Source organism: Rana temporaria, chromosome 1 (genome assembly GCF_905171775.1).
Source record: "Rana temporaria chromosome 1, aRanTem1.1, whole genome shotgun sequence".
Taxonomy (NCBI): Eukaryota; Metazoa; Chordata; class Amphibia; order Anura; family Ranidae; genus Rana; species Rana temporaria.
In genome coordinates, this window is record NC_053489.1 from 293,400,240 (window position 1) to 293,512,894 (window position 112,655).

At 43.3% G+C, this 112,655-nt stretch overlaps 2 protein-coding genes across 3 annotated transcripts; one reads left to right on the top strand and one right to left on the bottom strand.

The window, feature by feature from the left end:
- Window positions 1-270: 270 nt before the first annotated feature.
- Window positions 271-81,940, bottom strand: SPATA6L (spermatogenesis associated 6 like). Its single transcript, XM_040326058.1, has 11 exons — window positions 81,862-81,940; window positions 66,740-66,883; window positions 66,509-66,646; window positions 58,379-58,427; window positions 53,585-53,626; window positions 20,676-20,800; window positions 13,729-13,806; window positions 13,386-13,646; window positions 2,545-2,641; window positions 1,767-1,810; window positions 271-435 (listed from the first exon to the last, which is right to left on the bottom strand). Exons 2-11 carry the CDS (start codon window positions 66,776-66,778, stop codon window positions 271-273), a joined length of 1,038 nt encoding a protein of 345 aa, XP_040181992.1. The 5' UTR covers window positions 66,779-66,883; window positions 81,862-81,940.
- Window positions 81,941-81,947: 7 nt separating this feature from the next.
- Window positions 81,948-98,624, top strand: CDC37L1 (cell division cycle 37 like 1). 2 transcript variants are annotated; one of them, XM_040357393.1, is made up of 7 exons: window positions 81,948-82,153; window positions 85,803-86,083; window positions 87,279-87,363; window positions 88,952-89,067; window positions 90,197-90,319; window positions 95,646-95,798; window positions 98,116-98,624. In XM_040357393.1, exons 2-7 carry the CDS (start codon window positions 85,820-85,822, stop codon window positions 98,209-98,211), a joined length of 837 nt encoding a protein of 278 aa, XP_040213327.1. In that variant the 5' UTR covers window positions 81,948-82,153; window positions 85,803-85,819; the 3' UTR covers window positions 98,212-98,624. The 2 variants fall into 2 exon arrangements, with proteins under 2 accessions (XP_040213327.1, XP_040213337.1); XM_040357403.1 differs by lacking the exon at window positions 81,948-82,153 and having other exon boundaries at window positions 85,859-86,030.
- The last annotated feature ends 14,031 nt before the right edge of the window (window positions 98,625-112,655 follow it).

Consider the following 112,655-nt stretch of genomic DNA (forward strand, 5'->3'; position numbering starts at 1 on the left):
TTTGACAGGTGAAAATGCACAGGACAGTGTTATACGTGAATGACAGCTTCAACTTCATAATAGAGATGAATGGATTTGCTGTCAAGCTGGTGCCAGAAAACAAAAATGTGCTGCTTCTGCCAGGGTGAAATTAAACTTTCCTAAAATAAATAAATAGTGAATGGAAGACGAAACATACCACAAGAAACAGATTAGGTTATTAAAAATGGAGAGAGGAAATCTGTTGATGAAGTGAATCCACAGAAAAATACAAACAAGTCAACAATATAATCATGCAGTTACAGACCTTTCCCTAAGGCTTCCCTTGAGGACTGGACTTGTCCCCAAATCCTGCAATGAATATGTGCTGGAACTGAGAGAAGAACCCAGAGTGCCGTTATCTACAGATGAGTTCGCTTTTCTTGGGATGTGCAGGTCGTCTAAATCCAGATTGTCCTGTGCAACATAATGAGTGGCTTAAATACAGTAACACAAAGCACTGCGTCAAATATTTTGTTTCATTGTAGCATTTCACACATTATTAACGTCAACTCTATTCTTATTAACTTGACTCTACTATAATAAAGCTACATTATTTTCCTAGTCTCTCTTACACATTTTATTTTTTATGAATACATTTAGATTTAGCAAGGGTTGCTTCATCTTGCCTCTAAACATACAATGGGCAAAATAATTATTCGATCCCCTACAGATTTTGCAAGTTTGCCCACTTACAAAGAAATTAAGGGTCTATAATTTTTATCATAGGTGTATTTTAAATGATAGGGACAGAATATCAACCAAAAATCCAGAAAAAAAAACACATAAAACAAATTATAAATTGTGTTGAAGTTCAGTGAGTAAAATATATATTTGATCCTCAAGTAAAACATGACTTAGTACTTGGAGAAACCCTTGTTGGCAAGCACAGAGGTAATACGTTTCTAGTTGGTGACCAGGTTTGCACACATCTCTGGAGGGATTTTGGTCCATTCTTCTTTACAGATCTTCTCTAAATCCTTAAGGTTTCTTGCTGTTGCTTGGCAAATCGAAATCTCAGCTCCCTCCATACATTTTCTGTAGGATTAAGGTATGGAGACTGGCTAGGCTACTCAATGACCTGTGCCTTTTCTTGAGCCACTCATTTGTTGCCTTGGCAGTATGTTTTGGGTCATTGTCATGCTGAAAGACCCATCCATGACCCACCTTCAGTGTTCTCATCCAAGATTTTACAATACATGGCCACATCCATTGGCCCTTCAATGAGGCAATATCAGTGTGTACCTTTAGCAGAGAAACAGCCCCAAAGCATAATGTTTCCACTTCTTCTTCCTCCAAACACAGTGCATTTTACTCACTTGAACTTTACCCTAATTGATAGCATTTGTTTTATGTGTTTTTTCTGGATTGTTGATATTCTGTTGCTATCATTTAAAATAGACCTACAGTGCCTTGAAAAAGAATTCATACCCCTTGAAATTTTCCACCTTTTGTCATGTTACGACCAAAAACATTTATTTATTTTATTGGAATTTTATGTGATAGACCAATTGAAAGTGGCACATAATTGTGAAATGGAAGGAAAAGGATAAATGATTCTTAAAATGTTTAACAAATAAATATATGAAAAATGTGGTGTGCATTTGTATTCAGCCCCCGAGTCAATACTTTGAAGAACCACCTTTCGCTGCAATTACAGCTGAAAGTCTTTTTGGGTATGTCTCTACCACCTTGTCACATTTTAGACAGCTTGTAGTTACATTAAATACAATGCTGCAGAAAGATACCTTTTCTTCAGATGTTGTGCACTGCAGGTCATCAAAAGTCAATGCTAGGAAAAATAAAAACAATACAATTACATTATTGCATTTTGTCCTGGGGCAGCAGAAAAACAAAAAAAAATGAAAATGTTCCCCTTCTGTGAGAAGATCCATAAAATATGCATGCATCTCAGAACAAAAAATTGTAATTTAGTTACAGAAATAACAAATAAACAACAACAACAAAAAAATGCAGTCCAAACAAAAAGAAAAACAATGTCATCAAAAGGAAATTTTAAGATTGGTTAGCACATGTTGCTAATAAAATATGAGACTTTTTAGCGATAACATCCCTTCTCCAGGCAGTATATGAACTCTCCCTCCAAGGCCTCGTACACACGACTGAGTTTCTCGGCAAAAACCAGCAAGAAACTTGCTGGGAGATATTTTTTTGCAGAGGAAACCAGTCGTGTGTACATTTTCGTCAAGGAAACTGTCGAGAAACTCGACGAGCCAAAAAGAGAGCATGTTCTCTATTTCCTCGACGGGAATGGAGAAACTTGCCTTGTCGAGTTCCTCGACAGCCTGACAAGGAACTCGACGAGGAAAACGATGTGTTTCGCCCGTCGAGTTCCTTGGTCGTGTGTACGAGGCTTCAGGCTGTTATTCATGTTACTCCAGAAACAGACTAACTTTTACACTGCTTGGTGTGGCCACATACTATTTTATTGTGTGGCACATGAAAAAGGACAGCAACTACAAAAATCATCATATTATCACAAAAACTGCAAACTCAATCAATCACCTCTCCTTAAACGATTTTCACTACTTGAACGACGCTTGGACTTCGGAGATTGCAGCTGAGATGAAGCTTTCTCACCCACTGGCTTGGATGGGTCAACCTGAACAGAAAGATCACTAAAGAATTAATATGAAAATATATAAAAATTTCAAAAGTAAGTATTAATCATTAATATTTAATGACAAGAAGAGCAAAAATTAAAGTGGGTGGTAAAAAAAAATGGCAGACTTGTTGTGTACAAAGGGGCAGTCTCAGTGGGAATTAAAAAATGAAAAATTTATGATTCTCTCTAGGTAGGAAGATATTGTATAAACTCCACATATGCTTCAGAATGTGTTGTTTTTTTAGAGAGAAGTAATGTCATAATAACGTCTTATTAACCTCCAATAGCAGATTTCATTTGTGTAGTCATATCCTTTAAAGAAACCAGTACTGCTGAGGTACCAAGGCTACTACTACAGACCCATTCTTTTGAAAATACTAGTTCCATAGCTGTAATGCTGATCCTATGGCTTTAGTGCTTTTTAACTCACATGATTGGAAAAAGTTTACAGATTAGAGGTCCAGACTTTATTTAGATTTTCCTGATCTTCGTGCTTGTTCTAGGTCAATGTTTCAAGGAATGTAAGCATCACAGCTTGGAAACTAGCATTGTCAGAAGTGGGTCAACAATGATATCATACATATTTGATTATTTGCATTCTGCAAAGTGAGCTTCAATACAGTGCCTTAAAAAAGTATTCATACCCCTTGACCTTTTTTTTACATTTTGTCATTTTACAACCAAAAACGTAAATGTATTCCATTGGGATTTCATGTGATAGACCAACACAAAGTGGCACATAATTGTGAAGTGGAAGGAAAATGATAAAGGAAAATTTATTATCATACTTACCGTAATTTTCCTTTCCTGATGGACTCCATGGCAGCCTACGTGTGGGTTAATCCCGCCTCCTCTCCAATGTGATAGGACCCCATACCCATAAAAGTTAACTCACCAATAGACTCAGTGTTCCGTAACTATCCCGACTCCATAATTTCAGGGTGGGAACTCCGTCTGCCATGGAGTCCATCAGGAAAGGAAAATTACGGTAAGTATGATAATAAATTTTCCTTTTTCCTGACTGACTCCATGGCAGCCTACGTGTGGGAAATAACTAGCCAAACACACGGGTGGGTATGCTGAACAGAAATATATTTAATTTGTCCCGTCAGCCGACAAGACTGATAAACCAAAATTTACAGAAGACAGTGCTGCAGGTTCAACACAGTAATGGGACATAAAGGTGTTTATAGAAGACCAAGAGGCCGCTCTACAAATAACGTCTGGCGCCACATGACGGGCTGCTGCCCAGGAAGCTGCCATCCCTCTCGTGGAGTGAGCTGTTACCGCCTGCGGAGGAGCCAAGCCCTTTGCACAATAAGCCTGTTGTATCGTCTGGACGATCCAGGATGCGATTGTTCTTGAAGATGCCTTTTTCCCTTTGTTCTTGCCTGAATGCAGGATGAACAGGTGATCAGAACGTCTGAATGTAGATGTAACTGGAAGATATTCAGTGAGTATCTTGCCCATATCCAGAGGGTGAGTCTCATCAGAATCTGGGTTTTTAAAGGTAGGGAGAACTACTTCCTGATTCTCATGGAAAACCGACGAGACCTTCGGTTTGGAGCCCAGCATAGGTATCAGAACCACTCTGTCTGGAAAAAAGGTGAGAAATGGCTCCTTGTGACCCAGAAAACCGATCTCGGACACTCTCTTGGCCGAGGTGATGGCTACCAAAAAGGCTACTTTGGCTGAAAAGTTCTTCAACGAGGACGGGGAGGGCCCCGACATACTAAGTCCATTCAAAAAGTCAAGTACTAACGGGAGATCCCATTTGGGGAATCTTGGCTTCCTCAGAGGTCTCAATCTTGAGGCTCCACGAAAAAACTGTTTGATTAGTGGATGGGTTGCCCAAGGAATTCCAGAAAAGGCTGAAAGTGCTGAGATTTGAACTCTTAGTGAGCTTACAGACAGGGGTAGGTCTAGCCCTGATTGAAGAAAGCTTAGGATGTTTTGGATTTCTGGGTTCTTGAAGGAACTGCCCGCGGTTAAAGAAAATTCCACAAACTTAGACCATATTCTACCGTACACTTTATTTGTGCTTCCTTTCCTTGAGCTCATAAGGGTAGAGATCACCCGAGAGGCGCAGCCAAGGGATTCTAGCCTTTCCCTTTCAAGAACCAGACCGCTAGTTTCATTTGAGCTGGACAGGGATGGAGGAGCGTCCCCTGGGAGAGAAGGTCTGGTCTGCATGGTATTAGAATTGGGTCCTGAAGACTCAGATGGACTAGAAGAGGGAACCATGGCCTGTTCGGCCAGTATGGAGCCACCATTGTAATTTCTACTTCTTCCGCAAGAAGTCTCTTCAGGAATTTCAGAATTATTGGGATCGGGGGAAAGGCGTACGCCCTCTGAAACCACCACCGATCCGTTAGGGCATCCGTCCCGATTGCCTGGCTGTAATAACCCCTTGTGTAGAATTTTTTCAATTTGGCATTGTTCGGAGAAGCAAAGAGATCCACTTGGGGATTGACTCCCAGGGACAAGATCCAACGGAAGGACTGATCGTGGAGAGACCATTCGTTGACGTCCACCTGAGTTCGTGACAGGAAATCCGCCTGGGAGTTCTGAATGCCTGGAATGAAAACAGCCGTCAGGTTGACCAGGTTCACTTGGGCCCATTTCATAATGGGCTCTACTTCCTGGAGAAGGGATGAGCTCCGAGTCCCGCCTTGTCTCTTGACATATGATACTGCTGTGGTGTTGTCCATCCTTAGTATTACTGACTTTCCCTTCAGCAGTTGTGAAAAGGACTGTAGGGCACACCAGGCCGCTCGAAGCTCCAGGGTGTTCGAGCCTGGATTGTGGAGGCGAGCGTCCCACCTGCCTTGGCCATGCTTGTGCCGCATAAGGCCCCCCAACCGGAGCCACTGGCATCTGTCGTCACTGTGACCCACGAAACTGGAGCGATGGAGTGACAATTCAGCAGATTCTTCGGTTGAAGCCACCAGAAGAGGCTGCCCCTCATTGACGTTGAAATGTGGATCCGCTGACTCATGCTCCCTGATTTCCACTGCCTGAGAAAGCCAGATTGGAAGGGACGTAGCCTCCAAAGCGCCCATTTCACCATTGGTGTTGTGGATACCATTGTCCCAATGATCTTCAAGCATTGATGAGCTCTTAGGTGGCGAGTACTCAAGGCCCGGGAAATCCTCCCCTGAATTACCGGAATCTTCTCTACTGGTAGGGAGATGGTCTTCCTTACCGTGTCGAATTGAGCTCCCAGATAGGTTAGACACTGAGTTGGCTCTAGGTGGCTTTTTGCCAGGTTCAGGAGCCACCCGAATTCGGACAAGGTCGAGATGACCTGATCTCTCTGTGCCAGGAGAAGGGTTTTGTCTTGGGACAAGACCAGGAGATCGTCCAGATAATGGTACAAACGAATCTTCTTCAGCCTGATGAGGGCTACCAGTGCCAAAAGAACTTTGGTGAAGACCCGTGGGGATGTTGTTAGGCCAAAGGGTAGACATACGAACTGAAGATGTTCCTGGTTGACATAGAACCTGAGGAACTTGTGCAGCTCTGCTGCTACTGGGACGTGGAAATAGGCATCCTTTAGGTCCACAGAAATCATCCAGTCGCCCGGTTGTATTGCTTGTTGGATGGTTGATAAAGTTTCCATCTTGAACTTTTTGTGTGTTATAAATTTGTTCAGGTACGTTAAGTCTATGACTGGACGCCAGGTACCGTTCTTCTTCTGTACTAAGAAGAGAGGGGAGTACACCCCAAGAAACTGTTCGTCTTTTGGGACGTGTACCACTGCCCCTTGAATTTTCAGGAGGTGAATGTAATCTAGAAGAACCTGTCTCTGTTCCAGTGACCCTGGAAGAAGGGTGGAGATGAACTTTGGAGTGGGAGGACTGGAAAAGGACCATGATGACCCAAAAGTCCTTGATTGAGGCCGCCCAAACGTGCCGATAAAGGAGTAGACGAGCTCCAACACGATCCGCTTGGGCGGGCGTTGTCTCAAAAAGATTTCCCTTTGTCGCGTCCAGTTGACGCTTGAGTAGTTGGAGTAGGTTTGCGGTAGGAGCCTCTACCTCTGCTCCAATTCCTTCTGTAGTTTCCGCCAGGTCTGTAAGCGCGAGCTTCCCTAGCGCGATCCGGGCTGTATCGCCGAAATTGGGGTGTTTTTCTTCCTGTCTGGCGCTTGTCCTGAGGAAGGAAACCCGACTTGCCCCCCGTGGCTTTGGAGATGGCATCATCCAGCTTGTTACCAAACAGGGTTGACCCTTCGAAGGGAATCTTGCACCAGTTCTGCTTCGATGATGGGTCAGCAACCCAGGGGCGTAGCCAGAGGGCCCGTTTCGCGGTCACAGAAGAAAGCATAATCCTAGCTAACAGGCGGATTAAGTCAACGGAGGCTTCACCCAGGAATGCGACCGCCAGTTTTAGCTCTGCCGTGGCTGAGTTCTTAGCTAGTTCTTCAGAGACGCCTTTGAGGAAAGAATCAACGTTTTCCGTCCAGGCTTCCATGGCCTTTGATAATGCCGCTAAAGCTAGAGCCGGTTTGCACGCTGTGCCCGCTAGGCCATAAATTCTTCTGAGGTCCTGGTCCATTCTTCTGTCCAGGCCATCTTTGAAAGAGACGGAGTCAGCAATAGGTAAAGTGACGTGTTTAGCAAGTCTCGTTACTGCCGCATCTACTAGAGGAACATTCTCCAAATGTTTGACCTCCTCCTGTTTGAAGGGATAGAGCCTTGATGCTTTGTTAGCCATGGAAGATTTCTTGTCCACCTTGCTCCATTCCTCTTCAAAGATACCCTTCAGTTCAGACAGAAACGGGAACGTAGGGCGTTCTTTTCCCAAGCGCTTAAAATATTTTTTCTGCTTGGCTGGAGAAGCGGGTTGTTCCTCCCATAAGAGAGCCTCCTTAATCGCTTTGACGAGTGGCGTCACCTGCGCGAAGTCAAATTCTAAGCCTTCTTCATCACTCTCTAGGTCACCCTCAGGAAAAGCCGGAGTGGAGGCTTGAGGCCGGGAAGGACCGGGATCCTCTAGGATCTCCAAGTTTGGGGAAACAGACCCGTCAGTGTTGGTCTGAATCTGCGTGTGGGGCATGTTCTCTCTTAGAGTTCGTTGAACCACACGTTCCACCAGAGACTCGATACAATGACCTTCAGTCTCTTTTTCCCTGACCGCATGGGCGTAGCATCGGTCGCATAATGACTTGCCCTCCGGGACACGAGTGTCACATCCCCAGCAGGCTCTGCGATCAGAGCGACTATCATGGCGGTGGGAGCGGTGTCTTGAGGAGGAATGTGAGCTTCTCCTCCGGTGGGAAGAAGTAGAAGGAGATCTATGTTTGGATCTCGACTTGGAAGAAGAGTGTTGCGGTCTGGCAAGGTCTGCGACATTTGGCTCTGGATTAGAAGGGCTAGAAAAACATTTAGGGAAAAATGAGTCAACACCCATGGATTGTGACTAGCAACCCCTAGCCCTGATCCCTTTCCAGCACATACCTTGTGCGTGAGGGCTGGCCGCCTGTAGACGGTGACTGGTCCATATTTTTCTGGACCTGCGTACAGTGGATGACCATTCGGAACCAACAAGGAACCTATGGTGCCGAATAAAAAAGTATAAGAAATAAAAGTATGCTGTCCCTTTAAGAAGAAATTCTCTGCTAATTACTGCTTTCTCTTTTTTTTTTTTTTAAAACACAAATAAATAAATAAATAAATGTAACTAATTAAAAGATAGTTCATTTAGACAAAACAATTGAATATAATTAAATAAATGCAGATAGACATAAGTTAAATAGCAGAGCATGGTAAAATCAATGTTAGCCAGAAGTAAAGAACCATTCACTGACCTGGCAACCAGAGGGGAGACACCCAGACACTCAGCTGCTCGCCTGAAGGGAAACCCAATGAACACAGGCGAGCAGCTGATTTTAAATCACCCGCCGGTGACGTCACGCGTCCTCCACGAACGCGCCTGCGCAGTGGATCGCGATCCCACGGCGCCTGCGCGGCCGCCGCGGGAACCAACGGACTGCACATGCGCGACCAAGCCTCGCTCTGAGGGTGGATACGGCGCATGCGCGGGGCACTAGCGATGGGAATCAGGAAGTCAGAGGCGTGCTGGAACGCAGAAGCGCTCCAGCCGCCATACACACATAGACAGACAACACAGAGGCAAATATAAACCGCTGCCATGGAGGAATATAGAGAAAAGGGACCTTGCCAGCCGATCCTAGATGTCTTCAGCACACGCCACAGCCACAACCAAATGTGCTGGGAAGCTCTCCACCCGCCCATGGCTGGGATCCGAGCTGCACCGCTTAAAGTGTGCCCTTTTCCATTCCTTGAAGAAACGATTTAGATCCATGGAGGAGGAAAAAAAAGGAACACTGAGTCTATTGGTGAGTTAACTTTTATGGGTATGGGGTCCTATCACATTGGAGAGGAGGCGGGATTAACCCACACGTAGGCTGCCATGGAGTCAGTCAGGAAAAATGGTTTTCAACATTATTTACTAATTAGGTGACTTCTGAAAGCAATTGGTTATACTAGATTTCACTTATGGGTATCAGTGTAAAGGGGACTGAATACAAATGCACATCACACTTCCCAGATATTTATTTGTAAAAAAAAAAAAAAAAACATTTATCATTTTCCTTTTACTTCACAATTATGTGCCACTTTGTGTTGGTTTATCACATAAAATTCCAATAAAATACATTTATTTTTACATAGCAGTGTGGTTGTTGATGGCATACTTAACCACTTCATGAAAAATCACGTACCTGTATGTAATTTTGTTTAAGTGGTTGTACTGGTACAGTTTTTTAGAGCTGGCAGTCGGCTTTCAAGTAATAACAACCGATGCGGCTAATGAGTCGCTCGTCCATTATCACAAGCAACAGGAGGTGACGTCTCCCCTCCCACCATCTTCTGCCATTTCGCCCAGGCCTCCCATGCCAATGGGAGACCTGAGTGACCAGCCAACACATCCGCTGGCTGGCTGGAGTCGTGAACAAAGCTGGAATCAGCTTCTATTAGGTCTCCCATGTAGTAACCCAGAAGCGGCATCACAACGTCACTTCTGGTTTACTTGGCAGACAGTGAAGCAGATTTTTAAAAATGTAGGGTATTCAAAAATGCAGGTTTTTGGCATTTTGAATATTTTGAAGTGCAGAGGAGGGTTTTGAGGTCTATTAGACCCCAGATCCCTGTATAAAGAGTACCTGTCACTGCCTAAAAGTAATCAGATTTTTTTTTAAAGGAACAGTGTAAAAATAATAATATAAAAAATAATAAAAATAAATTTTAAAGCGCCACCGCCCCCATCTTTTACAATATGCCAAAAAATTGGGCTAACTTTACAGTTTTCTTATTTTTTTCATTAAAATAAAGTGTATTTGTTCCACAACAATTGCGTTTGAAAGACCGTTTCACAAATAGCATCTGATAAAAAAATTTGCAACAACCGCCATGTTATTCTCTAGGATCTTTACCAAAAAAATATTATTTTTATTAAAGTAATTTTCTATCAAAAACTGGTTTTAACTTGTAGACTACAAGTGTCAAAAATAGGCTTGGTCTTGAAGTGGTTAAAGACCTGGAGCACTCCAGGGTAGACAAAGTATATATATATATATATATATATATATATATATATATATATATATATATATATATATAGAGAGAGAATAAAGTATACTGGGTAAAATTGTGAAAGTAACCAGAATGCTAGTGTGTTTTTAAGAGGGATGTTTAACCACTTCCCTACCGCAGTACGTCATATGATGTCCTTGACTTTCGGGGGGATATTTGAATGATGTCTGCAGCTACAGGCATCATTCAGATATGAGTATAATGGAGGAACTAATGCGCAAACCACACTATATAGAGAATAGTCTAATAGACTAAATAGAATAAAAATAATACTAAGCAGCAGCCACAACTAAATTAGTATTGAAAAAAACAAGGGGGTGTAATGGCGCTCGCTAATTGATAATAATTAGTGCAAATATATTAATAAGGATCTAATATCCTAATAACGTGCATTAACTACTTGCCGACCAGCCGCCGCAGTTATATGGCGGCAGGTCGGCATTGGCTGGGCGAGATCATGTAGCTATACGTCATCTCGCCTTTCAGCCAATAGGGGCACGCACGCCCCCCGCTCGTCCCTGATCCCGGCGCGCGTGCCTGGCAGGCGCGATCGTCGCCGGGCACCCACGATCGCTCGTTATAGAGCGAGAACCGGGAGGGGGGAAATGACCCCTATCGCCTGTTCATAGAATGTATGAACAGCGATTTGTTATTTCCCCAAGTCAGTCCCACCCCCCCTTCAGTTAGAACATACCCAGGGAACATACTTAACCCCTTCCTCACCCCTAGTGTTAACCCCTTCCCTGCCAGTGGCATTTTTATAGTAATCAATGCATTTTTATAGCACTGATCGCTATAAAAATGCCAATGGTCCCAAAGATGTGTCCGAAAGTGTCCGCCATAATGTCGCAGTACCGATAAAAATCGCTGATCACTGAGTAAAAAAAAAATATTAATAAAAATGCCATAAAACTATCCCCTATTTAGTAAACGCTATAACTTTTGCGCAAACCAATCAATAAACGTTTATTGCGATTTTTACGAAAAATATGTAGAAGAATACGTATGGGCCTAAACTGAGGAAAAACATTTTTTTTATATATTTTTGGGGGATATTTAGTATAGCAAAAAGTAAAAAATATTAATTTTTTTCAAAATTGTCGCTCTATTTTTGTTTATAGCGCAAAAACTAAAAAAACACAGAGGTGATCAAATACCACCAAAAGAAAGCTCTATTTGTGGGAAAAAAAGGATGCCAATTTTGTTTGGGAGCCACGTCGCACGACCGTGCAATTGTCAGTTAAAGCGACGCAGTGCCGAATCGCAAAAAGTGGCCCTGTCATTGAGCAGCAATATGGTCTGGGGCTGAAGTGGTTAATAATGCAAGAAAAAAGTAAATTACGTGAAATATATGCAATATTAAATAGGATGCATACCAAATAATTCATGCAATAATGAGCACCAATAAAGTGCTCCTCCACAACAATGAATACAAAAAAAATAAAAAATAGGTTCAATCACATTCACAAATGAAAAAAATGTCCACAGCAATTCCAGAAATTAATATTGTATTAAAAAAGATGCATAGTAAAAAATTCATGCAATTGATGTGCAACAGGTGAATCAATAATGAGTGCTCCTCCACAAAAAATAAATATGTCCAATCACATGCACATATATAAGGAAATGTCCGCAGCAATTCCTGAAGTGTAAAGTGATGATGAATCCACTGCAAACTGGTAGGTGCTCCACTCCAAGTGACCCCGTTTCCCCAGCCTCTCACCTCCTTGTCTTTTTATCCATTGCTAGGGGCCCTTATCCTTGCTGAGAGCAAATTAGTAATCGCCAGCCTGGGGAGTACTAAGTGATCGATCCGTGGTTGCTGCTGCCTGGATACTATTGGGAGGCTTTTTACCTAAGCCAGTTGAGGTGAGAGGCTGGGGAAACGGGGTCACTTGGAGTGGAGCACCTACCAGTTTGCAGTGGATTCATCATCACTTTACACTTCAGGAATTGCTGCGGACATTTCCTTATATATGTGCATGTGATTGGACATATTTATTTTTTGTGGAGGAGCACTCATCATTGATTCACCTGTTGCATATTAATTGCATGAATTTTTTACTATGCATCTTTTTTAATACAATATTAATTTCTGGAATTTTTTTTATTCATTTTTGCGGAGGAGCACTTGTCATATATTCACTTGGTGAACATTATTGCATGAATTATTTGATATGCGTCCTATTTAATATTGCATATATTTCACGTAATTTACTTCTTTTTTGCATTATTAATGCACGTTATTAGGATATTAGATCCTTTTTAATATATTTGCACTAATTATTATCAATTAGCAAACACCATTACACCCCCTTGTTTTTTTCATCATTCAGATATCATCCCCCCCACCCCTCCCGCCACCATCCGGTGCTTCTCCCGGCTCTCCCGTGCCATCGGGGGACCCAGAGAAAGAATCGACTGGCGCCGAATGACGATCATAGAGATTTCCGGTGACCAGATGTTCATCTCTATGATGGTCGGAGGCCCGGGCACGACGTTATGATGTCACGCCCGTGCCCCGGATGTAAAAAAAGTCGCAATTGCAGCTAGTAAGCATGAGATCGGTGAATTATATTTCTCGATCTCATGCTTTACAGCCTGGAGGAGAGATGTGGGGTCTTATTGCTCTGCATCTCTCCTAAAGCGAACCTGTCACGAACCATCCCTATTACAAGGAATAGAAGTGATAAAAAAAAAAAAAAACATTTTTAAAGTGTAAAAAAAAAAAAATAACTTGCTCATCCATGTCTTCGTGGACCTTGCTTTGTGCACTGGTCTAAATCATTTGGTGGAGGGAAGATTATGGTGTGGGGTTGTTTCTCAGTGGTTGGGCTTGGTCCCATAGTTGCAGTGAGGGGAACTCTCAAGCGTCAGCATACCAAGACATTTTGGAAAATGTCATGCTCCCAACTTTGTGGGAACAGTTTGGGGATGGTCCCTTCCTATTCCAACATGACTGTGTACCAGTGCACAAAGCAAGTCCATAAATACATGGATGAGTGAGTTTGGGTGGAGGAACTTGACAAGGTAAATTAATTCTTGGATTGCTTAAACAACCTGAAAAACTGCATACCAAACAATTTTCATCAAGTAGGTGCACATATTTTTTAAATACTTACACGCCGTACAATAAATGGGGGTTTTGTATCTGTGTCTGACTTAAACTCATAACCGTCCAGTTTCAATTGAGCAAGGCGTTGTTGATTGTCCTTATTAAGCTCACACATTCGCCTTTGTGCATAAGGTGAAGGAGATCGAGACTTTGATGATCTAGTAGGACTTCGGTAACTTTGTTCTGGGCTGGAGAAACTTTTTGTTGGCATTCTTGATTTTCTTCTAGGAGAATTTGGCAAAGACCTCTGACACTGTATTTTGCTGGACTGGAACAACAAATAGTCATATACAAATGTAACAGAACCTGCTTCAGTAACTGAGTAAGAGATGATTGAATGTCTAACTTACTGAGCTTTTTTTCTTGAATTCTTTTGGCTTTTCTTTTATTGTTGTTCTTGTAGAAAACTCGATTTTGGGTGCAATTCCCTTAAAAGAGAGATTCAGAAAATGACTGTCAAAATAAGTTTTTAGATAATATAAGTGGGCATTACACAACTTTTACAATACCTTTTAGCTTGATTTTCACAATACTAACTTTGTGTTATTTTGTTTATTATTTTTATCATCGTGATTTATTAACTGTATAGAGTGTTAACATATTACACAGACAATAAGGTTGATTTATTAAAACTGTAGAGTGCAAAATCTCGTGCACCTCTGCATAGAAACCAATCAGCTTCAGGGTTTTTGTCAAAGCTTAATTGAACAAGCTGAAGTTTCGAAGCTGATTAGCTATCATACACTCTCCATTTTTAGTTAAAGGGGTTGTAAAGGTTTGTTTTTTATTTTCTAAATAGGTTCCTTTAAGCTAGTGCATTGTTGATTCACTTACCTGTTCCTTCAATTTACCTTCTAAATGTTTTTTTTCTTTGTTTGAATTTCTCACTTCCTGTTCCTCTTCAGTAAGCTTGCCCCCATCATCCGAGCTATTCTGGCTGGGGGTTAGTCAGCGTGCTCGCCCCCTCCCTTGGGACTAGATCCCTGCGGGGAGACGTTGTGAACACACCGCTGGGATGTAGTCCCAAGGGAGGGGGCGAGCACGCTGACTAACCCCCAGCCAGAATAGCTCAGATGATGGGGGCAAGCTTACTGAGGAGGAACAGGAAGTGAGAAATTCAGACAAAGAAAAAAACATTTAGAAGGGAAATCAAAGAAAAGGTAAGTAAACCAACAATGCACTAGCTTAAAGGAACCTATTTAGAAAATAAAAACGAACCTTTACAACCCCTTTAATAAATCCCATTGCATTAAAAAATAAAAAGATGGTCATTATAAAGTTCCAAAAGCTTTACTAAAGCTTTAGGCCACATGCACACTTGACGTTCTGCAGCATGTTATCCTATGTATCCATGCACACATTGGCTGATATCAGCAGTTTTTGGTAGGTGCGTTTTCTAGCTGGGAAAAAAAAACAGAACTAGAGGGTTTTAAGAGGAGCCTTTTAGCTGGAAAAACATTCAAACACTGAAAAGAGCTAAAAAAAAAAGCTTAAAAACGCCATAAGCTTTTATAGGAGTATAGCTTTGCTAAAGAACGCTACAGCTGAAAAAAAAACACTAAAAAAAAACACTGAAAAACTCACTCTACGGCTACAGCTTTCTATAGCTAACTTATTTACTTTTTTTATAACGTCCTGTGTGCTTAAGGTCTTAAAAGTCACATGTTTTTGCAACATCGTCATAGGCTGTGTTTAGTGAATGGCAAAGCATAAAGAGGGAGCAGTGGCACAACATCAGAACTGTTGTCTATCATAGACTCTTCAATGTGGTGGGGGGGCCAGAAAAACTCCTACCCATTACATCAAACACATCATCTATAGGAGTGAAAGGTAATGTAAATTCAGCCAGGGGCAGCAAAATGCATTCAAATGCAGAGGTGTGCATGTAGCTTAACAGCAGCACTACAAAATATAATTTTTATTAACCATAAGACCTACGGCTACCTGGAATTTTAAAAAACAGCTTAATATAGCATATAATGGATTATGAAATAAAATAGCACAGCACACAAAAATGCTGTACTGTATACAAAAAGGGAAGCATGGATGTTTAAACAGGTCAATGTCATACAAAGGACCAACAGGTCCCAGTCTTATCTGGCATACAGTGATTTAATATCCCATTTTATAATCCACCAAACCATAATACTCTGCTGTGGCATGACTGAGGCTGAGCAAGCTGGCTGTAAATTAAACAGGTTGGAAGCACTGCTCGAAACAGAAAAATTACAGCAGTAAATAATATGACATATCTGTCCAGCCAAGGGCAGAAGATCTTCTAAGGAGAAGATCTTAGTTAGAAACATAGAAAAGGAAATAAGAAGCCAAGGTAAATGTACAATGTGTTCAGGGATACGGAAAAAAGTGCTTTGTGACTGATGTAAACAAATATTTCTAGAGATGCAAACCATTTGTTTACATTAACATAACATATCCAAATGAAAAGACTGAGAGAAGACTGAGTACTGAGAAATGGATCATTTTCTTTTAGCTTATAAAAGGCAATCCAAACTTTTTTCTATTCTTGTTCGAAAATTGGAGAACTGCTTTAAATCAGTTGCAATGACCAATACAGCCACCATATTTATTCAAGCTTCTATAAATTTGCCACAATATGTTTATGCACGTTACGTACCTAGGTGTGAGCCTGATGCGTGGAGGGAGACCTCCCGTACAACCCTGGCTTGGAGACCACTGGAATGGAGACAGTGGTGGTAAGAGCATGGTGAGGTAAAGGTGCCTGTTCTGGTCCTTGCTGCTGGTGTAGAGGAGCCAAGAGGAAACTGGAACCGCTGGGCAGAAAGCAGGGGATGCAGGTCAGCAGACTAGCGGATGCAGGTCAGCAGAGCTGTGGATGCAGGTCAGCAGAGCAGCGGCTGCAGATCAGCAGGACAACGGGTGCAGGTCAGCAGAATAGCAGATGCAGGTCAGCAGAGCCATGGATGCAGGACAACGGAGTCAGACAAGCCGGGTCATACACATCAGGGTAACAGCATAAACGACAGGCAGGAGAATAGTCAAAACCAGGCTGGGTCTTGGCAACAGGTAATCAGGCAGAGAACTGAGCATGGTCAAACAAGCCGAAGTCAGGACTGGAGATAGAAGCAAGGTCGGAAAGCTGGGTCATACACAAGAACAGAATGCTTCCCGGATGGACACACCCTTCTCTCTTCTTTCTTCTCCTGTTTTTTCTTTCTTCTATTTCTAGTGCCTCGCCCTCGTGGATTCTCTGAATTTCCCTCCCCCGCCCCCCCTTTTATTTATTTTTTTTGGTTAACCTGGACCTCTTCTGTGGTGTTGGGGACTAAGGGTTCCCCTATCGGGGACATGTAGGTTTAATAAATGCTGAAAGTATCTTACTTATTATGATTCCAAGCTGCCCAGATCCTCTCGTTGTGAGATTGCTCGAACCGGTACCTTACGAAATGTCCTAGCTATCTTAACGATCTGTAAAATGTGTTGCCTGCTGGAGAGTTTTTGGTTTCGAACATTGCTAGGCTCCGAGGAACTTTAATATCTCAATATCGGTCACGGTCTTCAGCATTAGATATGTTCTATAGATGGGCCACAATTCAGGATCCATCCCACGAGTTGGGTTCATTTTGGTTTTATATTTAGTATAGCAATCATTTGTTGCATTGTTGTATTGCTTCTATGCTTGGATGCCTGCTCCTATGTTAACCAGTATCATTTCACTTTTTATTTTTGTTTTGTTATGTTTAAATATTTTAATAATTTATGTTCCCCCCCCCCTTTTTTTTCTTCTGCTTGTTTTCCCGTTTAATTTTTTTATTTTAATTTTTTAATTTGTTTCCCTTTTTATTACGACTTAATATGTGCAGAGCATGCGAGGATTGTTCGCTGCTCTCTTTGTTGACGTATATATTCTTTACTGGAAAAATGAATAAAAAACATTGAAACAGAACAGAATGCTTCACACAGGAACAAGAACACAAGGAACAGACGCAGATCAAGCCGCAAGAACAGATGCAGCATTCCTAGAGCGTCCTTTATAGGCCGTTGGGCGCCAAAGGTGCGTCGAATGGGCGCGCATACGCACAGGTCCATGCAAGGTCCGTGGTTCGCACATGCGCATAGGCGCGCGCCAACGGGGGCGGGCCGTATGTCCCTGACAGTGCCCCCCCCCCTTAAGGGCAACATCTGGGTGCCCAAGAGAGCTCTTTTCTGGGGATGACTGCGAAAAAAGGCCTCAATTAATTCTTGGGCGTGAATGTTCTGTTGGGGTTCCCAAGAGTTCTCCTCCAGACCGTACCCCTTCCACTTGATCAGGAATTGAAGCTAGTTCCTCCTTTTTCTGCAATCCAATATGGCCTCCACCTCGAACTCCTCATCACAGTCAATGATTACAGGTTCAGGTGGTCCTGACCCCCTGTTTGGGAAAGGATCAGGTACCGCAGGTTTCAGTACCGACACATGGAATACAGGATGCATTTTCATTGACTCTGGTAAGGCAAGTTCATAGGAGACTTCATTTAGCTTCCGTTTTACTGGGAAAGGATCGATGAATTTGGGTGCCAGTTTCCTTGCGAGGCAAGCCATCTTAAGGTTGGTGGTGGATAACCATACTTGATTGTCTTATTGTAGGCATAATTCCCCTCTCCTTTTCCTGTCGAACATCCTTTTACTGGCTGCTTGTGCTTTGGTCAGAGCTTCCTGAAGAATCCTGCTGTTACGGGTAAGAAAATCAATGGTATCTTGGACTGCCGGGATTGTTGTATCAGGGACAAGATCAGGTAGGAAGGTCGGGTGGAACCCGTAGTTGGCAAAAAACTGAGACTGACCTGTACCCGAATGCGCATAGGTCCGTGCAAGGTCCGTGGTTCGCGCATGCGCATGTGCGCACACCTACGGGAGCGGGCAGTACGTCCCTGACAATGCAGTTATTGTACCTTTTTATCTATATTTCACATTGCATTATATACTTGCAACTAATGGTTTATATAGTTACTACTTTTTTAACCAAATGCTTATCAAACCATAGGTTCCGTAACCTCTAGTAGTAGTTAGTCACATTCAAATGAAGACATTTCATAGTTTATCCAAGCCACTTCTTCAGTTCTAATGAGATTCAGGAAAATACCCCAGCATTGAAATCCACACAGGTAGTACAGATGGGCCCGGATTCACAAAGCACTTGCGCCGACGTAAGTACAAATGTGCGCCGTCGTATCTATGCGCCGACCCACATACTAAGATACGCCTAAAAATAGGCTTCCTACGACTGACGTAATTGCATACGCCGTCGTATCGTGGGCGCATATTTATGCTGGGCGCATTGATTTTCTATGCACATATGCAAATGAGGAAGATACGCTGATTCACGAACGTACTTGCGTCCGGCGCATAATATACGTGGTTTGCGTAAGTCGTACGTCCGGCGTAAAGTTATTTCCCATATATGAGGCGCAACCCATGCAAAGGTATGGACCAGGGAACACAAGCCGTCGTATTCTACGCCGTTTACGTTGTATGTGAATATGACTAGGCGTAGATTATGTTCACATCGTAGGCAGTGATCCGTCGTATCTTAGGGAGTAGTTCCGACGTGATTCTGAGCATGCGCACTGGATGCGTCCACGGGACGGCGCATGCGCCGTTCGTTATTCGTATCTTTATGGCGCTCGGCCCATCATTTGCATAGGGGGACGCTCATTTGCATGGCTCATGCCCACTTACACTTACGACGACTTACGCCTAAGAAACCCAGCGCAGATTTGGTGGCAAGTGCTTTGTGAATTCGGTGCTTGCCTCTCTGCGCTGCGTCGGCGTAGCGTAAAGAAGATACGCTACGGCGGCATAAATGTATGTGAATCCGGGCCATAGTATTTAACCAATCACCAAGGAAAAGGTCATGTTATTGTGCAAGAACATGATGGGAAGTGTGAAATTTGTCCTAGATACATCTTTGGTGTCCAGAAGGCTTCATATGTCCTAATACTTCAATTTACATAGCCAAAGGTGTGAATTAGTGTCAAAACATTGGGGTAGAGATGGCATTATATGTAAAGGAGACAGGGTGTTGAAGGGATGGTTGTTCCAGCTTAACCTAACATGGCCTCTTTCATGCCTCCTGCAACCTTTCATGCCTCCTGAAACCAGTTGTCCTATCTGTCCAAAATGTATACCTCACTCTCCTCAAAAGAACGTCCCTTTGGCAGGAAAAGTCTGTTGAGTCTTGACCCGTATAATGCCATTTTAACATCTCTAACCTAGGGTTTTGACCACCATTTACAACTTTAGCCAAGGATTTCGGACTGGGTATTGTTAGCCAGAGGTGGGGAAATTATTATACTACTGTCTAAGACTGCATTGCATATGTAACAACCCCCCCCCCCCCCCAAAAAAAAAACAGCAGTGGCATAGTGACCTATGCTCATTGGTTTTATCTGAATGATGAGAGGGGAACTATATCTGGTCAACTTGCAGCTACATGGTCAAGTTAAAAACTTCCCAAACCAAAACAGAGTTATTAGAGTTTGGAGGACACACATGTAATGAAACTTATTGCTGAATCTCACATAATTAACAGCTTATTCATTCAGGAAAGAAAATCTGTCTCACATGTTTTTTCAAATAGTTCAGCATCCAGATGATCCTATTTTCTCAATACTTTAACTTTTCAGTGAAGAGGTATCCTGATCATACACCTTCACAAAGTGTCTAGCAATGTTTGTGGGGGTTTATATCTACTCATAAATTTAGAAATGGTCCCCAAACTTGTCTTTCTTAAACAATATTTTTCTTGTATTTTCTTTATGGTATGAAGAGCAGTACATTGAAGTACTGTAGTTTGCTTTAAAATAACTTGGGGATAAGAATTGGGGATAAGAATTTTTACTAAAGCTCCTTCTGCAACTAACTTCACTTTTTTATACTCTTGAATATACAATGTTATTGTACAGTACTGACAAATATCTCAATACAATGTTTGCGTTTAATAAATTCCAGATTGTCTTCAGCAAAGAACATCACATTAATAACCATTTCATTTCTCTTGTTGACTTTTACCAAAAATCAATTCTATTTTTATTCACTGCAATAGTGTATGCTCTATTCAAAAGTCATCTAGATCTAGAATATCCCCATTCTAGAAATCTACTGTAAAAAATTGTTGGTTACTATCGCAAAGCTTCTCATTTGTTTTTCAAAAAGAGAGGCCACAGTAAGTGGTGGCTTACCACTACTCTTGTCACAGACAGATTTTATATTATACATTTACTGAAGGGCAGTTTTGGAAGTAATTGCTTATGCACTTAAAGGACAAAAAGGTACTTACTTTAAAGCCACAGAGAGTTTTCATCAGGACCTCCCTATCCACTCCTGGGTATGGAGGAGTCAGTTTTGGCTCAGGGAATAGAAAGTCTCGATGGTTCTGCTCATATGTGGCTAAAATCTCTTCTCCTGTAGCAAAATATAGAACACATTATGCACAAGTAAAGTGAAGGAAATATCATAATATATAAAAGTAATAAAGAAATAATACTTGTATACATGTTGTGCTGCGCTTTTTGATGGATTGCTACTGTTAGGTGTGGGAAAAACATTTCAGTGTAAGCAACAACACTTTGAGATATAGATATAATGGCATCCCAGTCTTAGTCCGTAGGGTTCAATATTGAGTTGGCCCACCCTTTGCAGCTATAACAGCTTCAACTCTTCTGGGAAAGCTGTCCACAAGGTTTAGGAGTGTATCTATGGGAACGTTTGACCATTCTTCCAGAAGCGCATTTGTGAGGTCAGGCATGAGATGGCCTTGCTCTCAGTCTCTGCTCTATTTCATCCCATAGGTGTTCTATCGGGTTGAGGTCGGGACTCTGTGTAGGCCGGTCAAGTTCCTCCACCCCAAACTCGCTCATATATGTCTTTATGGACCTTGCTATATATATATATATATATATATATATATATATATATATATATCAGGAATTGTACTTCATATGTGATTTATTAGGAGGTATCACAATCATTTACACTGATTACAGGTTGCATAGAGAATTATCCATAATATAATAAAGTAATAATATGTGTCCTTAAACAGAAAAAATACCAATGTTGATATAGTGGCCAAACATTTAGGCACTTGGTAACATGATCCCTGCTAAAAGGGCGAGGGGTTCACCCAAAAATAAACTCTTTTACATTAGCTACATCCCTCCAGAATACTGCTAACATCTGCAGTATGCTGTTTTTTTTTTGTTTGTTTTTTTGTACTTACCGTTATACGAGCCCTTGTTATCCGGCTCCGAAGGGGGGATTACTTCCGGGTATAGGCGTTCCTAAGCTGAGAGGAGTTGATTGACGGCTGCTAAAGCGCGTCACGCCTTCCGAAAATACCCAAAGTTACACTCGGGTGTTTACGGCGCCTGCGCAGTCCGCTCTACACGGCAGGCGCCGTAAACGCCCGAGTGTGACTTCGGTTTTTTTCGGAAAGCGTGACGCGCCTTAGCAGCCGTCAATCAACTCCTCTTCGCTTAGAAACGCCCATTCCCCGCAGGATTCCCCGCTCGGAGCCGGATAACAAGGGCTCATATAACGATAAGTACAAAAAAAAAAAAAAGCATACTGCAGATGTTAGCAGTATGCTACAGCTAATGTCAAAAAGTGGATTTTTGGGTGAACCTCCGCTTTAAGCTGAAATCACATGATCAAATGTCTAGGCTCTTGGTTAGGTGTCGAAGTAGAGGCAGCATGGAGCAATGGAAAGGTAATTATTTCTGCTCATCTATTCATTTTTATTCATCCCACCAAGACTGTCTGCACTGATTTATGTTATAATGCGTGCATTGGTCTAAACCACAAACACAAAAAGCTTAGCTGAGTGTATTCTTTCACATGGTCCAATAAAGTAGGGCTTTACCCCATTGATTAGGGGAAAGTTAAACTGAGCTTGAAAGTCTGTTAGATAGAATATAATCATGGGTATCTGCAGAGCATTTTTGACAGAAAAAATGCACATAAGCTGAACTTAAAACTAAACTTCAGGCAGATAAAAAGAAATACACATTTATGCAGCTCTGTAATCTTTGATAAATCATTAAATATATATTTTTTAATTCACTTAGTCTACGCTGGTACCTGTATTTGACTCTGTATTAGCCTCTTGCAATCCCGAATACGGCAGCACTCATACGGGGGGGGGGGGGATAGGACTGGGAGCCAATCAGGTGCATTTCATGCAAATGTACTGCAAAGAATATGCTAATACGAGGAAAGCTGCAAAGAGTATGCTGATACAAGGAAAGAACAGAGTGAGCAGAGACATGACCTCATTATTCTGCTGCTGCTCCTTTACAGTCTAATCAGCAGGCTAGAGGTGGAGAAAGGTCAGCACTGTATTCCTCTTACAGTGTATCTATGGGCCAGATCCACGTAGCGCATCGTAATTTTAGTCCGGCGTAGCGTATCATAGTAACGCCACGCCGCCGCAACTTTGAGAGGCAAGTGCTGTAGTCACAAAGCACTTGCCTCTAAAGTTACGCGGCGTAGCATAAATCTGCCGGCGAAAGGCTGCGGAATTCAAATGATAAAGATGTGGGCGTGTTTTATGTTAATTTTACTTGACCCAACGTAAATTACGTTTTTTCTGAACGGCGCATGCGCCATCCGTGGGGGTATCCCAGTGCGCATGCTCCAAATTAACCCGCAACAAGCCAATGCTTTCGACGTGAACGTCATTCTACGCAAAGCCCTATTCGCGAACGTTTTACGTAAACGGCGTACACAACGGAAAATTCGACGCTGGCCCGACGTCCATACTTAACATTGGCTGCGCCTCATTGGGCAGGGGTAACTTTACGCCGGAAAAAGCCTTACGGAAACTACGTAAAAAAATGCGCCGGCCGTTTGTGGATTCGCGTATCTAGCTAATTTGCATACTCAACATGGAAATCGACGGAAGCGCCACCTAGCGGCCAGCATAAATATGCACCTTAGATCCGACGGCGTACTAAGACGTACGCCAGTCGGATCTAGCCCAGCTTCAGGCGTATCTTGTTTTGTGGATACAAAACAAAGATACGCCGGAGCAACCTAGCAGCTATGCGGCATATCAATAGATACGCCAGCGTAACTGCTTCGTGGATCTGGCCCTATAACTGTAATGCTGGGTACACACGTGAAGTATTTTTTTCGTTCAACTCAGAGGGCTGAATGGAAAAAACATTACAGATCGCTGTACTAACACATCCAACATTAGTGCAGCAATCTCCCCACTGAGCTATAGTGTTCTCACAGGGGCACTGAGGACATCTAGTTGTGAAAAAGAAGTACTGCGGGAGACAGCTCTGGACTGAAGGTAAATATTGGCAAAAACGGCTTTGTTATTCTTTCTTTTAACAGGCTATTGATTGTTTTTATCTTATTTTTTGTCTACAGTTCTGAAACTATAGGGCTGTAGGATAGCAATAGAAAAGTCAGCGCATATATTAGAACGATTGTATCTACTGTATCGAGAAAATTGTAGGTTACTTTTTTATTCTCTGAATGAAAGTGCTCATTGAGTCAAGGTAGCAAAGAACAGAACAAGCTTACACATTGTCATTTCTACAGAATAAAACTTTCTCTTGAGGACAGAACCACTTAGCATAATTTATTTCCCACAACCTTTTATGTTTCTGCCGAGAAAAGTGAGCTGTTATTTAAACCACTGTGCTCTTAGCAACAGTTAACAGTACTTGTAGTAGATATGTGTAATTTGGAAGCTGATTTGAATACTTTTACTATTTACATTTTTGACTGATAAAAAATGATGATGAAGCTTTGAAATGTATACAGACACCCAAGCTGTCTGCTCAGGATTTCTCCTGCAGGAATTTCTGTATTTTATCAGTCCAATACACTCCCTTTTGCTGGTATTCTCATAAACTTTTAAACCTTTTTTTACTAACCTGTGCCTTCCATCATTGGGATGCTCAATTCAAATCCTGGGCAGGACACTACTTGCATGGAGTTTGCATGTTCTCCCTGAGCTTGTGATATGCTGGTAGGTTAATTGGCTTCTGTTTAAACTGGATCTAGTATGTGTATGTAGGCATGTGAGGAGGACCTTTTACTGTAAGCTCCTTAACCACTTTAATACAGGGCACTTATACCCCTTCCTTCCAAGGCCAATTTTCAGCTTTAAGCGCTGACGCATTTTAGATGACAATTGCGCAGTCATGCAACGCTGTACCCAAACAAACATTTTTTTCCCACAGATAGAGCTTTCTTTTGGTGGTATTTGATCAGGTTTTTTTATTTTTTGCTAAACAAATTAAAAAAGACCGACATTTAAAAAAAATAAAAGTTTTCCTGCGTTTCTGTTATAACATTTTGGAAGTAAGTACGTTTTCTCCTTCACCGACGGACACTGATGAGGTTGCACTGATGGGAACTGATAAGGCAGCACTGATGAGGCGGCACTGATGAGGTGGCACTGATGAGGTGGCACTAATATGCAGCACTGATGAGGAGGCACTGACAGGCTTTACTGATGGGTACTGATTGGCATCCTAGATGGCTACTGATTTGGATCACGGGTGGGCATCCCTGGTGGGTCTGCACTGATAATCAATGCACTGATTATCAGCGCAGACTCCCCTGTCAGGAGAGCCGCTGATCGACTCTCCTCTACCCGCGCCTTGTCAACGCGAATAGAAGAAAAGCCGATAAATGGCAATTCCTGGTTACGATGTGATGAGCTGTGATTGGGCACAGCTAATCACATGATAAAGAGCTTAAGTCATAGGCTATTTACCAAGATCGGAGATGCAGTGTGTCAGCGCGACACACCTCACCACACTGTGCGCCCTCGCGGGAACACACCTCACCACACTGAGCGCCTTATCCCTGCTGGACGTCATATGATGCCCAGTCAGGTTAACTTAACCACTTTCCGGCCGTCATTCTGCTATATGGCGGGTGGGAAGTAATTAAGGGCAGGGACTAATATGAATGCATAGTATGTAAATTGTTGTGTAAACTGTTGGCACTACATACAATTCTGTAGTAAGGCCCCATTCACACCTGTGTGACTTGAAATGCAACTTTGGACCCCAAAGTCGCATGACAAGCCGCACCCCATGTTTCACTATAATAAACCGTTCATATATGTTTGACTTCAAAGTAGTTTCTGCATTACTTTGGTCTGACTTACAGATCACTATACTAACACATCCAACATTAGTGCAGACCTCAATGTAAACCCTTAACAGTCATGTGAAAGTCGCACCTGCATGATATAGATGCGTTTGAGTGCGACTTTTTAAAAGAATGCCGTCAATAAAAATATGTATATATTTTAAAAACGGCGTGGGGTCCCCCCCAGAATCCATACCAGACCCTTATCTGAACATGCAGCCCGGCAGGTCAGGTTGGGGGGGGGAGCGAGCGAGCGCACCATACAAGGCCACATGCCCTCAATTTGGGGTGTATTTTGGGGAAGGGGGGGCTTATTCACCCAAAAAAAGTGTAGTGAAAAAAATTACAGTTCCTTTATTAAAAAATAATTAAAATGAATAATAATAATTAATAATAAAAATGTCCCCAAGTTGTAGATCCATCGTCAATCACTGATGGAGGGCTTTGCTGGCAGACAGCAGTATCCTTCGTTGGGACCAGAGTTTTTTTTTTTTTTCGGGTCGGTGGTGGGTGTCGTGATTGATGTTGTATGCACACCCGAGGAGATTTTTTTTTGTCAGATTCCAAAAAGCCCCCTGCCCGCAGACCCCCACAACTACTGGCCAGGGTTGTGGGGCAGAGTCCCCTCTTTCCTAAAGCACCCCCCAATGTTGAGGGCATGTGGCCTGGTATGGTTCAGGAGGGGGGGCTTACTTAATGGAAGTCGCAATGGAAATATGTACTACTTGTTAAAAACAAGCAATATATAAATAGTCCATGACAGCGAACTGTGATGTGAGCCTGACTCGGGAGCATATCTCAAGGGATGTTGGAGATACATTCTTTGATACAGCTTCTGTATGCAGAGAACCCTGGGTTAGCAGATAACTATCAGGAAATAAAGAAATTTCACCGACAGAAACATGTTGCTTTTTCAGCAAGCTGTGAGGTTAGCTGGCCCTAAAAATAAGTAGCATATTAACATAGGATATCTAATCAACCATCAACAATTACACCCATGGTAAAGACCATTTCCATTTCACATGCACATCCCACTGGATGTTGGGTGATCTCTCTATTACTGCTATCAGATAAAGGGTTATCTAATGAGAAATTACAAGTCACCTGATGTCACTGTACTGATAAGGAAAATCACAGCTTGCAAAAACACAGCTCATAAAATCAGCTTATCGTGAGAAAAAAGACAATATTAGTTCTTACAGTATCACTATGAAACAGAATATTCTATGCTTTGTTTTTTTTTTATATTTCTGCTTGGTCATGATCAGATTGTAGGCTTTTGGTGTAGAGAACCCATGATCTTGCTCTAGTGCTGTAACATACATAAGCTGCCTGGTGATCATTATCCTCAGTTTCACCTTACAGTTCAGATTTTTCTTTTACCAAAAGATTTTTTATCAAAAACAGAGATGCTGTACGAGCCAGATGAAACATATTACATTAGATCAGGATGAATGTAGACATCAAAAGATTAACGACCATAAACAGAAATATACAACGGATGATCACTATGCGCAAAGTTTAAATAATGACACTTATTAAAAAAAAATCATTAAGTGTAAGGAACATTCACAAAAGGTTTGCCTCTGAGTAGTTAAAAAGTAATAAAAATTGGGGGGGGGCGTGGCTACCGGGCTTCTGCATGGACGTCTAGGCAGAGAGCTCCGTGCCAATCGTAGGGAAATCAACGCACCGAGGCACCGACATCGACCCTAACCCACCAGGAAAGCTACACCGGATCGCCCAGTCTCCCGGGATGGCCCGCAAACGAAAAACCTCGCCGCAGGTACAGAAACTTTCCCATTTCTTTCCTCCGACCCCACGCGGCCCAGTCCAAGATGGCGCCGACGGCGCCTCGCCGTCCTCCTCCTCCAGCGGCTCCAGCTCTGCCCCGACAAGCCCTAACCTACAGCCGGGAGAGGCGCACAGGTCCCCGGAGGCTTCCACACCGCTGGTGCGCAGCCCAGCCAAGTCTAAGCCGCGGCTTTCCCCTGAGTGCTCCGGCGGGAAGCTAGTAATTACACAGGACTCCCTGAACGACACCAGGGAGCTTGCGGAGGCCATTAACTCTTTCCCCACCACTGATAAGCCTCTATCAGACACCCTGCTGAAAGACATGTTGGTGTCCCTCCGCAGCTCCCTCCACACCGACATGATGGAGTGTATGAGAGGCTTCAAAGCTGATGTTCAGGAGCTGGGGGGCAGGGTGGATCATGTGGAAAATAAGATGGGGGAGTTTGCCTCCTCTTACAACTCCCTGGTGGATGCCCACAATGACCAAGCTGATGAACTGACATGGCTCAAGGCAAAGGTCTCTGACCTGGAGGACAGATCCAGGAGGAATAACGTCAAGATCCGTGGTGTCCCTGAATCTGTCCTCCCCCAACAATTGCAGCAATATGCCCAGGACCTCATGAGGTCGCTTGTCCCTGAAATGTCGGACGCAGATCTAGCAATTGACAGAATACACCGCCTGCCCAAGCCATCACATCTCCCTGATACCATCCCCAGGGATGTTCTGATTCGGGTTCATTTTTTTCAAATAAAGGAACGCTTTATGATGTCTTTCAGGAAAAACTAAAATCCGCCCGCTCAGTATGCTTCTATCCAATTATTTGCTGACCTCTCCCAATTTACAATGCAGAGACGCAGGTCCCTTCTGCCAGTTACTAAGGCCCTGCGCAACCACGACATCGTGTACAGATGGGGCTACCCTGCCAAACTTACTGTCACAAGAGAGAACCACTCCTCCGTGATCAACAACCTCTCAGAGGGCCTTGCCCTCCTTCGTTCCTGGAACATTGTCCCGGGGCAGGTGGAGGGTGATCCGCCCTCGACCTTCAAAGTCACCACGCACGATTCATGGCACCTGGTGTCCCATAAGAAAAAGGGCAAAAAAAGGTCCCCCTAAGTGCCTCGGTTACGATTTCAACAATGTGCTACCAAGTACCTACTGACTTTGATGTTTCCCCCTCTGTGTTAAATGAGCAGCACTCCTGCTCTCGGATTCAACGTTGAATCTCCCTTTTTACTACTTATGACTGTTTCAATCGAACTGTTTTGTTGCTTGAACGCCACAGGTTCTAGTGGCTATGTTTATTTTCACTTTTTATTTATCATTTTGTTTTTCTCCACCCCTTACCGAGAGATGGACTTCACCCCACTGTCCGGGATGTGGCGAGACCTCTGCCCCCAGAAACGACACCTTGGATTTCATCTATCCTACGCCAGCCTCTCCACCCTGAGGTACTGTTTCTTCACTACCCCCCCCCCTACCATGGTGCTTAACGTAATTTCCTTTAATGTCCACGGGTTGAATCACCCTGCTAAGAGATCGACATTGTGGAAGGAGGCCCAGAAGCTTCAGACGGACATCTTGTGTGTACAAGAATCCCATTTTCTCGCATCCAAACCCCCTTGCTTCAAACATAGGAACTTCCCCCATATGTTTTTCGCTTCTGCCCCAAATAGAAAGCATAGGGGGGTCATCACGATCATCAGAGAATCAGTGACTTTCAAGCTTGGAGAAGTGGTATCTGACCCAGCTGGTAGATATGTGATCCTTGTGGGGGAATTTAATAACCGCACTTACACAATCGTAAATCTCTATGCCCCAAATGTCAACCAGGTCAGGTTTGTTAACAAGGTCTTTAAAAAGCTGATGACTGTTAAAAAGGGTAATGTCATTATATGTGGTGATTATAATATGACGGTTGATTATAATGTTGACACTACTTCTAAGTCCAAACGCCCTCTCCCCTCACTGCATCCTGCCCTCATAAGGGAGGACTATTATGATGTTTGGAGGTGTCAGCACTCTAGTGAACGAGATTATTCCTTCCACTCTACCAGGCACAACTCTTACTCCCGCATTGACATGATACTGGTTGACAGGGCACTGCTCCGGGCGGTCACCTCCTCCACTATTCACGACATCTCGTGGTCAGACCATGCACCTGTCTCTATCTCGATGGTGGAGGAGTTGACCCCCAGTCCTGCTTACATATGGAGGGCCAATGCTGGAGTATTTCAGACGCAGGCCCAGGTGAATAACATCACAAAGCATCTGAAAGAATTCTTTGAGTTGAACACTGGATCGGTATCCGATCCGTCGGTCCTGTGGTGTGCCCACAAGGCCTTTATCAGGGGCATTCTACTACAAATTAGCTCAAATTTAAAACGCCAGAGAACCTTAAAGATTGACCTTCTCCTGAAAGAGATTAGATCTCTGGAAGTGCAGAACAAGGCCTCACCTGCTCTGGATCTGTCCAACAAATTGGTTAGTCTCAGATGTGAACTAAGGCGCCTACTCTTAGAATCCCATAGTAAATTTGTCAATATGCCCTGAAGCTGACGTACTACTCCTCTGGAAATAAGGCGGGCACATTTCTGGCACGTCGACTAAAGGACCAGAGGACACGTACAAAAATACCCTTTATCCGTAGCCCAACTAATAATTGTCATGAATATGCATCAAGCCTGTCTGCCTACCTGATCTCCATGTGTTCATTAGAGGCAGATCCTGCTCTGGTTCCCCTTTTTATCACTTCCTCTTCCTGTATGGCTCCACCCTAGTCCATCCCAGGAAGCCTATATTAACCTTTGCTCTACAGGTCTGCAGTGCTGTTCAACAGTGTTCCAATGCTCAGTTCCTGTCTGCCGTGTATTGCTAGTTCCTGGTTGCAGAGTGCTACGATCATCTTCCGTGTACCGTTTTGGCTTGTCCCCGACTTCCCTGTCTGCCTGTGCCCCTGACTATTTGCATGTTCCACGGTTGTCCTTGTCTGCCTGTTGCCCTGACCTCGGCCTGTCCATCACCACTGTTTGTTCTGCTGGCTGCTTCCCCCTTCTCCCTGCGGAGTGTGACTTGAGGAATCTCGGGGATGCGACCTGGACCCAGTAGCGGCCAAGACCATCCTTACCATCAAAGGCTCTGGTGAATACAATACTGGGTCTTAGACTCCGCGCCCTGGGTGATCTTAGGTTCACGCTTCGTCTCTGCTAGCAGTAGTCGGCCATAGGATTCACCACCCTGTGGTGCACCCCTGACCCCTACGGGGTGCACTTGTCATCTGGCTACGGGTGACCTGACAATAATAATAAGATGTACGACCCGAGAGACATTGCCAATTCCTTCGCTGACTACTACTCGGCCCTATACAACATAAAAGATGATAGCAACACCCCGCAGCCCTCAGATCATGACATTCAGAAATTTCTGGCGGATCTAAACCTCCCTACCCTGTCACCTACTCAACTACAAGCCTTAAACGCCCCCATTACAGATGCAGAAATTCAGAAAATGATCTCCAAGATGCCCTTGGGGAAGTCGCCCGGTCCCGATGGCCTACCAAATGACTATTATAGAACGTTTAGTGGGATCCTTGCCCCTACATTGAACTCAGTGTTCTCGCAGGCCATGTCCTCTGCAAACTTCCCACCTGAGATGTTAACCGCCTATATTGTAACTATCCCCAAACCTGGCAAACCTCCTGATGTGCCCTCCAACTTCCGCCCTATATCCCTTTTAAACACTGACGTTAAACTATATGCCAAACTCTTAGCCCATAGACTCCTAACTGTCATACCATCATTAATCAATCCGGACCAATCCGGCTTCACTGCGGGTAGGCAGGCGTCAGACGCCACTCGCAGGATTATTGGGGTGGTGCAGCATGCTTGGGCCTCTCGGACGCCTTCTCTGCTCCTCTCTTTGGACGCGGAGAAGGCGTTCGACAGGGTCCACTGGACCTATATGTCCCACACTCTAACTAAATTTGGGTTCCAGGGTCCTATTATGTCAGCCATTCTGGCCCTCTACTCCAACCCCTTGGCCCAGGTCTTTACTTCTAACTGCCTCTCCCGACCTTTTAGTATCTCCAATGGGACACGCCAGGGGTGCCCCCTCTCCCCCTCCATCTTCAATCTTCTGATCGAACCACTGGCCGAAAAGATTAGAGCCCATCCCCTTATCACAGGTTTCTCTATCCACGATGCACATCACAAGATTAATTTGTTTGCTGATGACATCATTCTATCCATTACATCCCCGTCTAACTCGCTCCCCCACGTCCAGGAAGTTCTACAGTCTTTTAGTAATATCTCCTACTATAAAGTCAACTCCTCCAAGTCAACCATTCTGCCTATGCACCTCCCAACCTCCGCCCAGGTCTATCTGGAAGGCGCATTCCCCTATGCATGGACTAAGAAAAGCATTTCTTACCTAGGTCTCCAGATCACAGCAGACCCCTATGGATTAGCGGACGCCAATTACTCAATACTTATAGAGAAACTTACTAAGGAGGCATCTCGCCTGTCCAAAGCAGAACTCTCCTGGTCTGGCCGTCTTGCTGCCTTTAAGATGTTGTTGCTGCCTCAGATTCTATATGTTTTCCGCACACTCCCTATCCCTATAAAACCTCCCCATCTTAGATCTTTAAATTCTATACTCAGGACCTATGTGTGGAACTCCCGTAAACCCAGGTGTTCCAAGACATTGCTAACCAGACACAGATCGGTGGGTGGGATGGGTCTCACGGACATACGTGACTACTACCGAGCATCCCTCTTAAACCAAATTAGGTCATGGTTTACAGACCCTCCAGTGGTCCCCTGGTGCAGTATTGAAAAGTCACTGAGCCCCACTAGGGACCTGGTCTCCCTGCTGTACTTGGACAGGATGAGACTCCTTCCTTTGCACCAGCTTCCTTTATCCATTCGGGCCTCCTTGGAGGTCTGGAGGGATCTTGGCAGCATTTCCGACCCCCGGGATGTGATGGTGGAGGTGCCAGTCCCCATTGAAACCCTAGCGAGTGCGATTCCCAATATTAGTCTTAGAGACTGGAGGAACAAGGGTATTACTCATGTATCTCACCTATTTGGTGAGGGCCGGCTGTCTTCTTTCCAGTCCCTCCAATCTACATATAACCTCTCCTCGGCAGATGTGTACAAATTCCGCCAAGTATCACATTTCCTAAAATCTATCAATAATCACAAGATTTATCTCCCAGACCCTGTTTGGAGGTTTTTCACCTCCTCTAGACCCCCCACCAAAGGGATTCCCCTTTTCTACAACTTACTCCAGCACAGACGCACCTTTGTCAAGTCCCCCCCGTTCCTAAAATGGGAAGAGGACCTGGGCAGTACCTTTACGGATTCGCAGTGGCAAGTCGCTCTTAATTCTGTCTATAGAGCCTCCAAATGCACCAACCACTGGGAACTTGCCCAGAAGATTTCCTTACGGTGGTACCTTACGCCATACAGGATGTCCAAATTCTCACAAGATAATTCTCCTCTTTGCTGGAGGGGTTGTGGAGAAGTAGGTAACATCATGCACGTGTTTTGGAGGTGTAAACACTTAACAAGCTTCTGGAACAGTGTATTCAGGTGTATCTCCTCAATTACAGGCTTCCTAACTCGGCCGGGGCCTGCATTGGCCCTTCTGGGTTTGAATATTGATTCTTTTCCTCCACAGTTCCGTACTGTAGTGACACATTTGTTGCTAGCAGCGAGATCACTCATCACCCGGAACTGGAGGTCCAATGCAGTCCCTAACCTGTCGGACGTAATCATTTTTACCCGCAATAATTATGTCTACGAATCTCTAATAGCTTCCAGAACGGGCCAAAGGAGAAGTTTTGATAAAAAATGGCAGATTTGGAGTGAGTGGAACAAAGAGTGAGCTTATATTTTTGATTGACTAATGTATTAATGATAACTTTGTGCTAGCAGAGGTCCCCGCCACGCCCTGACTCTGTTAATATTTCATATCTTGCTCAGAACTAGAGGTCCATCTCGTCCCTGCTCTTATCCCCATTGCCCTTTTACTTTAGCCCCCCCTACTTACTTACTTACTACTTATTATTTGATACCTAATTTTTCTCTGTTGCAAGTCGTCATCTGTTTATTTTATCCCTCTCCACGAATATATGTGAGGAAAATGGCAGAGTCAGTTGCTAGAAATGATCGCGATACGCCAGACAGTTCTTTATGTCTTACTATGCAACTTAAATTTTTCTACGCTGTGGTGTAAATGTAGTCTTATGCCTGTATTATCATACATTCATGCAATGTCCCTATTTTCTCTGTTGATGAACGACTCTTTTTTTTATGTATATGTTTATGAAAAACTTTTCAATAAAAACTTAATTGGAAAAAAAAAAAGTAATAAAAATTTAAAAAACATAATTTTTTGAATTTTTTTTATTTACCCACAAAACTATGAAATGGGAGAAAGAAAAGGTGTAAAAGGTTAGGAAGGGGGGAGTGATGCCCGTGGGTGAGGGGAAGAAAGTAAAGGTTGCCATGGTTGGCTAGTGGAGGCCTATTAATATGGTAATAGAAAAGAGAATAGGATTTAAAGCGGGAGTTCACCCGAAAAAAAAAAATTTAACATTAGATTGATGCTCATTTTGTCAAGGGGAGTCGGGTAGTTTTTTTAAAATCGAAGCAGTACTTACCGTTTTAGAGAGCGATCTTCTCCGCCGCTTCCGGGTACGGTCTTCGGGACCGGGCGTTCCTATTTGATTGACTTCCGACGGTCGCATACATCGCGTCACGAGTAGCCGAAAGAAGCCGAACGTCGGTGCGGCTCTATACGACGCCTGCGCACCGACGTTCGGCTACTTTCGGAAAATCGTGACGCGATGTATGCGACCGTCGGAAGCCTGTCGGAAGCCTGTCAATCAAGTAGGAACGCCCAGTCCCGCAGCCCATACCCGGAAGCAGCGGAGAAGATGCATCTCAAAAACAGTAAGTACTGCTTCGATTGTAAAAAAAACACCCGATTCCCCTTGACAAAACGAGCATCAATCTAATGTTAAAAAAAAAAATTCGGGTGAACCTCCACTTTAACTAAGGCAGCTCATACACATCTTGGCTGGTTCAGCAGGAACTGGCTGAGATTTGAAATGTGTATGGGCAGGCTGAATGTACCAAGTTGATCAAGTTGATCAACATGCTGGATTTTACCTGAGATTATTGGGGCAAGAAATCCCTCCAAGATTATAAGCTCCAACAAGCAGGTCCCTCTAATTCCTCCTGTATTGAATTGTATTTTAACTGTACTCTCTGCCCTCATGTTGCTGCACAAACTGTTGGCGCTATATAAATCCTGTATAATAATAATAATCACTGTCTTCTCCTGGAGGGGAAGGCTTTCCCCACCCTCCACCGCGCCCCACCAGGAGAAGACAATGGCCTGGCAGGAGGGATTCCCGCATCAACACTGTCTGTGTTGATGGTGGAATCAAGCAAATTTCTTTCCAGCAACCCTTGGTACACATTTAAGCAGGGTACACACTTCAGTTTTTTTTCGTGCTGTCTGCTCCAGCCGGACCTGCTGCACTAACAATGAGAAGTTAGGCCAGTGATCTCCCCGCTGAGCTGTTGTGTTCTGACAGGGGGATCCCCTGCCAGAACACTCTGCCATTGGCTCAGAGTGCTGATCGGGAGTCGGTCGGCTGCTGGTTTTCCAGCATGCACATCCGACAGAAGCTGGCCGAACTGACTGCTGGGAAGGAGCATAATTAAGCCATTGTTGCCAAATCAAGAGAAATCTGACATGAGTATAATTTGATAGTTATTTCTTGACTGAACATGCCTTGTATGTGACTTTTGAATTCTGGGAAATTAAGGGGTGGGGATTTTCACGCCTGGGCAACAGTTTGCTCGGTGGCTATATGTGTTATAAGTGTACAACTGTGACAAGAATGTTATCAGTAGGTTTATGAAGGAGAGCCTCTCAAGGATCCTCATAAAAGATGATTAGTGGAAGTGAGTTGATCATGGTATAGACCTTGGGCTAGATTCACATAGATTAGCGGATCTTTAGATCCGCGTAATCTATGTGATTTACGATCCACCGGTACACTTTTGCGAGGCTAGTGCATTATTCACAAAGCACTTACCTCGAAACTTGCACCGGCGGATCGTAACTCCCCTGGCGGAATGCAAATTCCGCGGCTAGGGGGAGTGTACAATTTAAATCGCATGCTCCAAATGACGTCGCTAGGACGTCATTGTTTTTGGCGGCTACGTAAATTCCGGCCATCCGTATTCCCGATCGACTTACGCAAATGACGTAAAAATGTGAATCTCGGCGCGGGAACGACGGCCATACTTAACTTTAGCTACCCCTCATATAGCAGGGGTAACTATCCGCCGGAAAAAGCCGAACACAAACGACGTAAAAAAAAAGCGACGGGCGGGCGCTCGGTCTTGAATCGGCGGTTTTCCTCATTTGCATATCCGACGCGTAAAAAACGCGACGACACCTAGCGGCCGGCGGTAGATTGCAGCCTAAGATCCGACTGGTGTAAGTCACTTACACCAGTCGGATCTAAGGGAGATCTATGCGGAACTGATTCTTATGAATCAGTCGCATAGATCCGACCGTCGGATCTCAGAGATACGAGGGCGGATCAGGAGATCCGCCGTCGTATCTCTTCATGAATCTGGCCCCTTATCTTCAAGTGATGTACTACAGTTCAGATTTTTTAGTAACTTTCATCCTCCGCTTGGATTCTTGTCTACTACTTTTGTTTGATAAATCACTACTTTGAATAGTGACTAATGAGCTTAGACTTAAAAGCTTCTGATTAAAATTCTTTCAAACTGTTTTGTTGACCATCTGCTTCCCGTATTTAGCATTTTAATACGGTTCAAAAACATGCACAAGTTTGCTTGTTGATCCTTAAAGGGGACCTAGTGTCAAAAATATTTTTCTATAAGGCTTGCATTCCAAGTTGTGCGCAAGTCTGACACATACATGTATACTTTACCTTTGACATAGATAACTTAAAGTGGAGGTTCACCCAAAAACTTAATTTTTAACATTAGATTGAGGCTCGTTTTGTCAAGGGGAATCGGGTGTTTTTTTTTTAAATCGAAGCAGTACTTACCGTTTTAAAGATAGATCTTCTCCGCCGCTTCCGAGTATGGGCTGCGGCACTGGGCGTTCCTATTTGATTGACAGGCTTCCGACGGTCGCATACATCGCGTCACGATTTTCCGAAAGTAGCCGAACATCGGTGCGCAGGCGCCGTATAGAGCCGCACGGACGTTCGGCTTCTTTTGGCTACTCGTGACGCGATGTATGCGACCGTCGGAAGCCTGAACTCCCGCTTTAAAAGAACCACCCGAGAGAGCCATTGTGTTGCTAACATCCCTATATACAATGGAAGAAAAATAATAGCCTCCAAATACTCTAGGCGATTTTATAGGCAACTTGGAAAATCACCAATAAGTTTATGTTAAAAAAACATGGATAACTGGACTCCAACCTACAATGTTGTAATCTTTCTTTCTTACAAGAAGGACGGAACTATCTTTGTTCTGCTTCATCCTTAGTAAGCTTCTACTTCCAGGGCTTAGATGTTGGTACAATCCCCATGCTTGTATAGTTGTCTTTACATACTTGGCTGTGATTATGGTACATATCAATCATAATGATCAGCCCCCGTGTGCTGCCTCTCATCTTGCTATTAAGTATAGTCTAGGTAAATGAGGAATATGGGAGGTGACTTAGTATTGTTTTCCTCCTGTCTGCAGAACATTGATGATGTCATTATTGTGATTATTGTGATTATGCATTTCATGTCTCATGCAGTTTGCCATTGCTTCTCATTCTGCAAAGTTAGTTGTCTGGCTGTGATGCTGGCTCTCTAGCTTTAAAAGTTTGAGCCAGTGGTCCAGAAAGGGTATGGAGCAAAAAAAAAAATTCTAACTATACTCTAATACCACGTACACACGATCGGACATTCCGACAACAAAACCGTGGATTTTTTTCCAACGGATGTTGGCTTAAACTTGCATACACACTGTCGCACAAATGTTGTCGGAAACTCTGATCGCCAAGAACTTGGTCCCATACAACACGTACGACGGCACTAGAAAAGGGAAGTTCAATACCAAGTGCGCCACCCTTTGGGCTCCTTCTGCTAATTTTCTGTTAGAAGTTTGCTGAGAGACGATTTGCGCTTTTCAGCCTCCGTGCTTTTCAGAAATAATAAAGAAATCAGTTTATCAGAACTCTGTGGGAATATCAGCAGCAAAAAAAACTTAATTATTCTAGGATTATAAAGAAGAAGAGAATGCGCTGCATTAAAAGATTTAAAAATTAGCAACGTGACGAATGTGCTATCTCCATTACGAACGCTAGTTCTACCAGACCGATCGATTCGTCTCATACTTGATTCAGAGCATGCGTTGAATTTTGTGCGTCAGAATTGTCTACACATGCTCAGAATTTACGGGAACGGATTTTGTTGTCGCAAAATTTGAGAACCAGCTCTCAAATTTTTGTTGTCGGAAATTCCAACAGCAAATGTCCGATGGAGCCTACACATGGTCGGAATTTACAACAACAAGCTCCCATCGAACATTTGTTATTGGAAAGCCGATCGTGCGGCATAAGAATAAGTTTGGATTTAGTTTGACAGGCAGTGAGGAAGTGATATGACGCCTCCTCATTACATTTTACCCCTGTAAATGCCCTCTAAGGCCTTGTACACACGAGGGGACATGTCCGATGAAAACGGTCCGCGGACCGTTTACATCGGACATGTCCGCTCGGAGATTTTGGTCTGATGGTTGTACACACCATCAAACCAGAATCCCCGCGGACAGAGAACACAGTGACGTATACGACACTGACGTTCTCTGGCGCGGAAGTTCAATGCTTCCGCGCATGCGTCGAATCACTTCGACGTCATGCGCGGGTTCTCGGGCCAGCGGACATGTCCGATCGGTCATACTGACCATCGGACATGTCCGGCAGACATGGTTCCAGCGGACATGTTTCTTAGCATGCTAAGAAATTTTTGTCCGCTGGAAACCTGTCCGATCCGCCGGAAAATTGTCCGGTCGGCCCTACACACGACCGAACATGTCCGCGGAAACTGGTCCGCGGACCAGTTTCAGCAGACATGTTCGGTCGTGTGTACGAGGCCTAATGCAACGCAACCGTGTGCATTGCATGTAGTTGTGGAGCGCTTGTGGCGCATTCCTATTCATTTTAATGGGTTGAGTTTGTCAGTGGTTCCGTCCACCAAGTGTGTCAGAAGTAATACATTTAGCCGCAAACAGCATCCCAAACGTGGCATGTGAACACCCCTGTCCATGCCATTGCAGCTTGGTGGAGGGTTGTTGGGGAGCGCTAAAAACATGGCATAACCGTCCTGTAACATTCCTGATATGAATACTGTTTCATGTTTGTAACTCAAACAGCAGTAATGCCAGAGGGCCACCAGGATAGCCAAGAAAATCGTATTTTTAGGAGAAGATGTAAGCAATGACAGCCCCTGTATTTGTAAGCAATGTTACTTTAAAAACTATTTTTGAATGGTAAAGTGTTTTGTTTTCATCTCCTGTCTTATGTTTTCATTTTGTCTGCAAAGAAGGATGCCACTTCTAGAGTAGGATGTAATTACTTTGTTCAGTATATCCCATTAAAAATATATCAATTAGAAACATTTGGGGGGCTAGAACCAGTTAAAAATGCCTAAGAAATAAATAAGTATCACTGTTGCATTAGTCCGTATGCAAGGACAAGTTTTGCTAACATTGGATCTACAATCACCCAGCAATGTAAGGGATACCAAAAAATAGCAAATAAAAACTCTAGTAAAGGTTTATGTTGTATTATACAACAAGCTTATGATTTGCCTTAACTTTTTAATTTTGATAAACTTATTTTTAGAAAAACTTCCTTGACAAGGTCTCCGCAAGAAGACACTCAGTATACATTATTCACTAAGTTACTCAGTTACACATCCAGCACTAAAACTCAGCCAGCTCATGAAAGGGGTTGTTGCACCACCTAGTGTCCAGAAAGTTCACTTAACTAGGCATAAAGGGAAATGAAAGATTATTTTCAAGTCTGTATTATCATTTTTGGTGGAAACCCAAGGAGAGAATATGCTGTTAACAGGGTGCCACTTTTTACCCCTGAAAATAGAACTTGTATTAATTTTAGCGTTATATACTATTTGTTTTGCAAGCCAATATTTTATTGGCTTATCTAACAGAAACACAGGATATTGCAGTTTAACGTATAAAGCTGGTCATATATAGCTCAATTTTTATTTTTTTTGCAGCTTCTCCATTCTCGCTGCACTGCCAGCTTTTGTGTGGCACCTGATTGAATACTGGAACCTGAAGGTCCATCTGCCACCACCCAGCTCGACAAACTTCAACTGACAATCGATGGAGCTGGGTCAGGGGCGGACTGACTATTCGGGCTCTCTGGCACTGCCCGAGGGCCCCATGCCACTAGGGGGTCCTATCAGGGTTGCCAGCCTCAGTAAAACCAGGGACAGTATGTAAAAATCTGTGTTTTTTTAAAAAATCCCAAGATTATAGCTGCCCAGCCTCTCCAGTACCTTTTCAGTGTGTGTATGTGTATTCTGTGTGTATGTATACTGTGTGTGTATATTGTGTGTGTGCTGTGTATGTATACTGTATGTGTGTGTGTGTGTGTGTGTACTGTGTGGCCACATAATCTATTGCCTGGGGGACCCATAATCTCCTATTGCCCGGGGGCCCCATAATCTCCTATTGCCCAGGGGGCCCATAATCTCCTATTGCCCAGGGGCCCCGTGAGTTGTCAGTCCGCCCCTGAGCTGGGTGGTGCCAACAGGACCACCCACAGCTCAGATTGTTGAATTGGCCTGAAATGCCAGCCATATATGGCCATCTTATCTCGTTGCAATGAGAAAGAAGCTGCTTTGCAGCACCTCCTGTTACCTGCACTGTTTGTGTCTTTATCTGTTGCTATTACATGTTGTGAAGGAGTTATGGTATATGAAAACAATACTTAGCAGAGTTCTTAAAGTATACCCTTTCTTATAGAAAACGCTTTTAATCAGAAAAAGGTATTTAAGTGTGATTGTTCTAAACGAGAAAATGGTATGATAAATATTTAAATATTCCTTAGTATTTAATTTGAGATAACTTCTAAAATATGGGTGCTTATGCTAGGCAAGATATATCATCTTTTCTAAAGATATAACAATGGCAGAGGCAATTATTGGGTCCAGGCTGGTATATGTGGCCAAAATAACAACTGTAAGCAATTGCAGAACACTCAGTGACACTTGGGGCTAATTTTTTTATAAATTAAATGGTTTCACATACAAAGGTGCTTACAGAAGCATTCTGGATAACGTGATTGACAGTGGATTTATCATGGTTAATCATTCATTCATGCGAGGGGCCCCCTTATTTTTAAAGGGGCCTTTTAAATTACAATAATCTCCCAACTGGCAAACCTCCACGCCCTCCATGACCACCAGGCCAGGGTTGTGGGGAAATGGCACTGGTTCTCATAAACATGGTGCCCCCTGGCATGGTACCCCCTGGCATGGTACCCCCATCCACTTCTTTAGGTCGTGTGGCCTGGTATGTTTTGAGGAAAAGAAGGTAAGCATGCTCATCACTCAGCTTTCCTGGCCATCCAGGGTCCATTCTTGGAAAAGGGTCTGGTATGGATTTTGAGAGGGGATCTCACGCTCTTTTTTTCTTGCTTTTTTTATAAGAGGCTCCCCCTTAAATTTCATACCAGACTCAAAGGGTCTAATACACAAGTGTCAAACACAAGGCCCGTGGGCCGAATTCGGCCCTCCAGGCCATTTAATGTGGCCCTCGCACCTTTCCTGAAGCTGCAGGAGAGCTCCAGCCCTGCTCTGGTCCTCCTCCAGACCCTTACTTTCTGCTTTTAAAGCGGTGGTTCACCCTCCTTCACATCATTAGACCATTACTTTCGGCATCGTAGCGCGAGCTACGGTATGCCGGTCTTAAATTTTTAATCCCCGTACTCACTGTGCTATCGATGATTGAAGAATCCGACTCCCGCGGGGAATGGGCGTGCCTATGGAGAGGGAGGATGATTGACGGCCGGCTCTGGCACGTCACGCTCCCCGAAGACAGCCGGAGTAGGTCTTGGCTATTCACAGCGCCTGCGCACAGGCTATGCGCAGGCGCCGTGAATAGCCAAGCCTATTTCGGCTATTTCCGGAGAAGCGTGACGTGCCAGGGCCGGCCGTCAATCACCTTCTCTCACCATAGGAACGCCCATTCCCCGGATTCTTCAATCATCGATAGCACAGTGAGTACGGGGATTAAAAATTTAAGACCGGCATACCGTAGCTCGCGCTACGATGCCGAAAGTAATGGTCTAATAAAAAAAAACATTTTTTTTTTTTTTAACAGGGTGAACCCCCGCTTTAAGCAATGCATCCAGTTTCTTTCCAGCAGCAGCATAAGGAAAGGGGGTGCACTGTGATGTAAGGGAGAGTGGGGGATTCAACTTCTGATGGTGGGGTGGCTCTTGACATCTAATATATGGAGAGGCAATGCGCTGGACATCTAATCTTACTGATACAACTGGCCCTTTTGAGGGCAATCATTATGCTGATGCGGCCCACGATGAAATTGAGTTTGGGGAGGATGGGAGGTTCACATGCTATTACATTTTTCTGGGACCCCAGTAAAATCCATACTCGAACTAAACGACCTGGTGGGAATTTGTATTTTATATACTATCCTCGCTGTTTGTTTACCTGTACCTGTCACTCAGGAATCCCCAGCTGACAGCTAAATATGCCGAGTGGGGATGAGCCACTTATTGTTAGGGCACCACCAAGCGTCGGCCCTCTAACAACCAGGAAAAAGCTTAACATTGTTACGCTTCACACTGTAGCTAAAGGCTTGCCTGGCCGAACACCCAGTCGTTTTGGGACCATTGTCATTTTCACAGCAAAAAGTGCTATAAAAATGCATTGATTACTGTGAAAATGACAATTGCAATTTAGGAGTTAACCACTAGGGGGCGCTGTAGGGGTTAAGTGTGACCTCATATGTGTTTCTAACTGTAGGGGGGCGGGGATGGACGTGTGACATCATTGATCGTCTTTCCCTATATCAGGGAACAGACGATCAATGACACTGCCACTGTGAAGAACGGGGAAGGTGTGTTTACACACACCTCTCCCCGTTATTCAGCTCCTGTGACTGATCGCGGGACACCGGTGTCGATTGGGCCCGCGGGTCCCACGGCCACGGTCACGGAGCTTCGGACGGGTCGCACGTGCGACCAACGGCGGGGCTCTTAAAGGTGACTTACCTGTACATGCCTGTGCCCAGCCGTGCCATTCTGTCGACGTATATCGGCGTTAGGCGGTCCTTAAGTGGTTAACTGGTTGCCGACCAGCCGCCGTCGTTTCACGACGGCAGGTCGGCTCCACTGCGCGAGAGCCCGTAGCTATACGTCGGCTCTCGCGCAGGCCACTAGGGGCGCGTGCGTGCTGCCGGAGGCGCGCGCGCGCCCCCTGCTCTCCCCCGACTCCCGTGCGTGTGCCCGGCCGGCACGATCGCCGCCGGGCACACGCGATCGCTCGTTACAGAGCGAGGATCGGGAGCTGTGTGTGTAAACACACAGCTCCCGGTCCTGTCAGGGAGAGAAATGCTGATCTTCTGTTCATACAATGTATGAACAGAAAATCAGTAATTTCCCCTAGTGAGTCCACCCCCCCTACAGTTAGAACACACCCAGGGAACATACTTAACCCCTTCCCCGCCCCCTAGTGTTAACCCCTTCACTGCCAGTGGCATTTTTATAGTAATCCAATGCATTTTTCTAGCACTGATCGCTATAAAAATGCCAATGGTCCCAAAAATGTGTCAAAAGTGTCGGAAGTGTCCGAAATAATGTCGCAGTACTGAATAAAAAAAAAAATCGCTGATCGCCGCCATTACTAGTAAAAAAATAATATTAATAAAAATGCCATAAAAATACCCCCTATTTTGTAAACGCTATAACTTTTGCGCAAACCAATCAATAAATGCTTATTGCGATATTTTTTTATGAAGAATATGTAGAAGAATACGTATCGGCCTAAACTGAGGAAAAAAAAAGTTTTTTTATATATTTTTGGGGGATATTTATTATAGCAAAAAGTAAAAAATATTCATTTTTTTTCAAAATTGTCGCTCTATTTTTGTTTATAGAGAAAAAACTAAAACCGCAGAGGTGATCAAATACCACCAAAAGAAAGTTCTATTTGTGGGGAAAAAAGAACGCCAATTTTGTTTGGGAGCCACGTCTCACGACCGCGCAATTGTCAGTTAAAGCGACGCAGTGCTGAATTCGCAAAAAGTGCTCTGGTCTTTGACCAGCAATATGCTCCGGGGGTTAAGTGGTTAAATGATTACTATCACGCAAATCCCCGAGCATCATTCCAATGTTAATGCTCATATTAATATAAAAACTTTTTTTTCATAATGCAAGCAGTGTGAGTAACTGAATTTGACTTGATATGAGCTTCTTGCAGTCCTCATACAGCCCTCAAACTCTCTGCTCCCCATCATGAAAGTTTTTTTAGTTTCCCCTATATGCATCTGTGCAAACATTCAAGTGGCAACCCATCGCAAACACATCTATGACCAATCTGGCACCCAAATCATAGTATACCCGTTCTACTGGAAGGAAGTGTTAACATTGACAAAGCAAGTATATAGATGGGCACTCACAGGACTAGACTGGAGAAACATTGCAAATATGCCAGTTTTATTGCACATGTATATGTAGTGTTTTTATGTATACTTGTATGTTATTATTGAAGTTAAAGACTATATAATATGTCTACTGGGAAAATAAATACTGTGTTTATTGGCGTATAACACTCACTTTTTTTCCCTGAAAATAGAGGGTAAACTGTGCCTGCGTGTTATACGCAGGGGGCTGTGGAAAGTTTTTTTTCCTGAAACTTCCCTCTTAAAGTGGAAGTAAACCCTCCTATTGTTTTCAGCCAAGGAAGCTGCCATCTTTGCCTCTGTTTAATCTGCAACTGCCATGATGCTGCACATGTGATCAGTTATGAAACCAGCCATTGGATGGTTTGACAGTTTGGTTGAGAGCACAAGCAAATGTGACATCTAGCATTTCCGGCATGCCGGGAATGTTGACTGTTTTTTTAAACTATCAAATCGATGGGTTTACTTCCGCTTTAAAGTTAGGGTGCGTGTTATACAACTGTGCGTGTTATATGCCGATAAATATGGTAGTTATCAAAAACATACTAATTTAAGTATTGTAAAAATCTGGTAAATACTTGGTAGAAGAATGTCCCATACACGTGAGTTTAATAGCCACCTAAGGCATTAACATATATAGAGAAACTTTCTTTTTAAAGAGCACATTAGGGAAAATGTATACTCCATGATATTTAGCTTACAAAGTTGAAATCTTTGTAAATGAAATGAAATAAGAAGCATTCATTAAATGGGGTAAAACAGACAAATTCTTTCATTTGTGACTATATAAAACAAGTGACACCATAATAATAATAGACAGCATCTGTAAATCTTCACTTCTCCATCAAGAGATAGACTTCACTTCAAGTTTTTGATCAGTAAAACATGGTACCATGCCCCCCAGATAGCTCATGAATGTGTAAATGTGTCAATGATTTCCAGATTCCATATGAAGAAGCATTATGTTCCTAATCACTGTCCCTGGCCTTCCTACACATGAAAAAAATTAAACAAATGCGCCTTTCAAGGTACCTTTGATGTGTGTTCAGCTGAGCCTAAAGCAATAGATGAACTAGCACTTACAAAATGGATTCCTTTAATCCTGGTAATCCCTTTGATGACACAGACCATCATTAGTCAGATGTAGAACTGTTTTTAGAATACCTACAAGTAATCTGTTATAAGCACCTGTAGAGTGATCACCATAACCAAATCCACATGTACAGCAACAACAAAAAACTCATCTCCAAAACAGTAATATCCATGTTCATATAATCATTTACCCCATGGTATTTGTCTTTAGTGAACATGTTAAATCATATACTCTAAAACACATTTATATATATATTTATATATATATATATATATATATATATATATATATATATATATATATATATATATATATATATATATATATATATATGACAAACCTTGGGTTGATGTGTAATAGCCTTAAAATAGATAAACCAGTCTCTTTTTTTGGGGTGAAATTATAAAATCCATTGAAAAAAATATTTATTTATTTATTATAAAACTTGGACCATTGATTCTGAATTCTGTATAAAGTCAGACTTTCCCTTTTCATAAGCTGCATCAAAACACTTACAATTTTTTTTTATTCAAAACTCCTTTTTTAAAGCAGTTGTATGGCCTTATTGCGGTCATAACACTATTTAAATAGTGTTATGACCGCAATAAGGACATACAACTGCTTTAAAAAAGGAGTTTTGAATAAAAAAAATTGTAAGTGTTTTGATGCAGCTTATGAAAAGGGAAAGTCTGACTTTATACAGAATTCAGAATCAATGGTCCAAGTTTTATAATAAATAAATAAATATTTTTGTTCAATGGATTTTTATAATTTAACCCAAAAAAAGAGACTGGTTTATCTATTTTAATGTTATTACACATCAACCCAAGGTTTGTCATATATATATATATATATATATATATATATATATATATATATATATATATATATATATATATATATATATATATATATATATATGTGTGTTTTAGAGTATATGATTTAACATGTACACTAAAGACAATATTACTGTTTTGGAGATGAGTTTTTTTTTCAACAATAATACATGCACCCTTTAAGTGTTACTAAACCCACAACAGTAAAATCAGTCAGTATATGCAGCATAGCATGCTTGTTATACTCACTGTGGAACCTAAGGGGTTAATCCAGCGGATTGTGTAAATAGGTTGTTTGTTCCTGTCTTCTCTGATCCTCCCCTTCTTCCACAGTCCTCAATCCATCGTCTAATAGTACAGGGCCTTGGGGGAAAGCTGCACATGCTCAGTTTGGTGTGTGTTGTATTTTTCTTGGGATGGTGCATGTGATCGGCACAGAGCCAATCAGCACTGCCCAGACAGAGGATCAGAGGTAATACAGCCTCATAGAACAGTCAGAGGAGAATGAAATCTCCTCCTACAATCTTTAACAAAACACTAATAAGTCATAAGACTGCTATATACTGCTGATGAGAAAAGATATTTAGCAGTTTATATTTACTAAAATAATTGCATTTCCTTGTTCTGTGTACTGTGGGAGACCAGATATAGTGAATGCAGGCTCCTGGGTTTAGTAACACTTTAACTGTTTGCCTCCCTCCCACAGTCAAATGAAAGAGGGACAGTGTGGCTCTTGTTCTGGATGGATGTCATATGACGACGCACTCGCCTCCACTCCCACTCACCCATGGGGGCGCGCAGCGCACCGTGTTGTTAGGACACGGCACACCCCCGATCTCTGTAAATGGGGAAGAATCTGCTGCAATCTGTGCGCTTGGCGCCCCCGCAAGCGGGTGGGAGCGGCTGTGCGACTGCGCCGTCATATAACTCTTTAACCATCAGCGGCATCTCCTTGCCAGGGACATTCAGACATGTAATCAATGCACTGATCATCAGTGCCCTCATTACAATAAAGCGCCACCAGTGCCAGCAATCAGTGCCCACAAGTGCCACCAATCAGTGTCCATTAGTGATGCCAGTCAGTACTGGCTATCAGTGCTGCCCATCAATGCCCATCATTGCTGCCCATCAATGCCCACCATTGCCATCCATCAATGCCCATCAATGCCAACCAGTGCCACCTATCAGTGCCCATCAGTGCCAACTATTAGTGCCCATCTGTGTCACTTATCAGTGCCCACCAGAGCCACCCATCAGTGCTGCCTATCAGTGTGCATTAGTGCCACATATCAGTGCCACCTATCAGTGGCCATAAGTGCAGCATGTTAGTGCCTCCTCATCAGTGCCACCTAATCAGTGCCCATAAGTGCCACCTCATCAGTGCAGCCTATCATTGCCGCCTCATCAGCGCACATCAGTGAAGGAGAAAATTGACTTATTTACAAAACTTACTGACAGAAACTAAGAAAAACATATTTTTTTCAAAATTTTCGCTCTTTTTATTTGTAAAAAATAAAAAAAAACAGCAGTGATTAAATACCACCAAAATAAAGCTCTATTTGAATGAGAAAAAATTTATAAAAATGTCACATGGTTATAGTGTAACATGACCGCGCAATTGTCAATTTAAAGTGTGACAGCGCTGAAAGCTGAAAATTGGCCTGGGGAGGAAGGGGGTAAGAGTGCTCTGTAGGCAAGTGGTTAATAGTGTGCATTTTTTTTTTACATTGGAACCAGCAAAGCATATCAGTGAATTGTGGGTGCAATTCTCAGGCTATACCTCCAGCCGCAGGTCTGTATTGAAGTACAGACCTTCATTTACGGGACTGTAGAAAGTATCAATGAAGTGTAAGTTATGTCACCACACTTGTGCTCCAATGAGAAACACAAGTCCCAGTGGTCCTTTTAATCACAAAATCCTGTGATTGAATGATGCATTTGAAGAGCCACACACAACCACGCTAAATTAAGAAAATGTCAGGAGCCGCCACAGAGAAGAATTCCCAGATCCTATAAGCAGGGGAGGTTGGGGGATGGAGGATGCAGACTTCAACGTTTCAAGTTAAACCCTAAACATTGGCCATAAATAGGGACTCATGTCTTAAATTGATAAATTAAAGTAAATTAAAAGGAGAGGAGGAAAGTCTGGTCATGTGACCGACCTCTCCTCCAATAATCCTGTTCTATCTGCGGTGTTAACGAGGAAGTAAACCTTCATGGGTTTTACTTCCTCTATTTTCCCCTGCAAAGTAAAAGCATAATGGGCTAGTATGCATCACATACTAGCCCATTAAGTGGAACTTACCTGCTAACGAAGCCCACGATGTCCCCGCTGGTGGCCACATCCATCTTTGCCTCTCTTCCTCCTATTAGTACCTCCTATCAGCAGAAGGCACACAAACCTCTTATAAAGTAGTTCAGTTTGCTATTAAGGGGAAATAATTACTTCCTGATCCCCCATAGTATTTGAATAAGACCTTGTATCAATATTTTATAATGTTATTTGTTATGAATATTGGATAATGTAGGAGATACAGTATAAGGAGACAGCATACTACTGACACCTATGTATGTTAACATTAAAATTTGGAAAGTATGTTAATATTCAAAATAAGATGGTATCCTCTGATAATTAAGACAGTCAGAGGTACTTCTTTAAAGCGGTGGTTCACCCTGCAGAACAACATTTTAGCATACAATTCGGCATTGTAGCGCGAGCTACAGTATGCCGGTCTTAATTTTTTTATCGCCGTACTCACAGTGTAATCGTACATAGTAGATTCTGACTGCCCGCGGGGAATGGGCGTTCCTTTCAAGAGGGAGGGTGATTGACGGCCGGCTCTGGCGCGTCACGCTCCCCGAAGACAGCCGGAGTAGGTCTCGGCTCTTCACGGCGCCTGCGCACAGACTATGCGCAGGCGCCGTGAAGAGCCAAGCCTATTTCGGCTATTTCCGGAGAAGCGTGACGCGCCAGAGCCGGCCGTCAATCACCTTCCGTCTGGATTGGAACGCCCATTCCCCGTGGGCAGTCGGAATCTACTATGTACGATTACACTGTGAGTACGGCGATAAAAAAATTAAGACCGGCATACTGTAGCTCGCGCAACAATGCCGAATTTTAGGCTAGAAGAAAAAAAAAAATGTTATTTTATAGGGTGAACCCCCGCTTTAAAGCAGGGCATTTCATCCAGAGTTGTGCTAGTGTGTATGAATAATAAGCAATAAACAAAAACTGGTAAAGGGTTGCAAGATGGGCACCACACATGTTACAATCCGATTGTACTACTTTCTACCTTCTTAATTTATGAAGTGCAAGTATTCTTAACTGCGTGTTATATGTTTGTTAGACCTCAACAATGTAACTAATCATATTATTAAAGAAAAAAAAACACTCTTCAGCCTAACCCCTAAACCCCAGCTTACCTGTAAATCTAACCCTGAACCTGAGCCTAGCCCAAAAGCCTAAAGCCTTGTACACACGATCACTCCATCCGATGAAAATGGTCTGATGGACCGTTGACGTCGGTTAACCGATGACTGATGGTCAGTCGCGCCTACACACCATCGGTTAAAAAAATGATCGTGTCAGAACACAGTGACGTAAAACACAACGACGTGCTGAAAAAAAACGAAGTTCAATGCTTCCAAGCATGCGTCGACTTGATTCTGAGCATGCGTGGATTTTTAACCTCTTTCCCACCGGGCTTATTTTTCAGATTCGGTGTTTACGAGACTAAAACTGTTTTTTTTGCTAGAAAATTACTTAAAACCCCCAAACATTTATATATTTGTTTTTTTCTAACACCCTAGAGAATAAAATGGCAGCCATTGCAATACTTTTTGTCATACCGTATTTGCGCAGCGGGCTTACAAGCGCACTTTTTTTGGAAAAAAAACACTTTTTTGAATTAAAAAATAAGACAACAATAAATTTTGCCCAATTTTTTTATATTTTGTGAAAGATAATGATACCCAACATGTCACGCTTAAAAATTGCGCCCGCTCGTAGCATGACGTCAAACTTTTACCCTTAAAAATCTCAATAGGCGACGTTTAAAAAATTCTACAGGTTACAATTTTTGAGTTACAGAGGAGATCTAGGGCTAGAATTATTGCTCTCGCTCTAACGATCGCGGCGATACCTCACTTGTGTGGTTTGAACACAGTTTTCATATGCGGGCGCTACTCGCGTATGCGTTCGCTTCTGTGCGCGAGCTCGTCGGGACGGGGCGCTTTAAAAAAAAAAATGTTGTTTTCCTATTTGTTTTTATTTAGTTAATACTTTTTTACACTGAAATAAAAAAAAAAATGATCACTTTTATTCCTATTACAAGGAATGTAAACATCCCTTGTAATAGAAAAAAGCATGACAGGTCCTCTTAAATATGAGATCTGGGGTCAAAAAGACCTCAGATCTCATATTTAGGCTTAAATGCAAAAAAAAGAAAAAACAATTGAAACTGTCATTTTTTCAAATGACAAAAAAAAAATGTTTCTTTAAGACGCTGGGCAGGACTGCCGTTTTGACTTCACTTCCGCCCAGCAGAGCTATGGTGACGGGTGAAGGACATTTTTCCGTCACTCGCAACCCCAGTCAGCTGCCGAACGCACCCGATCGCCTCCGCCGCTACCGACGGCTCCGGTAAGCGGCGGAGGGTGCGGGAGAGCGGCGGGAGGGGGGGGGCTCCGGTAAGCGGCGGGGGGCTCCGGTAAGCGGCGGAGGGTGCGGCGGGAGGGGGGGGCCCTCTCCCGTCACCGATAACAGCGATCTCGCGGCGAATCCACCGCGGAGACCGCCGTTATCATGTACAGGACCGCCCACTGAAGAGATGGATACCTCGGTTGTGGCAGCAGCTGCTGCCGTTACCGAGATATCCATCTTTAAAAAGAGGACGTCTTTTGGACATGGGGCCGTGGGCAAGAGGTTAACCGATGGTTGTGCCTACTAACGATCGTTTTTTTCCCCATCGGTTAGGAATTCAAAGGTTAAATTTAAAGCAAGTTGGCTTTTTTTTAACCGATAGTTAAATAACCTATGGGGCCCACACACGATCGGTTTTGACCGATGAAAACGGTCCATCAGACCGTTGTCCTCTGGTTAACCTATCGTGTGTACGAGGCCTAACCCTGAACCTAAATGTAGCCCTGTAAATCTAGCCCTTAGACTAAATCATCAACCAAACTCTTAACCTCATGCTCATCCTGAATATAATGCCGCGTACACACGGTCGTTTTTCGGCATGAAAAAAAATGACACTTTTCAGCATGTCCAAAAAAATGAAATTTTTCCAACTTCATCATTAAAAACGATGTTGCCCACACACCATCGTTTTTGAAAAATGATGAACAAATCGCGGTGACGTACAACACGTACGACGGCACTCTAAAGGGGAAGTTCTATTCGCCTTTGGGCTGCTTTTAGCTAATTCCTTGTTAGTAAAAGACGATTCGCACTTTTCTGTCTGTTACAGCGTGATGAATGTGCTTACTCCATTATGAATGGTAGTTTTACCAGAACGAGCGCTCCCGTCTCATAACTCGCTTCTGGGCATGCGCGCGTTTAAAACGTCGTTTTAGCCCACACACGATCATTTTTTACAACCCGAAAAACGACGTTTTAAAAAACGACATGAAAAAATGCAGCATGTTCGAATTTTTTTTTTGTCGTTTTTCAGAAGCCGAAAAATGATGTGAAGCCCACACACGATGATTTTAAATGACGTTTTTAAAAATTTCATTTTTTTTTCATGCCGAAAAACGACCGTGTGTACGCGGCATGACCCTTGACCTGAACCTTAAGCTGCCCATAACATCAAGAAGAGAATAAAGGCTATTAATTATTAGTATGTGGTACAAGAACATCCACAATAGAAAAGGGTCAGATTCACAAAAGAGATACGACGGCGTATCTCCTGATACGCCGTCGTATCTCTGTGTTACGGCCGTCCTAACTATGCGACTGATTCATAGAATCAGTTACGCATAGCTAGCCCTAAGATCCGACAGGTGTAATTGAATTACACTGTCGGATCTTAAAGATGCAATTCTAGGCCAACCGCTAGGTGGCGAGGCCATTGCGGTTGGCGTAGAATATGCAAATGACTAGTTACGGCGATTCCCGAACGTCCGCGCTGCCCGCGTAAAATTAGGGCTGAGCCCTAGTTTTTCTAAGCCATGTTAAGTATGGCCGTCGTTCCCGCGTCGAAATTTAAAAAACCACATTGTTTGCGTAAGTCGTCCGTGAATGGCGCTGGACGCCATTTACGTTAACGTCTAAACAAATGACGTCTGTGCGACGTCATTTAGCGCAATGCGCAGTACGTTCGGCGCGGGAACGCGCCTAATTTAAATGGTGCCCGCCCCATTTGAATTGGGCGGGCTTGCGCCGAGCGCATTTACGTTACACCGCCGCAAGTTTACAGGTAAGAGTTTTGAGAATCAGGCACTTACGCTGTAAACCTGCAGCGGTGTAACGTAAATGGGATACGTTACGCCGCTGTGGAGTAACGTAATTCTACGAGAATCTGGCCCTAAATGTATTACATCGAACCTCTGCAATAAATGCATTTTTGATCTGAACATTCACCTCCCCACAACAGTCATAACCCCACAACAGTCATAAATACAGTTCTCTGTTCCAAGGCAACCATAAATGGTCATAAATGTTCAATTTTTCACATCCTACCCCAACAAGAAGCCTTACAGTATATTCAGCGCTTAAAGGGTCACTAAAGGAATTTTTTTTTTTAGCTAAATAGCTTCCTTTACCTTACTGCAGTACTGGTTTCATGTCCTTATTGTTCGTTTTTGCTTTGAAGTTGCTGTAATTCTGCTGTGATCTCCACACTTCCTGGTTGCCTGTTTTCTTATAACCATGGTACTGGGAGATTTTCACGGTGGTCTAAGCTGTCATTACTGTGTGTCTAAAACTCCTCAGAACCAATCAGATTTATTTTAAAAACAAAACACTGCCCTGGATTTGTTGTTTTTGTTCTGTGAGTCTTCCCGACTCACCTCTCACCCGGAACTTCATGTATGTACCTTTAAAACCGAACGTGAAACTAGAGGCACATTATATGAAAGACTAAATTCAATTTTTAATCATTTTTAAAAGGAATCAGTTAACTTTTATGTCTCTATACCCTGTAAACAGTCATTTCAGCAAAAACATTTTTTTCCTTTAGTGACCCTTTAAGGTATTACTCAGCCACTGTAAAGGTTGGTCTAGATGTGGGCAAAGAAAAGCCTTTGGTAGAGACACTGCTTACCTATTGAGCAACTTTATCAAAGATTCCTATAAATATATTCTATCAAACTAAATCTTTTTGCAAATGTCAATGTGAAAAGGTTTGTTTGCTTGCAAAAATCCAATTTTACATGTAAACTCAAAGGAGAAAAAAGTAATGTGTATGAAAGAGCATGACAACAAAAGATATATACCGTGGACAAAGACATTTGTACTAACATAAATTGATATACAACAATCAGGGAACGTTTTCTTGGAGTCCCTATTACATTAAACATTTAACCAGTTAACATTCAAACAGTTTGAATAATAGGGATAAATATTCTTTGAACATATAAATGCACAGATGTGCTTTTTCTTACCTGACTGGCCGATTTGTATCAGATCAAATCCAGCTGGGTGTTCTGGAAAGTGAAATATTGTACACACAAGTTTAGTATCAATAAATAGTTAACTGGATGATGCTAAAGGACACAAGGCAAGAATACCATAGAGCTCTGCTACAGCAATTATGTAGTAACCATATACCAGATCAGATGTGGTCATGACCCCCCTATACGTTTGTGAAATCCCAAATGACACATGAAAGTTGCCATTCAGAAGCTTAATAAGACCCTTTTGCATCTGCATATGGTGTGTTCACTCGATGATCTTTTTCTCTGCAGATTCCCCTAGCAATAGATCTTGTGGGGAGTTATGAGGGAAATCTGTCAGTTAGATTCCCCAAGGACATCATCTGGTAGTCAAAGCCACATAAGCAAATAAGAAGGAACTTAAAATAAACATGACATAAGGAGTCTTTCTGGAGATAATAGAAGTGCTTAAAGGGGTTGTAAAGGTTTATTTTCTATTTTCTAAATAGGTTCCTTTAAGCTAGTGCATTGTTGGTTCACTTACCTTTTCCTTCAATTTCCCTTCTAAATGTTTTTTTTCTTTGTCTGAATTTCTCACTTCCTGTTTCTCCTCGGTAAGCTTGCCCCCATCATCCGAGCCATTCTCGCTGGAGGTTAGTCAGCCAGAACAGCTTACTGAGGAGGAACAGGAAGTGAGCAATTCAGACAAAGAAAAAAAAAACATTTAGACGGGAAATCGAAGGAAAAGGTAAGTAAGCCAACAATTCACTAGCTTAACCACTTCACCCCCGGACCATATTGCTGCCCAAAGACCAGAGTACTTTTTGCGATTCGGGACTGCGTCGCTTTAACAGACAATTGTGCGGTCGTGCGTCGTGGCTCCCAAACAAAATTGGTGTCCTTTTTTCCCCATAAATAGAGCTTTCTTTTGGTGGTATTTGATCACCTCTGCGGTTTTTATTTTTTGCGCTATAAACAAAAATAGAGCGACAATTTTGAAAAAAATGAATATTTTTTACTTTTTGCCATAATAAATATCCCCCAAAAATATATAAAAAAACATTTTTTTTCCTCAGTTTAGGCCGATACGTATTCTTCTACCTATTTTTCGTAAAAAAAATCGCAATAAGCGTTTATGATTGGTTTGCGCAAAAGTTATAGCGTTTACAAAAAAGGGGGTATTTTTATGTCATTTTTATTAATATTTTTTTTTTACTAGTAATGGCGGCGATCAGCGATTTTTTTTCGGTATTGTGACATTATGGCGGACACTTCGGACACTTCTGACACATTTTTGGGACCATTGGCATTTTTATAGCGATCAGTGCTATAAAAATGCATTGGATTACTATAAAAATGCCACTGGCAGTGAAGGGGTTAACACTAGGGGGCGGGGAAGGGGTTAAGTATGCCTGGGTGTGTTCTTACTGTGGGGGGGGGGGGGGGGCCTCACTAGGGGAAACACTGATCCTCTGTTCATACATTGTATGAACAGAAAATCAGCGTTTCCCCCGCTGAAAGGACCGGGAGCTGTGTGTTTACACACACAGCTCCCGGTCCCCGCTCTGTAACGAGCGATCGCGTGTGCCCGGCGGCGATCGCGCCCGCCGGGCACACGCACGGGAGTCGGGGGCGAGCGGGGGGCGCGCGCGCGCCCCTAGTAGCGGCTGAAAGAGCCGACGTAGAATGACGTGCTCTCGCCCAGGAGAGCCAGCTTGCCGACGTAGAACGGCAGTCCGCGGTCGGCAAGCAGTTAAAGGAACCCATTTAGAAAATAAAAAACGAACCTTTACAACCCTATTAAAGCAGACCTTCTAACAAAATTGCAAGGTCTGCTTTTTCTTTTCAGGTACTCTATCCCAACCAGCCCAAATGCCCAAAACAATATGCAAAATTGGGGAAAAAGCCGGTGGGGGTTCATGTACTTACCTTACCTTGGTTTCCACCTGTGATGCCTAAGCATAGGTGGCATCACTATAACCCTAAAATAGTGTAGCACTTTTAAGCACAATCACTAGTTACATATAACATCATGCGTGCTATCAGTGTTAAAAAAGTCTCTTTAAAACATTGTGTATACTAATAGTGTCCTAATTCCAAAAACATTTCTCCAAACACTCTTCCTGTGCTTCTTTTTATTTTTACACAATCAATGTTTTTCATCACAGGGTCACGTGACTTCATCAAGGGGAATTGATTCCCCCTGATGAAGGCACTGGACCATGTGATGAAACCCATAGGGGCGAGGCTAAACTGGATGACATCATCACGTACAGGAAGTGGAGTAAGATCAGGATCTGTATACACAAATCACATTTGTTTGACAGGAGAAAGTGCTAATACTTATGTATGTGAATCTTCTCTTGTATGGGAGTGTGTGAATAAAAGGCAAACAAAGATAAAGCACTATGTAGTATTTTTTTCTCACATGTGGCTGAGTGGAAAGGGAGAGAGCTGGAGAAAGTGCCTTAAAGGGGAGATACCAGGAAAATCTGTGTAGGTTCTTGGACCACAATCCTGCTTATGAGGAGGTGTAATAATCAGGAAAGGGCCATTAGTGAAGCCATTGAGTACGTTAAAAGAGAAGTATGGGATTATGTTTTTTCCAGAATCATACTTACCTAGTCTGATACAGCATCTGTCCCCTGGCGCCTCTAAGACTGAGAATCGAGCCATCAAGCACCAAAGATTGATTGGTTCTCAGAGCTCCCTGAGCAGAGAGCTGGTGACTCCCAGTCACCAGCTTTCTGCTCTGACCCCGCCCCCCCCCCCGGGCTCACTGGAGTGCTGGGCTGTGGAGGGGGCGATAGCGGCCGGCTTAGGCTCTCAACAGCTCGCTGTGCATGTGGGTGGATCCCGACTCCATTGTCGAGATCTTGCTGCTCCAGGAGAAGAGCCGAATATGTGGGTACAACCTTGGAGCATTTCCAGACGGATGGCCTGCGGGCATAGGGGATAATGGACCGGAGGCCATCCAAGGCATCGTTCTTCGTGCATCCTCCTCCTCTCCCGGGTGTTGATGCCTCTGCCTCTGCTCCTTGGGCTTCTTGCTGCTGAGCTTGCCCCTGTCATTATTGCTCTGCTCGTAGCTGTCCTTGATTCCCCGGTCTGCTCTAAGACTGCTGGCCAATAGGGTCTCAGGACCTGCTTCCTGATTGTCCGGGAGAAGAAGCAGGAGGACAATAGTGAATATTAATTCGCTATTGACACACACAGTGGGCTCAGGGTGCAGTGCTCTGTGCCCCAAGCCCACCCTTTTCTGAAGCCAATTAGAGCCTCGGGCTCTAATCATGTGCTTAAAAAAAAAAAAACATTGAAATCCATACGTCTGGTGCCCTGCATGTAGCTTAGGGACCGGGTGCATGCAATAGGGGAGGCGGTGCCCCGTATGTATGGGCCGCCACTGGTTGTCAGACTGAGTAAGCATATGGGTCAGTACTGTGAGATTAAGAGAGGCTGCAAGTAGGACATATGGTTTGGTGCAGTTATATAGAAAAAGAGGTAAGTGACTCAAATCAAGAGGGTATTTTAGGAGGTACCAGGGAGAAGATCTGTTCCACAGAGATTTATAATTTAGTGCTGTCAAGCCAATCCAACTTTGTAAAAATAGAGAATGTGGCTAAAAATAGGAGAAGAAGGGGAGGCAACCCAGAATGGGGGGGGGGGTGTCCCCCAGTGCCCCACATCCCTACGAGGGAGAAGAAAGGGTTTCATTCCTGTATCAGGACAAGGGATCAGGGTGAAGACCGTTTGAAGGAGAACAGCCTTGTCCAATGGGCATAAATAGCCACCAATGTTGGAACCCAGCAAAACTTGACCCGATCAGATCTTCCAAGTGTTAGGTCCTTTGGAAAGATGCTAAATAGGAGAATCCATAGAGCTGACTCTCTTCACACACAGTTGTCTAAACAACTCACAACAGGGATGCCAGGAAAGCACAGTAAGCAAGAATCAATGCTATGGATTCTCCTACCTTGTACCATGAAGGGCTTTCCATGTCCCAAAGATAGGGAATTTTTCTAAGGTAAGCAGTGGAGGTCCAGGTGGAGAACAGCTCCAGAAACAGATTTAACACATGGACCCAGGGAGACTAGGGAATGTGAATTGCTCTGTGCAGTAGGCCTGTACAGATAAAAAGGAGCAACTGAGGGGGTGCACTAGAAGCATGAGATTAGCCTGTGGTCCAAAAGATAATCTCTCTTTACTGGAATGCTGGATAGACAACTACCCAAGGACCCATCAGGATGTAGAAGTGGGGGGCGCACCTTCATGCAGAAGGCTTTTCATAGGGGTTAGTTGACCTGACTTTGAGCACTATGAGTTGTTTGGGAGTTCAGCTTCAAGGGCCTGCAAGCACTTACTGCAGAAGTAGATAGCAGCATTGGGAAATTTAAAAGGCACCCAATTTGGCAGATGGCAGGCTGGGTCCTAGTGCTCAAACCCAAACAGCCTCACTCATAAGTGAGTAATGCAGAGACAAGGTCAAGCACTGAGGTAATGCCATAGCTCTGGATCTAGAAAGAGGATAACTTTTACCAGTACACAAAAGTCCAGAAAGGGACATAATACACAGCCCACAACACCCAGTACAGCAGAGTCCAGGTACAACACACCAAGTCAAGTTTAGGACTTTGGTGCTATATAAAAAAAAAAAAAAACTCAAGCAGCGATGTGGTGAGGAATCTTGATTGAAGTCAATATCTGAATTCCTGTGCCGCTCAATTGATAAGTTTACAAAAGATACTGTTACTGATAATTTACGAATAGTTTCCATTTAAGCAAAGAATCAGTGGCTCCACTTACTTTCCAAAATTTTAACCACTGCAGCTGGATCTACTTGCTTTTCAAAAACCTGCAAAAATAGCACAAATGAAAGATTAAAGACAGATAGTACCGTATTTCTTGGAAAATAAGCACGGGTCTTATATTAATTTTGGCAACAACAGACACAGTAGGGCTTATTTTCAGGGTAGGTCTTATCATGTAATGTGCTGTCTTCTCTCCCCCTCTCTCTCCCTGCCTGACAGGAATCCCCAGTGTGAAAAGAGTTAAAATGCTTGTAAAATCCTATAATTCACTCTATTACCGTAGTATATAATGTACAATGTGTGTGTTTCTGTAATATAATTGTGCCAAATACCTTTGTTATAGCGCCGCTTTGCACTTCTGTGACCCGCCAGAGCTCTCTATTACAGAAACACACACATTGTACATTATATTCTACTGTAATTGAGTGGATTATAGGATTTTACAAGCATTTTAGGGCTTATATTGCAGCCCCCCTGGAAAATAATGCTAGGTCTTATTTTCGGGGTAAGTCTTATTTTTGGGAAAACACAGTATCAAGGTGTCGCATTGAAATGGATTTAAAATGCAGAGAAGGTGACATTCACTACACATTTGCTGGTTTGGGACATTCAGATAATTTCCCACATACCAAGCACATTTGCTGAGAACAATTACCATCACATTAAAACTAAAACTACACTTACACTTTCTTTCCATGAAGAATAATGTTTACTGTACTATACACCCTATTTATAATCGGGCAAATGTCATATTCAATGCATATTTGCTACACATTTACTGAAAACATGCACTTTGCACATACACTTACATACACACAAAAGTGATATAGCAAAAGCAGTGAGTTAGACTGTGCGCAAGAAATTCTTGTAAGCATTCTACATTTTTTGGTGGAAACATCATGGCCTTTAACACTATATTTGTTACATTGTTCACCATATTAGATACTGTACCAAAAAATCTTAAAGCAGGAATAGCTCTGACCAGAGTTCACCGTTTTTCATAAGATTTCCCTCTTCATATTTCACAAACACAACAGCTGCATTATAAATTTAGTGAATATTACTGGCAAATATATATATACAGTATATAAAATATCTCTCCAATGTACATTTAAACAGCAAAAAGAACATTTTTAAGTAGGATGGGGAAGGTGTAAACTCTTCGGGCCAGATTCACGTAGCCCGGCGCTTTTTTATGTCCGGCGTAGCCTATCTCAGATACACTACGCCGCGGTAACTTACAGCGTATTTCCCGTATCCACAAAGAATTTGCGCCGTAAGTTACGGCAGCGTAGTGTAAATGTGTCGGCGTAAGGGCGCGCAATTCAAATGGCTAAGTTGTGCGCGTGTTTTATGTTAATACGTCTTGACCCGACGTAAATGACGTTTTTTCTGAACGGCGCATGCGCCGTCCGTGGGGGTATCCCAGTGCGCATGCTCCAAATTAACCCGCAACAAGCCAATGCTTTCGACGTGAACGTCATTCTACGCAAAGCCCTATTCGCGAACGTTTTACGCAAACGACGTACACAACGGAAAATTTGACGCTGGCCCGATGTCCATACTTAACATTGGCTACGCCTCATATAGCAGGGATAACGTTACGACGTAAAAAAATGTGCCGGCCGGACGTACGTTTGTGAATTGGCGTATCTAGCTAATTTGCATACTCAACGTGGAAATCGACGAAAACGCCACCTAGCGGCCAGCGTAAATATGCACCTTAGATCCGACGGCGTACTAAGATGTACGCCAGTTGGATCTAGCCCAGCTTCAGGCGTATCTTGTTTTGTGGATACAAAACAAAGATACATCGGAGCAACCTAGAAGTTACGCGGCGTATCAATAGATACGCCAGCGTAACTGCTTCGTGGATCTGGCCCTTCATGTATAGTATATATACTTCCATTACATTTTTTGCCCTGGTGGTCACCGACAGTGGAAGTAAGGGATATGTCTTCAATAGGGACACAAAAAGCAATGAAAAAAACACGTCAGAGATTCTGACCTTTCATTACAAAAAAGTTGATTAACTTTTGATCAAATCGTTATTCACATGAAAGCTGTTTGCTGCATTCTTAATTTGTTGCCAAGTTACATAACTCCCTTTCTACTTAACTTTAGGTTTGACATTCATTTTAATCAACCTGAAAAATATGATTCATGTTTTCTCAACTGCACTGAAAAAAAGCATTCTGACATTTATCTGAACATCACAAAAAGATATTAAAGACGTTGCCATGTGTAAACCATAAAAATGGCTCTGGGCATAAAAGAAAATCTGCCACAAATGGCCTAAAAAAATAAAAAAAAACTTTTGAAAGAGCCTGTGATGAAAACTGCCAACCCTTATGTTTCACACAATCGTGCTCTGTGACAGATGCCAAGGCTCCCGGGCTGGCATCCTTATCCCTGCTTTATTACTTAATGGGTCATAGACCCAAAACAAGCATGCAGGTGAGATATATTAGCACTTCACTGGTCCAAAGAACACCGATAAACAGCTTATACAGATATAGTATGCCGAACAAAAAGAATATTCTGTAATCCTTTACATGTCATTCCAACAAGACACTTGTACCAGTAAAAATACATACCTTCGCCAAGCAAAATTATGCATGAGGCCATACTTCAATATTTACATATATAGTGTGATTTATTTTAACTAGTGTGGCTTTATATATAATGGCTGATTTTTTTTTTGTATAGGTCACTGGAGTGCAGTAAAATAAAATTATCCGAGCTGCGGTGGCTCAACGCGATTGGCACTGCGCTGACAAGCCATTCACCTCTGAAGCTAGGGGTTCGGATCCCGGTCTCGGCTACATGTGAATTGAGTTTGGTGGTCTCAGCCCGGCTCCCGGTGGGTGTGCTATGCGAGGTAAGCCTGCGCTTAGTACGCCCACCACACTTACACACGCACTCGAAATTGGGTTAACATGCACGCATTTTGACCACGCGGTCTCTAAAAAGAGAGGCGAAGGACTAACGGGGCTGGTTGAGCGGGCTAATCCTCTCACTCCCTTATAGGGAGTCCCTCTGCCCGTTGGGCTTCAAAGAGGAGCAGGTAGGGCGGGCTGTGTGGGAGGACCCCCTCACACACCCGCCATTGCCACCCGGGGAATGGAGAAAGGTGGCAGATTGCCTCTGGGGGAGGCCTGCCTACTCCCAACTCCTGCAGTCCGGCTCCTCTCTCAAGTACACGCACAAAATACACTTTAAAAAAAAAAAAAATTATCCATAGGTCTGAGTTTAAAGGACAAAGCTGTAATTTAATACCTTCTAGTATTCGACATTGATATGCCTGTATAATGAGGCAGGACCCAGTGGCGTATCATCCATGTGCTCGATACGTGCGTTGCACACAGGCCCTACCCTCCCTTAGGGTAGGGCCTGTGTACGTTGCACACATGGATGAGCTGCTGCCATTCCACCTGTGCTCTAAAGTGCCTCTCCCTCTGCTCTTATGTGCTCCCCCTGCCCCCACTCCAGTGCTGCAGGGAATGCACAGGGTGATTTAACTCTCAAAAGAGACCCCCCCAGACCCACCCTGTACTGTATCTTCCCCTTCACTGATCCCCCATGCCCCCCTCCCTTCAGCGCTGCTGGCCAGCTTCCCCTGTCATATTTAGCAGCCCCTTCCTAAATTAACACAGTGAGCGATCGGTACAGACTGATCCTATGTTCATTCATCACTATGCTTCAGATGTGAATGAATAGTGTATATCCAGAGATTTCTATTAATTCATCTGCAGTTTAGCTCTCGGTCTCAAAAAAGAGACATCAGGGGTTTGCTTGGATCCCTGATGTTTTATCAAAGCCTGCCCAAAAAAACAACAACATTGTAAAAAAAAAAAACATAGCAACCACTCGTTCACACGGGGTATACTGCAGAGTACACCCATGTGAAGCGGTGTTTACCTGCATGGGGATGTACTGGTGTCCTGAGAATTCCTGGGGGATTATACTGGACTGGGGGAGTTAAACTTGGAGATATATTGTCTTGGAGGGGATAAGAATTGTACTGAGGTACAGACAGACCTGGGTGGGATTATACTGGAGGAGAGACTCACCGGAGAGGATTGTACTGGGGGACAGGCCGACCTGGGGGGGGGGGGGTTATACTGGGGGACAGACTGACCTGGGGTAAAAAGATTGACAGACTGACTTTGTTTGAATTAACTACGCCCATTAAGCCTGCTGGGTAATGATGAAAGAATACAGAAGCAAGACAAACAGGTGGTGGACGGGCTGGCGGCAGAGACAGAAGCTGTTGGAAAATGCCAGGACTTGACTCAGAATGATGGAAGAATACTGAAGCATTAGCGGTAGTGGGTAAACCAGCAGGCGTGGACAGACGGTAACAACTTTGGCCAGGTCATTTGGGTGACAACTGCCCCTGTCAATGAGATGCAGGAGAAGCTGAAGCTCCCGAGCCCCCCTCAAAACTCTGCCCAGGGCAGGTTTCCTCCCTTGCCCCCCCTCCCTGTACCGGTCCTGCTGGTGACCACTCAGCGAATATCGCAAAAATTCGGACCGGAACTGTAAACCCTATTAAAGTCTACGGGGCCCGAACCTGAAAAATCAAAAGTCCCCATTTTGAAGGCTTACATGCCAGTTATTGGCCATAAAAAGGTTATGGAGGCCCGTGTACTGCAATGTAGCAATGCAGGTTTTTGTTTTTTTTAAAAAGATCAGCAGTGATTTTAATGATGCTTAAAGTGAAACAATAAAAATAAATAATTCCATTAAATATAGTGCCTGGGCCTCCTTAGTCTTCCTGCAAAGTGGCGCATATGTACCGTGTATAGAACCTGCTGCAGCAAAACTGACATTAATAGAGAAAGAAAAAATGACATTTAAAATGATTTTCCCTGCAAGCTTTCTTTATTTGGAATTTGGAATTTAGACGCTGGGCAAGTGGGTGGCAACGAGTGGACCTTAGATTGTAAGCTCCTTGAGGGTAGGGACTGATGTGAATGTACATTGTATATGTAAAGCGCTGTGTAAATTGACGGCGCTATATAAGTACCTAAATAATAATAATAATAATAATAATAATAATAATAATAATAATTTGATATATGTGTTATAATTTTTGTACCCACTAGAGGTCAATGGTTGCACATACCACTTCCATTGTGATATATATAGTATATTTTTGGTGTCATATGCAATACTCCCACTAGGAGTCACTACTTTATTTTATTTATTTCGTATTTACATCACATAGTATTTTTTGGGAAAAGAGGGAGCGCTTCACATAGTTTTCTTTTTACTCTGGTCTGCTAATAACAGTTGGTGTTAAGCAGCAACCTCTTAGATTTAATATATAGCACTTTCTTTATATTAGTAGCGCAGAAGTACATTTCTTTTTATATGACTGCCAATTTGTTGTTTATCAGTGTTCTCCCATCTCTGTAGGCTCATGTTATTCCCTTCCTCTACCTAAGAACCAACATCACAATCAAGTAATGTCTGTGCATCAGTGTTGCCAACCGTACGTATTTTTACGGACAGTTCGTAAAAACTGGCACTTTTTTCCCCCCGTTCGTAAATGTCCGTGGTTGCGGGAATGTGCCAGTAAAGATAGCCGAGATCGGTTTGGCTTGGAACTGCCATGGAGATTGGAGGCAGGGGGTGATGGTGGCTGCGGTGGCACCGCAGAGGGGGATGGAGGCAGGGGGAGATTGGAGGCAGGGGGTGTTGGTGGCACCGCAGAGGGGGATGGTGGCAGGGGGCGATGGAGGCAGGAGGTGATTGGAGGCAGGGGGCCTGGGGGATATCGGAGGCAGGGGGTGTTAGTGGCAGGGGGTGATTGGAGGCAGGGCGTGTTGGTGGCACCGGAGAGGGGAATGGTGGCATCGCAGAGGGGAATGGAGGCAGGGGGTGATTGGAGGCAGGGGGCCTGGGGGAGATTGGAGGCAGGGGGAGATTGGAGGCAGAGGGAGATTGGAGGCAGGGGGAGATTGTGGCACCACAGACGGGGGTGAAGGCAGGGGGTGTTGGTGGCAGAGGGGATAAGGCAGGGGGACTAAATAATTTGCCCTTATTATATCGAAAAAAAAAAATTTACCTTTATATCGACCTTAAATCACATTGCTAATCGCCTAGCGTACTTGTAGCCTAAATACTGAAATCTGCACCTAAAAATGTAATTTAGTAACTTATGTAAAATGCCAGTAAAAATGTGCCTGCGCCAGTAAATTTCGGGTGTCGTGCCAGTAAAATTCAATCTGGTAGGCTGGCAACACTGCTGTGCATCCTCAAGTGGCTGACGCTGTGTTCAAAAATGTAGCTGACTCCTCCATGCATGATGCTGGGGCTATGGCAGGAGTAGCTGTGGACAAAGAGGCAGAATAAGCCTCTCTTGCAGCTGCGGTGGACTGCGCACTAGTGCCAGCTTGGGTCATAAAGGATGAGGAGGATGATTTAGTAAGTCAGTCCACCACCTCCTCTGCATGCTGTAGCTGGATAGCACGTCAACATCACTAACCAGAGACAAATGTGCCCTGTCTGAGGGGGGACCACATCCACCTTTGCCCCTGGACACAAACGCTGCTGGCCCCTGCATGAGCTGTAGTATGTGTTTATTTGTCCAGTTCCGAGTGGTTTCTCTCTGCCCAAGCTGCGTAAGGGGGCACAGGTCACGATCTCAGGAAACCGATAGAAAGGAAGCCTGTTGGGGCCACTTTGAACTTCAGGACCTTACTTCATTAGTTCAGGAAAAGGGCTTCACTTGGTGGGAGCCAACAAAGGGGATGGGGACTTCAGAAGATGGCAGCAGTTGAAGGAGCCGAGTCAGAGTCAAGGGTGGAAACGCTCACCTGTCTTCTTTCCTTCTCACAGCACTTATAAGTAGGATCTTCTGAACAGAGAAGCTACATTTTGTGTTTAGGCTCCATCCTCTGAGAAGCTAGCAAGAGGGACGACCTGGCTAGAAACCTAAGAAGGCCTTGGCCAAGGCAAATTGATCAGGCCAAGGGCAGGGGAAAACTCAAGGTCTTTGGCCACACACTACTATCAGCCCAGAAGGGCAAGTGTCTAGAAGGTAGGGGATTTAGAGATGCTTTGTCAGTATATTGCTGTCTGTGTCTCTGCTAGGGAGATTCCTGCTCTCTCATTTTCCCGATGACCATTGTCACTAGGACTTAAAGTGAGAGGAGAAACAAAAATGTGAGTTGTCACCAGATCAGGAATAGAGGGAAAATCATATTACTCATTCCCTACTTCATCCTACTTCCAAATGAAAAATAAAACAGGTTTTGGCCTTAGACACACTGTCTGTCTCAAGCAGAACTAAACATTCTTTACAGCCAAGCATGCTGCTATCTTAGCATCTGTTTGGTCTGCAATTGCTATAGTGCTGTACATATGATCAGTTGACAGCACCCAATTGATAAACAAGCAACTGTAAGGCCTTGTACACACGACCGAACATGTCCGCTAAAACTGGTCCGCGGACCAGTTTCCGCGTACATGTCCCACCGTGTGTAGGGCCTAGCGGACAGTTTTCCGGCCTAGCGGACAGGTTTCCAGCGGACAAAAGTTTCTTAGCATGCTAAGAAACTTGTCCGCTGGAAACATGTCCAATGGTTAGTACGACTCATCGGACATGTCCGCTGGTTATGACGTATAACCAGCGGCCCGAAATCCTGCGAATGCGTCGAATTGATTCGACACATGCGGCATTGAACTTGCGTGTTAGAGAACGTCGGTGTCTTATATGTCACCGCGTTCTCTGTGGGATTTTGGTCTGATGGTGTGTACACACATCAGACCAAAAGCTCCCAGCAGACATGTCCGATGAAAACGGTCCGTGGACCGTTTTCATCGGACATGTCTGCTCGTGTGTACAAGGCCTGACAGTTATGATTCAACAGTTAAACTGATGGATTTAGTTCTGCTTTAAGAAAAACCTCCAATGACATATCTTTATTTTTTCACATAAAAATACTTTAAACCTTTATAATTCAGAGTAATCCTAGTATCTCTTATGTTTTAGTATGCATAGATGACCACCCCAAACTAGACATCTAATACTTCCTTACAAGCATGATATAGGTTAATATGTTTTGGCAAGGCACATGACTACAGTGACAACCTATAAAAGCGGACTTCTCACCTTTTCAAACCTCATTTTTTCATGAAACAGTAGTGGGAATACAGCAGGAAGGCACCGTGTCTCTTTGCACTGACCCAGAAGGCGAACACCAAGGAAAATGTCATCTTTATCTGGCAAGAATACCCCAGGACAGGTGACCTAGATAGGAAACAAAATCCCATTGCGTTATATTTCTATCCAATATTAATGCAATATTTTATTCTTCGGTATTTTACCCATAGCAACACTTACAGCATGTATCTGAATCTCCACCACAACTTTCAGAGGCATGTCTGGGGAAGCTGAGAGCAAGTAGTAACTAGTTGTATTTTAATCGATGGATACTTTTGTCAGCAAAGATGTTACTTAGCCATAACAGGTCAAGACACCGTATCTCTGCAAAGAGAAACACACTTTCATAAATTGTACTGTATTATTATTATTATCATCAATGTGATAATCATTTCTAGGGACATTTGCTTGCTATGTTAACTCAAGAGAACTTACAAAGACTAGAGCAGACTAAATCTGGAGCAGCTGTGTATAGCAACCAATCTAGCTTCACCTTGTTCAGTTAAAATGGAACTAAACTCATTGACCTAAAGTGGAATTCCTGCATACAGTCCCACTGTATGTAGGAACCCCGTCATCAAGGGTCAAGTCCTGGGGAAAAAAGTGTGGGAACTCCCACCCAAGATCCACTCCCCCACAAAAAAAAATGATACGCTCATATGCATAATTACTAAACCGCATGTTTTTTTTTTTTTCGATCCACTGTACCTTAGTGATCCTTTACGTTACTGGCTGCTTCCTGTATATGGATTCATCGGGTAGTGTGCGGGTATTCCGTCACTTCCTCGATGCCGCAATGTCTCCTGGGAGCTTTTGTCATTGTTCCCAGGAGACATTGCGGAGGTCTGCCGCGAGTTATCGCGGGATTTAGAAAGAAGCAAGTTCTTTCTAAACCCCTTGATAACTCGCGGCAAACCTCTGCAATGTCTCCTGGGAACAATGACAAAAGCTCCCAGGAGACATTGCGGCATCGAGGAAGTGATGGAATACCCGATGAATCCATATACAGGAAGCGGCCAGTAACATAAAGGATTACTAAGGTTCGCCTGCCCCTGACAGTGACTTGAGCTGGGCATCGCTGCTTAGTGAAGGATTGGCTCGGGCGGCTCGGCTGCTCTAGTCCTGCAAAGGGAACTGAGTTCCTGTTGTGAAAAAAGTGCAGAAACTCCGTTCCCACGCGTTCCCGCAGGACTTGAGCCCTGCCCGTCATCATCTCTTGCTCGCTCGAGAGATGGACGATGAATATTGTAGTATTAATGGAACAGTGCACATGACTGTAACTAACGTGCACTGCTCATTCCAAACAAACAGATGTAATGTAGGGTGACCAGACATCCCCAGTTTCAGGGGACAGTCCCCTGATTGAGGACACTGTCCCCGGACCAAGTCTGTCCCTGGTTTTGGATTTAATAGGGGGCAGGGACAATTTCAAAGACAATCAGTGCAGAATTAAAATAAAAAAATTAGAATTACACACCCCTGCTCCGCCGTGCCTACTAGCATAGGGGGGTTGTATTCTTCCCATTATATGTGCCCCTTTCTGATGATCGTGTGCTGGTCGGAGCGGAGGGAATTTTTCTTCAGTATCGGACACATGCCCATTTAGCTACGCTTGCATGTTCTTCTGCCTTGGCTCAAATCCTGGCCAGCCACCTGCCTATCTCCTTGCCTTCCCTGGAGGCGTGATCTTCCTCCTCTCCCCATCCAGTAGTAGCCGGGGCCCGAAGAGTAAGACTTGAGAGGTTGTGAGGCGGGCAGAGAGTCGCTGATTGTTGCCATTACTGGTAAAGAAAAAATATGTCCCTGGATTTCATTAAAAAAATCCGGTCACCTTAAAGCCGGAGTTCACCCGGAAAAAAAAAATTTAACATTAGATTTAGGTTACCTAAGGGGAGCAGAAACGGGTATTTTGTTTTAAAATCAATGCCGTACTTACCGTTGTAGAGATAGATGTTCTCCCGCCGCTTCCGGGTATGATCTTCGGGACTGGGCGTTCCTATTTGATTGACAGGCTTCCAATGGTCGCATACAGCGCGTCACCAGTTGCCGAAAGAAGCCGAACGTCGGTGCGGCTCTATACGGCGCCTGCTCACCGACGTTCGACTACTTTCGGAAACTCGTGACGCGCTGTATGCGACGGTCGGAAGGCTGTCAATCAAATAGGAACGCCCAGTCCCGCAGCCCATACCCGGAAGCGGCGGGTCTATCTCTACAACGGTAAGTACGGCATTGATTTAAAAAAAAATACCAGTTTCTGCTCCCCTTAATTAGCCTAAATCTAATGTTAAAAATTGATATTTTGGGTGAACCTCCACTTTAATGTAATGGGGAAAAAAATTGAGGTTCAAGAGCTCCAAGAGTATGTCACAAGGAGGCAGAAACACACTGTGAAAGTGAAATTAAACTCTCCTATCCTAATCAGCCAAAAAAGCTGATAACTGCAACAACTCACACATGGGCATCCGCAGAATTTTTTCGGGGGGGGGCATCATTTTAAGGTCACCCATGCTCCGCCCATTTTTGACAATGTCATGAAGGGGAGGGGCTTAGGCATTATCACATAAAGCATAGGCATGCAAAGGTTGGAGAAACCTTATGCAGAAGCTTAATAGAAGGATTAAGCTGCCACCGTCTGATTAGCAATTTCTAGTCTGTTTTTATGTTTACAGAGGTTTCCACTACTGACTCTTTTTTCTGAAAATGCCAGCGCCATGGCTCTGTTGTTCCAACATTTATATATTCATTAACCCGGAGGAGGTACAGTATGTAGATAAGAATTGTTACCTTTCTTTAAACTTTTCTGATGTGCATACAGGCTCTGGCTTAGAAAGCATTCAGACCCACGGGTCAGCATTATAGCCAGGTAAAGAGCATGTTTAGAAGGTTAGCAATGATATCTCCCGCATATCTATCATGAAATAATTTATTTAACACCTTGACCACAACTATACAAGTAGTGCCGTTAGATGAGCTCCAGAACATGGACACAGGTGGACAGCTCACACTCAGCTTTTCAGGCTTGCTCCCTTCCTTCCCGCAGACTCTGAGACGCGCTGCCTGGAGAAGATGGAAGAGATGGGTGGAGCCAAAATTGACCAGGCGCTAAGGAGGAAGAAGTTCCTCCTCCGCTTTGAATGCTGGGGCCTCCCCTCGGCCTCATGACGTGACGTCACTGGTTGCTAGATGGCAGGCGAGTCTAGCAACCAGTGCAGCGGGCAGCAGAGAGGCCATTGAATGGTGCAATAAGACAGTCTAAGGAGTCTGGGTAGCGCTGCTGCTGAATGTAACAGTACGTGACTGCCACAGCTTCCGTGCCCCCCCCCCTTTGTGGCAGCTTGTGGTGCCTGAGCACGGTGCAACCTGGGCACCCGCCCAGGATCGTCCCTGAGTGTCCGTGTGTGGACACCTTGTTCCGGGTGGGGAAGCACTTGCCCACCAATGCGGACGCCCATGCACACATAAGACAATAGTTTTCTATCATGTTCATACCAGAGGCATAGTTCTTTGTGTTCCATAGCTGTGTGATTTTATGCAACGTTTACATATAAGTGTACCGCAATGCACAGAAATGTGTGTAAATGAGTCAAAATATATCGCAATTCACCTCTAATCCATACCAAAATGTAAGAGGAAACATGTCTCTGAAAAGAAAAAACTATGCAGAAAGACGTGCATTAAATGCATAGAAGCATGCATCAAAATGCAAAACGTGCATAGATACAAGCCAAAGAAAAATTAACTGCAGGCGTGCTTCTACAGTATCTCACAAAAGTGAGTACACCCCTCACATTTTTGTAAATATTTTATTCTATCTTTTCATGTGACAACACTGAAGAAAATACACTTTGCTACCATGTAAAGTAGTGAGTGTACAGCTTGTATAACAGTGTAAATTTACTGTCCCCTCAACATAACTCAACACACAGCCATTAATGTCTAAACCGCTGGCAACAAAAGTGAGTACACCCCTAAGTGAAAATGTCCAAATTGGGCCCCATTAACCATTTTCTCTCCCCAGTCTCATGTGACTCATTAGTGATACAAGGTCTCAGGTGTGAATGGGGAGCAGATATGTTAAATTTTCTGTTATCACCCTCACTCTCTCATACTGGTCATTGGAAGTTCAACATGACAGCTCATGGCAAAGAACTCACTGAGGATCTGAAAAAATAATTAGTTAATAAAAAGTTAATTGAGGGAACCATGAACCATGAAGGCCAACATGTACTGTGACATACTGAAGCAGAGCATGATCCCCTCCCTTCAAAGACTGGGCCACAGGGCAGTATTCCAATATGATAACGATCCCAAACACACCTCCAAGACAACCACTGCCATGGTAAAGAAGCTGAGGGTAAAGGTGATGGACTGGTTAAGCATGTCTCCAGACCTAAACCCTATTGAGCATCTATAGGGTATCCTCAAACAGAAGGTGGAGGAGCGCAAGGTCTCTAACATCCACCAGCTCCGTGATGTCATCATGGAGGAGTGGAAGATGACTCCAGTGACAACCTGTGAAGCTCTGGTGAACTCCATGCCAAAGAGGGTTAAAGCAGTGCTGGAAAATAATGGTGGCCACACAAAATATTGACACTTTGGGGAGGGAAATGTGCTAATTGGGCCCAATTTGGACATTTTCACTTAGGAGTGTACTCACTTTTGTTGCCAGCAGTTTAAACAATAATAGGTGTGTTGAGTTATTTTGAGGGGACATCAAATTTACACTGTTATACAAGCTGTACACTCACTACTTTACATTGTACCAAAGTGTCATTTCTTCAGTGTTTTCACATGAAAAGATCTCATAAAATATTTTACAAAAATGTGAGGGGTGTACTCACTTTTGTAAGATACTGTATGTGTGTTGTAGTGTGAATGGGTCATAAGCTTTGAAAATGAAAGCTAGAGGTTGAATGGTTGCCAAGGACCGCTTCTCCATATTTTGTCTGCAGCAGTCTAAGTAAATTCCCTTCAGTAATCCAAGATATTTCCCTGGAGGATAACTTTGGAAACCAGTCCATGGTCTATAAAAACAAACCGAAATTACATTTTTCTTAAAATTTCAAAACACATCACTTTAAACAGCACATTTCCAAAAAATTAGACACCTTTAATATAAAATGTAAAGAATACATTTAACATCCAAACATTAGGGATTTTTGTCTGAAAATAATTATTAAAGTAGGTCATTAAAGTAAAAATAGGATTTTTTGTACTCACCGTAAAATCCTTTTCTCTGAAGTCCATGGACGGACACAGCTCCTTAAATCTTGACAAGTGGGTTATGTTCCCTGTTTACAGGAGAGGACTAGGCAGAAACATGTTAAATAGTTAAATACATGTTACATTAACAGAGTTGAACAGCCCCGCCCAGGGGGCGGTCCCTCCAGACATAACCCTCCTCACTGCAGCTTGCAGCCTCAGTTCGTAACAAGCAGTACAAACCTAAAAAGGAGGGGTGGGAGCTGTGTCCGTCCATGGACTTCAGAGAAAAGGATTTTACGGTGAGTACAAAAAATCCTATTTTCTCTTATCGTCCATGGACGGACACAGCTCCTTAAATCTTGACAAGTGGGACGTCCCCAAGCAGTGTCAAAAAACGAGGGGTGGGAAATATATCAGTAAAAACAATTTTAACTTCACCCCAAAACAAGCAGAGCTCCTCAACGGAGGAGGTGCAACTTTAAACAGCCGCCGGCAAAAACTAGCGGCTGAAAAAAACATCATAAGATGCACTCACAGCAACCATGTAAATTCTGGAAAAAGCGTGAACGGACGAGCAAATCGCCGCCTCGCACACCTGTGAGACCGACGCATGATGTCGGGAAAAAAAAAAAAAAAAACCCAGGAAGCACCAATTGCCCTGGTCGAAAGTGCCGTGACCGGAAAGGGGGGCCCGCCCTTAGGAGCATAGGCCTGTATGACGGCCTGCCCGATCCACCGAGAAATGGTGGTCGACGAGACCGCCAGGCCCTTTTGTGGACCAGACACCGACACAAAAGAGAGTCAGAAGCTCCGAAATGGAGCCGTAGTAGGCTGGTATACCCGCAAAGCGCGTACCACGCCTAAAGTATGAAAGGCCGAAACCTCCTTCGGAAGAAGGGAAGGTCGCGGGCGCACCATCACCTAATCCTTATGGGGGATCAAGCATGGCGGCTTGCAAGACAAGACCGCCAACTCAGAAACCCCTCTAACAGAGGTAAAGGCCACTAAAGGGGCCACCTTCTGAGATAGTGTCAAGAGAAAATCTCTCTGATGTTTCCAAAAGGAAGGTTCCTGAAGAACCGAGAGCACCAGAGTCAAAACTCATGGGGGAAGAGATGGGCCAAGAGGGGAAAGTATATGACAAACCCCTTGCACACAAAAAAAGGGGACCCACCAGGGAACGGGCCGCAAAAAGGCCACTAAAAGAACACAGCCAAGGCTGAAATCTGCCCCCAAACGGTGCTTTAAGCAATTTTTAGATCCAATCCAAGCTTTAAAAACAGCAGGACCCTGGACATTGAAAGTACGCCCGTGGACGTCACTCCATCCCTTCGCACCAAGAGAGGTGCGACGGTAGATCCTCCGGAAGAAGACTACGGTGCCCTGTTGAGATGACCGAGTCAGACAGACCCTGGTCACCTAAAGTCTGGCTTCCAATAACCATGTTAAGCAAGTCAGTGACTGTACAACAGGAGGAAGTATGGGACCTTGAGACAGGAACCTCCTGCCCTGGCAATCGCCAGGGTGCCTCCGCTACCAGGCGCCCGATATCAGCGTACCAAGGACGCCGAGATTAATCTGGAGCGATTAGAATCATCGGGATCTCCTCAGCATCCACTCTGTGGAGCGGCCGAGGAAGCAACTACCATGGAGGAATGGCAAAAAATCACTGATACAGACAACACAGGGCCACCAGCGCGACTGACGCGTCTGTACAAGATCACTAGACCTGGCCACTAACTGACACCCTTGCGGCGGAGACAAGCTGCCAGGAGATCCATGCCATGTGAGGCTCACCTCCTGCAAGGGAGCCGAAACACCCCAAAGCACAAAGACCAGTCGCCCTGGTCCAGCATCTGGCGACTCCAGTAGTCTGCCTGCCGGCATACCTGATGATAGACTGAAGCCACGGCCGTGGCGTTGTCCGGCTGAAACCAGATTGGTCGACCACAAGGAGAAGCATAGCCTGATCGCCTAAAATAGTAGGACAATGAACAGTAGACAGCACCTGGTATTCCCAGGCGGTCTTCCACCAGGCACTAGCCAGGCCCGACCCTGGGTAGCTACCGAGACCAGACACATTCAAGGAGGTGTGGTCATAGGTCCACGCAAGTCCAGCGACTCAGGGCCGACTGGACCCCCCAGTTTTGTGAACCTCCAGGTTCACAACCCGTGAGCTGGCATTCGTCGTAAACACCGACCACTGGAAGGAAGGAACAACTTCCCGGACCGAAGAGTCGGGAATCTCTGTCACCAACTCAGAGAGACTCTGACTAGGTGGCGCACAGGAATCTAATGATTTCAGAGACAAGAGATTTTTACCACCTGGACAGTAGTTCCACTGGAAAACCAGGGTGTGGAACTGGGAATACTGTACCACCTTGAAGTAGGCTACCCACAGACCATGAACCAGCAGGCGCCCGGAGAGAAGACCGATTGCGTGATGCCAATACCTTCTCCGCAGACTGAAGAGTCTGCAATTTCTCCAGGGGAAGAAGGACCTTTGCCACTGAGGAGTCTGGATCAACACTAGATACTCCAACGCTGAGTCGGAACCTAGCATGCCCATAATTTGAACCCTGGGTCGCACACATGTAGGGCAGGCTTGCTGCCACTGAGCTACACTTTCTGGCCTAAACGTTTAACATCCACCCGAATCTTCGGAGGGTCTGAATGGGAATAACCTATCCACTAGGTCGGAGACAGAAGCTGCTCTCAGAAGAAAGTCGTCAAAGTAGCCAATGAGGCAAAGCCTCGCTGTCCCAACAAAATTCAAATAAGTGCGAGCTCCTAGCTGAAAACCCATGGTGCTGACGCCAGATCAAAAGGGAGGGCCACAGGCTGACAGAGACCCTTCTCTCATCACGAAGCACAGAAAAAAACACTGTGACATGTGCAAAACGGGACATGCATGTATGCGTCCCTGATGTCCGAGGACGTCAGGACATCCCCCGGATGAAGCGCAGCTACCACCGAACAAATGGATTCCATGCGGAACTACCCGACGTTCACAAAGGTATTTAGGGCCTGAGGCCCATAGAAAACCCCAAAACTCTCGTCCTGCAGGAAAGGTAAAATTACCTTGCAGCTTAGCAAATCCCACACTGCCCAAGGCAGACCGACGTGCCGGGAGGGGAAGACACAAGGACAGAACTTTGTTCTGTGGATAGGAGGAAACCCTATCTAGTACTCCGAAGAGACCACCTCGCAGACCCACTAGTCGTAGAGCAGGGAGGTTTCACTGAATTGTGAACCTGCAAGCCGCCCCTCCCACCTAGAGACAGGGAGGGAAGGCTATATACATTGGCAGGATTTGGGTGCCGGCGTGATCGGCTTATGCACCCAGGGACAGATTAGTCCCCCAGCTGGGCCTTTGACGGCCTGGGAGGGTTGCCCCTAAATAATACACACACACATAGTGTGTATGTATATTATGTAGGTGTATGCACACATGTCTTTGGAGGAAACCGGAGTACCCGGAGGAAACCCACACAGACACAGGGAGCGACAATGCAAGCTCCAGGCAGATTGGCGTCAGTGTGCAGATTTGAACCAATGACTCTTTTGCTGCCAAGTAATGGAGTTAAGCACTACACCACCGTGTGCATAAAACCATTCTGAAACAGACGCCCTGGATAACAAGGGCGCAGCATTCAATGAAGCATCACAGACCTATATGAGGCCCTGGACCAGCTGGTCCGCTAGGCTAATAACCTCAGGAGAGAGTCGGTGCTCCTCCACTGTCTGGTGCAAAATGCTCACTCTGTGAGTTGTATACAGCACTAGGGGTCAGGACTACTCCAAGATGGCCGCCGAGCGTTCAGAACGCGGCCACAGGAAAAAGGCCAGCACAATGTAAGCTGCGCCATAGCGTGGCTACGACAAAATGGGCGCCAATGGGAGTTTTCAATGTAATTGAAAAATCTCCCAAAAAAATAGCGCCAGCGACCACTGAGACCCCAGTGTAGTGGCCACAATAGGCCGCAAGCCAGACCCCAGCATGGTAAACATGGAACGGGTCAGTACTTCGGATCTTCTATCAGTCAGATCCATACAAGTAGGGGTTCCCGCCCGGCGGTGAGGGACTACAAAAGCCCTCAGTGGCTTTTCTCATTCCGCATCTCAGAAGTTATCAAAGAAGGGCACAGAAGGAAAAAACCTACACAGCGGTCTGATTTGTGTGATCCAAAAAAGACCGAGCCCTCGGCGGAAACCCAGCTGCACTATGCAGCTTAGGAGAGTCCCTTGCAGCAGTAAAAAGCGCACCCATAAATGCCTTATTCTGCCTTTTTTTTTTTTTTTTTTAACTAGGTACCTAGTCCATGGCTCCATAACAGAGCATTCCCCAGGGGATAACGGGGGAAGGGGGCACTCTTTTACCGCCCGCCCGCAGTCCACCCCCACCCTGGCACAAACTGTGTCCAGGACTAACAATAAAAACTCTGTGGGAATCCCAGGTGCTAACACCTGCTGCCACCACCAGCATGTGGGGAAGGACCCAGATACTGACTCCAATATTTACATAGTGTGTATTATAATATGCACACCTGTCCATACAAATAGACAAAAGCTCCTAGAGCCCCATACAGGGCCTCTCACTCACTTGCTGCGCTGACCAGGGGTAACCAGGGGACTCCCTCAGGAGGAGACTGCCCAGTGCTGCCTGTGAGAGGAAAAGAACCGTGAGGTAACTTTTGCAGGGACCTGTGTTTAAACAGGAAAAGCCTCCTAGGGCTGTTTTATTTAAGGACAAGTCACAGATACAGCATAAAAAGCAAAACCATTACAGGTGTCACCAATCAGTCAGCGTCTGCTGAAGTATAATCATAAACATCTGTGCTCATCACAAGGCTTTTTACCTCACAGGAAAGCCCAATACAAAAAAGAAAAAGCACAGGCCAGATAACACAGTCCCCTCAGGAAGGCCCCCTCCCCCCTGACAGCGGCAATGTTAGCAATGCAGCAAGGGAAAGGAGCAGGGAAGGGAGAAGGGACCCCCAAACCCCAGGAATGCCCAGCTGTACCAACCCACCGAAGCAGGAGGGACTGTACTTACCCGTCCGAGCGAGGACTCGCTGACGCATTCCTGACAGACCTACAACCGCAATGGAGGTAGCTGTCGGCCCGGTCCACTGTGATTGAGACAACACCACAGCTCAGTCATATGTGGACCTCGGAGCAAAGCTCACCGGCCACCTCAGGAGTCATGAGGTATGGCGTGGCAGACCAAGCCTCTTTGCAAAGGTGTGCCCACGCTTGCTGGTCGGACTGAGTAGACTACAAGGATCTATAATATCCAGCCTGTCTCTCAGCCAACAGTTGAAAGAAGATTCTTCAAGAAAAAGTAAAGTAAAATAAAATAAAATTTCTCCTCAGGGCGCTGGGCCCAAAGGGAGCCATACGTCCTTCTCCTTTGCTAGGCAGAACGAAACTGAGGCTGCAAGCTGCAGTGAGGAGGGTTATGTCTGGAGGGACCGCCCCCTGGGCGGGGCTGTTCAACTCTGTTAATGTAACATGTATTTAACTATTTAACATGTTTCTGCCTAGTCCTCTCCTGTAAACAGGGAACATAACCCACTTGTCAAGATTTAAGGAGCTGTGTCCGTCCATGGACGATAAGAGAAATAATGTTTTTTCGCAGGGAACACACATTGCCTCCAGCATTGCTACTGCTTATTCTTCCCGGAGGCTGCCATTTTGCTGAAGCAAAGAGCCCCTGAACAGCAGTAAATCATAAAGCAAAACTAAATTAATTGATCTAACAGTTTAAAAAAAAACAGTTACATTCCTGGAATGCCAGGATTGCTAACTGTCACATTTGTCTTCACCAAAACTGTCAAACCATCAAATGGCTGGTGTCATAACTGATCACATGTGCAACACAATGGCAGTTGCAGATCCAACAGAAGCAGCTTCTTTGGCTGTAAAGGATAGGAGGGTTTAATTACGCTTTAGGGCTATCAGCAGATCGACCTCTACAAACGCAGCAGTGGCAAAAAATGGAGAGCAACTGAGCATGTGCAGAGTAGGGTAAGACGGTGTATTACTGGATTCTAAAGAGTACACACTTATTTATAATGTTTTTTAACTGACAAATGCGCGGTAGCGCAAAGTTGCGCCCAAGCAAATTGTTTTTTATTTTTGCGCTATAGACAAAGAAAGACTGACAATTTTGAAAAAAAGCAATATTTTTTTACTTTTTGCTATAATAAATATCCCCAAAAAATATTTTAAAAAAAAATGCCTTCCTCAGTTTAGGTCGATATATATTCTTCTACATATTTTTGGTAAAAAAAAAATCGCAATAAGCATATATTGATGATTGGTTTGTGCAAAAGTTATAGCGTCTACAAAATAGGGGACAGATTTATGGCATTTTATTTTATTTTATTAGTAATGCCGGCGATTCTATCGGGACTGCGACATTGCAGTGGACTGATTGGACACTTTTAACACTATTTAGGGACCATTGTCATTTGTACGGCGATCAGAGCTGTCATTGGCAGGGAAGGGGTTAAAAATTAGGGGGGTGGTCAAGGGGTTAAGTGTATTCCCTCAGTGTGTTCTAACTGTAGGGAGGATGGGCTGTCACATTGGTTGTACTCTCAATAAAACGGTCACACCATCCAATGGCTGGTGTCATAGCTGATCACACGTGCAGCATTATGGCAGTTGAAGTTTAAACAGTGGTCAAGAAGACAGCTTCCTTGGCTGAAACTACTTTAAAGGAGTTGAAAAGGAAAAAAAAATGTCGCCTTAATGCAATCTATGCATTAAGGTGAAAAAACATCTGATGATGATGGCCCCCCCCCCCCGCCCCCCCGTTTTACTTACCTGACCCGTCGAAAGTCCCGCGCTCGGTCCCGAGATCCTCTTCGCCGCTCAGCCTGGCCGCTGATTGGCTAGAGCGGATGGATTGAGAGCAGCACAGCCATTGGTTGGTGCTGCTGTCAACCACGTCCAGAGATGTGGCGTGCCGAGGGGGCGGGGCTGAGTGATACAGTGAGTGGCTATGGCCGCTCGCTGTATCACGGAAGCGCGCCCGCAAGGACTCATCACCGTGCAAGCTCTCTCGTATGAATATGGTGAGTTCTTGCGGGGAGGACCAGAGACAGCCGCCGAGGGACCCCAGAAGAGCTGGATCGGGGCCACTCTGTGCACAGTGGAGGTAAGTACTGTATAACATGTTTGTTATTTTAAAGAAAAACATTTTTTTCCTTTAGTAACCCTTTAAAGCGGAGGTTCACCCAAAAGCCCTTGAACTGACCACACTGGTGTTAACTACGCCATTGCAAACCATATAAACTACTTTTCATGCGTTTTTGGTGTGAACTGGCCCTAAAAGCAGGCTCAGGGCTTCTAGTACTTAAAGCGGGAGTTCACCCAATTCGGTTTTTGTTTCTATTTTAGCCTTAGCTTCCTGCTCGTTTTGTCTAGGGGAATCGGCTATTTGTTTTAAAATATGACCTGTACTTACCCGTTTACGAGATGCATCCTCTCCATCGCTTCCGGGTATGGGCTGCGGGACTGGGCGTTCCTTCTTGATTGACAGTCTTCCGAGAGGCTTCCGACGGTTGCATCCATCGCGTCACGATTTTCCGAAAGAAGCCGAACGTCGGTGCGCAGGCACAGTATAGAGCCGCACCGACGTTCGGCTTCTTTCGGCTACGAGTGACGCGATGGATGCGACCATCGGAAGCCTCTCGGAAGACTGTCAATCAAGAAGGAACGCCCGCTCCCGAAGACCCATACCCGGAAGCGACGGAGAAGATGCATCTCGAAAACGTGTAAGTACTGCTCATATTTTAAAACCAATAGCCGATTCCCCTAGACAAAACGAGCAGGAATCTAAGGCTAAGATAGAAACAAAAACCGAATTGGGTGAACTCTCGCTTTAAGTACTAGAAGCCCTGAGCCTGCTTTTAGGGCCAGTTCACACCAAAAATGCATGAAAAGTAGTTTATATGGTTTGCAATGGCGTAGTTAACACCAGTGTGGTCAGTTCAAGGGCTTTTCAGTTCCATAAAAAAAAGTTAAACATGCTGCATTTCTTCCTGCAGTGGACTATACTGGAATGTGGTAAAACACATCAAAAACTCACCAGACCCCAGTCCAGTGAAAAATAAAAAAGAAAGAAAAAAGCATCTGGAATGCAACCAGAAACGCATCAAAAACATATTAGGGACCTGTTCACACCACATGCAGTCCAGTGCATTTTTGTTCTGCTTCAAAAACGCATGGAAAGTAGGTTATATGGTTTCCAATGGCATCGTTCACACCAGTGTGGTCAGTTCCAGGGCTTTCCAGTTCCGAAAAAAAAGTCAGAACACTGGAATGCAGTAAATGCATCAAAAACACTATACTGGACCTCAGTATAGTGAGAAAAAAAACAGGAAAATAGAAGAGGCAAAAGCACCTGAAATGCATCTGGAAACGTATCAAAAACACCCCAAAACCGCACCGGAACGCAAAAATGCAATAAAAATGCATCTGGAACAGAAATGGAGTGCGTTTTTGTGGTGTGAATCGGTCCTAAAAACATGCATCTGGAACAGATCTGGAGTGCGTTTTTGTGGTGTGAATCGGCCCTAAAAACGTGCATCCGAAACAGATCTGGAGTGCGTTTTTCTGGTGTGAATCGGCCCTAAAAACGTACATCTGGAACAGATCTGGAGTGCGTTTTTGTGGTGTGAAGCAGTCCTAAAAACGTGCATCCGTAACAGATCTGGAGTGCGTTGTTGTGGTTTAAATCGGCCCTAAAAACGTGCATCCGGAACAGATCTGGAGTGCGTTTTAGTGGTATAAATCGGCCCTAAAAACGTGCATCCGGAACAGATCTGGAGTGCGTTTTTGTGGTGTGAATCGGCCCTAAAAACGTACATCTGGAACAGATCTGGAGTGCGTTTTTGTGGTGTGAATCGGCCCTAAAAATGTGTATCCGGAACAGATCTGGAGTGCGTTTTTGTGGTGTGAATCGCCCTAAAAACGCGCATCCGGAACAGATCTGGAGTGCGTTTTTGTAGTGTGAATCGGCCCTAAAAACGTGCATCCGGAACAGATCTGGAGTGCGTTTTTGTGGTGTGAATCGGCCCTTAAAAACGTGCATCCGGAACAGATCTGGAGTGCGTTTTTGTGGTGTGAATCGGCCCTAAAAACGTGCATCCGGAACTGATCTGGAGTGCGTTTTTGTGGTGTGAATCGGCCCTTAAAAACGTGCATCCGGAACAAATCTGGAGTGCGTTTTTGTGGTGTGAATCGGCCCTAAAAACGTGCATCCGGAACAGATCTGGAGTGCGTTTTTGTGGTGTGAATCGGCCCTAAAAACGTGCATCCGGAACAGATCTGGAGTGCGTTTTTGTGGTGTGAATCGGCCCTAAAAACGTGCATCCGGAACAGATCTGGAGTGCGTTTTTGTGGTGTGAATCGGCCCTAAAAACGTGCATCCGGAACAGATCTGGAGTGCGTTTTTGTGGTGTGAATCGGCCCTAAAAACGTGCATCCCGAACAGATCTGGAGTGTGTTTTTGTGGTGTGAATCGGCCCTAAAAACGTGCATCCGGAACAGATCTGGAGTGTGTTTTTGTGGTGTGAATCGGCCCTAAAAACGTGCATCCGGAACAGATCTGGAGTGTGTTTTTGTGGTGTGAATCGGCCCTAAAAACGTGCATCTGGAACAGATCTGGAGTGCGTTTTTGTGGTGTGAATCGGCCCTAAAAACGTGCATCCGGAACAGATCTGGAGTGTGTTTTTGTGGTGTGAATCGGCCCTTAATTCATTCAGCAGATTGTAGGATATTTAGTAGAAGTGTTCTTGGTGGCAAAAACATTTGAAAAGTTGTACCGGCAATAAAAGGGTTACAAAACATCATAAAGGACCTTTCCAATGACAAATCCCTAATGGTTGGGATCAAGCACATTTGACAATTGTTGTATGTGTGCTGATGTCAATGAATGAATAAATGCAGAAAATTGCTGAAATAGAATGGATAATTAGATACATGACATATACCAGTTAAATACATAATATAGAGAATATATTAGATCATGCAGAAAGAATAAAACTGAATAAAATCGTAAATAGTAATAAAGAGCAGCTTACAATAAAGAGCCTCAGTATCTTGCTAGCGTCCCAGAGGAAGCGTCTTATCTCCAAGGTAACACAAACACTGCACTCTGTGAACCGCTCCTCCTACGTCATCACCCTGCGTCCACCCATGTGCTATCGGGTTGCACTTCCTGTGATGAAGCAACCGGGGGGGCCATCTTTGTAGCGGTAGAGCCCACTCCAAGGCAGGAGGTGGCTTTGGTTGTTTGTGGTATTGGCTGTGCGAGCCGGAAGGGGAGTGAGTAGCACGGCTGTGTTCTCTTTCATGCTGTTGTAGGTTTAGCCGGTAAGTGTTTTTCGTTTTATTTTATGCTAAGGAGGCATGCCGCAGTCATCTACGTATGTAACATTGAGACTAAACATCGTTTTACATACATACTACAGTATTCTTCATGGTCCCTTTAAAAAGTTTTTTGTCTTTTTTTTTTTTTTTTTTTTTTAATTGAGCGATCTGCTAAAATGTAACTTTCATGATATTCTACTGTATTAAAGAGCTTGTTTGTAGATGTACGTTCTAATGTTATCTGTTTACTAACTGCTTATTACACATGAAAGACGTACTTCCTGTCTGATGGGGTTCTGTTTCTTAGTTGGCCTCACCAGGCTGATGGATAATCAGACTGTGTATCTAATCTTTTATCCACAATCCTGAAAGTGGACCTGTTATCAGTCTATACAATGACATATGTCATATAGGCTGCACATTCCAGCAAGACCGGATGCTCTGTTTTTCTAAGTACCCCCTTGAACAATTTATAAACACTCATTGATCCCACCAGTGGATAAGTACTTTCTTTGATAGGGTGACAACTGTGGGCTGCCTAGGTGACTCCTTCTCTCCCCCTAGGCGGCCCCTCCCTCTAGGCAATCTTCTGGGACAGGTGACAGGTCCCAGGAGATCGCCTGTCCACTGGGAGAGCGGCCGGCCCTGAAGCCGCAGGTGCCCACAGTGTAATGAGTTAGTCATCCTGGCACACATGATCTGAAAGCTGCACATGTGCAGAGTGGCATTTTTATAGTAATCAATGCATTTTTATAGCACTGATTGCTATAAAAATGCCAATGGTCCCAAAAATGTATCAAGTGTTCGCCATAATGTTGCAGTTCTGGAAAAAATCGCTGATCGAAGTTACTAGTAAAAAAAAAAAATATTAATAACTATCCCCTATTTTGTAAACGCTGTAACTTTTGCGCAAACCAATCAATAAACGCTTATTGCGATATTTTTATTTATTATAGCAAAAAGTAAAAAATATAAATTTTTTTCAAAATTGTCGCTCTATTGTTTATAGCGCAAAAACTAAAAACCGCACAGGTGATCAAATACCACCAAAAGAAAGCTCTATTTGTAGGAAAAAAAGGACACCAATTTTGTTTGGGAGCCACGTCGCACGACCGCGCAATTGTCAGTTAAAGTGACGCAGTGCCGAATCGCAAAAAGTGGCCTGGTCTTTGACCAGCAATATGGTCTGGGGTTAAGTGGTTAAAAAAGCTATTTTACTGTCCTGGAAGGGCCAACAGACCTCTCTGAAATCCCTCTGGTGAAAACGTATTAATGACGCTATCCCACTGTATAAACTTACTTTTGAAGTCCGGAAACAGAACAAAACCTTCCACAAAATTTGGGGTAGATGGTTGGCTAGTCCGCTAACCCTCTCCCAGCACTGATTGTACTACTCTTGCTTGACCATTGATGGGCCGTGCCTCACGGATCTCTAATGTCTGGACCTCCGCTTTTGCTATATCCAGGTATTATACCTGAGACTTTTACCACTGTGCCTACTTTATATTTTTGCACTGATGTCAGTTTATTTTTCTATGTTTGAGTGTCTTGCCTAACATGGTATTGTTGTGTTTTTTTTTTTTTTTATGTTTCTTTCTGTTTGTTGGTTTCTCTTAAACCTAATAAAAATAGCTTTAAAAAAAAAAAAAAGAACACGTCTCCAACCTATGGATGTCTTTCGAAAGATGTCCCCAGTCTCCAAAGACTTCTTTAGCATGTTCAGTCTCTGGACTCTTGCAGCATGTCTTCATTCTGACCACCTCCTGTACAATGTCTGCACTCTCTGACTATCTCTTGTATGATGTTCAGTCTCTGACCATCTTTTATCCTGCCCAGTCTCGATCATCTCTTGCATTGTGTCTACAGTTTCTAACCATCTCATGTATCCTGCCCATGGTATTTGACTATATCCTGTTGTATGTCTGTTAGCGATTACTGAATTCTATGTGTGGTCTTTTTAGTGATGTCAAGGGCAGCACTTGGGGTACCCCATTAAAAAAAAGTTGACCACCACTAAGTTAGGGGTCTGAAACAAACCATTTACCACTGACAGGGGTGCCTACAATGGTCCGCTTTTATTCATTTATGTAAAACCTTTATTCCAAAAGGGGGGGGGGAATGGATCTGTAGCTAAACACATCGATTTAACAGTTTCACAAAACGGTTACATTCAAGGCGTGCCATGAATGATGACTATCAGTTTCTTTTCTAAACAAAAGTGCTGTGGTAATCAAACATAGTGCAACTAGTTAAACAAATTAGTGAACAATTGTGTAAATCAATTGCAATTACAATTGTGAAAACTAAGTCATAAGTTTGCCAATCCAAAAAACTGTCCGTAAATGAATCTGCAAAGAGTACTTTAACGCATTGTAAAAAAGGGCACTGCCAACTCTTTATATGTGCTCCTCACATGGACTCTAATCCACCATTGTGTTGAATATGGAGGCACACAAGAAAGACACGACCCTCTAGAGTGGTCATAGTGCACTCAGTAGTTATGAGCTCCATGGGACATACCCACCACTGCTTATCAAGAATTTCATGCAAGCATCATTTGTATGAAAAGAAAAGAGCCAAGTGCTTCCAATAGTGTACATTTTATAAACGTTTAGAGCCCTATCACACTGGGACGGTAGTGGTAAAGCTCCGCTCGCGGGGCACTTTTAACCTCCGCTAGTGGCCGAAAAAGGGTTAGGCCTCTTTCACACGGAGCGGACCGTTTTTGTGTCCGCTCCGTGTGTGTCCGTCGGCTCAGCGGGGATCATCTGTAATCCCCGCTGAGCTGTCGGCGGACAGGGCGGTCCCCGCACACTGTGCAGAGCCCGCCCTGTCTTTCCTCCGCTTTCCCCTATGGGGAATCGGATGAAGACGGACCGTCTGTCTGTCTTCATCCGATCCGTTCCCGCCGGACGGAAGAAAAATAGGGTTTTCTTCCGTCCGAAAAACCGGATCCTGACGGACCCGGATGGTTGCGGACGTTAGCGGATGCTCCATCCGCTAACAGACGCGATCCCATAGGGATGCATTACAAGTCCGTAAACGGACTTGTAATAAACGGACGAACGGTCCGCTAATGTGAAAGGGGCCTTAAAAGCAGTCGTGTTGCAGCGCTGCCGAAACGCTTTGCAGGGAGGAGCGATGTATACCCTGCTCCCCCTCCCCACCGCCCCAAAGCTGCTTGCAGTCCTTCAAGCGAACCACCCCAGTGTGAAAGCACTTGGACTTTCACACTGGGGTGGCTTGAGAGGCACTTGACAGGTGCTGTTTTTAGGTCTAAAAAGTGCCCCAGTGTGAAAGGGGTCTTATTGGGGGAAAAAAAAGTTTAAATTCTCTCACATGTGATAATAAATGAAAGCACCATACAATCCATAGCCTGGGATTCAGTCCGTACCCTTCCAAATACGTGGTGACGTCACAGCATTAAGCCCCACCCTATGTGTTTTGTCACTACCAATGATCCTTAAAATTACACCTGGTGCCTAGCTTAGGAAATTGTCTTTAGATGCTGTCAGTGGAGCTGGCTCCTAGCTTTTGGATTGACCAGACAGACTTGCTCCTAAACTCCATTACTTTGTCCACCCCTATATTGGGTACAAACATGGTCATATGATTGTCTGTAAAGTATTGGCATCTATACTATTTTTTGCAGAGAAATACACACGCGGCATGGACTTTCCTTGCCCACAGGAAGATGGGGGTGGCAGGAGCACCGTGGCATGCAAGTGGAGCCTAGCAGAGGCTCAGCAGAAACTGAACAGTTTAGCACTTCATAATTCTGAGTCCATAGATCAAGAGTATGCCAAGACTCAAACTCAACTTTCAGAACTACAGCGAGGTGAAGAAGAATGGAGGCGGAAAGAAGCAGCTCTGCCACTGGGTGAGAACTGGGGAATGTCTTCGGATGCCTTTAGTCAAGATGTATTTAATAAGGTACTGTAATCTATTGCTAAGTATGCCAACCTAAGAAGGCAACTACTAAAAAAAATGGGACCACTTAATCAACAAAATTAACACCCTGTCAGTAAAGGTCAGGAATCGCTTCAGGGCTTTATCTCAAAATCAAACAACTTGCTGGTTATCTAATAGGGATACCAAGATGGGCATTATTGCTTTCTGTCCAGTTGAAGAATGTCAGTAGTTGTAGAACCTCAGATCCTATGCACTATCCAGACAGCTGACTGATGGGATTTATTAACTCACATTAAAAGTTTTTATTTTTTTTCAAGGATATGTAAACTCAATCACTAAAATTTCATAACAATTTTAACATGTCAATATACAGGTAATTCTAATGTCAATTTAAACCTGCAGTTTTTATTAAAATACTACTTGGTGATCCTGCCATAAAGGTCCTTGTTCAGGCGCCTCCTGTTGCAAATTAAGAGTGCGCTGTCTTTCTGGTTGAGCACTTGTGCTATCTCCCTGTCACATGAGCATCCAATGGAGACTGAAAACATCCATGTTTACACGCAAAACGCAGGCATGGCCCAATGTTGGCACCATACCATAGAAAACACATCTTGAGAAAAGCTATGCAGCAAGCACTGGAGTTCATGTATGTAGAAATAAAATGCCAAGAGGCTTTGTGAGATCAGCAACATTGAGATGTTATAATCTGCATATACTTTTTATAAAAATGACACACACAAATGGGGTTGATTTACTAAAACTGGAGAGTGCAATATCCGGTGCAGCTGTGTATGGTAGCCAATCGGCTTCTAACTTCAGCTTGTTCAGTTAAACTTTGACAATAAAACCTGGAAGCTGATTGGTTTCTATGTAGATCTGCACCAGATTCTGTACTCTCCAGTTTTAGTAAATCAATCCCAGTGTATATTAACTGCTGGACAGGATGTTGGCATTTATTTAAAAAGAGCTAGGTCTACTAGGGACTCAAAAAAGACTAGTATTTTATTTAAGACCGACTTTAAAGTGTGCAGCTTAATGCATGACTTTCATATCTTGTAGAAATGTTTTGATCTAATGTTATAACAGTAAGAGAAATGGAATGCAAGAGGGGACTGTCAATCTACATTAGGTTATCCAAATTTGGGTGTTATTGTGTTCAGACTTACAGTAACTTTTTCCTCTTTACACTGCTTACTATTTTTTTTTTTAAACGCAGAGCTTTATCAATCAAGCTAAAACCAGAGAGGATGACCAATCGCTGTCATTTTTACAAAAATTTGAAGATAAAATTCGACATTTTGGTATGTAGCTTGCTTGTTATTTGTGTATATTGTTTTTATGCAAGATCGTGTATTGTATCGTTATTACAAGTATGAAGAAAAGTGTAGTCTTTGTGATGGATTTTCAAGCTAGTGGTTGTACTGCTGTGTTTATCTAGTAAACCTGTTATAATCCTAGGCGATCCAGCATTATTAAACACAATGCATAAGTACAGGTTACCTTGGTGAAAAATACCTTGTCAAAACAATCAGAAGATCTAGAGATGGAGAGAGCCTAATTTATAAGTAATTCTTGACTTTTCCTCTTCATGGCGCTTGATTGCACCTCATTGTATTCCTTGGGCTTCAATATTGGTCAGTGGGGCTAGCTATCATAATAAGACCAATAGAAAAAAGGAAGGGGTGAGTGCAAATCTTGACTTTTTCAGCAAAAGCTGAGATTTTGGCTACTAAAGCTGAAAGTTTGTGTCTGCATCTTTTGAATATTATCTTTTAACCTCTTACTGCCCGCACTATAGCCGAAAGATGGCTAGAGCCCGGACTTACTTAGCTGGGGGTTTGTCCATGGACGTCCTCCCATGGTCTCGCTGCCCATGCCATCCCCTGCAGCATGCTCTGTGATTGCTGACTCCTTCAGACCCAGCTGATCACAGACCGGGGTAAAAAGCCAATCACAGCGACCCGTTATCATGTGATTAGCTCTGTCCAATGACAGCTGATCACAATGTAAACACAAGCTGGGTATCTGCTTTCCCTTCCTCATGCTGACAGCGTGAGGAGAGAAGAGAGCTGATAATCGGCTTGTGTTACCAGGATATCTACACTGTAATCAGTGCTGCCAATCGGTGCCCATTAGTCCCTCCCTATCAGTCTGCCCATCAATTCCGCCTTTCAGTGCAGCCTCATTCCAGTGGCGATTAAATACCCCCAAAAGAAAGCTATATTTGTGTGAAAAAAATGCTAATTTAATATGGGTACAGTTGTTGCATGACCGTGCAATTGTCATTCAAAGTGTATCGGCACTGAAAGCTGAAAAATGGCCTGGGCTGAAAAGGGGTAAACGTGCAAGTGGTTAAGTTGTCCACATATGTAAACATTTAATTGTACGTTTTTTATTCAAAATACTTGTGTAGTTTGTTGACCACCCGATCATTTTATGGATTTGGAGGATCGCTTAGATAGGCCCTTGCACTACATTGTTCTTGGTAAATCTTAAGGAGATCATAAAATCAGATAGTAACGTATAAGGTGAACTTTATTGTCTCATTGAAGCAGACCTATGGGGGGGGCAAAGAAACAAGCTTTCTTCAACCTCCCAATCCCCAGCAGCACCTACTGATTTCCTTTGCTTGTCTGCTGCTCCCTTCCATTGATTTTAGTTTAAGTGACCTGGTTATTTAAATGGCTATTTTAAAAGCTTCATTGAGTTTCCCTCTCTATATTGTTGTTTGCATTGCTCTGCATGCTCCAAACCAGCTCAGACTATTGTTTGGAGGTTTAAATAAAATGGAGCCTTTGTAATTTCTGTAAATGTTTCTGGTCGCATTTGTTATGCTGCTAAATTTAAATCTACAGTGTGTCTACATTTGTCTGTATGACTTCTCCTTAGGAATGCTCAGCAGATGGAATGACAGTCAGTGGTTCTTGTCTGAATACCCAGACCTGGTGTGTGATGACACTGCCAGATATCTCCTTTTGTGGTGTTATCATTTAGAAAGTGAACAGGTAAGTGCCATTCTTTGTTGGAACTGTTTGTATTTAGAGAGATAGTCTGTTTGCTGTTTAATACTGATTATTATTCTAGACTCCCTTTTCCTTACACTTGTGGGTTTCATAGTCCTAAAAATGTGATACGTAGTCAGGAAATTAGATGTGTAATTTTATGCCCCCTAAAATGCCTAATGGTGTGCCTTGGATTTAGGGCCCCTCTATGGGGCTAAGCTGTGAAAAAAAAAATCTCATGCATGAGCTTCTATCACACTAAGTCGCAGAATGTGTTTTAGGGTGTAATTCTAAGTATGCCTATGCTGCATGTAAAGAAATATCTTATTAATTGACTACTTTATGTTAAAAAAATAAATATATTTTAATTTTCTTTATGCGTTTTCCAAAAACTTGTGGCAAAAAATTGGTATATTTAAAAATGGATTAGTCCTGATGTACTGACTGCTTATCTCATTTATTGAGGCCCTAAAATGCCAGGACACTACAAATACCCACAAATAACCCATTTTTGTAAAGTAGACAGGACAGTCTAAGGCAGGGGTCTCAAACTGGCGGCCCTCCAGCTGTTGCAAAACTACAAGTCCCATGAGGCCTTGCCAGGCTGACAGTTACAAGCATGACTCCTCCTTTCAGGTGCTCCAGGAGGATTGGTCATCTAATTTCCTGACTACCTATCACATTTTTGGAGGCCCTGCAGCATTAGAACAGTGAAAACACCCACAAATAATAACCTTATTTTGGAAAGCAAACACTACAAGCTATTTTCTGAAAAGCATAGTGAGTCTTTTGGAAATGTCATCTTTTACACAGACTAAATTTGTATACATCGAATTGGGTTATTTTTAACAAGGAAATGTAGGACACATTTGGTCTTAACTTATTTGAAAAACATTTATTACAGAAATGTCATGTTTTTAGTCAAATGTCATCTAAATCAGGCAAAAGTTTGAATTTGCCCATGACCCTGTTCTTAGATATGTTGCAATAGCTGTAAAAGCTTATCTTTCTGTCGTCAACACATCAGATTTGGCATAGAAACTTAAGCTTCTATCCACAGAGTATCTTTATTGAGATTCTTGGATGTTTTTTTTGTATCTGTTCTTATAATATTCTTTTTTTGTATTTTCAGAAGAAGGCCTTAATGGAGCAAGTTGCTCATCAAGCAGTTGTCATGCAGTTTATTATTGAAATGGCAAGAAGCAGCAATGTGGATCCAAGGGGATGTTTCCGCTTGTTTTTCCAGAAAGCTAAAGTAGGTACTTGTTCTAAGATATTGTAATAATCATTCTGATGCTTGGAACATCTTCTGTATAAAACATAGGTTAGAAGGTTAGCAGATGGTCAGCGGTCTCAAGTATCATTCATGATGCAGAAACGTATGAGCTTGTGTCAATGGGCATTTCATCATTTTCAAGTGGGTTTTGCGTGTCCCTTACAATTCTATTGAAATGCAAACTTGCCTGAAGCTGGTCAAATGCACCTGTCCGTGAATACTGAATGATCTCATAAGCATCTCAAACTAATGCCATTAAAACAAGCCCAATGCCCTTTCAGCACATGCCCTTGACCTATGCTCATCAGAATGCAACACTAGGTTTTCAGGGTTCTCATTATTGGTAGCCATTTTATTAGTAAAATTAATTTCCAGCCAGGTCTTCTGTTGGTGACTATTTTACTTTTTCGCCTGTTAATCTTGACACTTGCATCCATTAACAAGGTCACTATTCAAATGTAGTTGTTTTTTATACCTAGGATAATTTCTCGCATTACTGGATGCTGTTGTGTCCTAAATTAAATCTACAATGGGAGACGTATAGTGGTTATCATGACCTCTTTCTGAACATTAGTTGCTTCTGTTTATTTTGACCCACTGGCTTTAATACACTTTTTCTGATCTGCATACCTTTTATTATGTAAGAAATCATTATAAACATACGTGTTGTTGCTATTGAAACAAAGTCAGTATGATGGCTACACAACCAACATTTTTCAGAAAGATTAGCCGTGGCAGTTCCCCATAATTCTCATATGACAGATGACGCAAAGGTTACAGGATCTGTTTACTCTTTGGTCAAACTCATCAGTAGACCAACAAGGATGTTTGATTATGATTTTGTATGGCTACAGACTAAAGCATTTATATAATCTAAAAAAGTCCTAAAGCTGCAGTTGATCACTTTATTATATGAAACCTAAGATGATCATGCATTAAACCATAATGCTGCAGCGCTTTACTCTTATTTTGTACCTCCTATCATTCAACAAAACCCAGTGAATATATACACGATTGTGGCTGAACTCCTCCTTGGCTTAGAAACCTCAATCTCTTATAAATGTCCTGAAGCTACAAAACGGTGCTTAACCACTTCCAGACCGAAGGTGTTTTTCAGATTCGGCATTTACAAGACTAAAACAGTTTTTTTTGCTAGAAAATTACTTAAAACCCCCAAAAATTATATGAATAAAATGGCGGTCATCGCAATACTTTTTGTCGCACCGTATTTGCGCAGCGGTCTTACAAGCGCACTTTTTTTGGAAAAAAATCACTTTTTTGAATAAAAAAATAAAAAATAAGACAACAATAAATTTGGCCCAATTTTTTTATATATTGTGAAAGATAATGTTACGCCGAGTAAAATGATACCAAACATGTCACGCTTTAAAATTGCGCCCGCTCAAGGCATGGCGTCAAACTTTTACCCTTAAAAATCTCGATAGGCGACGTTAAAAAACAGCTGAATACAAATGCACTGCACACTTTTCACATATTTATTTGTAAAAAAAAAAAAAAAATTGAAAACCATTTTTTAATTTTCCTTCCACTTCACAATTATGTGCCACTTTGTGTTGGTCTATCACATAAAATCCATTTTGTTTCTGGTTATAACATGGCAAAATGTAGAACATTTTCCAGAGGTATGAATATTTTTTCAAGGCACTGTGTAGATACCATGCATATGGAAAGTATTGATAGCGCTTCACTTTTTCTACATTTTGTTATGTTACAGCCTTATTCCAAAATAGATAAAATGTATTATTTTCCTCAAAATTCTACAAACAATACTCCATAATAATGACAACATGAAAGAAGTTTGTTTTGAAATCTTTGCAAATTTATAAAAAAAAATAAAAAATTTATGTACATAAGTATTCACAGCCTTTGCCATGATACTCAAAATTGAGTTCAGGTGTTTCCACTGATCATCCTTGCGATGTTTTTACAACTTGATTGGAGTCCACCTGTGGTAAATTTGGTTGATTGGACATGATTTAGAAAGGCACACACCTATCTACATAAGGTCTCACAGTTAACAAGTGCATGTCAGAACACAAACCAAGCCACGAAGTCCAAGGAATTGTCTGTAGACCTCCGAGACAGGATTGTATCGAGGTACAGAAAAATTTCTGCAGCATTGAAGGTCGCAATGAGCACAGTGGCTTCCATCATCTGTAAATGGAAGAAGTTTGGAACCACCAGGACTCTTTCTGGAGCGGGACCACCTGGCCAAACTGAGCAATTGTGGGAGAAGTGTCTTAGTCAGGGAGATGACCAAGAATCCGATGGTCACTGACAGAGCTTCAGCATTTCTCTGGAGAGATGAGAAGCTTCCAGAAGAACAACCTTCTCTGCAGCACTCCACCAATCAGGCCTGTATGGTAGAGTGGCCAGACGGAAGCCACTCCTCAGTAAAAGGCCTATGACAAGCCTACCTGGAGTTTTCTAAATGGCACCTGAAGGACTCTGATCATGAGAAACAAAATAATCTGGTCTGATGAAACAAATTTGCCTAAAGTGTCATGTCTGGAGGAAACCAGGCACTGCTCATTATCTGGCTAATACCATCCCTACAGTGACCCATGGTAGTATCATGCTGTGGGGATGTTTTTCAGTGGCAGGAACTGAGAGACTATTCAGGATCGAGGAAAAGATGAATGCAGCAATGTACAGAGACATCCTTGATGAAAACCTACTCCGCTCTGACCCTCAGAATGAATGAATGAAGGTTCATCCTCCAACAGGACAATGACCTTAAGCACACCGCCAAGATAACAAAGGAGTTGCTATGGAACAACTCTGTGAATGTCCTTTAGTGATCCAGTCAGAGCCCAGACTTGAACCCGATTAAACATCTGGAGAGATCTGAAAATGGCTGTGCACTGATGGAACTTGAGAGGTCCTGCAAAGAAGAATGTCAGAAACTGCCTAAAAATAGTTAATTCAAGTGAAAATTTTTAAATTGGACCCAATTAGCCATTTTCCCTCCCAGGTGTTATGTGACTCGTTAGTGTTAAAAGGTCTCATGTGTGAATGGGGAGCAGGTGTGTTAAATTTGGTGTAATTACTCTTTCTCATACTGATCACTGGAAGTTTAACATGGCACCTCATGGCAAAGAACTCTGAGGATCTGAAAAAAACAAATTATTGCTCTACATCAGTGGTCATCACCCTTGTCCTGCAGGGCCCACTAACAGGCCAGGTTTGCAAGATAACTGAAATACATCACAGCTGATATAATTTGCTCCTCAGTGATTGCGGTATTCTAGACTGCATCTCCCCAAGGTAATACATAAAACCTGGCCTGTTAATGGGCCCTGCAGGACAGGGTTGATGACCACTGCTCTACATGACGATGGCCTAGGCTATAAGAAGTTTGCCAAGACCCTGAAACTGAGCTGCAGCACGGTGGCCAAGACCATACAGTGGTTTAACAGGACAGGTTTCACTCAGAACAGGCCTCGCCATGGTCGAAGAAGTTGAGTGCATGTGCTCAGCGTCATATCCAGAGGTTGTCTTTGGGAAATAGAAGTATGAGTGCTGCCAGCATTGCTGCAGAGGTTGACTGGGTGGGGGGGTCAGCCTGTCAGTGCTTAGACCACACGACGCACACTGCATCAAATTAGTCTGTATGGCCGTCGTCCCAGGAGGAAGCCTCTTCTGAAGATGATGCACAAGAAAGCCCACAAACAGCTTGCTGAAGACAAGCATACTAAGGACATGGATTACTTAAACCATGTCCTGTGGCCTAATGAGACCAAGATAAACTTATTTGGTTCTGATGGTGTCAAGCGTGTGTGGCGGCAATCAGGTGAGGAGTACAAAGACAAGTGTGTCTTGCCTACAGTCAAGTATGGTGGTGGGAGTGTCGTGGTCTGGTGCTGAATGAGTACTGCCGGCACTGGGGAGCTACAGTTTGAGGGAACCATGAATGCCAACATGCACTGTGGCATACTGAAGCAGGGCATGATCCCCCCCCCCCTCCCTTCAGAGACTGGGGCCGCAGGGCGGTATTCCAACATACCGACCCCAAACTCGCCTCCCAAGACGAGCACTGCCTTGCTTAAGAAGCTGAGGATAAAGGTGATGGACTGGCCAAGCATGTCTCCAGAACTCAACTCTATTGAGCATCTGTGAGGCATCCTCAAATGGAAGGTGGAGGAGCACAAGGTTTCTAACAACATCCACCTTCTCCGTGATGTCATCATGGAGGAGTGGAAGAAGACTCCAATGACAGCCTGTGAAGCTCTGGTGAACTCCATGCCCAAGAGGGTTACGGCAGTGCTGGAAAATAATGGTGGCCACACAAAATATTGACACTTTAGGAGCAATTTAGACACTTCATTTAGGGGTATTTACTTGTGTTACCAGTGGTTTAGACATTTAATGACTGTGTTGAGTAATTTTAGGGGACAGCAAATTTACAAGCTGTACAATTACTGCTTCACATTGTAGCAAAGTGTCATTTCTTCAGTGTTGTCACATAAAAAGATATAATAAAATATTTACAAAAATGTGAGGGGTGTACATTGTTGTTGAATGGTATAAGGTAAAAAAATATAACTAAAGCATGGCACATTATGGTTTAAGGTACACATAGAAATATGGAAATGTGTTGGGTGCAAGCAGCTCACATAAGAGTGTTATTTCACATAGCGGCTCACAAGGTTCAAAGTGATTGTAAAGGTTGTTTTTCAAACATATTATACTTTCCTCCTCTGTGCAAGGGTTTTGCACAGAGCAGACCAGATCCTACTTTTTTGGGGTCCCCCGGGAGGCGCTCCTGGCTCCTCCTGCATCGAGTGTCCACCCCCCCACGGAGAGCCGCATATTGCATGGGGGCACTGGTACGAGCACGCTCCCGAGTCCTGCTGCTGTGTCCTTTGACACAGACGGCAAGACTTGGCCCCTTCCCCTGGCTCTGGTATCACTGGATTTGATTGACGGCAGCGGGAGCCAATGAGGACCCAAGACAACGGCTGGAGCTGCTGGGTTCATTTTCGTCGCTGGAAAGATCAGGTTCAGGTAAGTAAAAGTGGGGGATCTGGGGGGGCAGCTGCAGCACAGAAGGTTTTTCACCTGAATGCATCAAGGTAAAAAACCTTGAGACTTTACAACTACTTTTATATAAGATGGTCCCTTTTTAATTTTCTTTCCAACAATGAATTTTTTTTTTTTTTTTGTCACAGAGTACCTTCAAGCCCTTAGTTGTGTTTCTCTGCATAGTTTTCAAGTATTATAACCTCATTGTAATAACTGAACTGATTTTTTATTTATTTTTCGTTTTACTTTCCATTCATAGGCAGAGGAAGAAGGGTACATTGAAGCTTTTAAAAGTGAACTTGAAGCATTTAAATCAAAAGTTCGAATGCATAACGAGCTCCAGAGGTCTGTGAATCTACAGAATATTTCTCCTGGCTTTGAACAAATTGGTATACCATGCTGTAATACACAGGTATGTTTTACCATGCATATGTGTAGACTGAACAAGATTACATCCTTTACTAGAGTAGCTGGTGTGTACAAAGCCCTCTATCAACATATATAATGGAGAACCATATCCCTACCTGACATACCATTCATTATGACCGTGCCCAATCCTTGCATTGTGCAAAGATGCAGTAAAAACTTGCATTCCTCACACCTATAGGGGTTGTTTACTTATTTTACTAGGTATGGTACTATAAGCAGTACTTTTAATGTAGGTATATGTTAACATTTGGATAAAAAAGTACACTTTAAATGATTATTCAGTCGTTGCAACTGTCTCTGTGACACCCCAAGTCCCTTGCTTACACCAAGGTGTTTATTTTTTTTATTTGTGGAATATGGGGTACAGCGCTCATAGAATTGAAAAATGGATCAATCAAGATTAAACCGTGATAGCTGGTAAAAAATATGTAAAATCACAACAATACAAGTTAACAATCTATAAGTGACACTGAAGGCATCAATAGTGAACACAATGAATCAATAGTGAAAAATATGTGATGAGTGAAAAAAACATGTGGAACCGATCCGCATGAAGTGAAAAAAAGTCCCAAAAGAGTTAATCCAAATGATCATCCATAGAATGGATAGAGGGATAGAGTAGACTCCATCCACCAGGGAAGACACCGGAGAGTAGTGTTGTAGTCTCCTTACCCCGTTTAGATGACCACTAGGACGGTCTCTGTATGCATGGGGATTTTAGGTCTCCCTCCAGACCCTCTGTGATGTATCTGGGGTGCTGACTGCTTGTCTCAAACGATCAGAGAAAGAGAAAAGACCATTGCATAATACCAAAGGCGTATTTAATTTAGCCACAAAAGTAATGCACTTACAAGATTGAAGATTCCACATGTTTTATGAATTTTTGTATCACAAAATGTTGGTACTGGCAGCTCAACTATACATTTATTTAATTTTATATCGTACCGACATCTAGCGCAGTGTTTTTTCCTTTTGTTATTTTTTTTTTATTGTTTTGATGCGTGTCTGCATATTTGGCTCACATTATTTATATGGATTATACATAGGTAGCAAGTAGTTGTTTTGACTTCCCTTTTTATTTGTCAGTATTTTTTTATTTATTTTTTTAAAGGGAAGGCCACACAATTCTATGACTAACTTGGCTGTAATTAAAGTGGTATTAAACCCAAAAGCAAACATTTTATTATATTGCAGCTTGCCAGTTCTTAAATGCAATGACTGCATTTGGTTTTCTTTTTTAGCGTTTATTTTCTTCTGGTGATCCAGCCAGTTGGTGGTGTTTTTCAAAAACACGCTATCAGTTACAGGGGTGAGATAACCATTTACCACTTTTGCGTGAAAGATTGTTTTTTCACTTGGATTTCAATAATCTTTCTTTTGGAATTATGATGGTTGCATTTTCTATAATAAATGTTATCTTATTCAACCATGGTGTTTTGCTAGGTGACCTTTTTTGTAGGATTCCCTTCCTTCCTTTTGCATAACCTTTTTACCTCTGATGGGTGCTTACAATGATCAGCCTTTATTTCTGTAAAACCTCTATCCCAAATAGGGGGGGGGGGCAGTCTTCTATAATTGCTTATAAAGTTTTATCTGGAGTTTGACTTGGATTAGTTAGTCTATCTAAATCTGATAGTACATCCAACACACCCCCCCCCCCCATGGTTTGAAGAAGTGTTCAGTGTGGAACGTGTCACCTCCTAGGTCCTGTAACTTTGTACTTGTGGCTGTCTACTGTCATGTTTTGGAATTAAACACATTTAAATATGTCTTTGGTGTGCAGCCGTTTTCTTCTGTTCACCCTTTTATCCAGACTGGAGGCACTCTAATATAGGAGATGTTACTGGCCAGGTCACCAGGTGAAAAAAGAGGGAAGAACGCCTAAAAAAACACAACAAATGCAGCCATCACATCTGATTTTGGTTTGGGGTTTAATACCACTTTAAATCATAAAAATAAAAAAGGCTGGTTTGCAGCCAGCTTTGAGTAGTGGGAACTCTAGCCTATAGTTCACTTGAAAGGCTCACTTTGGTATCTCTTTGAAGTTTAGACAGAAGTTTGACAAATGCAGGCTATAGTATAAATCTTGTACTGGTCATGGTTGCAAAACATTTCCGTGTACAAAACTGCATGTGTATTACAGAACATGATCATCAGAGAGGCGATAGTCAACTGTTATGGCAATGAGCAGATCTGTGCTGTGTACTTTAAGTAGGCTAGGTAAATCAATCTTCATGGACTGTTCAGTGTATAAGTGAGTAGAATTTTATTCTTATTTATCCTTTTATTTCTGATCACAGAATGTTCCACATTGTCAAATGAATTCGGATCTGCACCATTTTGTCCATATGAAACCAACAGGGGAAGATGATGCAAAGATGATGGATATACAATAAAGTACCATTACGCACTTGAGCCAATTTCGCTACAGGAACTAGTGTGGCTGTGTTCCTACTAGTGACATTTACTACTATACAATGCTGCACTTTATTTATTTTTCCTTCAGCGGGTAAATGCCCAATATGTTTGTGGTGTCTTACAGTGTGAACATTTTGCTGCTATTTTACCATGTCAAACAGGAAAATGGAACTGAACTCAATGCTTCTGCCAATAGTAGTTTTGCCTTCAACTTGCGCCTTGATTTTTTTATGAGGAATAGTATTACAAACTTGAATAAAGAACAGCACTATTGACATTATGAATATAGGACTGACTACTTGGAACCTTTGTATTACACTATCCACATGATTCTTCTATACTCCAATGTCTATATTCTAACAAGTGGATTAAAGAACATTTTTTAAATGTGTACTTTTTTTTTTTTTATCAACTGCTTAAAGTAAATTCAAAGGAGGAAACTAAAGCGCTAGCCAATACTCCAAAGTGAGGGGTGGAAAATTGAACAATAAAATTAAAAAATAATAAAATAATAATGCTGCTCAAATCTAAATTGCAATAACAACAATCAAATGATATGAAAAAGGGTGAATGATGAGCGCAATATTAATGAATGGTGCACATAGAAAAATACAATATAAATGTGAAACGTCCACTATGACAAAGAACTCTTATTTAAAGAGAAAATTAAACCAAAGTGTTAATTCATAAGTGTCACTGTGATAAATACAATGGGTGATGCAGGCAATTAATAAATAGTGCTCGTGGTGCAATAAATTTTTTAGAACGTATTACATATAGATATTAAAATATATAAATGTATCCAATATGAAAAGAGCAATGCTCTAAAGTGAGAGAAAATAATTAAACCAATGTGATGGATTCGTAAAGAAAACCCACTGAAATTAAATATGAGCAATGTAGCAATACAGTGTAAGAACAAGGTCTGAAAATAAAACAATGAATACAAAGCAATTGTGGCAAAAGTTCATATGTGACAATTCCTATTACGATGGAAAAGGAGTGATGAAATATCCCAAATAGTGATTATGTGTCCGTGCATAAGTGATGGGGCAATCCTCATATGCAGCTGGGCTCACAAAGCGCTTACCTCACCACCATGTAAAAACAGCATGGTATCTCCTTAGATGGGGTACGTCCCGGGACACAATTCCTCCTTAACTTTCTTCCTGCTATGTCATCTGCTGCGGTCCTCTAGGTTTCAGAAACAGCGTCCTTCTCACTGTATGTGCGGCAATGGTCTTCACCAAAATGGAGGCTCCGTGTGCAAAAAGCACTCGAGATGACTCAAAACAAAAATAGAAAAGGCTCCAATAGTGAAGTATTGCTAAAAGATTTTATTTAAGTCCAAAGAATAAAACAAAAACAATGTTCAGCTTGTACAAAGCTTGAACTATGAGCGTACAGCGAAAAAACGGGCTGTGTGAACGGGCTGGTGCGTCACTTCCGGTCACGTCTTACGTCACGACACGTGACTTCATCAGAGGCTTAAAGTAAAGCCTCACTCCCAATCAACATTGGCTATTTTTAATCCTCGGGCTGCTAGCATTAGATAGGAAGGTTTATCATATTTACTTACATTTAAACTTTTTTTTTTTTTTTTAACCAGGAAGGGAGGAGGAAGGGTTTTCTCGGCTAAGCACACTCTTCTACATGCATGTCTGAGCTAAGGGCAGATGTATTGCAGGAAGTAAATGCTACATAAATCCATTCCCCTTACTCAAGATGGCCATGGGCAGAAATGCTATGGGGTTCTTTGATTTCTCAACAAAATAAAACATGGAGACATGGGCGGGTGGTGAAGTTTGCTTTGAATATTAATATTGAATTAAATAGTGTTTTTTTCTGGTTTGTGGTGCTCAGATGCAGTGGCTATCTGCATTACTGATGTCTTTTAGTATAAGTTGGACTACCAAAAAGTAATATTTTAGATTAGATTGGGGGGTGAGTTCCCACTACCCCTAAGTGTACTATCTGTGCCTGTTCACACCAAGAATAGACTTGCACTGCTCGGCCTAAAAATTGCACTGCATTGACCTTTCAAAATGTAACTTTAGGAAATCCCCTGCCCTTAACATCTCTGCGGACTCTGGCATGACACCGGAGCCTCAGGCCTTCTTTTTCCTTCCAGTGGGCATAAACGGCGATTAAATACTAAGGCACCAACATCACTTCTGACCCGTCCAAACTATTGGAATCCAGTTTTGAGCCACTTATCAAACTGAAGAAAGACGCTGGCATTCTTTAACCCTGACATGGTTTGGCCTTTGCAATGCCCTCAAAAATGACAGTGCTACCTCAGATCCTCTTTCTACTGCAAGCCCTTCCCATACGGCTTCTGCCACTTTTCTTTCGCACTATTGGCTCACAGTTCTGGAAATTTGTCTGGTCACATCAGAAACCATGTGGGATGCTGCACAGACTATCGCTACCAAAGTTCTCAGGGGGCATCGCTCTTCCGGATATTTGGACATATTATAGGGCCACACATCTCAACAAGATTGTTGATTGACATTGCCATGGGGAGACCAAGCTCTGGGTGTCCATGGAATTGGAAGACTCATCGGTTGCATGGATTTTTTTTTTGTTTAGCTGAGGCCTTCCCTTACATTGGGCCTAATTGCATTACTGCTGCGCTGACACAATGGGGGTTATTTACTACAAGTGCAAAGTGCACTTGAAATTGCACTGAAAGTACACTTGGAAGTGCAGTCGCTGTCGATCCGAGGGGGACATGCAAGTAAAATAAAAAACATTTTAGCTTGCACATGATTGGATGATAAAATCAGCAGCGCTTCCCCCTCATTTCAGATCTACCCCTCAGATTTACAGCACCTGCACTTCCAGTGCAATTTCAAGTGCACTTTGCATTTGTAGTTTGTCCTTTTAGTGCAAAGTGGATTTGCCTTTCGTAAATAACCCCCAATGTGTCTTCAATAAGACACAAAGAGGAACAGTCTTACTGCCATGGGTGACGTCTGCCCATATGCCCTTATTGGTTCTGGGCTATTTATGCGGTATCCTCAAAGGGAAGTGGTGCCTATAATCTGGAACCTATAAGGGTTATTAACATCAAACTGTTCCTCTGCTCTTTCAGGCAAGATCAAGTCCTACCTCATATCCACGTTCACCCAAGACTTCTTGGCTGTTTGTGCCCAGCTACAGGGGAATTCTACCTGCACAGGCTTCAAGTGTGTTTCGACACCCTCGAGAGACAGGAATGAGATTCTTTTTTTTCTATGGAGTCTATTGAGGGACACCCCTTTTTTTTTTTTTGCTACAAAACTGAGGCATGCTGGTTCTGTTTACTGGTGACCTAACCTACTGTAGCAGGCAGTATAACCTGGCTGTTCCTAAATTTCTGTGTCCCTTAACCACCGGTTCATAGTAAAAATACATCATTACTTTGACATTAACTACTGGGGTTATGGCAGAATAACCCTGGTATTTTTTTTTTTTTTTTTTTACTATTGCCTATTCTCTGCCACTTCTCAGGCTTACCAGACCTATTGGTGAAGCCTGGTAATGATCCAATGTGGCCGTTAGCTGGGTATGGAGACAAGTGAGGCCAAGATGGCTGCCACTCGTCTATGCCCTTGGAGGACTGGAGGGACGTCTGATGTCACTTCCGGTTCCTGGGCCATAGTAAATCTTCTTCTTTTTTTTTTTTTTTTTTTTTTCTACTTTCTTTTGCTTTTAAAGGTAAATGAGAGAGTTTGGGTCTTTTTGACGGCAGATTGCTCAATAAAGATGATCGTTCATCCTTATTTATATTACAAAGGATGCTTGCATTCCTTGTAATAGGATTAAAAAAATACAAATGTAAAAATAAATAAGATATATTTTAAAACTTTTTTTAAAGCACCCTATCCCTCCGTGTTTGTGCGCAGAAGTGAATACATACATAAGTCGCCAAGCATAAGTTACCAGTGTTCAAACCACACCATGTGAGAGCAATAATTCTAGAGCAAGACCTCCTCTGTACACTTTGGTGGGGGTGGGTCAGTCACGCCCCTTTGACCTCTGGGGGAGCTCCCTGTTCTAATTCCTGAATCCTAGCCTTATTCTTTAATGGGAAACCCTAAACCTAATCCTCTGTAACTCTTAACCAGGTAACCTGTAAACATTTTTAAAGTTTTGTCTATGGAGGGCGTTGCCCTACCCATTCACCCAAAACAAGAGAGGGTTTTTTGACATGTCCTTTTTAAAAAATGAAGAATGTCCCCTGTCCTAGCTCCAACGTGTCTTCTTTCTCTGGTACTGCCACCGATATCTTCTCCCTCCTCCGACACTGGCTCCCACCGTTGTGTCGGCTCCATGTCTGCTAGTTTTATACAACCATGGGGCATGGCCCTCCAATGATGTCGCGTATCTTTTTTTTTTTTTGCTTTTAAAGGATACAATGGTGGGAGCCAGTGTCGGAGGGGGACCATTTTTTTTTTTTTTTTAGCGACATTGGTAGATGGGGAAGACCTGAGGGAGAAGACATCAGTGGCGGTACCGGAGAAACAAGACAAGTTGGAGCTACAATGGGACATTCTTCATTTTTAATAAAGAGCTTGTCAAAAACCATCTCTTTTTGTAATACTACAATGCTTTTTTGGGGTTGAATGGGTAAGGGTACAATGTACCCCATACTCATTCACATAGTGGGGAAAGGGATCTGGGGGCTTCCAGATTCCGATAAGCCCCCTGCAGACCCCCATAACCACTGCCCAGGGTTGTCAGGATAAGCCCCTTACCCCCATCAAAATTATTAACAACATTATTACTATACAGGATTTATATAGCACCAACAGTTTGCACAGCGCTCTACAACATGAGGGCAGACAGTACAGTTACAATACAGGAGGAATCAAAGTGCCCCGTTTATTAGAGCTTACAGCTTAGGAGATGGGGACAAGGTGCTTTGGGGTGGGGAAGGGTCTAGTATGGATATGGGGGGGGGCACACCTTTTTTTTTTGGAGCAGAGTTTACCTTCAAAATCCATAGCAGACCGAAGGGTCTGGTATGGTCTTGGGAGGAGCCCTTGCATTTAAAAAATAAAAAAAACGGTGGGGACCCCACACTGTTTGTTATTTTTATATTTAAATTTAGCGTGAGGCTTTATCCATACCAGAAGCAAAGGAATTGTTTTGAAGTCACAATAATTTCAAAGTCGGATCAGAAGTCGTGCGACTACTGTGTCGGTGCAGTGTGAACCCGGCTTGAATTTTATTAGAAGGCTAATATATACGCAAACCGCCCAATGGGGAAACATTCTACCATTAATAAGAAGGCACCAACTATGAAAGCAATATTAGACATGTGCAGGACAAAAAAATGTTTAGTTTTGATTAGTTATTTAACTAACTAAATTAGTTTTGTTAAATTTGTTTAATTCATTTTCAAAATTCGTTTTGTATACGAATTCAAAAGAATTAGAAAAAAAAAAAAAAAAAAATTGACCAATTTCAATAACATTATTTTGTTCAGATCTTCTTGCAAGGTTTCCACATCCTGCGGAGAAGTTATTGCCCTGCTTAGCTTCATCCGCAAATACAGAGGTTGTATCGTTTACCCCATCCTCCAGTTTGTTTATGAACAAATTAAATCGGATTGGTCCCAGGACAGAACCCTGGGTGACCCCACATTTTTTTCTGCATGCTAGTCTTCATATCGCAAATATTAACTAAAGTTACGTAAATTCTTGTACAGCAGAATATAGTTTCAGAAGTGATATAATGTGTGGTATTGTAATTAATTTGATTCCAAGCATGCGTAGTCTTGGTCTTCCGATTTTTTTTTCCCAGACGAATACCGCACTGATTAAATAAAAATCATTTGTTCCGGTGTTGTACAAGAAAAATTTTGGGTTTGTCCCTGCAGATGATTTCACACCAATGGTCATGATGAGCTCTCAAAAGCAGTGTACAAACGATCAGATCATCGTATGATTGCTTCGAAAGCGGTATTTTTCATCCGATTTTCTGATCAAGGGTACTAGGCATTACACAATGTTACAAAGCAATAATACTGGTCGCTACATTAGTTTAGCAGCTTTCCTAATGGATTACCCCAATCTGTAGAACAGAGGTTCCCCAAAGATCAACATAGGTGTGATCTCCATACAGGAAGCTCAAAAGCAGCACTTTAAGTATTGCTGTTCTGTTATTGACATAATGTGATACGTCAAAGTGCTTAATTCTTAAAGCGGGGGTTCACCCTAAAAACTAATTTCTAATATTAGAGCCAGCATACTAAGGACATTTACTTTCGGCAGGTGCGCCCACCGTGTAAAGCTGACTGCGCAGGCGCCGTATAGTGCCGACTCGCAGCTTGGCTATTTCTGGAAATCTGGTGACGCGCGTTGTGCGACAGGGGACCTGTTTCACAAGCCGTCAATCATCGATCTGAAGGATAGGAACGCCCAGTCATCGGAAGCCGGTTCTCTGCTCCAGGGGGCCCATGCCTTAAGCTGTGTAAGGGGCTCCAAAATTCCTGATGGCGGCCCTGCGCATACCACCCAACACGCACGGATTCTGCGGGGCAGTCCCGCAAAAGGGTTAATTTTACCACACTGCAAGAGGAGGCAGCACGGAAGCAGGAGGAACCGGAGTGGTGTGTGGATGTCTGCTGAAGGGAAGAGAGCCGACACATTCCGTGCACAGGTGAGAGACACACCCCCCCCGCTCAACAACTTTTAATGCGCACCCCGCGCTCAACAACTTCAATTGGCCCCCCCCCCGCTCAACAACTTCAATTGGCCCCCCCGCTCAACAACTATGACCCCCCCCCCCCAATTCTCAGCTCCAGGGGGCCCCACCACCCCAAGTCCTGCCCTGATCGTCAGCAATGGGTGAACGGATCAGAGACAGCAGCAAGTGAGTGGTCAGAATTTAGGCCAGAGTGGGTAATAGAAGGAGCAGACGGATGAGCAGAGCAGATCTAAACAAGCCAGGTCAGTTTAGGTAGTCAGTTGGGAAAATGCAGGTCACAAATTCACAGGTAACAACAAAAGCCTGGGGAATGCCCAGGAAAAAAAAAAGCCTACTTTTCCGACCAGCTCGCAGACAACCAATTAACCTGTCTAACAGTATGCGTTAAAAACAGGGGTTTTGTCCGCATGCATTTGAAAACGCATATGTGAGCCACATCACAGCACCCTGGAATTCACAGGTACTGCTGAAGACAAGTCAACACTGATCACATGCAGTTCAATTTAAATAGCTTGGCTTTCCTCAAGGCATGCATGCCGATATGCCCCCCTGCACACACGTGGTCAGTGACAACCCCACATGGGAAGCGGCTTGCTCTAGTGCACAGGTGTTTAAATGGTTGCACAATCTTCTATACTAGCATGACCTTCCTAATAGAAGTACTTCTTGTGTACCAATGTTTCTGCAGGAGCCTGGATGGTCACTTAGTGGTGAAGTAAGTGATACTAAAGGCAAAATCATATGCAGTCTGCCACTAGCATTATCAAACCTGTTTACAGAGGTGTTTACAATAGTCAGCTTTCATCCATTATATTAAAACCTGTATCCTAAACTGTTTCTATAACTGCTCAAAAAGTGTTACAATGAATAAGGCTGGGTTTCCCTGCATCCAATTCGCGTGACATTAGACTGACCAGCTCACACAGCTCCTAGGTGGCCACGGTCCGCAGTGGAAAAAGGGTCCTGTGCGTCTTTGGCCATTTCAGGTCTGAATTCAGGCAAAAATTCACACCTGAAAAACGGAGAACAGGGACACACCAGACCCCCTGCCGCAAGCTGCGGTCGCAGCTACTGTGAACCCAGCCTTAGACTTTAAATTTTGTGTCCACTTATGTAAAGTCCATCCAAATCTTTTGGTCTATCTAAGGCTGGCTTTACATGGTTAGTTTATTTTTTGTTCAGGGGGCTGTGTATGTGGGGGGGAGCCCCAACAGATTCCTCCATTCACACAAACAAGGTGGATGGAGGAACTATCCTGATTTGGCTACCATGTGCAGCTGCACCAGATTCTGAGTGCACCAAATTTAGGAAATCTCCCCCATTGTAACTTTATAACAAAGTGAACCGTGACAGACATTTATTAAAATTGTATATTTTCTCAGTTTGATTTGTTTTCTATTATGAATAAAATATGAGATTTGTAAATCATTGCATTCTATTTTTCGAGTATTTTACACAGCATCCCAACTTTTTTTTGCAATTGGGGGTTGAAGAAACAGTGGTTTCCTGTGTGCCCTTGTGGTATCTTCTGTTGAACTGGTACATGAAACCAATGGTCATCACACCTGGTGTGAACAAGTCCTCAGGGCTTCTACACCAGCATCAGGATTTACATGATCAGGTTATCTAAAGGAATGTTTTTTTGTCCAGGAGGTGGATGCGGACATTGGATGATGTCTGAACAAACATTCGGTTTTTTTCTGTTCAACTCCACGGATTGAAAAAAAACAAAAAAAACAAACACACACACACACACACACACACCACCTGTCAGCTCTGGTCAGAGCCGCGATCTCCCCTGCTAAAGCTGTTTAGTTCTGACAGGGGGACACGTGCCCCCACGCTAGAACACTCCAATCAGAATTCACTGATTGGAAGTCGGTCAGATTACTTTTTTTTTTTTTTTTTCTAACATATGAATGTCGGAAGTTTTAATTTTTTTTTTCAACCCGGCCATTGTCTTCCAACATTCAGCCCGACGCGTCTGTACCTGGCATGGTTAGGAGAGTTATCTCAGACTTAAGTTCAAAGATGATGCAATTTTCTTTCCTGCAACCATAGAATGCAGGAAAGAAAAAAAAAAAAAAAATTTGCTCGACTTCCCCATCAACACAGTTATGGTCCGCTGGTGTGAAAGGGCCCTATGTCTGTATATCATCCATACGTTTTCGGATGAAATAAGGACATACTATGGGATAGCGGGTGTCAGCGGATGAACATCCGCTGACACCCGATCTCATCAGTGTCCGCTATGCTCCGATTCTGCAGACGGAGGAAAATACTATTTTTCCATCCGTCATCGGATCAGGTAAATACAGACAGACAGTCCGTGTTCATCCGATCCCCCCAAAGAGGAGAGCGGAGATCTGACAGGGCGGTCCCTGCAGTGTACAGGGACCACCCTGTCATCTGCCGGCTCAGCGGGGGATCAATGGAGCAATCCCCACTGAGCAAGCGGATGAGAAATGTACGGATCCTCACAGGATCCGTACATGTGAAAGGGCCCTTCTTAGTGTTGGAGGAATCCCTCCCACAGCACTATTGTATTTTGACAGGGAAAAAAGGCGCAGGGTGCCTTTGCTGCAGACAGAACATAATGGATTACTGTTAGCCGCTATAGCAGCCAACAGTAATCGCATGAAAACCTGACAAGCTGATGGTGCTGAAGTTGATCGATAGATCAACTTCAGCACCAACAGTCTGCCAATAGATGGATCACATCTTGGCTGTTTAAACGGGGAGATTTGATCCATCTATGGCAGGGATCCTCAAACGATGGCCCTCCAGCTGTTCTAGAACTACACATCCCATGAGGCATTGTAACACACTGACATTCACAGACATGACTAGGCATGATGGGAATTGTAGTTCCTGAACAACTGGAGGGCCGTAGTTTGAAGACCCATGATCTATGGCCAGGCCAGCTTTAGTTCTTCCCGCACAATTTGGCTGCCCCAGACTCATTCCATAGTACCCTAAAGGCTTTCAGTTCTGTTTTAAAAATGTAGACCGCAAGGTTGTCAGCAGTCGTTTTTGTTTGTATCTTCTTCTTGGTGGCGTCTAGCATAATTATCTTTTTAACAAGTATGATGCATACAGCAATTAGTATGCAGTGAACATGAAAAAAATATATCTGATGCCAAGTCTTCTTTATTAATTCACAGTAGCCAAAATGAAAGATGCAGTTATAGGCAGAATAAAACAGTAATTTATTGAGACATTCATATCCGTATATGGACTTTACAGACAGTATGCAAATTGCAAAGGCACACACATACAATATCTCAAATACATTCTTCAAAAAGACAGAACATTTGGCAATCTGAATATGCTTACTTTTTAAGCACATGCAATGTGTTGGCATTCATCAATTTTTAATATACCATTGAGGACCCTTTCAGACCTTTGCATTACATGCCTTGTATTAAGGCAGCCTATTCAAATGAATGGGCTTGCAACACACTGAAACATCACAAAAAATAAAAAGCACCATTTAATGACAATGCAGCACACCACAAGGCAAGGTAGTCATTATTTAGCATGGTGCACTGCAACACGTGTGATAAAGCTGCATTGCTTTAGTTGGTCAGGTTACGCTCAAACATGTGCAATGTGCATTGTGGCAAAGCGTTGCAACATTAAAAAGACGTTCACACTTTACTAAAATTTAAAGTGAGCTAATGGTTGTCAAAAATAAGGTGATATACATAGTGCATAAACACATTGGAATCTTCACCTACAAAAGCTGACATTGAAAACTAATGCAAGCAGAACTCTGATCTGACTTCCATCTCCTGTATTTATTTTTAGCCAGCTCCATATTTTCCAGCATCATGTCATATTCATACTATAGACCAAGTATGTTAAACTTTTGACCTGACACTAGTGGGCTGCTTTAAAGAGCTCTGCTAAACACTATTGTAAATTGATTTCACATTTCATTAAAATAAAGTTTTCAGCAAGGTTTTGACTTAAAGGTAAGTAACATGTGGAGGTTTTTGTTGCCCTTCCTCTCCAGCAAATTAAAAAGTCAGATGGGGGCACATCATGGTTCCCTCTGACTCTCAAGGATTTAATGGTGTATGGACAGAGCAAAATATTCTGGGCTTCTGTTCTTGGCCTAAGATATACGGTTGGTTTTAGCAGCATAGATGTGCACCTTATAAATAGTAGCAATCACAAACTGATGGAACCCGTGGTTTTCTATGGTTCAAGCTAAACAATAGCACATGACCGCAATTAATCACACATGATTATAAAATAATTAGAATTGTGTGCAATACATTGCCATTGTGAAGCCTACATCATAGGGAACCAGTTGCTCCACAAGTTAGAATGATCATCAGATTTTGTTATCACAAGCGATTTAAGTAGCATGGCTGAGCCTGTGTAGCCTAATACACAATGAGATTATCACGTATATACGTGACCAACACCTGAAGTCCCTGGTGTATTTTGACTGTCTGCAATAAAAGGCGTTTTTGGAAAGTTTGGCCCGGATTCACTTACAGCGGCGTATCTTTGAGCGGGCGTAAAGTATCCCATTTACGTTACACCTCCGCAACTTAGACGGGCAAGTGCAGTATTCTCAAAGCACTTGCTCTGTAAGTTGCAGCGGCGTAGCGTAAAGCCCGCCTAATTCAAATGTGGAAGATGTAGGCGTGTGTTATGTAAATGTTGTGACCCCACGTAAATGGCGCTTTTTACGAACGGCGCATGCGCCGTCCGTGGACATATCCCAGTGTGCATTGCTCCAAAGTACGCCGCAAGGACGTATTGGTTTCGACGTGAACGTAAATTACGTCCAGCCCCATTCACGGACGACTTACGCAAACAATGTAAAATTTTTAAAATTCGACGCGGGAACGAAGTCCATACTTCACATTGGTACGCCGCATGTACGCCTCATATAGCTGGGGTAACTTTACGCCGGGAAAAGCATAACGTAAACGGCGCATCTGTACTGCGTCGGCCAGGCGTATGTTCGTGAATTCGCGTATCTAGCGGATTTACATATTTCTAGGCGTAAATCAGCATACACGCGGCCAGCGTAAATATGCAGTTAAGATCCGACAGCATAAGAGATCGCTCGGATCTAATACAAATCTATGCGCAACTGATTCTAAGAATCAGGCGCATAGATACGACGACTCCGAGATACGACGGCGTATCTGGAGATACGCCGGCGTATCTCCTTTGAGAATCTGGGCCTTTGGCAGTGCAGCCATTTCTTTTTTTTCTCAAGTTTTTAAGGAGGTAGGCCGGGGCTAGCAACAAGGTATTGCATACACCGGGAGCAGCGGATTCCTTTTCTTTTGAATGAGATAATCAGACAAATGATCATCTGGTTTTTGTTTGCATGCTAGTCTTCCAATCGAAAACAGATAGGTTACTAAAGTACGAAAATTCTAGTATGATACAATAAACATTTGAAAGTGATGTAACGTATTTGTGGATGAAAACTGTACTGATTAAAAACTAAAAAATCATATGATCTGGTATCGTATGAATTTTTTTTCACGTTTGTCTCTGTTCAAAAAAAAAAACAGATTATTGTACAATCAACTCAGAAGCAAAATTTTGTACGATATTCTGATCATGTGTACGGGGCTTAAGTCCCAGTAATTAACACATTAGTACCTTTAAAAACTAAAACTGTAGAGCTTATTTCTACAAATGATTAACATTAAAACATACATTTTATAAAATGTACGCCACTGGTATATTTATAAGAACAATTTGATTGTTCTTCTATATCACTGCTTTTTATTACACCATTGTAACCACAATGAAATCCATTTTGCAACTTGGGGCTCGCAAGTCCTTGCTGCATTTGGAGCACCGTTGCAGCCCCGGGTGTCTGTGGCCAGGCTCGGGAACATTACATGTCCTCTTATTCTTCTAGCAGGAAGGGGGACTCTAAGGCCATACATTATACAATTCTCTTGTACAAATTTTCCTTTAGAATTACCATAACCACATCATTTAAGGTCATACCTAAAACACTTTCACTTTGCATGCAATCAGGCAGGCTCTTGCACTACATAGTTGAAGGTAACACTAAGGCCTCGTACACACGACCGAACATGTCTGCTGAAACTGGTCCGCTGACCAGTTTCAGCAGACATGTTTGGTCGTGTGTACAGCCGACCGGACCGGATTCCCGGCCGAGCTGACTTTTTCCAGCGGACAAATGTTTCTTAGCATGCCAAGAAACATGTCCGCTGGAAGCCTGTCCGTCGGACGTGTTCGGTCGTCTGTACAGACTCACCGGACACGTCCGATCAGCCTCCATCCCTCGCATGCGTCAAAGTGATTCGACGCATGCGTGGAAGCATTGACCTTCCAGGGTCGCGCACGTCGCCACGTCATCGTTGCGGCAACGGCGTGGCCACGTCACTGCGTTTGTTTTCCGCTGGGATTTTGGTCTGATGGTGTGTACAGCCATCAGACCAAAATCCGGCAGCGGACATGTCAGATGAAAACGGTCCGCGGACAGATCCGCTGGTGTACGGGGCCTTAAAGAAATGAAACCGGATAATTGTATAGGTATGGCCAGCTTAAATGACACTGCTCTCTGGCATACTTTTATGGGTCAAGAATGGGGGAGCGGAACCTTGATGCCCTGGGCTCACAAGAGCAGTGAGCACAAATCAGAGATCAGGTTAGTATAGCAGCCAAAGCTGCCTTAACATTTTAATTGGCTACTAGGGGGATCTCTCTCTCGCTCTCTTTCCCCAGAATGGATTATTTTGATATATTACAAAGAAATGTGGAGCAGTTGGCCAGCCCACATTCTGTGCTTCCTTTGATACAGAAAACCATTTTCAGGATCAGTCTGAGAAAGTCTGAACAGTGGTTTGACATAACAGCGGCAGAAACCCAGTAGAAGGAGCTACGCTGCATATCTTAGTAACGTTCTGTTACCCAATATTCATGATGTATAGTAAATGAGGTAGATACTGTATGTACATGACCTGTGCTGATGACTGGTGTGAGGTAATGTACTCTACACGGCACTGAGGATAGAAAAAAGCATACTATATTTTTCTACAAAGAAAAGAAAACCTTTGCAGCTTACTAAAATCTACCAAACAGTGTATTAGCGCTATTAAATATGAATACATACCAAGATAAAAATAAAATAAAAATTGTAGTCCAAATGGTAGCAAGCAACAGGCACAATATACACTGTATACAGCATGACATGAATTCTTTGTTATTCTGGATATTTTCAGCTGATCACCACTAAGTCACTTCTAGAAGTATCCAGCTCAGTGCTGCTATAAAAACATTGACAAATGGGTATTCAAGGTATGCATATTTATGGAAAGCACTTTCTAAACAAAAGTATTAACTTTTTCAGCGGATAAATAAAATGACATGACAGACAGTATATGGACTGCTGAAAAGTCATCCGCCATTGTCACAATTAAGAACAAGATGTCGGTAATTGAAGGACTGCGTTCATGGACACAAGTCATTGACAGAACATTATTTCCCATACTTAAATGGGTGCTGTGCATTTTTAGGCGAGAGATAAAAGTGAATTTTGTTGGATATTGCACTTAAAATAGCTGAGAAGTTTATAAATTCCTTGTGTATCTATATTTTCAATTACTATTAACTGGCTTCGGTAACTGCTGTGAATACTACTTAAAGCGGGAGTTCACCCAATTCCTTTTTTTTTTCTATTTTCCCCTTAGATTCCTGCTCGTTGTGT

Coding starts and splice junctions, on each gene's coding strand:
- SPATA6L (XM_040326058.1), bottom strand. CDS start 66,778: ATGCCTCTGAAAGTTGTGGTGGAGATTCAGATACATGCT. Junction 2,642..13,385: donor CCCCATTTATTGTACGGCGT/GTAAGTATTTAA, acceptor CTTTCTGTTCAG/GTTGACCCATCCAAGCCAGT. Junction 1,811..2,544: donor TGAAAATCGTTTAAGGAGAG/GTGATTGATTGA, acceptor TATTTTTCCTAG/CATTGACTTTTGATGACCTG.
- CDC37L1 (XM_040357393.1), top strand. CDS start 85,820: ATGGACTTTCCTTGCCCACAGGAAGATGGGGGTGGCAGGAGCACCGTG. Junction 89,068..90,196: donor ATCATTTAGAAAGTGAACAG/GTAAGTGCCATT, acceptor TTGTATTTTCAG/AAGAAGGCCTTAATGGAGCA. Junction 90,320..95,645: donor TGTTTTTCCAGAAAGCTAAA/GTAGGTACTTGT, acceptor TTCCATTCATAG/GCAGAGGAAGAAGGGTACAT.